Source organism: Lepus europaeus, chromosome 4 (genome assembly GCF_033115175.1).
Source record: "Lepus europaeus isolate LE1 chromosome 4, mLepTim1.pri, whole genome shotgun sequence".
Taxonomy (NCBI): Eukaryota; Metazoa; Chordata; class Mammalia; order Lagomorpha; family Leporidae; genus Lepus; species Lepus europaeus.
The window spans coordinates 128,751,545-128,886,649 of record NC_084830.1 but is presented as its reverse complement, the minus strand read 5'-3'; the positions used below and the strand labels follow the sequence as shown (position 1 = coordinate 128,886,649).

The window sequence follows — 135,105 nt, the reverse complement described above, 5'->3', positions numbered from 1 at the left end:
CTACTTAAAAGAATTTCTGCAGAACTCCATACCTTGTGAAAGAAGCATCATCATCAACATTTAGCTGAATATAGGGTTTTAGCGAGCTTCGCAGTGTACCAAAAGAGGGCAGTGGACAACTAGAGAACCCTCAACAAATGTTTCAGAAACTTAGCAGTGTCACACATGGGCTGTGGGGTGGGTTAAGATTGCTGATCAAGTAATAGCTCCATGGTGCTAAATGATTAGGATTTCTAGTTTTAAGATAGTAGGGTCTCTGGGAGCTTATGTTTGTTATTGTGATACTGAGGTTCTGGGGACCATAAGTATAGGCTTTTGAACTTTTAGCTAGGCTATAGTAAAGAAATGGTGGCTCATGAGATAAATTGTTCTCAGTGGATGTGTAACTAGCTCAAGATGATGTTGAAGTTAGACTGTAACAGTCTCGGAACATGGCCTGGATGAGTAACAAGTTGATAGCATCTAAAACCCTTATCCAGTTTGAGTTTTGAGTATAGTTGTATGATAACTTAGAAACAAGGTTTTTCAGTTTTATAGGACTTGTTTTGAAAACTCTGGACAGTCTCCTCTCTTCCACAAGTATCCACTTGAACCCAGTAGCTTCTCTTTAATTCCCTATAAGAAGGAGGTAATACAGAAAATCTGTTCCATTGGTAATTCCATAAACTATGTGACTTAGTGAATTACACCTAGAAATGTGGTCAGTGTCCCAGATTTGTAAGGGCCAGCATGCAGTATGTCTTTAAAAACAAGTATTAGGGATTTGTATGAGAAAGTTACTGTTGGATTTAACGAGTCTTTATTTTTCAGGAGCCTACTTAAGGGAAGGCTGCTTATATTTTTGGTAGCAGTTAGAGGGAAGATCATAGCCTCTTTAATCTGGATAAGACAGTTTTTACTGTTGTAATTAAAACTGCTTTTGTTACTGATTCCCCTTCTCCCCTTCCCTCCCCTTTGATGTCACATGTTTGACTTTGTATTTGTTTACATTTTAATATTTTGTTACATATACATGTTGTATATACACTGTGATTTGGGCCCTCTAAATGAAGACTTTACACCAAGACGCTGAGATAAGGAAGTGTGTATTGGGGGGGGGGGGGGAGAAGGACTTCCCTTATCAACATTTAATGCACATTTAAGTAATAGAACACATTTTAAAAATGAATTTCGTATAGTAGACACTAGATTTTGAAAGAGTTGGGGTAGAGTTTAAAGGAATAGGGATTGTTTATATGGAGAAACATTTCTTTGTGAGAAAGGGTTTCTTTCCATTGTGATTGTTGCCACTAGGAACAGGAGATCTTCCTAGAGTGTTAGTGCAGGAAAGGACTAAGGTTGTTTGTCCAGTCCCTTCATTTTACAGTACATAAAGATGGCTCAGAGATGTAACGGAGTCCACATCTGCTTGCCTTCTGGGACCAGCAATCTGCGTTTGCGCTAGGAAGGGAGGCCAGAGCTGTTAAAGGTCAAGCTCTAAGGAGAAACGGGAAGGCACCACATTTTATATGCTTGCCCCACTGGTTCCATAGTTGAGTTTTCATACCTAGATTTTCTCTATTAATGCTCAGCTCTACCAGGGCTTTGTCTAAGGACGATAACTTGTGCTGCCCTCAGGGATGGGTTTACTACTAGCTGTCAGAAAGCTATTGGGTATCCTAATGTATTAATAGCTGAAACTCAGCTGTAATTGTCTGGCACATCCTTCAGCATTTTGCATTCTGTACATTGTGGTGCTTTTTCTACCTTGTATTGTTACCACTGTAAGCTCCTAGGGGGCAGCAATTTGGTCTTAGGCGTGTACCCTGTTAGTGTCTGGCAGTGCTGTGTATGTAGCCAGGCATTGCTGATCCCTCGCTTCAAGTGCCTTCTCTCTTCCCTGAAGACAGACTTGAATCTGCACCCTAACTTTCCACTCTCTTGCCATCTGAATTGTTTTTTTCAAGACCCAGTTCATGAACTGTTTTTGTTGTTTCCTAACAAAAGATGTGCAGCAGGTATGGGGAGTCCTCTTTTGGGGCCGATCTGTCTGGAGGTGGAAGAGAGGAACAAGTTCATTCTCCCACACTTCCCTTCTGCATTGTCCCATCATTGTTTTGAACTGTGTTCCTAGAGCACTTTATGACTTTCTCACAGTTATCGTGTGCCCCTACCACCTTAGAGTTAGAATTATGTTACTTGTCTTACTGCTTTATTGGACTTCAAGCTCCTAGAGGACAGCGCTGGGGATTACTTCCTGTATTCTGTCAGAAAGTACAGTGACTAATACTGGAGAATCAAAATGATAAATTGAGTCAAAGAACGATGTATTTTTCTGTTTTTATTTTGACAAGGGAGGCATACCTGGAGATAGGTCTTAATTCAGTAAATATTAAGGGCTGCGAACTTCAGTGGATGATGTTTGGGGGGGGGGGCGGTTTGAGAGCAGGGGCAGAGGTGGGGAGGAACTCACTGGCTGTTTAAGGCACCTCCAACTCTGAGCTGGATACTCAGCCATTTCTTACTGATTGGGCCTGGCATGTCCCAGGCACTTTGCAGAAGAATTTTCTGTGGAATTTTTCTTTTTGCAAACTTGTCTCTTCATTGCTCTTAGAGTTCATAACATCACCCATGCTACAAGTCCAAGTCAGCTGCTTCCTTTTTTGTAACTCCCGCGTCCAGTCTCCCAGCTGAGTCCTGTCCGTTCTACCTCAAGTCTTCCCATCCCTCCTCCTTACTTAGGCAGTTTCTGTAGGCTCTCAGCTTCACTTAACCTCTTCTTAGTCCAGATTACTTTATATATAATACTAGATTCATCTTATGGAAACAAAAGCTCTGAGCATGTATCCCACGTGTGTTCTATCTCCCCTACTAGACTGTAAGCTCCTTATGGGCAGGATCTATGTCCGAGTCATCTTTGTATCTCCCATAGCATCTTAACCAATAAATATTTCTTAAATGAACAAACGAATTCTGATTTCTCAACATAAAGCATTGTCTAAAATGAAGTGTCTTCCAGATCATACATAGGTTTCTCTTCAGGATAATCTGGAGAATATGAACGTTCTCCCCCATATAAAGTTGGTGACATAGTAACAATTATGAGGTAACCACAGAGAAAATTTCAGAAAACTTTTAATTTTTTTCCATTGGAATCAGCATGGATATGGGCATATGGATGGTTCAATAAATACATTTTTATATACATGTATCACAGAAATTTTACATTCCATCTTCAAACTGCAGAAATAGATTTGTTTTACAAGCCAAAAAATAACTGCCAATGACGTTATGATTGCATGCAAAGAAAAGAGTTTAGGGGCTAAAGGGAATTGGCTTGTTCAAGGAAATTGAGTGTCCAGTGAGAAGTAAAAATGTTACATTAAGGAAGCATTTGCTTAACACGCTGCTTAAGGTGGTAGCCAAACAAATCCTTAACTGCAGCATTAAGGCCATACCAAGTTTATACATATGTACAAAGAAGTTTCCATATAAAAGACATACTGTCAACATTTGCTTCTGGGAAAGATGAGGAACTTTGTAATTCTGACCCAGTTTTCTAGGCCAATTCGTTAATATGTTCCCCAGGCTACTTAGAAATCTCTTCTACTGTGGCTAGCTGTCAGTTAACATGGGCTTGTGTGCCTTGTCTCAGCGTGAAAGCATGAATCACCTTGAACCTCTTTGATCATGGGTGATGAGGCACTCAACTGTACAGCCGGCCGTACACTCATTTCTTACATCCCCATAAAGTATTTGGAATTACAGTCAGAACTTTAACTTGTCATCTTACCTGTAAGAGACTGCACAGTGGTGCTGGCATTGTGACCTGAAGAATTATACAATGCCTTCCTGTTCTTTGGGGTTAAAATAACATCTTGAATCGTGTATTAATGAAGCAAAGTGTTTGGTTTCAGAAAATGTCCTCTAGCTGTGGAGAGTTAATATTTAACTTTTACCCTTCCTGATACACGACACATGTAAGTTGGCTGCTACCTTTTTGGGGAAACAGTGTAAAATTAGTTGAAGAATAACCTGGGATTTACTCTTTTGCTTAAACCAGCTTTGAAGATAAAGGGTATGTCTTTAGGACCAATGTCCAAACAGGGAAAACACAAAGGGCAGGGTCTTTGGAGGTGGCGGGTTACCCCGAAATCGTTTGCTTTGGCTGGGATCAGGTGAGCTTGAGATTGCGTGGTCTGATACTGTTGTCAAAAACTGGCCTATCTTAAATAGTGAATGGATCCTGAACCAACTAAAAGAAGCTATGTTTTCAAAAAAAAGATACCTTTCCCTCAAGTGACTGAACCATGTTGTGACTTGTTTTGGAATGTTTGAGATCAATCTTAACTTCTGTTTATGTTGTCTTAGCAACAAATTGGTATCTCTCTAGAAGATCTGCTCATTCCTAGTTCTGCCATCGGCCAATTTCCAAGTGTGGCTCTGGCCTATTCATAACGGTGCCTGCAAGGTAATTTCATCTCCTACCATAATTTTCCCCAGACCAGTCTGGTTTGAGGATGCAATTTCTGGAAATGATGATTTGGAAGATGATGAACATGCGCAGAATGAGCTGTCCCTGCACATTCCAGCCATGCAGCAACCACTCTTCACCCAAAATGACCCTAGTTAATTATGTGACAGTTATGTGCATTAGCTCTGGATGGAGAGATTTTAATCAGTGGGTCTTTTGGGATGCTGATCCACACAACCAGGCTAGAATATCCTTTGACAGTGTCTTAGTCCCTTTGAGGGTCACTTTGTGCATTTCAGGTCCATAGCAGCAAAGAAATGTATTTTGCCATTTTAAAACCTTATGTGCAGGTCACTGAGGTCCTTGCTGTTTATTTTGAAGGTAAGATTCAGACTTCTTAGCTTTAAGTTTTGAGAATGTTACACCATCCTTTTGTTTGTCTAATATGTACAAGAATCACATGAAGTGGGTATTTTATCTGTGTCCCATATGCAAAGTAGCAAGATGGACCTCTTTGGGATTCAGTTAACTGTTTAGTGCTGAAAATATCATGGCTTACGTAGTGCAAGGTTGGACCATTAAATTATGAAGTAGTATGAATTTAAAATGCTCTGAGATAATGCCTTTTGGGAACATCCAATTCTTAAGCCTCTTTGACCCGACTCAAGCTAAATTGGCATGTTGAACATGGTGCACTTTTAAATGAGGTAGAAGTACATCTAATGTGGAAAAATGATCTTAGCAAACTAGCATGTAAGCACCACTTTTTAAATAAATTTGGGGGCATCTTTGACTAGGATTGGTAATGCCTTTCCCCAAAACACTGTTTCTAAAGAATTTACTTGAGGTAACTTATTGTGCAAGAAACTATTACATGTAATAACTTCCTCTAGCAATGACTTGATACAAATCAGTTACACTCCTCTCTTTTTCTGTTCATGTTTGGCTTTTTCCCTGTTTTTCTTTGTCGACGTGGTTTCAGGCTTTGAATAGAAATGTTGTCTAGAGTGGGAGAAGTGATTTCAGGTGCAACCGAGAATAAGAAGACATGCTAGACTCTACTTTCCCTACAGGTATGCGATATTTAATATTTCAGTTGATCAACAAAAGGTAACAGTTGGAGCACAAACTTGCCTTAGAAATACTTCCATTATACTAAGTATTGGTTTGATACTCCACAAATAATTTTTTCAGAGTCATTGTAGAATAGCAAATCCAGTGAGAACCATGACTTTATCATATCTCTTCATCCCTTTTCTAGTGCCTGCCTAGCACAAACTAAATGCTTATTACTTGAGTTACACTGATATCCTTTAAGACATGAATTCCTAGTGGGTACCACAAAGGAAAAGGTTACCTTTCTCAAACGCAGAAAGATCTGTATTGAGCTGGAAGTTTGGGTTGGTGGGAAGGAGAATGAGCTGCTGCACTCCTGAAGGAATGCCCTCTGGATTTGCCTTTGGCAACTGCCAGTGTGAGTCCGGACCCTGGTTTCTGCATTGAAGGTTGCTCAGATGTATTCCGCATCTGTCCTTCCCTTCAGCCAAACACATAATCGCTCGCCTCCTCTGTACCCTTATTTTTTTACCTCCATATTGTTGCTCATGCTGTTCTCTCTGCTGGAACTCCCTGTCCCCATCTGTCAGAATCTCTTCTGCTCTTTTATGATACTGCTCAGATCGCCTTGAAATATTCCATAATTTATTTCCTGCCCCTCAACAGGGGCTGGAACAATCCTTCCTCGGTTACATACTTCCTTCTTTTTGTGTTAATAACTAGGTACTCTTCTGCTCCTGTATTATAGGAAATGCACGTGTTTTTCATTCTGATGTCCTGTTTTGGTGGTATCACTGACTTGTAGATTTAATAAATAGCAAGTAGAAGGAGGATAGATACAGGGAGGTTTAAAGAAACTGATAGAATAACTAGAAGTATTATATAAGCATATACTATTTTTTTATTTATTTGACAGAGTTAGATAGTGAGAGACAGAGAGACAGAGACAAAGGTCTTCCTTCCGTTGGTTCACCCCCCAAATGGCCGCTACGGCTGGAGCTATCCGGATCCAAAGCCAGAAGCCAGGTGCTTCCTCCTGGTCTCCCACGGGGGTGCAGGACCCAAGCACTTGGGCCATCCTCCACTGCCTTCCCAGGCCACAGCAGAGAGCTGGACTGGAAGAGGAGCAACCGGGACTAGAACCCGGTGCCTTTATAGGATGTCGGTGCTGCAGGTGGAGGATTAACCAAGTGAACTACGGTGCTGGCCCCATAAGCATATACTATTATATAATAAAATTTATATTGTAGTCTTGGCTATGACACTAACTTTTGAGCCTATTCTCATATCTTGAAAGGCTAAATGCTTCCTCTGGGCAAATGATACAATCATCCAAAGGCAGCACATAGCAGTTGCCTGGGGACCCACTTTGCCATATTTGGAGTCACTAAGTAGGGTCCATTCCAAGTGCCCCTTTCCTCACCAACATCCAGGGCTGCCCAGCAGGGAACTCTGCTGGCTTTCAGAGTAGTAACGACAGCAAGGATTCCTGACATGACCGCAGTAGCTCATTCCTGTCTGGCCAAAGACCAAGCTTCTGAATACAGCTGAAGATATAGGCGAGGCCTTGTCCCATGAACTGGTTTGGCCACGTGCATATCAAGTTACCTAGGGGATAGTCAAGTCAGGAACAGAAGGTCTTGGACACAGGCCAGAGCATCTGCGTACAGATCCATTGCTTTTTAAAAATTCTCTTTACCCACTCATTTCCCAAGCCTGGATATGAGTAAGGAGCCTCAGAAAGCCCTCCTTCATTGGAATGTTGGTGAGACTGCCACTTGTCATCTCCTGTGTCAATGGCATCATGAAGAAAAGATTGCTTTTCACCTGCACCCCTGCTTAGAAGAAGTGGTTAGGTAACTAGTGTTTTGGAGTTAATATTGTTTAACCCTTTTAAAGATGGTGAGTTAATTTTATCAACCCAGATAGTAACTACCGCCATAGAAAGTGATCTTTTGTTTAGAAGCTGAGCTCCTGTGTACCACCCTCCAGGAAACCTTGGCCTGTCTCTCTGAAACAGGATCTCTTTGCGCTCGACTTCTACCTCTCCCTGAGTTAGTTACTGGTGCCTTGTCTGCCGTCACTAAACTAGAAGTGTGGTTAGGGATTGTGTGGTTTGGTTCCTGTGCTCTGCATTGGTTGTGGTGGGTTCTTAATTTATCTCTGTTGAGTCAGTGTTTAAAGGTATTCTAAAATTAGGAAAGACTTGGAGAAAAGGTTCTTACCCTTGATTGCAGCCATTCCAGACAGATGGCTATCTCATGTGGGACCACAAACAAGGAGTGTTGTCAGTGATCTCCAGATGCCTCCTGTGAGTATTCACCCCACTCTGTTATCTACTTACTTTATTCCACAATTTTGTAGCTTAAAAAAGTCCCCATGTCAATTCTCCATATAGCATCCATCTAAGACTGTTTTAGTTAGTAGGTTCTTAGCCCTTATAGGCAGGCTGATACATATTGTTTATAACCACAATCAGAAAAAAAGGGCTAAGGACTCTCTTTTTGGTTCTTGGTGTGGAAACAATGTTAGATTTCTGGTCTAGCATGAGATGGTATTCACTGGCATTTGACAGTTTGCTAGGAGATCAAAATTTTGGTATTGGAATGTACTTGGGCAGAAAGGTATAGATCTTTTATTGGTGGCTATAAGATTCATTTAAGTTAAATTAATAAACTTTTCACCTATACACTACTTTTTAATGACAAACTACCAGTTCATTAGTTTTATTCTCATAAAAAGGGCTTAAATGGGTGGAGTCTATAGTCACAGGGGGATTAATTCATTAATGTTAAGAGCAGATATATGGAAGGGGTAAACTAATGCCATACCAGTTTTCAAAACTTGCTTCCTATTGTAGGATCAAGCCCGTTTTTTCAAGTCAGCAAACTTTGTGAGCCTGTTTCCTTATCTGTAAAATGGGAAATAAGGTCGCATCCACTGTGGGAATTAGATCTTGTAGTTTACAATGGCAGACATGATAGGCACTAGGGAATATTACTGTGACATTCGGGGTTTATTCAGTCTGTTAGCTCCACGCAATGACAGGCGCTCCAGCTGCAGCATTTCAGAAGATACCTCTACTTAGTGGATACTCAAATGGTATCTGTGGGGAAAAGGGTTGCAGGTGCTTGAACTGTGGAATAGGGATTAGAATGGAGGTCTCTGTGTGTATAAGCTCTGAGGCTATCACAGTAGTCAACAGAAAATCCTTGGGGCAGGTCATGAAATGTCACTGAACTGGCTGCTGGGCAGGGCAGGTGGATTTGGGGGCAGGCCTGATTCTGAAAGCTCCTTGGTGATCTCTTCTGGCAAACAGGAAGAGATGATAAGATTTCCAAACGATTGTGGTAATAATGAGAATGCTTTACAGTTTACATTGAGAGGGTGAGGTTAATGTTCATTTTGTCACTTTACCTGTCATGTGGATACAGTTTTGCCCAAAGAAACGCAAGGTCACCTGCCTTACTGTAGTTGTGTCTCAGCCTTTGGGTAGAAAACGAGTGCCGTGTCCACTGCATTAGGGAAGACATGAAGGGGTTTAGAGAGAGGAAAGTTGAAAGTTTAGGACACAGAGTGGGACCGACTTAAGAGTACGGGGACAGTCCTGTTATTTTTCTCTGCAGCTACAGAACAACTGGAGAAGTGGACCAAGAAAACCTTTCAAGATGAACTAATCCATCGCCATTTCAGATAAGGAAAGAGTGCTCTGTAAAATGCCAATGAAGGCATTTTACCTTGACTGCCTTTGTATCTACCAGCAGGGTATACAGTTAGGTGTCCCTGTTCTCCCACATACCTATTCATCCTAGAGGACTTTAGTGTCAGCTACTTCAATCTTTCAGGGAGCAGAAAAGGCAGTAGCTGTGTGGGAATGAGGGACATGTATGGGAAATGGCTGTTTACAATATAATCTCCGATTTATCACCTTAGGAGAAGCATAAAATTTTTTAAAAATTCATTAATTTTGAACATGAAGATGAGAAAAATTTTGAATCTGCCATGTTTTCCTCAATCCCAGGGCTGGATGAAGGGAGAGAGAGATTATTTGTTGTAATGTCCCCCATAAACATTTGAGAAGATGTATTGATATCAAGCAGTACATACACCCCACTGGGACAGGCAGGAGCAATGGTGTCTAATATTAAGGGGTGTTGGGAAATATGGGATTGCGGTAGGAGTTTTAGAAACGTCATTCCCAGGATGAAATTTTGCTGGGGTAGGAGTGGAGAGAGCTGGTCCAACTCCAACCACATTTGCTGTAATACTTCTTTTTATTAGGGTGGTTTAGCTAATGGTATGGATGTAGACACTCTCCTATCTCCATCTAAGTGGTCTAGGGTGGTCCTATTTTTCTGCTGTTTGTGCAATTAAAGTAACAGGAACCACAGGGGAAAATATTCTTAAATCTTGCTGGCAGTTTCTTAATACGATCAGATTGTGAGTTGGCAGGGAGGGAACTTGTAGTCATTGCTATGATTTTCCTAGGGGCATTTTACAAATTCTTCTCTGATGTGTTTCTCTGATTGTTCCAGAGGCTTTGGCAGAGAGAATTCCAACACCTGCCATGGGGAATGGGCGACAGCCTCCCCAGGACATAGGTCCTAAAATACCTACAGCCTCCACAGGCTGAAACACCAGAGCAGATTGCTGTCCTCCTATGTGGCAGAGTTCTCAGGCGAGCAGCTCGTCTTCCAAGAATAGTGAAACACCTTGACTTTCACAGATGGATTAACACTGTGATCTCTCTCTTCTAATCTCTCCTTGTCTGCTCACCACTGAGGCCTGGGGTGGGTCTCCAAGAGATGACAAAACCTTCCCTCTTTTCTTCAGTCTATCACCGTATCCCAAATTTGGCTTTGGAAAATCCCCTTCAACTTCCTCTTTTTACAGGAGAGTAGGCAAGCCAAGAAAAGCAAGCAGCTTACCTATATTTCCTTGGCGAGCCTGAGGTGGTGCTGAAACAAGGACCTATCTCTCTCTGACCTCTGTCTACTTCAGGTGTGTTTAAGTAGGAGAGTAAGTGTTTAAGTAGGAAGTAAGAAACAGTCGAGGCTGAGAAATAGCAGGGCAAAAACAAGGCAGCACAAGGAACTGTGTGTGGGATGGAGGTGGGAATGGAAGACCCACTGGGCCTGCAATCTATGTGCAGCCCGCAGACGTGTTTCATCTCCAGATTCGTGAGCTGGCACTGTCCTGTAGCCGGTTAATGGCCTCGTGTGGAATATCATTGTCATCACTGAGCTCTCTGAAGGGGCTATTTTTGGCTTGCCATTCTCTGTGCTCTGACTTCCTGACCCAGTGTTCCAATGGAAATTTTCCAGAGCAATGGGATTTCAAAATGCATAGGCAAGGGAAGGAACAGAAATAACCGCCTAGACATGAATGAGAAATGAGACAGGAGCCACTGTGTCCATTCTGGCTGCCCCCCACTCCCAACCTCTCCCTAAAATAAATCACCATCTTCTGGCAGTTTGGTTTCACCAAAAAAGATGTACAAACTTGTTGAACAGGAAATGCCCACAGAGAAGGAGGCAGTGAGAGGGATGGTGGGGGTGAGGGAGAACAAGAGAGGGAGCAGAAACCTTAATGATCCTAAAAATTAATGGGCAATAATTTCTACTTTGGAACTTCCTTTACTGTTCCAAAGAGTGATAAAGCACCGTAATTATTGCTTTAAATAACCACGTGGCTCTGTCAGAACAGCATGAGATAGCACTTGCATAGGAGCAAGCCCGTCTCCTGCTGTTGCTGGCACTGTAGCCTGAGATACCCTTAGGAGACAACAGGACAAGGTCTGGATAGAGGCATCTTTTAGTATGGGCCTTCAAGATACTCAATTGCTGTGGCCTCAGGGGAGATGGCTGCAGGTTGTCCTTGTCCTCTGTGACATTCTGGGATCCTCAGCTGAGGCAGGAAAACATCACCACTCTCATTCTCTTTGGGCTTGGGTGAGGAGGGCATCATTTCAGGATTTTGCAAAGTTCTATTTCTAGAAGATGTCAACCTATCCATGGATGTCCTCGCTACCCACTGGGGTCTCAGGACACTGTGAAACCAAAGCCTTGCCCCGTACATGATCTTCCTCACACTGATCAGTAGTTCTCCAGAGCAAGCCAGCTCAGTTCATTGAGGCCGATTTCATTCACTCCTCTCTCCGGTCATCAGCTCTTGTTCTGGCTTCATAGATGTGCCAGAAAACAAGATTCTTAAGTGAAGTTTCTGGAGTTGGTTTAACAGAGACGTGGCTTAGTAGGGGAAAATAAGCAAAATTATATTTTAAAGAATATGCATCCTGCTTGCCTGTTTGGAGAATTTTTGCCATGTATCAGGGTCTTAGGTGTAGTCACCCCTTCTTGGCAGACCCAAGCGGTCCCTCAGTACAAGCCACCTAGCCAGCCAGCCTGGGAGACAGCCTACAGAGAAGACCGGATCTTGTCTTTGTCTTCAGAGCTGTTAGTATGCAGAAAGTGCTTGTTCCATGAACACGATAGCTTCCAGAGGGGGAGTCATTGTTCGGGGTGTGGGCTTCCAGCCAGACTAGGAAATAGCTGCAAATCTCAGATCTTGACCCCAGTTCTCAAGCTGACACAGATTATACCACCACCAAGCCTTCTGCCCACCAGCTGCTTCTACTAAGGAGGCAGTTACTACAGAGATAATGACAACCCCTTCAATTCCAGGACTGTTATCAGTGGTGGAACCAGCTTAGCTGGGGCTCTAACCTCTGCAACCTAATATAGAGACTTACAAGATAACATCTCTTTTTTATGATGTTCATAAAGATGTGTACCTTGAAGGAAAGGAACTACCTCTCATCATATTTATTTTTTCTCCCCAGTAGCCTATGAAATATATTGGTGAGCATCTGAGAGGGATTAATTTCTTATTTATCAATAGCTTAGAAGAAGAAATGGATTTGGGTTGGAAATCAACCATTTTTATGTCTTTCTAGATTCAAAGTAAAAATATAGTTAAATCCAAGATACTTCACTCACATGAATGCGCATCACACATACATGCGTTTACTCCCTGTAGCCTTAGCCTAGAATGGACTTCTGGATGTGTGCAAGAACCAGAGGGTGGCAGAGCTGAGCCATCGATTCTGACTGTTCTTTAAACAAAGGAGACACATTGTAAACTAATAGGAGGGAAGTTACCGGTATTACCATCTTTCTACTTAATTGACAACTGCTGAACTTGGCGTCTGGGATTAGCTGTGGTTCTGGAAGTGGCTTGCTCTAGAGAACAGCAGCTCCTCGATGCCAGGACTCAGTTCTCCCACCTTGCCCAAATACTGGTCTGTACACGTAAAGGGCCAAAGTACTAACAAACCATCCATTGCAGCTAACTCAGCTTGTCACCCACCATCCCACTTGGCATCTATAATCCCAAGGCACGGTGTCTCTTGTGCTCACACTGAAGAGGAAATTAAGAAAATACTGTCCTGTTCATTGGGTCACTTAAAAATATTTGTCCTAAATTATCTTTATTTTCTATAATAAAATCCATTAATTTACTGGTAGTTCCTTACTGCATTATACACTGGTGATAATGACGTCTTGGACATGCTTCCTTCCTAATTGATGATGGTATCTTTAACTTCCTGATCACTGTCCTTTCCCTACCACTGTTCACCTTTGGTTATGTGCTGAAGGAGAAATTAATTTGCATGTTTTCTAAACAAGAAAGGCAACAAGAATTGGATGGGTCCGTGTATTTGTGCATATGTATCTATACCTCAGGGTTGAGAAATAAAAGGGACATTAGGTTTTTGGTTGTGTGGCCTTCCTATGGAAATTATTCATGGAGCAGTTAGAATTAGGAGGGAGTTTGTAATACTATCTCACTCTCCCATTGTATATTCAGAGAATCCAAGACTTAGTCATTTGCCTAAGGTCCCTAAGCATATTAGGAGAGGAATAAAACTTAGGTTCTTTTCACTGCTATCATGCCTTCATCCCACGTTGATTTTACTACTTGTAAGAGTTTGATTTCATGACAGTTCCCTCTGTGAGTGTCTCAGGTGATTCTGCTGTTTGTTGGATACTGCCAGCTAGCTCTGGCGGTCCCTAGGGAACTCACAGGTAGAATTTCAAGGATGCTATAGAGAGTGGTTGGGCAGTGGCCACATGGTTTCTTGGTCTGAAGGATTCCAAGCACTTCCCATAAGAAGACCAGTTAGGAATCTACAGATTTTTCTGTTTGAGCAGAGGCAAAATGTCTTAGAAGAACTGGTCTTGGCTTTCGTCTCTGATAGAGGCCTAGTGCCTCTGTTGCCCTGTCTAATAATGAGTAAAGTAGGGAGAAGGGCTTAAAAATAATGGTTAGCTAAATAAAGTGAAGAAAGTGCTAAGTGAAAGGGACTGGAAGTCTCTCCAAAGACCACTTGAGAATGAGTTGTGTTTTCCTCCTTTAAATAAAGTGATTATAGTGCTAATGAAAGGTGCTAGTAGCAGTGCCAAGACTAATGTTCTAATATGAACTGGTAGTAGTTGTTCAAGGTTTTTTTTTTTTTTGGGTTTCTTCCTTGGGACACATATTTGCACATATTTGTGGTGGGGGAAAAGAATGGTCTTTGATGAGAGAGTTCTACCAACTTGACTCCCATCCTTCAAGATTTCTTAGAAAAAAAGTTGTAGGTTCTACCTCACATCATGAGATAAAATGAAATATAACTGAATGTTTTGGTCTATGCAGGCCAAGAGAAGGGAAGGCAAGGGCTGACTGACCTTGGACCTGTGAGTAAACACCTTTTATTATTCAAGCCTTAAGGCCAAATCCTATTTTTGGCTGCACAGTGAACTTTGCTTTACCTAATCTCTTGGTCTTTGTCTTGGCCTGTTTTTTGGGTCTTGTGTAGGCATAGGCTGTTTTGCGGAGTGGGAGAAGATTCCTCAGGGGAAAGTGCTTTAGGGAGGATCTAGGCCTCCATGGTCTCATCCCTTTGTATCACTTCCCTACCTTCTTGCCTCACGTTGGGGTTGCTCTGAAGATACAGGTGAAACCCTAAGCCTCAGAACAAACTGATTGTCAGCTGTTTCTGCCCATTCTGCCTGTAACTTTGATCCAAAGCCAAGACACTAAAGTGCAAAGAAAGAAATGGAACCCCAGGGTTCTGGCCATGGGCCAAAACAGGGAGCAAGCTGTGGACAGCGGTGCACCAGTGGTGCTGTCCCCTTGTACAGACCTCCCATCCTTTGGCTGGACTCCTTCTCCTCCCAAGTTCATCTCCTAGTCCCTCTCCTTTCGTCTGGAGTGCCCTCGTACCCTAGGACAGTGGCACTTCAGAGTCAGAAGGTAAGAGAAACGTTTGTCTAAATTTCCTACATGTTAAAGCTAAACAAAGCACCTAAAAGAAAAAGACGACTTATAAAAATATAATGGGGTCACCCCCCAAACTTCTTATATTTTCTATGTATATGAAATGTCAAAATATAATGAGTAACTTTCCAAATAGTACCATCTCTCCCTACCCATATATACTTTATCTGCAGCAGCCCCCATACTGCCCATTCACCACTTAAAGCTTTACTCTGTAGAACCACTAGATAATCAACCTATTTCATCCCACTCACCCCACCTTCCCCAACATGCACCCACTTGAATTTCAAAGAAACTCTCCAAAAAAATAGACATTTGCAAAAAGTATATCTGTTTACACTGTCTATGTGCATATTATTTCTCAAGATTATTACTTTTTTTTTAACCATAAAAAAGATTGCATATTGGCAATATAATGAGAAAACCATAGTGGCCATTTCTGGTTGTTGGTGGGTCAGTGGGCTGGTTGTGGAAGCACAGAAGCAGGAGGACTCTGAGAGGGGCAGGCGTGGTCTTCAGCCTTGGCACATGAGGACTGAGAGGGTTAACTGGGTTCTCAGGCCTTAGGCCTCGGCAGTGCCCCATCTCTGTAGTCATTCCCTCTCTTCTGTCCACCTTCCCCCACTTCCTACCCCTGCCCATGCCTCACAACCCTCTCGAAGCAGAGGCCACGTGGCTCTGTGGCATGTATCTGCCTGGGCCATTCTGAAGACAGGGATGGCATTTGGAGGGGTGTGATGTGGGACACACACCCAAGCAAGCTTATTTGTGACTGTTCCCACTCTGGGAAAAATTGTCCATCACTTCTATGTCGTTAAAAATTTAAGCAGTTACTAGGCTGATAGGTTAAGAAATAGATCTTTTGTTCTCGTGGCTTTGCATTAATATTAAGCATGAATATATATCATATATTACATTGCTTTCCTTCTGCTCTGGGGAAGACTGCACTCTCCTTCGAAACAGGAAAACTGCACAGCCTGTGAATTGAATGTTTTGAAAGCTGTTATTCCCCTATAACCCTCCCCCCACCCTTTCTTCCCAGCTCTCAGTTCCTATATTAGAAAATCCCACCCACCCTCCCTCCCGCCAGCCCACCCGAGGTTAAATAGATAGTGCCACATTCTAAAATTCATGCATTGCTGCATTTTTGCTATTGCACATATTGCAGAGAGAGGGAGGGAGGAGGAGGAGGAGGAGAGAGTTGTGCCTGTGTGCCCCCTGCTGCCCTTCCTCTTCCCTTCCTTAGGCTCTCAGATTCCTGTGCCATCTCCCGCTCGGCCCTCTCCCAGCCTCCCCTTCACTGGCAGCAGACCCTTCACTGGTTGTGGACGTCCTCTCTGCGGACGATCTTGTAGATGATCCAGTAGAACATGTTGAAGATGAGGAAGGCCATGGGGAAGCCGATGCGGGATATTTTGTCGATCTTCTTGGCTCTCTGGATGAAGAGTTTCCGCATCTCCTCGGGCGACTTAGATGGTGCAGGAGGGGGGTTGGTGGTGGTGTTGTTGTTGGCACCCTTGACCGAGATGCCATCCTTGGCCTGCAGACAGGCTGGGCCCATCCCATAGGCGAAGTTGAAACGGACCTCTCCGGCCTCATCCTCCTGGAATAGATTCAACATGGGGCTCTACTTAAAATAAGACAGGGCTGGGCACCCTCCCTGCAAGGCACTCCCCAGGGGGCCAGGCCGTGCTCGTCTGGTTCTCCCTGCCTCTCGGACTGCTCTTTGGCTGGCGTGGGAGTTCTGCCTTATAGAGGGGCGCCCCTTGCATGCTGGAACAGATGCAAACCAGGGGACAGAACCGTGGGTCTAGAGGCTGGCGACCTGTGCCGTCTCTGTTATGTTACTTGCTGGCTGTATGGCCTTAGGTGAGTCACTTTCTTCCATAAGTCTCAGGTTTTTTTTTTTTTTTTTAATGTCTTTTTGTCCTGTGAGTGGGGGTTAGAGTCACCCCATTAACTTAGGAGGTTCTTTGGACCATCAGAGATAATTGAGCAGATACTCTGTTGTATACTGGACTTTGATTAGGAATTCTGAGGGCAATTTGGAGAGATCCCCTGCTTTGCCTCTGTTGCTTCCTTACCCACTTGCCCACCCCGTGATGACCCAGGCAGGGGCAGGAGCTCAGGCCTCCCCTTCATTTCCCAAGCCAGGGAAGGCAGATCTTTGCCGTCTCCAGGTTTCCACATCCCTTTGATTTTAACGACGAGCCATCATTCAGTGACCTTCCCTGCTTGCATCCAACTTACCTTTCCCGGTCCCTCCTCTCTCGCCACCATGGGCTCTGCACCCCTGCCTGCATCTTTCCATATTTCTCTTGTGTGTCCTCACACTCCCTGCCTCACGCTCACTTGTCTTTTTGGCTTACGTGTTTCCCAGGGCATGGTCTAAACCACGGAGGCACAGTTGGATGCTCCCATCGTGCCCAGCTTTGCTGTCTCTCCTTTAGAGCTCTGAGGTGGTACTGTGTCAAGCATTTCATTCAGTGTTGGATTCAGTCTGTGGCTCTGGGGGCATTTTATCAACTCATGTCACCCTGCTAGATCATAAAAGCTTTTAGGAGAGGATCCCTATCTTCTGCTTCTTGCTGTGCAGAACAAGGCACTCAGGATGGGACCCACCCACGCCTCTCCATCCCCGCTGGTCTGCCCCAGGGTGGCCGCCATTTGCACTTGTGGTAACCTCCAGTCTAACCTCCTACTGCCTCAGAGCCCATCTGCCGTGTGCTGACACGGAAGTCACTGCTTATCTTCTGCTGAGAACCCTTCAGTCGGCTGCGGTAGACTCTAGGATCATTACGATCCTTCACATGGTAAACAAGGCCTTTGATGACCCCCCTGTCCACCTCTCCAGCCTTGCCTTATGCCATTCTCTCTGTCCTTCTGTGTTTCGGTCACCTGCGATTTTCCCATATCTTTGCAAGTGTCTTGCCCTTCTTTTTGGGCTTCTGTTCAAGTTGTTCTCCCTGTTGGGTACATACTCCCAACTCCAGCTGCTTCTATTCTACCTAATTCTTTTTTTTTATTTGACAGGTAGAGTTATAGACATTGAGATAGAGACAGTGAGTGAGAGAGAGAGAGAGAGAGAGAGAGAGAGAGAGAAAGGTCTTCCTTCCGTTGGTTCACTCCTCCAATGGCCGCCACGGCTGGCGCTGTGCCGATCCAAAGCCAGGAGCCAGGAGCCAGGAGCCAGGTATTTCCTTCTGGTCTCCCACATGGGTAGAGGGGCCCAAGCACCCAGACCATCTTCCACTGCCCTCCTGGGCCACAACAGAGAGCTGGACTGGAAGAGGAGCAACCGGGACTAGAACCCGGCGCCCAAATGGAATGCTGGCGCCGCAGGTGGAGGATTAACCAAGTGAGCCACGGTGCCGGCCCCTCTCTCTTATTCTTAACTCAGAAGCCTTCAATGTGCTCCCAAGGGTAGGCTGGCTGCCCCTGCTGTGTGTGCTGTAAGATGATTTTTAAAGGCTATTATCACACTGTGTTATGATTCTTTGATTAATGTCTCTCCCGTTAGACTACAAGCTCCAAGAAAGTAGAGGGAAAATCTATCATGTTCGCTGCCCCCTTAACACTGAGCATATGAAAGTAGTTCCTGGTACATATGCTTAAAACTCAGTAAATATTTGTTGAATCGGTAAATATTTACTTGTATATCTTCAGCAGCCTCCTCTCCCTCCCCTTTTTTGGTTTGTTTAAATGGGTTGTATTCCTAACACAAGGAAGTTTTGAGACATATGATAAATGCTCATAAATGCTCGAGAAATCTTTGGCAAGTCAATCAATATGACCAACATCCTCACTGCAGACAAAGCATGGGAGATAGATGCTTAATAACTATTTGCCTATCAATGAGGCGAGAATAGTGTTTAGGGGCCAGCATTGTGGCTTAGACAGTTAAACCACAGTCCATATGGGAGCTGGTTCAAGTCCCAGCTGCTCCACCTCTGACCTAGCTCCCTGCTAATGCACTGGGGAAAGTGGAGAATGGCCCAGGTGCTTGGGCCCCTGTACCCATATGGAAGAACCGGAAGAAGCTCTGGCTCCTGGCTTTGGCCTGGCCTACCCCTAGCTGATGTGGCCATGTGGGTAGTGAACTAGCAGTTGGAAGCTCACTTGCTCTCTTTACCTGTCTCTGTAACTCTGCCTTTCAAATAGATAAAATAAATCTCTCTTTAAAAAAAAAATAGTAGTGTTTATGCCAAGGCCAAGAGGAGGGGTGGGGGAAGCCAGCCAAATTCCTGGACCCAGTACCTGGAAGGCTGTTTACATTTTAATATAAATCTGGCTTTAAGGGGATTGTGGGGCTTGAAAACTTATTTATTTATTTTAGTTGGCCCAAGTTACAGGGAGAAGCAGAAAATTTAGTCTATGCAGATTTGGGTGAATTACTCTCTGTCTTCCTCATCTGTTAAACATGGCAGTGGAAGTTTTAGAGGCATGAACGGCAGGACCCATCAATCTTACATTGTACTTGGGAAAAAAAAATTTCCAAGCAGACTGGAAAAAGACTTGCTATTCCTATGACAACCAGCAGGTGGCAGTAACCACATGCCCAATTGCATCTGGAGCTGCCTGGGAACGGCATGGAAGAAATCTGATGTGTCTTCTTGAACCCCGGGAGGTTTCTGGGACTCACAGGGAACTCAAGGACCGGATGCCTTCTGCCCAACAAATGAGGTAACATGGGGAGATCGTGGGATTTGGGAAGCTGGGCCAAGATCACAGGCATTTTGGCTAGTTCCTTTCCACTCCTCATTTAGGGTTTCAGTTCCCCTCTGCAAGCGGCCTGCTAAAGAGAGGTTTCTGTGGCCAGAGCTGTGGTGTAGCGGGTAAAGCCGCTGCCTGCAGTGCCAACGTCCCATAAGGGTGCCAGTTAAAGTCCCGGCTGCTCCAACCCAGCTCTCTGCTAATGGGCCCTGGAAAAGCTGTGGACTATGGCCCAAATGCTTGGGCCCCTGCACCCACATGGGAGACCCAGAAGAAGCTTCTGGCTCCTGATTTTGTATTGTCTCAGCTCCGGCTGTTGTGGCCATCTGGGGAATGAACCAGCAGATGGAAGACCTCTCTCTCTCCCTCTGCCTCTGCCTTTCAAATAAATAAATAAATAAATCTTAAAAAAAATAAAAGTTTCTGCAGCCTATGCTGTTGTGTGTTGCCACAGCCACAGTGGCTGACTCCAGAGGGCGCTCTTCTTCATGGTGAGCTGACTCCACACACTTGTGGTTTCTGACATTTGGATGAAGCCCAGAGCCTTGATGAGTGCGCTCCTGTTAACTCATTCACACAAGGAGAAATGGGAGTGACAAGGTGAGCTAGGGATAAATAATATCTGGCTGGAAGAGACTGGTACACTGGGGAGTGTGTTCAGCCTACCTAAAGGCAGCACCAGTGCACCAGAGCCATTTGGGAATGTGTATCCCATGTGGCCAGAGGCCACCTTAAAGATGTTGGCATTCCAAATTTGGCTTTCTGGCTACTAGTTTTTGATCTCTGCCTTGGACTACACATTAGTTCCTTTTTTAAAAAATATTAATTTTATTTGAAAAGCATAGAGAAAGCACAAGAGAAAGGTCTTCCATCCAGATTCACTCCCCAAATGGCTGCAATGGCTAGAGCAGAGCCAGGCCGAAGCTAAGAGTCTGAAACTCCATCCAGGTCTCCTATGTGGGTGGTTGCAGGGGCCCAAGCACTTGGGCCATCTTCTGCTTCTCCAGGTGCATTGTCAGGGAGCTGGATCAGAAGTAGAGCAGACATGACTGGAACCAGTATTCCTATATGTGATGCCAGTGTTGCAGGCAGCAGCTTAACCCACTGAGCCACATAGCCAGCCCCTGAACCTAACTTCTTACTATCTAATAGATGTAGGACTGTTTTTATCCGGTTCAGGGTAGACCCACTGCTTAACAGATAAGGGCATGGTGTATCAGTCATGTTTTGGAAGAAGTACTCAAGTCCCTGAGTACCTCCTCTGTGTGTGCTGTCAGTACCTTGGGATCCTGGTGACTTGCTCTGCCTTCCTATCATTAGTTGCATGAGAGGAGGGGATAGGATGATCTCAGATCTCATCCAGGAAGGAACTGAAAGAATTTGATCAAATATGCTTAATGGCCTTATGCACACGTTACCTGGCAAGAGAGAGTTTTTGTTTCTAGGATATAAAGCTGACACCTGGGAGGGCTGGTGGCAGCCTTTGGAAGCAGCATAGGTTTACCACACTACACATCTGCACAGGGCTGCATTCACGTTTTAGTCTATGCAAATAACACCTTCTGGATTTGTATAGCACAGAGTGCAAAACCTGATGCTTAGGTGAATATTTTGGACATAGTCTTCCCAAATAAGTGTTTCCAACAAATGTCTTTAGCAGTGGGAGCTGTAAAAAGCAAATAGTCTATGGGAAATAAAAGAAAAAGAAACATAAATCTCAGAGATTACTATACTTGATCAGTCTCAGATTTTCTTTTTTTAAGAAGCAGAGGCTAGACAGGCCATGGACAGTGCGGAAGGACTCAGAGGGGGGTCTTTTAAGAGATCCCACCTGACTCGCTGATGCAGATGGAGCACAATGGTGATGTGGTAACTCCCATAACATCTTGAAATGTTTACCACCTCCCTACTGCCAGAAGCTAAGTGAATCAGACCCCTGGACGTTTAAGAAACGTAGTGATGGAAATCTGTGTATATGTAATCACTTTAGTCCTTGGCACTTGTGTGGCAGGAAGAAAAGGTAAAGCTACTTTGGTGCCTCTTGATTGAGTCCTCACCACGGTCCCTCCTAATGCTCACTTAGTCCCATTACAGATGGAGAGGCCGAGCCCAGAGGGAAGTTAGCTTCAAGTCACACACAGAAGGAAGCTCAGGAGTCGGAGTCCTTTGTCATAGCTGTGTAGACAGTTATTTGCGTAGGCCACTCTGGAGCTTGGTATGTCACAAGTCTGCGGTGTGGCCTGACAGGTCATAGTACATAGGTCCTTGGTTGCCCTAGCCTGTCACTAGAAACAATTAAGGGAAGGCTCTTGGACTGAAAATCCTCCTCTTAAATCATTAGTTTGTTAATACATTTGTTCACTTGTTGATTAAATGTCTAGTGTATGTTCACTGTATATCAGGCACTGTGTTAGGCACCAGGGATATAGCAATGAGCAAAAATAGACATGCTCTTTGCCCAAAAGGAGCTTATAATATAGTAGAAGAGGTGAGCATTAAACAATCACATTATTGGGTATATAATTAAAAATCAAGGTAAATATTTAGAAGGAGATTAACCCACTTCCATTGGAATGTAGCCTTTGCTAGAACACACAGCCTGTTTGTGTAAATTAGAAAGAAGCCATTTCCTCTGGGATGATATAGTCTCAGGCCAGGAAAGAGCGCCCCCTGCATGTATGTTTCAGGAACTGAGGAAACAGCTGGTGTGGTTGGTGTGGGAGAGCAGGGGAGAAGGGGATGTGAAGATGAGGCTGGAGAGGAAAGCAGGTTCTCTGATCCCTGGGAGAAAGGTTCCCTAGGGAAGTAGCTATGGACTAAGTATGGAGCAGTTTGCTCCAACTGGCTGTGCACCCTCCCCCCCCCCCCCCACAGTTTTTTTTTTGGTTGGCGCACAACTTCCGAGTTAACAGATGTTGACAACTTTTCACTCCTGGCCTGCCAGCTGCTTTTGTGTTCAATCCCCTAAAAGGTGAGAGAACCCAGGCTGCAGTAGATGGGCGATGGTGGTGAACTGGCTTGTTGCCTCTTTCTTGGAGGCAGAATGCAAAGGCCTGGAACATGGCCATTCAACTTTAACTTCCCACATTTTGTGGTATAGTTCCCTGTGGAACCAAGTCCATTGCAATAATGCAACCTGGCAGTAACGATCAATACACATCTCCCAGCTTGTTGTCTTTGGGGTTTGTAGCTAGTTAATACCTTGACCCCATTAGCATTTGCTCCATTAGTTGCTGGGAGATGTAACTGGTAGAGTTATGGTTAGAAGATGACATCCAACTATTTGTTGGATGGAAAGCTAAGACTTCTAAGAATCTAATTCCAATTCCTCACCTTCTTTACCCACTGAGAAGGATGGTCTGTGAAACCAGTGTCACAAGACTACTTGGAACTCATCCATATACCACTACTGTCCCTCCACAGACAGCGACCTAAAAGCCTACCTTGTGATGTCTCCGCTTCCTCCTGAATCGGAGCAGCTCTTTGTGTTGCCGAGACACAAAGTTGACAGCGGCATATTCTAGCAGGGCTGAGAACACGAAGAGCAGGCAGACTGCCATCCAAATGTCAATGGCTTTCACATAGGACACCTGGAGTGGGGATTGGGGGGAAACAAAGGGAAGCAGGAGCAGAGGAGAGTGAATACAGTAGTCCCATTCTTCCAACGATTTCAGTGATCTGCAGTTAATTACAGTGAAGTATTAGCTGGAAAAGTACAGAGACAAACAGTGCGTATGTTTCTGATTACATGCTGTCTGGTAGTGCAAGGAAATTCTGTGCCATCTTGCTCCATCCTGCCTGGGACATGAATCATCTTTGATGAGTCTTTATGTCATATATACTATCCACCCACTAATCACTTAATAGTCCTCTTGCCTGGATTGACAAACTGACTGTGGTGTTCAAGTAACTCTTATTTTACTGAATCTTGGACTGAAAGCATAGAAGCAGTGAGATGGGGCAATTTGGATACGCCAAACAGAAGCCACCTTCCTTTCGTGAAAAATTGGAACTTCTAGACTTAATATGGAAAAGAAAAAAAATCATATACTGAGGTTGCTACGATCAATAATAAGAATGAGAAAGCTGTGAAATGGTATGTACAGGGGAACAAAACCTTAGTACATGCAGTATGCAGTGCTATGCATGGTTTTAGTTTCCACTGCAGGTCTTGGGTGTGTCTCCCACGGATGAGGGATATATTAAGCATGGCCATGTTTTCTGCTCTTAAGTAGTTCCCCCATCACCCATTGCTGTCTGCTCCTCAGCTGGAATATTAGGAAGGAGAGTACAGAGAGCAGCAAAGAAAGGCATCAAATAGACTGGACAGAATATTGAAGAAAAGAGAATACAGGACCTATCAGAATATAAAAGACAGGAGGACAGTGGACCTAGCATTTTCATTTATTGGAACAATATGTTGTGTTTAGGGGTGGCAGGAACATGGGACCTCAAATCCCCTTAAGCTGGGTGATAAAAATACCATCTTAAATGTAAAAGTAATCATTTGAATAGGATTAAGGGCATGGTAATAAAAATAGATAGAATTAAAAAAGTGGGAGTACTCCAATATGGTATGCAGTCCACACAGCAGAATCATAGAATGACCATTGCTTTAAGTAGCACTCTGACTTTAGAATCAGGCCTTAAAGCATTCTGGTCTGGCTGAAAAGCCCATGAGAGCATTTCAGGCATGGAAAGCCAAGACACTGGCAAAAAATGTCCTACACGAAGGACATCAGTGGGTGAGACTCCAGTGGAAAGAAGTGGTCATCAAAGAAGGAAGTACTTTTCTCTGAAGGGAGGAGAGAATTTCTACTTTGCTTATGGCCCTGTCTAAACACTGACCAAGTTTGTGGATTCAAAAGGCTTCCATAGCCTAGGCAGCTCATGTCAAGAGCCTCGGGCTATCACTGACATCATACATGTGAGTGTTAATTGCTAAATTAACAATAGTCACTGTGTACTAACTTCCCATGCAGGACCTCTGTCCTCAAAGAGTTGTATTATATTATGTCTAAGTTTTCACAAAAGACGTATCATTCTTGAGTGCTTCTTTAAAGTTAATTAAGTTTAAAAAAAGGTGAAATTAAAGATGAATTCACTTTGAATAGCCCTTGTTTCGACTATTGAAGAACAGTTTTTGTTTTATTTTTTGTCTTTTTTTTTTCAATGTGAATTGTTGAACTCTTTACTTAGTATAGAGTTGGTCTTATGTGTATAAAGTTAATCAAAAATGGGTATTCGTGGAGAATGGGACTGGGAATGGGAGAGGGAGGAGGAGGGGTGGGAGGGTGGGTCCAGGGCAGGTGTGGTGTGAAGAATCACTATATTCCTAAAGCTCCTACTTACGAAATGCATAAAGTCTGTATTCCTTAAAAAAATGGTTTCTTTAGTTGGGAAGAGTGGCAAGAAAAGCTGAAAGTGAATGGAGGTGGGGTGGGTATTTGGGTGCAACAGTTAGGACACGCCTTGGGACACCCACATGGCACACTGGAGGGTCTGTGTTGAGTCCCATCTCTGCTTCTGCTCCCTGCTAACGAGCACTTTGGGAGGCAGCAGACAGTGGCTCAAGTACTTGGGTCCCTGTACTCACCTGGGAGACCTGGCTTGAGTTCTGGGCTCCTGGCTTTGGCCTGACCCAGTCTGAGCTGTTATGGCCATTTGGGGAATGAACCAGTGGGCAGGAAAATCTCTGTCTTTCTCTTTCTTACTTTTGAATAATTTTTTTAAAAAATTAAAAAGTTGAGGCCGGCGCCACGGCTCACTAGGCTAATCATCTGCCTTGCGGCGCCGGCACACCGGGTTCTAGTCCTGGTCGGGGCACCGATCCTGTCCTGGTTGCCCCTCTTCCAGGCCAGCTCTCTGCTGTGGCTAGGGAGTGCAGTGGAGGATGGCCCAAGTCCTTGGGCCCTGCACCCCATGGGAGACCAGGAGTAGCACCTGGCTCCTGCCATTGGATCAGCGCGGTGCGCCGGCTGCAGCGCGCCTACCGCGGCGGCCATTGGAGGGTGAACCAACGGCAAAAGGAAGCCCTTTCTCTCTGTCTCTCTCTCACTGTCCACTCTGCCTGTCAAAAAAAAAAAAAAAAAGATTAAAAAAAAAAAATTAAAAAGTTGAATGGAGGACGTCAGTGAAAATGACAGTCCAAGAATGTCCAAAAATTCTCTTCTCCACACAATCAGTGAGAACACTGTAAAAAATGGGCAGGGTCCACTTTTTCAGAAATATGCCAATTACTGAAGGCTTATAGGAATCTCAGGAGCATTTATTAAAAAATAACAGCTGACTCAGTGAGAACAGCTTTGTGGTACTGTTTCAACAGTTTTGCTGGAAGGTAATGTATATATTACTCACTTTACACATCTAAAGTATACAATTAAATGAATTTTAGAATATTTACAGATATGTGCAACTATCAACAGAGAAAATTTTCAAACATTTTTATTACTTCACAAAGAAACTTGCTACTTTTTAGCTATCATTTCCCTATTACCTCAATACTAAGGGACAACTAACACACTTTATATTTCTACAGTTTTCCTAATTCTTAACATTTTATGTGAGTAGGATAAGACAATATGTAGCCTTTTATGATTGGCTTCTTTTACTTAACATGTTTTCAAGGTTCACCAATATGGTAGCATATATTAATATTTTATCCCCTTTTTTCTTTTATTGCCATCAAACTTTTATTATTATTTTTAGTAATAGGAATGTGTGTTCATTTTAGGAAAATGGGAGTATGTCATTCCTTTTTATGGCTGAATAATATTTCATTGTATGGGTATGAAACATTTTGCTTAGGCAAATGGAATTTTATGTCATTTCTACCTTTTTGTTATTTTTTAAAAAGATTTATTTAATTGGGGCCAGTGCTGTGGTGTAGCAGGTAAAGCCACTTTCTGTGGTGCCAGCATCCCATATGGGTGCCTGTTTGAATCCTGGCTGCTCCAATTCCAATCCAGCTCCCTGCTAGTGTGCCTGGGAAAGCAGCCTGCACCTGTCTGAGAGACCTGGAAGAAGCTTCTGGCTCCTGGTTTGGCCTGGCCCAACTCTGGCGATTTGGAGAGTGAAACAGCATGTGGACAGCCTCTCTCTATCTCTCCTTCTGTCTCTGCCTTGAAAGGCAGAGTTGCAGGGAGGGAGAGATGGAGACGGCTTAACCTGTTACACCACAATGCCAGCTCCCATTTCTACCTTTTGACTGTTATGATAATGCTGCTATGAACATTTGTGTGAAGTTTCTATGTACACATATTTTCACTTTCCTTGGGGCTTTGTGGCGTTTTAACTTGCCTTAATCCCACCCTAACCTTCCCAGCTCCATGGCAGCCTTAAAGATCAACAGCTCAGGGGCAGATGCCGTGGCGTAGTAGGTTAATCGTTTGCCTGCGGCGCCGGCATCCCATATGGGCACTGGTTCTAGTCTCGGCTGCTCCACTTCCAGTCCAGCTCTCTGCTATGGCCTGGGAAAGCAGTGGAGGATGGCCCAAGTCCTTGGGCCCTTGCACCTGTGTGAGAGACCTTGAAGAGGCTCCTGGCTTCAGATTGGCACAGCTCTGGCCCTTGCAGCAATTTGGGGAGTGAACCAGTGGATGGAAGACCATCCTCTCTGCCTCTGCCTCTCAGTGTCTGTAATTCTACCTCTCAAATAAATAAATGATGATTAAAAAAAAGAAAAGAAAAGAAAAGAAAAGAAAAGAAAACCAGCTGCCTGGCAGCCACTGGAAGGGACAGAACAAAGCTGAGTGTCTTCAAGTGCCCAATCCCAGCAGACAGTCATCATTTGACTTGCCTTGTGATTCACTGGAAGACCACTCATAAGGCTATCTTGACTTGACTTGACTTGGAGATGGCCTATTGTGATCACTAGGAATTTGGAGAAACCATCAGCAGCAATTGCTGCCTAAGGCAGTTGGGGCAAAAAAGGAAAATCTGGGTAGGATAATGAGATGCCCACAGAGGGCTCTGAAGAGCTCTGAGAGTCTTAGGAATTTATACCCATGCTTAGGGTCCCCTTTGGCTAAACCTGATGCTTTGGGCGAGCAGGATGTGAAGACTAAGGTGAGGCTGTAAACTCCTTCGCTGTGTGTTGAAGGTCTATCTAAACACACACACACACAGATTCCCTCAGCGAAGGCTAGGAGATTTATAGCTGTTTCCAGAGACAGGAATTCTGCCTGATTTTTACCTGACAATCAAATTAACTGTGCGGAGACTTTGGTGGTCCTACACAACAAAGAATACAGACTTGATAGAACTAGTTCAGCAAAGTTACTGAAGAATCACAGGAATAACCAATCCTTAGGAGGGAAGAACCTGATTGCCAAGATTGCCCAACTATGTTGTATAAAATGTCCAATTTCAGCAACAAACTATAAAACATGTGAAGAAACAAGAAAAACACCCCTCATACATGGGGAAGAGGAATCAAAAGAAGTTATCCATGGGGGCCCATGCTGTGGCGAAGCAAGTAAAGCCGTCACCTGCAGTGCCGGCATCCCATATGGGCACTAGTTCGAGTCCCAGGTGCTCCAGTTCTGATCCACTCTCTGCTATGGCCTGGGAAAGCAGTAGAAGATCCCAAGTCGTTGGGCCCCTGCACCTGCATGGGAGACCTGGAAGAGGCTCCTGGCTCCTAGCTTCGGATCAGCACAGTTGCAGCCATTGCAGCCAATTGGGAGTGAACCTGTGGATGGAAGATCGATCTCTCTCTCTCTCTCTCTCTGCCTCTCCTTCTCTCTCTGTGTAACTCTGACTTTCAAATAAATAAATAAATCTTTTAAAAAAAAGAAGTTATCCCTGAGGAAGACCAGATGTTGGAACTAACAGACCAACACTTCAAATTCATTTTTAAAAACATGTTCAGAGAACTAGAGGAAACCATGTTTAAACAATGAAAGTAAAATCTGAGAACAATGTTTTATCAAATAGAGCATATTTATAAAGAAACATAAATTATAGAAAAGGACTAAGTAGAAATTTTGAAGTTGAAAGTAAGGTAACTCAAATGAAAATTTTTCTAGAAGAGATCAACAGCAGATTTAAGTGGGCAGAGACAATCAGGGAATTTGAAGAAGAATCAGCAAATTTGATCTTATATGATTTTAGGACCAGAATGAAGAAAAAGAAATACAGCCTCAGAAACCCGTGGGAAATCATCAACTACACCAACATATGTTTAACAGGAGTCCCTAAAGGAGGTGGAAAGAAGAGACTGAAATAACAACTGAAAAACCACTCAAATTTGATGAAAAATATTAACCTACAAATCTAAGAGGCTCATTGAAATCCAAGTAAGATAAACCCAAAGTGGATCCACACCTAGATAGATCACAATCAAATTCTCAGAAAACAAGACCAAGATGGCATCTGAAAAGCTGTTAAGAGTGAAATGACTCATTTTGTTCAAGGGATCATGGGTAAGATTAACAACTGAATTCTCATTATAAACCACGGAGCTCATGAGGCAGTGGGATGGCATTTCAAAGTAGTGAAAGAAAAAGATTAACTTTTGTCAAGAATTTTATATCAAGTAAAATCATCCTGTTAAGACATTCCCAGATAAACAAAAACTGAAACATTCTTCCACTTGTAGATATGCCCTATAAAAAAATACTAAAAGGAGTCTTCTGGTTGCAATGGGAGGATGCTAGGCAATAAATCAAGTCTGCCTGAAGAAACAAAGTATCCGTAAAGGTAATTGCATAGGTCAAAATATAAGACAATATAAATTTATCTTTTTTGTTTACAACTCATTTTTTTCTCTTATTTAAAAGACAACTGCATAAAGCAGTAATTACAGATATGTGTTTATGGATGTATAATGACTAATGGTGTAGTTTGTATAACAGTGACAGTGCAAAGAAGGGAAGAGGGAATGGGACTATGTAGGAACAAAGCTTTTTTGTGTACCATTTACTATGGAATGATTGTGTTCCTCCAAAACTCATATGCTGAAGCCCTAAATCCAGACATGACTGAATTTGGAGACAGGCATATAAGGAGGTGATAAAGCTTACTTGAGGTCACAGGGGTGAATCTTTAATCTGAGAGGAGTTAGGAAAGAAGAGATAACAGAGGCTGCTCTCCACCATGTGAAGACACAGCGTGAAGGAGTCGTTTGCAAGCCAGGAAGAGAGCCCTCACAAACTGAAAAAGCTGGCACCTTGATCTTCCAGCTGCCAGAGTTGTAGGAATAAATGTTTAAATCACAAGTGTGGTGGTGTTATTGAAGCCTAGGTAGAATAGACATTATTGTAATTAAGCTGGTATTATTCCAAATTACATTGTTCTAAAGTAGGGTGTTAAAATGGAATCCCCAGGGCAAGCATTAAGAAAGTAACTAAAAAATTCCTAGTATAAGAAAGACTAGGGACTTAAAATAACACACAGGATAAATATATTTAACACAAAAGAAGGTAGTAATGGAACCGAGGTACAAAAAAGACAAGACATATGGAAAACAAATAACAAAGAGGTAGATGTAAATTATACCAAATCAATTTTTTTCAGACTAATTAAGTTACATGGTAATAGACTAAACAACCCAATGAAAGCCAGAAATCATCAGACTGAATTAAAAAATAAGATCCAACTATATGCTGTCTCTGATATACAAAATTGATTAAAAGGTACAGATAGGGTAAAAATTAAAAAGTGGAAAAAGATATACCATGCAAAGAGTAGCCAGAACAGATCTACAGGTAACTACTGATATCAGAAAACATAGTTTTTAAAAAGTTATTAAGAGGGAAAGGTGAAGAATCTCAACCATATAAGAGAACAATAATAAGAAAATCTCAACAATAATATTAGAAATAGTCACTTAAAACATGAAAATGGTTTGAGTAGACATTTCTTTAAAGAATTTATATAAGTCATTAGGGCCGGTGCCATGGATCACTTGGTTAATCCTCTGCCTGCAGCACTGGCATCCCATATGGGTACCGGGTTCTAGCCCTGGTTGTTCCTCTTCCAGTGCAGCTCTCTGATGTGGCCTGGGAGGGCAGTGGAGGATGGCCCAGGTGCTTGGGCCCTTGTACCTGCATGGGAGACCAGGAGGAAGCACCTGGCTCCTGGCTTCGGATCAGCACAGCGCTGGCCATAATGGCCATTTGGGCAGTGAACCAATGGAAGGAAGACCTTTCTCTCTGTCTCTCTCACTTTCTATAACTCTACCTGTCAAATCAATTAAAAAGAAAAAGAATTTGTATGTTATTCAAAAACAATTGAAAGGGAAAGAATCCTCCCAAATTCTTTCTATGAAGCCAGCATCACCTTAATTCCCAAACTCAGAAAAGATCAACAGGGAAAGAGTACTACAGACCAATTTCCCTGATGAACATAGATGCGAAACTCAACAAAATTCTGGCCAATCAAATCCAAGAACACATCAGAAAGATCATTCACCTGGGCCAAGTGGGATTTATCTCTGGTATGCAAGTATGGTTCAACATTCACAAATCAATCAATGTGATACATCACATTTAGAAACTAAAGAACAAAAAACATGATTATCTCAATAGATGCAGAGAAAGCATTTGATAAATTACAACACCATTTCATGATAAAAACTCTAAGCAAATTGGGCATAGAAGGAACATTCCTCAACACAATCAAGGCAATTTATGACAGCCTATGGCTGTTGTGTTATTGAATGAAAAAAATTGAAGCATCCCCACTGAAATCTGGAACCAGAAAAGGATTTCCACTCTCAACATTGCTATTCAATATAGTCCTAGAAGTTTTAGCCAAAGCCATTAGGCAAGAAAAAGGAATAAAAGGGATTCAAGTTGGGAAAGAGGAAGTCAAACTATCCCTACTTGTAGATGATATGATTCTATATATAGGGGATCCAAAAGACTCCACCAAGAGACTATTGGAACTCATAGAAGAGTTTGGTAAAGTAGCAGGATATAAAGTCAATACACAAAATCAACAGCCTCTGTATACGCAGATAATACCATGGCTGAGAAGGAACTTCTAAGATCAATCTCATTCTCAGTAGCTATAAAAAAAATACCTTGGAATAAATTTAACCAAGGATGTCAAAGATCTCTAAAATGAGAATTACAAAACATTAAAGAAAGAAATAGCAGAAGATACAAAAAATGGAAAAATCTTCCATGTTCATGGATTGGAAGAATCAGTATCAAAATGTCCATTCTTCCAAAAGCAATTTATAGATTCAATGCAATACCAATCAAAATACCAAAAACATTCTTCTCAGATCTAGAAAAAGATGATGCTGAAATTCATATGGAAGCACAGGAGACCTCGAATAGCTAAAGCAATCTTACACAACAAAAACAAAGCTGGAGGCATCACAATACCAGATTTCAAGACATACCACAAGGCAGTTATAATCAAAACAACCTGGTACTGGTACAAAAACAGACAGATAGATCAATGGAACAGAATAGAAACACCAGAAATCATCCAAGCAACTACAACCATGTTATATTCAACCAAGGAGCTAAAACCAATATCTGCAGCAAGGACAGTTTCTTCAACAAATGGTGCCGAGAAAGCTGGATTTCCACATGCAGAAGCATGAAGCAGGACCCCTACCTTACACCTTACATGAAAATCCATTCAAAATTAAATAAAGACCTAAATCTATGACCAGATACCATCAAATTATTAGAGAGCATTGGGGAAACCCTGCAAGACTGTGGCATAGGCAAAGAGTTCCTGGAAAAGACCCTAGAGGCACAAGCAATAAAAGCCAAAATTAACAGATGGGGTTACATCAAATTGAGAAGCTTCTGTACTGAAAAGAAACAGGAAAGTGAAGAGGCAAACGACAGATTGGGAGAAATTATTTGCAAACTATGCAACTGATAAAGGTTTAATAACCAGAATATATAAAGAGATCAAAAAACTCCCAAACAACAAAACAAACAACCCAGTTAAGAAATGGGCAAAGGACTTAAACAGATATTTTTCAAAAGAGGAAGTCCAAATAGCCAACAGACACATGAAAAAATGCTCAGGATCACTAGCCATCAGGGAAATGCAAATCAAAATCAGAATGAGGTTTCACTTCACCCAAGTTAAAATGGTTTTCATACAGAAATCAGCAAACAACAAATGCTGGTGAGGATGTGGGGAAAAAAGTACCCTAATCCACTGTTGATGGGACTGTAAACAGGTAAAGCTACTATGGAAGACAGTTTGGAGATACCTTAGAAAGCTGAATATTGTCCTATCATACGACCCAGCCATCCCATGCCTGGGAATTTACCAAAAGGGAATGAAATCAATAAATAAAAGAGTTATCTGCACTCCCATGTTCATTACAGCTCAATTCACAATAGCTAAAACATGGAATCATCCTAAATGCTCATCAACTGAAGACTGGACAAAGAAATTATGGGATATGTACTCTTTGTAATAGACATGGCAGATGACACGGTGGCAAAAAACAATCTAAATGAAAGATCCTGGTGAACAAGACCCCAGCAGAAGGAACAGGCCATCAAGGAGAGAGGCGCCTTTCTCTGAAGGGAGGAAGGAACCTCCACTGTGATACGGCCTTGACTAAACAAGTTCAGAGTCGGTGAACTCAAGGGGCTTCCATAGCCTAGACAGTTCATAGCAAGAGTCTTGGGTGATTGCTGACGTCATAAATAAGAGTGCCAATTGTTAAATCAACAACGGGAGTCACTGGATACATGCTCCCCACGTAGGATCTCTGTCCTTAATGTGTTTTACTATGAAACTTAAAAACACTACTAGTCGAACAATACCTTGTGCGGTTGTGTGAGTGCAGCCTGTTGAAATCCTTGCTTAGTATATACTAAGTTGATCTTCAGTATATGAAGGTAATTGAAAATGAAACTCGATAAAGGGTGGGATGGGAGAGGGGGAGGGAGAGGGAAGGGCCACGGGAGGGAGGGAGGTTGGGGGAGGGGGAGCCACAATAATACAAAAGTTGCACTTTGTAAATTCACATTTATGAAATAAAAAAAATTTAAAAAAAAATAGACATGGCAGTAAAGAAAACGAAATTTGTCATTTGCAACAAAATGGATGAATCTGGAAAACATCATACTTAGTGAAATAAACCAGTTCCAAAGGGACAAAAACCGTATGTTCTCCATGATCTGTGATAACTAACACAGCATCTAAAAGGAAACCTGTAGAGATGAAATTGACACTTTGAGAAGCAATGACTTGAACAGCCCTTGTCTCGACTGTTGAGGAACAGGTTTTTTTTTTTTTTTTTTCCTTCTTAATACCATTGGTTCATCTCTTAACATAGAATTAATCATATGTGTGTAAAGTCAATTGAAAATAGATCCTAGTCAAAAATGAGGGTGGGGATAAGAGAGGGAGGAGGAAATTTATAACTGTAAAGCTGTATAGTTCTGCATACATTCCTATGGACTTAATTCTTTTTTTTTTTTTTTTTTTGACAGGCAGAGTGGACAGTGAGAGAGAGAGACAGAGAGAAAAGTTCCTTTGCCTTTGGTTCACCCTCCAATGGCCGCTGCAGCCGGCGTGCTGTGGCCAGCGCACCATGCTGATCCGATGGCAGGAGCCAGGTGCTTATCCTGGTCTCCCATGGGGTGCAGGGCCCAAGCACTTGGGCCATCCTCCACTGCACTCCCTGGCCACAGTAGATAGCTGGCCTGGAAGAGGGGCAACCGGGACAGAATCTGGCACCCCGACCAGGACTAGAACCCAGTGTGCCGGTGCCACAGGCGGAGGATTAGCCTATTGAGCTATGGCACCGGCCCCTATGGACTTAATTCTAAGAGTACAGCTAAAAACTTGCCATGAGACTCCAAATCCCATTAAGCTGGGTGGTAAAAATGCTACCTTAAGGGTTAAAGTGATCATATTAAGTGTTAAATTGCTCATATAGATAGGATTAAGTAAAAAAGGAATCATATAAATAAGATCAAGTGTCTGGTAATAACAATAGATAGAATTAAAAAGGAGAGAATGTTCCAACACGGGAAGCAGTCCACACAGCAGACTCATAGAATGACAATTACTCTAAATAGCACTCTGACCTCAGACTCAGCCCTTGAGGCATTCTAGTCTGGCTGAAAAGGCCATGAGAGCACTTGAGGCATGGAAATTTAAGACACTGTGGCAAAAAAACAAATGTTCTACATGAAGGATCTCTGTGAGTCAGACCCCAGTAGAAAGAAGAGGCCATCAAAGGAGGATGTACTTTTCTCTGAAGGGAGGAAAGAATTTCCACTTTGCTTATGGCCTTGTCTACATACTGACAGAGTTTGTGGACTCAAAAGGCTTCTATAGCCTTGGCAGCTCATGTCAAGAGTCTTAGAAGATCACTGACATCAAACATAAGAATGTTGATTGTTGAATTAACAACAAGAGTCACTGTGTACTTACTCCCTGTGCCAAACCTCCATCCTCAATGAGTTGTACTATGAGAATTAACTGTAAAACTTGTTCTCAAATGGTTTTTTATATTTTGTTTGTGTGTGTGTATGTGAAAATTGTTGAAATCTTAGTATAGAGTTGGTCTTCTGTGTGTAAAGTTACTTTAAAATGAATCTTAATGGAGAATGGGACTGGAATAGGGAGAAGGAGAAGGTGGGGTGGGAATGGAGGTGAGGGGGTGGGTATGGTGGAAGGAATCACTATATTCCTAATGTTGTACTTATGAAATCTGTACTCATTAAGTAAAAGGTTTCTTTGGAAAAAAAGAATATGTAGAAATGACCAATAAACACATGAGATGATAAACATTATTATTCATTAGAAAATTGCAAATATAGCCCACAAGATACCACTTTACATCCCTTAAAGTGGCGATAATAAAAAAGACAGATAATAACAAGTATTTGTGAGGATGCAGGGAAATTGAAACTTTGATGGCATCCTAAAATGGTGCAGCTCAGCCCCTTTGGAATAGTTTGGCAATTCCTCAAAAAGTTAAGCATATAGTTAAAATATAACCCCACCCCAAATTTCACTCCAACATAAATACCTATGAAAACTGAAAACATTTCCACACCAAAGCTTGTGCATAGATGTTCACGGTAGCATTCTTTATAATTGAAAAAACAGTTCAGCAGCCCAAATGTCTATCAACTGCTGAATGGATAAACACTATATGATGTTTTCTACAATGGAATAATACTCAACCATAAAAGGCATGAGGTACCAGTGGATGAACCTTGAAAACATTATGCTAAGTGATAAAAGCCAACCATAAAAGGTGACATGTTATATGATTCCATTTACATGAGAAATTCAGAATAAGCAAATCCACAGAGATAGTGAGTGTCTTGTTCATGACTGTCAGAGGCTGGTAGGACAAGGGAATAAAGGGTGACTGTTGATGAGGATAGCGTTTCTTTTGGGGGCAGTGAAAATGTTTCGGAATTAGACACTATCAATAGATAGTCGTACAGATAGGGCTGTACAATTTTGTGAATACACTAAACGCCACTGAATTTTATGTTTTAAAAATGGATGAATAAAAAAAGTGATGACAAGAGAATGTGAAGTGTTAGTAACAAATGCAGCCACATATTGAGTCTAGTGTAAATAGAGTAGTGTTGAATCTAGTATAAGAAGTACAGGAGACAGAGCCATCACTTATTAATAGTGGGTGAGCAGAATGTTGAGTCTAGCATAAGGAAACGAAAGAAGAGTATTATGTTTGCTGTTAAAGCCGAAGGAAGCAGAATGTGCTGTCAAGTGTTAATAGTCTCTGGCGCCGCGGCTCATTAGGCTAATCCTCCGCCTTGCGGCGCTGGCACACTGGGTTCTAGTCCCAGTTGGGGCGCTGGATTCTGTCCCAGTAGCCCCTCTTCCAGGCCAGCTCTCTGCTGTGGCCCGGGAGTACAGTGGAGGATGGCCCAAGTGCTTGGGCCCTGCACCCCATGCGAGACCAGGAGAAGCACCTGGCACCTGCCTTTGGATCAGCATGGTGTGCCAGCCGCAGTGTGCTGGCTGTGGCAGCCATTGGAGGGTGAACCAACGGATAAAGGAAGACCTATCTCTCTCTCTCACTGTCCACTCTGCCTGTCAAAAAAAAAAAAAAAAAGAAAAAAAAAAGAAAAAAAAAAAGAATATGTTGTTTCATTGTAAGGCTGAATGGAGGAATGTGTTGTGTCTACTTCTGATGGCAAGGAAATAATGTCTTGTCTCACATTAAAATGTAGTAGAATGGTTATTGTCATGAAAAATGAAAAATGTCAGGAAGATTATGCTAGATTTAAAGAGGCAAGGAAGTGCAACTATATGCAGTGTGAACTGAGATTTTGAATGGATCCCATATACCATTTACATCTTTTTGACAACTAATTCAATAGTACTTATTAAAATACTAATGTTTTTAGATATGATGTAATTGTGATCCCACTTAATTATCTTGAGATGCCTTGTCAATGATGTCTGTATAACCTTCAAATTATTCAGCATTGTATCCACCTACATACATATTTAAGGAGAAAATAAATATAACAAAATAACAGCTGGTGAATCTAGGTGAGGTATGTGGGGCTATTATATTTTATTTAAACTTTTTCCATATTAAAACAGAATATTAAGTGAAGCATTAATTGGAAATGGTGCAGGATGTTGTGGTTAGGATAAGCTGAAGGAAGTAGGGTCTGGAGTCTGGCATTCAGAGTGGAGCAGAGTGTTATGGCTATTGGTAGGTGAATAGAGAAGAGTGGCTCACCCTATAATTGTGAAAGTACTAGAATGCAGTACCTAGCATTAAAGGAGAGAAAAACAGAATGATGTGAGCATTAGTGGTGAACGGAACAGAATGTTGTACCTCCACTTAGGGTGAATGGAGAAGCCGTTAGTGTTTGGAATTCATAGTAAATGAAGTGGAACATCATGCCTAGTGTTCAAAGTGAGTTAAGCAGAATGTGAGATCTAGTGTTAACAGTGAAAAGAACAGAACATTACATTTATTGTAAGGGCGACTAGAGGAGGAACAGTGTCTGGTGTTGGTAATGAATCAAGTAGAATCCTTGTCTGGTGTCAGAAGTGCATGGACCAGGGTGCTGTGTATCTGACATTAACAGTGAGTGGAGCAGAGTGCTGTGTCTACTGTTAGTAGTGAAGGAGGCAAAATATGGCTCAAGGGTTGACAGTGAATATAGTGTTTGACATTAGAAATGTAAGGACCAGACTGAAGTGTGTCCGCACAAGGAACATGAGGCTGCCATGATAAGAAGGGCCTTCTTGCAAGCTTGGCCCTTGGCTGACATCTGGGAACTTGTATTATGGCAGTGTTCCCCGTTTTCCTCACTGAGAAGGGAGGCTCACTGTGCCTAGACGGCTTGTGCAAACAATTTTCTTATGGTCCACACCTGCTTTCCTCTTGGGAATCTGGGAGTATGGTACATACTAGGCAGAGGTGCCTATGTGATTAGCTCCCAATTAAAACTTTGGATGCTGGGTCTGCCATGAGCCTCTCTGGGCAGGAATATCACACATGTTTCAGTGGTTTTGTTGCTGGGATAGGAGTGGGTTCTGTGACACTGCTCATGGGAGGGAGAGATTCTTCCCGTCTCTGCCTGTTATCACAGTTTCATATCCTTTGTATGTCACTGTAGTAAATCTTAGCTGTGAGAACAACTGTACGCTGAGTTGGTTTCATCCTTCAAGTCTCTGAATGTGGTGGTGCTCTTGGAGATCCCTAACATGAATGGTGGTATGGACACAGCTAAGTGTTTTCAGAGCACTTAGCTCTGAAAGCGAATGGAGGCGAGTGTGAAGTTGAGTGTTACCATGAGACCTAATAGTAAACCTTGTTTTCAAGAATCAATTCCTTTTAGTGTATTCAAAGGAGGATATTATGTCTCATAAGTCACAGTCATGTTTAAGAGCTCACAAAAGATGTATCATCCTTGGGTTCTTCTTTAAAGACAATTAAGTTTCAAAAAGTAAGAAAGGGAAAAGAAGAATGGGGAAAAAAAGCAAAAACACCTTTGAGAAGCAAAAACAAAGAACAGCCCTTGTTTAGAATGTTGAGGAACAGTTCTCTTAGTTTTTTAACTCCATTTTTTTCTTCTTTTTGTTTTCTTTTCTTTCTTGGGCCAAATGAGTGGACGGTGGATGGGGCGGGCATGGTGGGAAGAATTACTATGTTCCTAATGTTGTATTTATGAGATACATACAAATAAATAATTTTTTTTATGAAAAAGGGTAAATTAAGCACACTATGTGACCAATACCGATTGGGAGTGAATGGATACAGTGTGGTGTTGGTAACTTGCATAGAGTGGAATGTTGTGGCTAGTGGAAGGCTGGCTGATCAGAACACTGGATCCTGCCCAGTATAGTAGATAAATACATTGTTACTGATTCTTTAGGCCCTCCCCCCTACCGGGTTTCAGGCAGGGTGGGGGAGAAGAGTGCTCTCATCTGCTCAGGGGTTCTGTGCTTGGGGCAGTAGGACTTACCTTGGGCAGGGATGCTCGGGAGCCAGAGCTCTGGGTGGTCATGGTGAGCACGGTGGTGATGCCCAGGCCAACCCGGGCTGGCGCAGCATCCATGTTGATCCAGAAGGAAATCCACGAGAGGATGACGATGAGCAGGCTGGGGATGTACATCTGGATCAAGTAGTAGCCCATCTGCCGCTCCAAGTGGAACCGGGCTTCAATGCAGGTGAATTTACCTGGAAGAGATAGCAATGTGAAGACCGTGGTGCTTGGGGGATAGGAGGAACGGCTTTAGGGTCAGGGCAGTGTAGGCTGGCTTCCCGGTTCAGCTTCACACTAACTGCGTCCTTAGGCAAGCATCTGGCCGCTCTGTATCTCAGTTTCCTCATCTATGGTAGTAAACTGGTGCTCATACAGTTGACCCTGCAGATCCTGAGTTCTCCATCATGGAATCAACCAACCATTGATTGAAAGTATTAAAAAAAAAAAATTGGAGGCTGGTGTCGGGATTACCTGACTGGGGTGCCTGTATCCACTTTTTTTTTTTTTTTTGACAGGCAGAGTGGATAGTGAGAGAGAGAGAAACAGAGAGAAAGGTCTTCCTTTTTGCTGTTGGTTCACCCTCCAATGGCCGCTGCGGCTGGCGCATTGTGCTGATCCGAAGCTTGGAGCCAGGTGCTTCTCCTGGTCTCCCATGCGGGTGCAGGGCCCAAGGACTTGGGCCATCCTCCACTGCCTTCCCGGGCCATAGCAGCTGTATCCACTTTTGCTGTGCCTGGTTTCAGTCCTCAGCTCTCTAGCTTCCTGCTAATGTGGACCCTGGGAGGCAGTAGGTGATGGCTCAAACAGTGGGGTCTCTGTCACCCATGTGGGAGACCTGGATTGAATTCTTGGCTCCTAGATTTGCCCTTGCAACCCTGGCTATTGTGGGCATTAGGGAAGTGAGCCAACGGGTGGGAGCTGTCTATGTGTCTATTTGTCTCTTTCATTCTCAAATACATAAGTAAATAAATACATTTTTTTCCTTTTTTTTGACAGGCAGAGTGGATAGTGAGAGAGAGAGACAGAGAGAAAGGTCTTCCTTTTGCCGTTGGTTCACCCTCCAATGGCCGCTGTGGCCGGCGCATCTCGCTGATCCGAAGGCAGGAGCCAGGTGCTTCTCCTGGTCTCGCATGCGGGTGCAGGGCCCAAGCACTTGGGCCATCCTCCACTGCCTTCCCGGGCCATAGCAGAGAGCTGGCCTGGAAGAGGGGCAACCGGGATAGAATCCGGCGCCCCAACCGGGACTAGAACCTGGTGTGCCGGCGCCGCAAGGCGGAGGATTAGCCTGTTAAGCCATGGCGCCGGCCAAATAAATACATTTTTAAGAAGGAAAAAAAAAAGCTGTCTGAACTGAATATGTGCAGACTTTTTCCTTGTCATTATTCCCTAAGCAATACAATATGACAGTTATTTGCATAGCACTTATGTTATATTAAATACTATAAGCAATGCACAGATGACTTAAAATATACAGGAAGGTGTGTGTAGGTCATATGCAAATATTTTACTATTTTATGTAAGGGACTTAAGCATCCTCACATTTTGGTATCCATAGCCTGTATGGAACTGATACCCTGAATATACCTAGAAATGACTGTGATAGTAATAATAATACCACATTAATAATAGTAACATTACTCATATGGTTATCGTGAGACTAGAATAAGGTGTTGCTTGTGAAGAATTTAGCACAGTCCTTGCACATAATAAATGCTCAGGATTTTGCTGTTACCATCGCTGTCATCATCATCATCACCATTAAAGTCTTTCATCTGCCCTTCACAGCTGAGGGCTAACTTGTCTTTCTATCCTGCCTCCATTTCTCTTCTACATGAATTTTGCCCCCTGTACTCCATCCCCACCTCTGAGTGTGGTCTGCACTTCCACACTTCTGAGTGTTTGAACTTGACAATGTTTTGCCTGGAATATCCTCATTCCTGCCACAACCAGGCCAGGAAGTCCTCCTCCTCCATGGCATTTTCTGTGCAAGGTCTGTCTCGGGTATAATGCCTTTTTTTTTTTTTTCCTGCATTGTCTCTGTTCTCTTCGCATGATCATCTGAGCCTTTACAGCATGACACAGTGAGTAAATGGGCAGGTGTCTCTTTCTTTCTCACTGTCTTGTGCGTTAGTCTGAGCAGCTTGGTTGTCCCCACCCCATATATGGAGCCTTGGGACTAGAACAGAGCAGAGCCATAGTGGGGTTTCAGTTTCTGTTCACAGAAGTACAGTAGATAGTGAATTTGGATTCACTAGTTCCTTGGACTGTAAACTCTACATAGGCAGGGCCTTATCAGTCTTTTCTTCTTGTATCCACAGGGCCTGGCACAGAGCTCGGCTCTCACTTAAGTATAAATGATTAGAAGCAAGATGGGACAATGATCGGGAAAATCTGTGTCCATTTAGGCTGTCTCCATCATCTTGGCGGTTACAAAAAATGTTGCAATGAATGTGAGAGTGCAGATCTCTCTTTGAGATATCAATTTCACTGTCTTTGTATACACCCAGAATTGCTAGATCATAAGGTAGTTTTAAATGGATGAATGGACAAAGAAAATGGGATTTTCAGCCTTATAAAAGAAGGAAACTCTGCCATTTGTGACAAACATGGACGAACCTGGAGGATATTGTTATACTAAGTGGAATAAGCCAAACCCGGAAAGACAAATACTGCATAATCTCACTTCTTTGTAGAATATAAAAGAGTTAAACTCATAAGAAAAATGAGAAAGAAAAGAGAATGGTGGTTGCCAGGGGCTTGTGTTGGGGGGCATGGAGAAAATGGGGAGATGTTAATCAAGGGGACAAAGCTGGATTATACAAGATGTATAAGTTCTAGAGATCTATGGCAAAGCACGGTGACTGTGGTTAAAAGTGCTATGCCACTGCACTGTATACCTGTGATTTCCTTAGAGGGTAGATCCTAAGTGTTCTCACACACACACACACAATGGCAAGTGTGTGAAGTGATGGATATGGTAATTGTTTGATTGTGGTGATTATTTTTAGCGTATACATACATCGAAACATCAAGTTGTACACCTTCAGTATTTTTGTTAGTTCTACTTTAACAAAGTTGAAAAATCAGGCTGGCGCCGCGGCTCAGTAGGCTAAGCCTCTGCCTTGCAGTGCCGGCACACTGGGTTCTAGTCCCGGTTGCCCCTCTTCCAGGCCAGCTCTCTGCTGGCTCCTGGCTTCAGATCAGCGCGATGCACTGGCCACAGCATGCCAGCCATGACGGCCATTGGAGGGTGAACCAATGGCAAAGGAAGACCTTTCTCTCTGTCTCTCTCTTTCTCACTGTCCACTCTGCCAGTCAAAAAAAAAAAATAAAATAAAATAAAATAGATTAAAAAAAAATCAGCCAGTCTTTGTGTATCCAGTCTTCTACCAAAGGCTGTGTGAGGCATGGAAGATAGAGCTGAGCTTAGCATTGGTTCCTCTGCTCTTTTGTAGCTCACAAGGCAGTTGGCCCTATTTTCTAATCTTCAGTGCCACCTCCCTGCACTCTGCCTCTTGCTGTAGTCTAATGTAAGCCTTCTCCGTTTGCTCTGCCAGTTCCTTTGTGACAGTGACTGGTGGGTATCATCCCACTATCAGCTTTCCCCCATCTGCCTTGGGAATAGGATCCATTCTGGCACCTCGAGTAAAGACTCTACTATTCACCAGCTCGTCTTCTCATTAGGTATAGCTTAAGCTTATATCACTCATCCCAGGACTCAGAGGAAGAAAATGTCAGAGTCACTTTTTGGTTTCAAATCTATTCTCTTAACCACTAGGTAATAAATACAGAGCTGTACTCATCATGGAAACTTCCTAAGAGCTGTTGAACCAGTGACTGAACGAGTGAATACAATGACCTCTGCCCCTGGATTGGGTGGGGGTGGGGGTGGGGGCTGAAAGGGTGGCTCCTTCTACCTACCTGTGTTGTAATGCTTGGTGCAGTATCTCAAGTCCTTCTCCTCCTTCAGGATAAACTGCGGTAGAGTTAGCCCATCTGCCACCTGCACTGCTCCCTGCTCCTGCCACTCAAAGATGAGGTCATTCATGGTATATCCAACTGGGATGGGATCAGAAGAAGGAGCAGTCACCACTCAGAAGCATTTGTGTGAAGCACAGCAGGATTGTTAAGGTTAAGGACTGAGACAGGCATCAGACACTTGATGGGACTCACCTGACCATGTCACTTCCCTCCCCCTCCCCGCCCCACCCCGCCTTAGCCTCTCCTGTTGCTCCAGTCCTCAATGCCAAGGTGAAATGCAGTAGACATCTGCTGTTTTTGCCTGCACATCCTGCCTTCCAGTATCATCTTTTGCTTACAGCAGGTTTCCCTCTGGTAAACACACTATTGCATGCGATCACGTGTGAATAGCCACTGGTGGGTGGGCGAGGTGTGAAAGGATGACCTCATCTAGGCCAATCAGACTCTCTGCGCTGGGACTTTGACCCCAGAGCCAAGTAGCAAAGGGTTCAAGAAAGCGGTCCATTAGCTGCTGCCACCTAAATGTCCTGGCTCCTGTACTTTGAAGTTAATCAGATTGGCACCTGTGTTTGCAACCAAAGCAGGCAGCTATTCCATCTGTTCCAGCCTTGGCCCTCTGTAGAGCCTAATCCAGTACCCTCCTCCTTCCCCATCGGAAGGACGCCTCCTACCTGAGACTACAGCATTTTTACTTCTGACAACAGACTTACGACTTACCGCCCTTTGTTAGAATTATTGCTGCAGTCAGTTGTCTATCCACTGTTGAGTGAGCATCCCTGTGAGTGCAAGCTATTTCTTCTCCATTCCTGGTGATCACATTCATAAGGACCATGGAACAATGCCTCTTTGGAGAATGCTGCTGGCTCCAAAGCTTGAGCCTCAGTCAGGCGATGTAAGGGGAACTATATTGCTAATGCATTTTCTAAAAGCAAAGCCCTGCATTTAGTATTTGGGTTGATTACAGTAATCTCCTGGATCGCTCTCAGCAATTCGGGAATTTCTGCCAGTCCTGTGGGTAAATGGGAGCTTGGTTCTCTCTAGAGGGTTCAAGCAAGGGACTCACAGCTTTCCAGTTGCATGATACAGGTCTGGACATCCATGGGGAAATTCTTCAGGTCCATTGGGCAGGCCAATGTCAGGGTGATTCTGGGAAGAGAAGGGAGTTACATGATTCTGGATCTACAAGTGAGAAAGGCTGTGCCTCCATTGTGGTTACTCTCAGAAAAGCAGTTGTTCAGGATAAAGGAAGGTGAAGTTTTATTGAATGCACAGATGAAGGTTTCCAAGTCACTGACAGGGAAGTGGAAGCTCAGAGAGGTAAAGCAGGGTGTCTCAAGTCACACAGATTCAGTGGCACTTCTGGGTTCCTTCACAGACTCCCTTGTCTCCAAATACCTGTCTTTAGCAAGTCACCTGGAGGCTGGGGCCTGCTCCCCTTCCCTACTCTTCTGCAGAGCCCTCCGGTGGGGACAGAACCCAAATGTTTAAGTGAGCAGGATCAGGCCTTAGGCTGCCCCATGGGCACCTGCCGCTTGGCTGCCTCCCTTCACACCTGGGACTCATCAAAAGTTAACTTCAAAGAGGCCCCTTGCCTTCTGGGTATGCAAACACAGCTGAGTCACATTAGTGGGCTCCTGCTGGAGTCAGAAGGTGCTGGGCTCCCTGGGATCCTGGATGGTCATTTATGTTGGGTTGTTCAACCCTTGCAGAGGCCACAGCCCCAGAACCAAAGGGAAGTCCCTTCAACAGAATCAAGGCCTGCAGCTCAGGCTGGGTTACTGAGGCTTCAACTTGAAAGACTCTGCCAACATTAGAGCACCTGCTGCAGGTTATGGAGGAAAAAGGCTCTTGGAGGCCGGAGAGCCTTACATCCTCAGGATGACTCCATCTAACAGGTAAGAAAACTGGCTGTAGAGAGGGAGAGGGAGAGACTTGCCTAAGATCACACCGCGAGTTGATGGCTCAGCTGGCATTCAAAACCATGTGTCCTGGCCTTTAGGTTCTGGGGCCTGGTGGGGTGGGCTCCCATTTGCTAGTGGTCTTTCCAGCACTGCTGTCCTGGAAAGTCAGCCCCAGTATGCCACGTTACCTAATTCGTGGTGCTGTAGTGGAACCCAGTAGCAGGCACATAGTGAGACACAGACCTCTGAGACCTTCCTCCCCAGACTTCTGAACATGGGCTTCTTTAAACACAGGGTTGAAGCAAGGGGTGGGGGGTAGTGGGGGAGAAGGGAGGGAAAGAGAAGGGAGAGGGGAGGGGCCAAAGAAGGGGAAAGTGAGTGGAGAGTGAATGCAGCTGAATTTCTGGAGATAAAAGCTCCAAAGTGGGGCAGCTGTCACACTGGGTTAATTTCCTGAAGTTGAATGACCTTGGGAACATCACTTTCTGCTGATCTGTTCCTCTGTCATGCTGCACTGGGACTCGGCTTCCTGAGATTTGGAAACAGCCTGGCAGCAGCAAAATCCAGGCAGGGTAGCCTCCCCCCATCCCCAAGGCCCAGGTGGCCCTTTTCTAAAACTCTTCCAATCTGTGTATGTATTGAGTGGAGCAGGCTCCTGGGTGAGGAAAGCCACAGGAGCCTGTGGTTCCTGCTTGCCCGCCCCTCAGTGGGGAGGCTCCCAAGCTCCCTCCCTGACTCAGCTACACCTGAGGGTTCAGGTGTGTGAGGTCTGTCACACCTGAGGCCTAGAACCTGTACCGCCTCTCCCAGGGGCCTGGACATTTCAGGCTCATCCTCTATTGTAAGTAAGATTTCTTGCCTCAAGGAATTGGAGGGGGAGTCATCAAGGATCATTGCCCTTTTAAGATACTTGAAATGAAACTATACTTACTCATTTATCAAATATTGAGTATCTATTGAGTTGGTGCACTGTTTAGGCTTTGAGAAGGCATCAATCCACACTAATAGAGTCTGGAATCTAGGCTTTGCCATTACCTCTGGACACTTTGACATATTAGTAAAATTTAGGTCCTTATTTGTCTAATTTCTAAAATGGGCTGAATTAAACCCACTTAATAGGGATGTGAAGGAGCATTAGATAAGATAGATAAAGAGTTCCCAGCATCAGAGCAAATTCTCAATGAAGGACAGCTGTTACCATTGCATGTGTAAGGTCATTTCCTCACCTCTTGGACACCAGCCTTTTTCCCCACATGGGGAGATGAGGGACGCAGTGGGAAGAGTGGTGGGAGACTCTGAAAACTTTGTTGCTGGCTGGTATCTGCAGGATAGCCTGCAGCTGGGGAAGGGGGTCTGCCCTCTTAGGCTGAATGCAAGGTGAGTGAGCTACAAAGGATTTACCAAAGGGAGGGTGCTGTCCCATACCTGTGAGTAGCATTGTCCACAGTGGCGGTGGCTTCCCAGGCATTGTGCCTCTGCTTGTGTTACTGATGATCATATCTGAGTATTCTTTCATAGCTATTCTGTAGAACTGCTGGCTAACTCAAACCCCACCTTCTCTAGAATGCCTTCCTCCCTGTGAGGACTTCCTTCTTACTTGCTGAGTGAACGTTCTAGAACCGTTTCTGACCTATCAGCAAAGATGTTGGCCTGTCGGAGCCTGTTTGCTTCTGTTTGGCTCCCTCTCATAGTGTCTGCTCCCAGAAGGTCATGGGGCAAGTCATGTTCGGGGTTGGGGGAGGGGGAGCAGAGGGGCCTGCACGGAACTCACCGAATGCTGTAGAGGACATTGCCATTGCGTGAGATCCTTAGCAGTTTGTTGTCTGTGGTGATCTCATGGAAGTGGGCCCCCTTCTCGTTGGCAAAGAACAGGTCAGGCTTCCAGATGGAATCCAACATGGATGGGTCCAGGTCCAGAGAGTCATCAGGGTATTCGTTGTAGGCCAGACGGGGGTCGTTCCACTGCTGCCGTAGGAAGATGTTGACTCTGTAGTCCTACAGGAGGGAGACACAAGGTCGAGGTTGGGTCAGTTCTTGGATGCCAGGGTCCCCCAAGACCCTTTCTGAGGGATGGCATTGGACTGTGGTTGTATCTAGTGTGGGAATGAGGCATAAAGGCTGTCATCAGGCAAAAGCCACGGGACTCATAAATATCCCTGAAAATCCTCTAAATGCCCTGTTAAGCATACTCTGAACTGATACTATTTCAATGTTAGTCTTTTGAAAAAAGTTTAAAAGTTTAAAGACTACTGCAGTAAACCCCTGTTCTTTTATCATCCTGCTAGTGTTTTATCATATATGCTTCATTTTTTTTTTAAAGAGAAATGATACATTACAGATAAAGCTGAAGTTGTCCTTCGACCATCAGACCCAAGAGTAGTGTAGTTCTCACATACACTCAGGCTTGAGAGATGGGAGGAATTAAAGGAAAGACGAGAAGCTGATGTCTGAGAGCATTCGAACTACTATGCCTAAAGAAATAAATAATTCCCAGACAATACGGGAAGGATGGTGGCCCTAGGGTTCACCTCACTCTATTTTAACATCAGCTTCCCATGCTGATTTGTTTGGAAAGGTTTAATCAGTGTCACAGAGTCACATCTTACTGGTTTCTAAACTCATCCCCAAGTTACTGTTTCTCTGATGGGATTTGTGTTGTAGTTATATCAATGGAAAAATTCACAAATGAAGTCAGTGAGATGTTGGACTAAAGTACAGCAGGATTGCAGGACTTCTTGGAGTTGGTCAGATTGTGATGAATCCTGTGCGTTTCCAAGGAGACACAATGTGGCACGTTTCTCTAGGTTATTTTGCCCAAGGAGCTCTTAGGCATGTTGTGTCTTCTGTGGAGCATGGGCTAGGAATTACCATCCTAGGCAGAACTCGGCTCTCAACTTCTTCTTTTTTTTTTCTTCCTTCCTTCCACTGAGGAGACTGACACAGTCTCAAAGTACAGGGGCAGAGCTGATTCTGGAATCTAAGGATCCTGATTGGTAACTGCGGGTTTCTTCACTGCCCCCTGCTGATCCCAGAGGATCTGAAAGGTCCATTACAATGTGAGAAGCACTTAGTGTGTGCACAGGACTCCATGCCTGAAAACTGGCTAGTGCACTTAAGAAATATTCCCACCGGGGCTGACATTGTGGCGCAGTGTGTTGAGCTCCTGCTTGCAATGCTGGCATCCCATATTGGAGCACCAGTTCAGGTCCTCGCTTTTCTACTTCTGATCCAGCTCTCTGTTAATGTGTGTGGGAATGCAATAGAAGATGGACCGTTCTTGTGCTCCAACTGCCCAGGTCGGAGACCCAGGTGGAGTTCCTAGCTTTTGGCTTCAGCCTGGCCTTGGTCTGGCTATTGTGGTTATTTGAGGAGTGAACCAGTGCATGGAAGTCTTTGTCTGTCTGTCTCTTTCTAGGTTGCTCAAATAAATAACTTTTTAAAAATAAATATTGAAAACTTCTTAATGGAAATTTTTTTTAAAAATTGCATTAGTCATTGTAAACCATTAATATCATGATACTATAAAGTAGAATTTGGGGAATACTTGTCTTTCCCAAGGAAGAACATAGCTGTCTGTATTGAATTTCTATTTTTTTTTTTTTGATAGGCAGAGTGGATAGTGAGAGAGAGAGAGACAGAGAGAAAGGTCTTCCCTTTTTTTTGCCGCTGGTTCACCCTCCAATGGCTGCTGCGGCCGGCACATCTCGCTGATCCGAAGCCAGGAGCCAGGTGCTTCTCCTGGTCTCCCATGCGGGTGCAGGGCCCAAGCACTTGGGCCATCCTCCACTGCCTTCCCGGGCCATAGCAGAGAGCTGGCCTGGAAGAGGGGTAACCGGGACTAGAACCCGGTGTGCCGGCGCCGCAAGGCGGAGGATTAGCCTGTTAAGCCACGGCGCCGGCCCTGTATTGAATTTCTAAAAGTGTCTATAGTCCCCCCTCCCCCAAAATTAATATCTTCAGATCTAGTCCCATATCAAATGCCCTCCTTCAAGGCGCAGTATTACGCATGAGGACTGGTGACTGCCTTTCCCCATAGTGTGCTGTCTCCATGAGGTTGACTATATTTTCTTTTGGAGGTGCTGCTCATGAGTCTTGATCTACCATCAGCACAGGTGAACTCAAACCACTTTCCTGCCCCTCCCACTTTCACCCCTGTCTGGCTTATAGCTACATTACTTTGTTTGCATGCAGAAATATCAATAACTTCAAAAAATCTTCCAAGGTATTTTATAGGATTGTTCTGTAATTTAATTGAAGTCTTTCCCTCTAGCCCCATAGAAAATGACATTTAGACTCATAATCTCCTGTCTTGTACGAACTGTTGTGGAGGGAGAGCTTCAGGCCAAGCCTGGATGTTGGTTCTTTGTTTTTCCTGCTGCTGGTAGTGGACAGCTCCCAATATGGCTCCATGCCAGGAGGGTGTTGCAAACAGCCTCGTTCTGTCTGTTGGATTCCACACGGGAAGTGAGTATATGTGTTATGGTGAGGCACTGGGTAAGTCACATTAGAGACAACAGGCTATGAATGACTGGGCAAAAAAAAAAACAAAAACAAAAACAAACCCTTCCGTCCCCAAACCCCAGCTGTCCTTTTGATGTTCTTGCAATGACATGTCAAGCCCATTTATGTGGCTGGAAGGAAGAAAAGAAAGTGGCATTTCTTAAAATGGTCTGTTAGGCACCAGGCTCTCCTAGATACTGTCACGTATGTTTACTGCTCACAAACCCCCTGCATCTAGACAGTGAGGTGCCCACAGTGAGGATAAGGAAATTGGTTTTCGAAGCTTGGGAAACTGAGGCTCAGAACTGGTGGGTGGCAGAGTTGGGATGGAGATTTGCAGGAGCCTGACCATTCCATGAGCACTGATGCATGATGTCACATGAGTGTGGATGGCCACTTGTTGGCAGGGACACTCTTGCATCCTCATCGTCCAGATTTTCCTGCTCAGCTCAGTCCTTACATCTTGCAGGAGCTTGACGGCCCCCACCCCTGCTTTCCTGGCCTCGTCCTTTCTGATGTCCTAGCAAGATCAAGTCAACAGAAAAGTTTCATTGAGCTCTTCCTCATGGTGTGTCTCATCTTCTTACCCCCATGAGCAGCAATTTGAGGGGATGAACTTGCCTTGTATTTCTCCTGCACCAGGTTACCTACCTACCAGTCAGTGCAACTATGAGCTACCTAGCACTCTCAGGAGAATGAAGGAGTAATGCTAGAAAAAGTTGGAACAGAGTGAGATCTCCTCATTTTATTGATGGAGAGACTGAGACCCAGCGGGCAAAGCATTTTCTCGGGTCACACAGTGGTTCGGTAAAGGACCTGGAATTGGAACCTAGCTCTGCTTCTGTGGATCTCGCTGTTAAGCAAAGTTAAGCTAAAGGGTCTCTAAGAACCCTTGAAAATCTAATAGCTAATTGTAATTAGCTTATTGTCTTTTCCAACAATATTTAACTGAGTACCTATTAACAGGCCAGGCAGTATTGCTTGTGCTGAGGAGTCTACTGAGAATGAGAGACATGTTTACTGAATCGCAGAACTCCCAGAGTAGTTTTACATCACTGTGAGGTCAAGGCTCTGATAGGGGTTAGGTACCCGTGCTGGGGAAGTATGGAGTGCAGGTTCCTCGTGTTGACATGGGCAGTGGTGACCATGGAAGTATCCAGGAAGAAGCAGATGGTCAAATGAATTAAGTGATTGAATCAAATTATGGTTGAACCAGTGAAGAAGCACTTTGGGCAGGAGGGAGTGCCCACGTGAAGGCCTAGAGGCAAAGTAGAAGTGTGGGCCTTGAACAGAAGGGCAGGTGAACGAGAAAGGACAGGAGTGGGAGAAGGCTCCCAGAGTCCGACAGGCCATGCTGGGGAACTTGGACTTCATCCTGAGAGCAATGCAGAGCCTTTGAAGAATTTTAAATAGGAATAGACATTAAGTATCAGTAATAAAATGCAAATGTAATAAAAAGTACTTTATTTTTCCTTACTGCAGAAGCAATGCCTATTGACTATAAAAATATAAATGTACAGCACTTAAAAGAAGAAGAAATAAAACCCGTGGGGTCTCATTATTAAATGATGAATGAAACATTGGAGTAAGGGAGACCTCAGTGTCCTCAGGCTGCTCGACTCCTTGCAGTGCCAGCCCCTCCCCTCAGCAGCTGCTACCCAAATGAGTTACAGTCATTGATTTTCCTCTCTCAAGTTAGTAAACAGCAGAGGGAAATGCAGTTGGGAAGAAATCAATGTAATTGGTGTAATAGGCTGAAAGCTAAGTGTTGTTTTGCTTACTTAGCCCTACGCTTATACTGGTTGGTGCTGGACACAATGGGGGCCCATTTTCCAGTTCAGGGGCTGGAGGAGAAACATTGGAATTCTCCATCCGAGAACTCAGGTTCGACCTCCAGTAGTTGGTTTGCAGGTCCCATACTTGCAAGGGTAGCCTATGAACCTGAAGCAGGAGGGATTTCTGAGGCTCTAGTAGTCTGATCTTCAAGCATCAATGCATCCATATTGCCTCAGATTCCCTGATGGTCTGATGTCTGGTAACTGGCTAGCTAGTTGCCTTGTTTCTAAGACCAAGATAGAACACAAACTTGTTCATTCCGCAAACATTTTCTCGAGACTTTCCTTCCCCCACAGACTTGGTCTAATTTCAGATTCCAGTTTCTCCTAATAAACTCTGAAATAAGAAACATGAGATGTTGAGGGTGTTGCTGGGTAGGGGATGTGGAGGGCAAGAGATATGCCGATTGCAGTCAGAACCAAAAGGCATCAAAAGGTGGCCAAAAGCAGATTCTTGAACATTAAAAAAAAAACAAACAAACAAAACCACTTCATTATTTTGAAAGGCAGAGAGAAACAAAATGGAGATAGGGATATCTTGCATTCTCTGGCTAAATCTGTAAATGCCTGTAATATGTCGGGTTGGGCCGTGCCAAAGATGGGAGCCTAGAACTCAATCTGTCTTCCCCATGGGTTGCAGGGACGCATGTACTTGAGCCATCACTTGCTGCCTCTTAAGGTGCACATTAGCAGGAAGCTAGAATCAAGAGAAGAGGCAGGATATGAAGCCCGGCACTCTGATATGGGATGCAGGTGTCCCAAGAGATGTCTTAAGTGCTAGCCAAACACCTGTGCAATCTTACACCTTTTTTAAGTCCCAGCATTCTGGCCTTGAAGGGATGTCTCTTCTAGATTCAGTCCAGCTCTATAAACATTACTCCAAGCGGAGTCATGGCGAATGGAGACCCAAGGTCTTTGTTTCTATCCTCACAGAGCTGAAATGATTGAAGTTAGGGTCTTAAGTTCGGTGTTTTCAGATGTGAACTGTAACAGTTTTTACAGGGAAGGAGGCCAGTGATGGGTGAGGAGGAAGTATAGGGGCAAGGAGTAGAGACTTAGGTCAGGATGGGACCTGAGGACTAGGGTCACAGCCTGGCATATTTAGGATTAGAGAGTTGGGGGTAAGAGGAATCTTACCTAGAAGAGAAACAATAGCATGAGCAAAGAGTGTAGGCGTGAGAATAGGCATTTAGTGTGAAGATGCTCACATCCTACATTGCAGTGTCTGGTTCAATTCCCAGCTCTAGTCAATGACTCCAGCATCCTGCTAATGCAGACCCTGGGAGGCAGTGGTGATGGCTTAGGTGATTGGATTCCTTCACCTCCCCTCCCATGGAAGTCAGGGATTTAGGTTTTAGCTCCTGACTTCAACCCTAGTCTAGCCCTGGCCATTGTAGGCATTTGAGGAATGAACTAGTGGATGGGAGCACCCTCTCCCTCTCTCTGCCTCTGAAATAAGACAACGTGAAAAACAACGCAGGCATGGGCATTCAAACAGTTGAGTTCACCCCAAACGTTGGCATCAGTAGTGACAGTTCCTTCTTCCTCTACCAGGCATTGTGTCTAAGCATGCCCCATACTTCAGTTTTATCTTCAATAAGTCTGTGACATAGATTGTTTGAAAAAGATTAATTGATTTTATTTGAAATGTAGACAGAGGGAGAGAGAGATCTTGTATCAGCTGGTTCATTTCCCTAGATGGACACAATGGCCAGGGTTGTGGTCACCTTGAAGCTGTAAGCCAATAGCTTCTTATGGGTCTCCCATGTGGGGCAGGGATCTAAATGCCTGGGCCATCCTCTGCTGCCTCCTCAGGAACACTACAAGGGAGCTGGATTGGAAGCAGAGCAGCCAGGATTCAAAAAGGGGTGTTTCAGATGGTGGCTTAGCCCACCATGCCACAAGGCTGGCCCCAGGAGAATCATAATTCTTTATCTTTATCACAAGATATTACAGCTGGAAGAAACCTTCGAGATTGCTGTCTCAACTTCATTTTGCAGAAGGCCCAGAGAGGGGAAAAAAAACTTTTCCAGGCAGGGCACACAGAAATTCAGTGACCAAGGTGAGACTTGGAGGAGTCTTGGTCCCTGTCCCACCCACTTGTTCTCCTATTTGTATTGTATACCTTGAAGGATAGCTCCAGGGCCAGGAGAGGTATTGAGTTGGATTCACCACTGGGCAGTCTCAACTTCTCTGGATCTAATGTGGGGCTATGTTCAGTCAGAGTTGGGGATTAAGATGAACAAGAGTTGGTTAGTGTGCCCAAGACTCGGAGCCCATTCAGTGTGGATCTGATGGTGAAGGGGTTAGTGCTGCCTTTGCTACTTGCTCTGCTTCTTCCTGAGCACTTTCCAGACCTCTGAGAAGCAGGTGGAATGAAGGAGTCACGGATGTTACCAGTGACTGGGAGAAGAGTCAGCCTCAGCCAGCTCATAGTCCTTGGAGAGTGTGGGCCTGGCTCAGCTGGCACACGTGGGGCTCACTGAACCCTGGCTAAGTGTTTTGCCTGAAGAATCTCATTGAATTCGCACAGTGACACCGTTTTACAGAGAAACTGAAGCCTGGGGACAATTAGGCGCTTTCTCTAAACTTCATGACAGAGCTGAGACTCAGCTCCAGGACTATTCGATTCCAAAGTCCTACACTCTTAAGAAGTCTACTGTATTAGCTCCTTTTATTAATAATGTCTTCTACTTATTTGCTGCTTTTTGCTTTCTGGAGGACTCTTTTTTTAAATGATCTATTTATTTATTTGAAAGAGCTACAGAGAGGCAGAGGCAGAGAGAGCTAGAGAGGTTCTTCATCTGCTGGTTCACTCCCCAGATGGCCCAACAACCATTTGCTGGGCCAATCGGAAGCCAGAAGCTAGGAGATTCTTCTTGGTATCCCATGTGGGCACAGGTGCCCAAGGACTTGGGCCATCTTCTGCTTTTCCAGGCCATAGCAGAGAACTGGATTGGAAGTGGAGCAGTTGGAACCTGAACCAGTGCCCACATGGGATGCTGGCACCAGCAGCAGTGCATTTACCCAGTATGCCACAGTGCTGACCCCTGGATTACTTTCACATTAGATTCTGTTTTATGAGGTTTGGGTTGGAAAAAATGGTTCCTATTCCCATTGGACGTATGTGAAAATTAAAGCCTTTTGGCCTAGAAGCTCAAGTTCCCAGCACTAGTTACTGGGAGATCCAGAACTGATAATAAGCATGCAAATAATACTAATACCTTGAGACTTAACCATTCTTATCATGTAAGATACTGTGCTAAGAGCTTTATGTGTATTGTTTTATCTTCACAGTAACCCTGTGATGTAGGTTCTGCATTCCCAATTTTATAGTTAGGGAATTCAGGGCATACAAAGGACACAGTCAGTGGCAAGGTCAGGATTTGAACCTAGATGTTAATGCCAGAACCCACGCATTTAGCCAGGATGTCTCAGAACTGCATTGACTGACAGTTTTGTGATACCTCAAGGCTAACAGGCACTGCCTCTGGGTGCTGTAACGTACCTGTCATTTGTAGGTGTTCATAGCTAACAGGAAGTATTAAAGCAAATAACAGACAGCTTCTGCCCCAGGTCTAACAGCCCACTGTGCCTTGTATCTGATTTTACTTGTGGATTTCAGCTGTGGCCTGCCTACAACTCCTGTGCTGATAGGCCCCTCACATGCCTAACTATTGCCTCTTTGGGCTCCAGGCTCTTGGTTTGTGCCTTTTTTTTTTTTAAAAGAAAAATATTTATTTAGTCAATTATTCATAAGACAGAATGACTCATACACACACAGATATCTTCCATCTGCTGGTTCACTGGATTGGAAGCAGAGCTGCTGGGACTTAGACCAGAACTCCAACATGGGATACTGGTTTTGCAAGCAGTGAGTTAACCCACTGCACCCCAATGCCAGCCCCTGCTTCGTCTCTTGACCCTTTTCTAAGTCGCCATGCTACTTGTGCAGTCTTATTTGGATATCACCAGACCTGCACTTAATGTAGAGAACCATAGAGCTTTTGGTCAATGGAGCTGAGCATCTTTGTCTTTAGGAGATCGCTAAAGACTAACATGAATTTAATAATTAGATGAAAGTGCTAATAACAGCTACTTTTATAGGGTGTCTGACATTTGTTAGAACTTTATAGTATCTCTAAACCTTTCATTAACTTAGTGTATTGGGTATTTTTTTTAAAAGATTGATTTATTTATTTGAAAGGCAGAGTTAGAGAGGCAGAGAGGTCTTTGATCCTCTGGTTCACTACCCCAGTTTGCTGCAACAGCTGGAGCTGTCCTGATCTGAAGCCAGGAGCTTCCTCCAGGTCTCCCACATGGGTGCAGGGGGACCCAAGGACTTGGGCCATCTTCTCCTGCTTTCCCAGGCCATAGCAGAGAGCTGGATCAGAAGTAGAGTAGCTAGGACTTGAACTGGTGCCTATATGGGATGCTGGCACTGCAGCCCCTCCCTGCCCCCCGGCCGAGTCTGTGTGATGGGCTGACTGGTAAATAGCCTTATAGTCAGTATTGGGTATAGAACTTTGGATTGAACATTGAACAGTGATGTACATTCATAACTGGTTACCAAAGGATGCAGATTGAGGGGTGGGTGTTCATCTGGAAAGAGGTCAGGGTTGGCATCAGGGGGTACAATAGCGAGAAAAGCTACTAATAAACTTGGAAATAGGAAAAATTAGGTCACCCTCTGAAACTAACAACAGAGATGAACATGGCAATGCAGGAATTTGGCAAGTCCCAAATATTTAGGCGAGGTACATGTCTGTAATAAGCAGAGTGCTAGTCTATTGAGTTTTACCTTGTTGGAGAACTGTTTTATAAACATACATGGACATCATTCTATAGTACAAGAAAGAGCAGTTAGGGAAGAGGGAATTTGACAGTTGGTGATGGTGTCGCTGTCTTGGGAGAAATGACTTCCTCATCGCTGGGGAGTTTCCATGTGATGAGACAGGCATGGTTTCTTAGACATCTCCAAGGCCTGCATGCAAGTCCCTCGAGGCCGTCCACTCCCTTTCTTCCGACCTAGGGTGGCCAAAAGCAGCTTTCTCCTGGCTTCCCTGCTACCTGGATGGTGGCAAGGAAGCACACTCACAGAGCACGTGAGCATTCCTGCTATGAGAAGGCGAAGGCCACTGCAGACCGAGGCAGCTTGGCAGCCGGCCTTCTGCACCTCCATCTGGGTTTGCGTGGCCTCAGTCAACCTTACTGAGTTTGAGCTGCTGGAGAACCATTCTCTGGGCTGTCATAAATTCACAACCAGGATGGCTTCCTTCAGGTATACTAGGAGAAAATCATCCAGCGGATGATGCCAAGGCTCCTTAGTTTCTGCCTGCAAGACTCTGGTTGCATTTCTGAAAGCTTGCTCTGGCCCTCTCTTAGTTTTCAGTTTGGCAAGGTTTTTGTGGAATGTTGAGTTCTATGTAATGGTATGACATTTTACAGACTTTGCCCTTTACCCTTGAAGTATACTATATGTAGAAAGATAGTAAAATGTAAAAAACAGCAACAGCAGAAGATCTCATCCGTGGTGACAACTCCACAAAGTATCAAGGAAAAAAAAATCTAATAAAAAATGATTGAATTGTATGAATAAAAAAGTAACCAAATAAAACAACTCGAACTTCCTGAAATTTATAAAGGAATTATCTGTATAAATGGCTAAACACACTTTATTTATAAAATATTATAAGAATGTCGTTTCTTCCCAGGTTAATCTATAGAACCAGTGCAACCTCATCAAAATCTGAGGGTGTGGGGAGCAGTGTGGTGCAGTGGGTTAATTTTACTGGTTGGGATGCTGGTATCCCTTTTTGGAGGGCCTGTGATTGAGCCCTGCCTTGAGTTCTGATCCAGCTTATTGCAAATGCCTCTGGGAGGTAGTGAATGATAATCCGAGTACATGAGTTCCTACCACCTGATGGGAGCCAAGATGACTCCTGTCTTCAGCCTGGCCTGCTCCTGGCTATTGCATCCAAATAGGGGGGATGAATCAGCAGATGGAAGAGCCCTCTTGTTTATCTGTCTCTGCCTTTCAAATTAATCAGTCAATAAACATCTATTAAAATATGTCACTTAAAAATCAGGATTTTTGTAAGTCTCAATGAGCTGATTCCAAAGTTCATATGGAAGCAAGAATGGGCTGGAAAGATCAAGAAAACCTTGAAAAATAAGAGCAGCAGAGAGCTTTTTCAACTGGCTGTGGAATACAATGTGAGGTTATTGTAATTAAAGCAGTGTAGTGTTCATGCAGAAACAGCAGTTCAACGGAGCTGTAACTAGGGAGGTATGTATGGGAAGTAAGTCTCTGAGAAAAGTAGCATTTCACATCAGTGGAGAAATAGGGCCTGGTAAAAAAAATCGTGTTGGAATAATTGCTATGTAATCAGAAAAACGGTTAAACCAGCACCAAATAGTTCACAGAAAATTAGACTCCAGGGGCCAGCGTTGTGGAGTAGTGGGTTAAGCCACTGCCTGCACCACCAGCATCTCTTTATGGGCAATGATTGGTGTCCTTGCTGCTCCATTTCCAATCCAGATCCCTGCTAATGCACCTGGGGAGGCAGTGTAGGATGACACAAGTACCTGTGCCCCTGCCACCCACATGGGAGACCCAGCTGAGGCTCCTGACTTGGACGCAGCCCTGGCTGTAGTTGCCATCTAGGGAGTGAACCAGTGATGGAAGATTCATTCATTCATTCTCTCTCTCTCTCTCTTTCCTTACCTTCCTCTCTTCCCCTCCCCCCACCTCTCTGCAGCTCTGACTTTCAAATAAATCAATCTTTATAAAAGAAAAAAAAAAAGACTCCACATGGATTAAGGAAGTATGTATGAAAACAAACCTATGATATTATTCAAAATGCCCAATTAACATGTGTAAAGATGCTCAAATTCACTAAGAATCTGGGATGCAAACTGAAAGTGACAATGAGGTATAATATTGAAAATTCTATTTAGTAAAAAAAGAATGGATAATATCTTGGGTTGGCAGGATAAAGAGAAAATTATTGGAGGGAATGTAAATTATTGAAGCTTCTTTACAAGGGAATTGGACAAAATTATCTATTTTAAAAGTTCATGTTCTTCTCCCATGACTTGCATACTGTTAAAGGTTTCCCCTGGTCTGCTTTAACAAAAACCAGGAAGAACAGGAAGCTAGGCAGCAGAAGAAATGTAAAGATAAGGTGGCAGACCAATTAATGGGTTGCTTTACACAGTTATCTGCTATCAAGGAGACCCAACAGGCCATTCCACTGCAACGGTTTTTGATATGGATAGCCAGGGCTTCAGCAGAAGTCAGCTTATGAAGAACTCTGGCAGCTCTGCCAGCCAAGAATTCTGCAACTGGAAACAGAACCACTCTGGAGTCAAAGGACTCCAGGTCAGAGCCACAGCTCTGGTTGGCTCAAAGCTAAAAAGCCCTTCGCTAGGCCCAGCTTCCAAAGTAACCACTGCTGTCAGGGGATGCCAAGTAGGGACAGCAACACTGCAGGCAGAAACTGTAAGTTTCCTATTAGAGATGCCACCTGCCTTCTCTTCAAGCCAGCTCTCCTCCCAGCTCAGCTAGGTGATGGAAGTCAACAAGGTGGCTTCCCTAACAAGATTCACACCTCCCTTATGATGTACCCCATGGGTTGCACCTCCTGAGAAAGCCTTAAAGCCCACCTGATTATTATCAAGCCCCTTCTGTTAGTTTCTACCTGCCTCTGAATGAGAAAACTTGCTTGTGTTTTAGACGGCATCTTTTGTTTTAAAAACTTATTTATTAAATATAAATTTCAAAAGTAAAAAAAAAATTCATGTTCTTTGGCATAGCAGTTCTACTTCTAGAATAGACCCTAAGAAAATGCACCAAGAGTTAAGCACAGGAAAGTTCATTGTGGTGTTTGTAGTAGTGAAAAAGCTAAATAAAACTGAAGGTGCACCAGGAGAAGAGGATTCAACACCAGAAAATAACAATGTATTTACGCCTGAGGTTTTATAGGGAAGCTATGAAGTCTAGAGACAGTATCATTTTGCCGTCTATTTAATGTATTAATAAACTTCTTATTATTTTCCTATGTTTCCAAATTTGGGGATATGTAGTAAGTAAAAAAAAAAAAGATGGTAGACTTATGTGTAGCTATATGGAGGTTGTTTTTGTCAAGCAGGAGAAAGATGATCCCAATTTCAGCTAGGATTGACAGCAGCCAGGTTGGAAAAAAGCTAGATAGATTTAAGTTTTATTTCTATAATTTAAAATACTTAATCGATTTTAAATGGCATTAAAATGGAGTAAAATGGCATTGTGAAGTGGCTCCTTCCTAGCCAACATTTAATATATTTATGATTGAGGCTGGCACTATGGAGTAGGTGGTGAAGCCACTGCCTGCAGTGCTGGCATCCCATATGGGTGCGAGTTTGAGACCTGGCTGCTCCATTTCCCATCCAGCTCCCTGCTAATGCTCCTGAGAAAGCAGTAGAAGGTGGCCCAAGTCCTTGGGCCCCTACACTCACCTGGGAGACCTGAAAGAAGCTCCAGGCTTTAGCCTGGCCCCACTCCAGCCATTGAGGTCATTGGGGGGAGTGAACTACTAGATGGAGGCTTTCTCTCTCTGCCTTTCAAATAAATAAATAAATTTTTAAAAATATGTTGATGGTTGGAAATAAGGAGATTTTAATCTCCTTGTACAGGAGCTGTTTTATTCTATCTTGAAGTCTTGTTTGCAATACCCAAAGGAACGGATGGCCCAGGTGTTCTTGTGATACAAGATGTGATGGAATTGCACAAATCCGACAGAGCCTCTTGTTAGAGGCTGGTGCAGGAGGCCAGGAAGAGGTCATGTCCTCGCCTGGCCCATGATCCCTGTGGCTCTGCCATCTCTCCTTTTCCCTCCTGTTTAACAGAACCAGAAATAGGGCTCCAGGAGTCAGGCAACCAGGGGATACTAACTTGCTATGCCATTGATTGCCTGGAAAAGCTCGCATGAATCGCATCTCTCGGAGCCTCAGTTTCTTCATGTTGCATCACATGAGATAATTCTCATAACTCGCCACAATTACTTGGCCGTCAGAAAAGAGTCCAATTAGTGACAGAAACCAATAGCAGCAGCTTGCATTCTCTCCAGAGCAGAGCTTTATGAAGCTTTACCTTCACGTTGTATTAATTTCGGTCTGTTCTCTGCTTTCTTCATGAGCCTCTAATTGCATTCACTGATTCCAAACATACTTTCTTCTTTTCCACGTCCCCTGTTGTCAAACCTGCTAGATACCATTCTTCTGTTTTACTGACATTTTCTCCACCTTTGGCACTACCTGTTCTTTGAAAGTCCTTCGTCCTTTGGGTCACTCTGTTCTCTCTTGGAGGGTACCATGATCAGATTTCTACTTTAGAGAGAAATTACTTGAAATTACCCAATATCCCTTTCACAGTACCTGGCACACAGTACTTACCTAGTAGGCATTAGCCAACATTACTACTAATCATTGTTTTTCTCATTGCATAGCAGCCTATACATGCTTCTGTAATCTCACTCATTCTACTGTCACTTTATCTTTGGTTTTCCTTGACTAGTAGGCTCCTTGGAAACAGAGTCTTATTATTCCCTGATGTCTTGTTCCTATTTATTTCCAAAAACATGGAAGGACTATGCTTCTCTTTGGATAGGGCCATATAACTTAAGACTTCCTGTGGCTGATGCATTGCCATTGGAAGTGGTTTGTCATTTCTGGGTGGAATGCGTTTACTTGCCAGATGTTGTGGATTGAATGTGTCCCCCCAAAATTTCTAACAGTGAAGCCTTCACTGCTGGTGTGACTGTATTTGGAGGTAGTCTTTGAGGCGGTGATGAAGGTTAAGTGAGGACATACGGGCAGGACCCTAATCCAACAGGATTGCTGTCCTTAAAAAGGACAGGAAGAGGTATCAGAGATCTCTCGCTCTCTTCCTCTCTGGGTGCATATGGAGAAGAAATCCTGCAAAGACATAGTGAGAGAGCAGCTGTCTGCAAGCCAGGACCAGGACTCACCAGAAACAAACCTTGATAGCTCCTTGGTCTTGGACTTGGAGCATCTGGAAAAGGGAGACAACGAATTTCTGCTGTTGCAGCCACGCAGTCTGTGGCGTTTAGCTATGGCAGTCTGAGCTGACTGCTCAGCCAGCGTTCAACCCTTCTGCACAGTTTCCTTAAACGTGGCAAATGTGAAATCAGTGTGGATATGGACATGCAGTTCTGAGCTATCCCTGGGGGACCGGCGCCCTGGAGAGTGTACCAGATCTGCAGCAGACCTTTGGTGAGGGACACATGCACCTTTGTTATTTTAAGACTGATTTTTTGGGTTATTTGTTACTGTGGGAAAGTTTTGCCTAGAATGAATTCTTGCCTAAAACACTACTCTGCCTTTAGAGCCTAATACCATATCCAGCACAGTTAGGACTATAAGAAATGGGGTGGAAGGAATAAATGAATGGAGAGAGAACAGCAAAAGCAAAAGCAAACAAAAAACCAGACAGGGATTTTCTTGAGGTTGTGTTAAAGTCTTTGATTTGTTGAGTAGTTAATATTCTTTTATGTCTGTAGCATACACAAAAGGCTTGCACACCATGGTTCTGTGTGATTTCATGCAATTAGGGGGAAACGAGTCTCAGAGATGGTACATGTTGGCAGAGCTGGAACTCAGGCCCTGGTCTCTTGACTCCTGCTCAAGGGCTCTGCCCATTGCTTCTTACTGTCTACAAGTAAGATGAAGCTTGTGGATAGCAGTTGCCTGGGTTGTCATCAGTCACTAGGGGTCCTGTGGTTGCCTTTGTGCCTGGGCAAGAGTGGTTTGGAACATGTGTCTTAATAATGGAAATATCTGGGTTCATGCTCAAAGGATGTAAATACGCTCCCCACCTTTCTCACTTCCCCTCTCTGTATATAGATTCTCAAGCTTATATACTGATACACACATCTCACTTATTCATGTGTATCACATGTATACCTATTCGTATGCACTTGTTTCTACTCTCATGCCCATACACTGATTCAGTCTGACACTCAAACATACTTAAAAATGTCCTTGAATATTCACAAATGTACACGTATAACGCATAAATGAAACAATATATATCATGTACATGCCTTCTTAAATGCTTGTCCATATTCCACAACTCTACATACCCACTGATACATGTGCATTGACACATGGATCTTCATAAGCACACACGTGCTTGCATCTGTATCTGTCCACGGTCACACACATTTCTGAGATTGCATGTCTGCATACATTCAAACCAGCCCAGTCACGCCTACGTGTGCACCTGCACAGCCCCACCACATACGTGTGCACATACACGCCCTGCAGACACAGGATGCCGCAGCGCTCATGCCTGTGCACCCTATAAACATGCTTGTCCAGAAAAGCTGGTCCGGTTTAAGACTGATTAAACCTAGAATGAAGGTAGTAGTAGTCTGCCAGAGCAGCTCTTCTAGATCAGGACCCTTTCCTGCTCTCCCTTGCGCATTCCTCTCCTCACTTCTACCTTTTTCTTCTGCCTAGGCTCAGGGAGAGTCCCTGAAAAGGTCAGGTGAAGGCCTGGCCGTCTGAGCTCTCCTCTATTGCTTCCCTGGCTGCCTCTCTCTGTTCTAAGGTCTGTTAGCTCCGGTGAATAAAGCCAGGCCCCGGGAGGGAGTCAGGCAGGCCCGGGGACTCCCGCTGCTGATGGAGCTGCTATGCTCTCCTGCTGTTCCTGGAGAACAAACACAGCCTGGAAGGTTCTGACAGTGGGACTGTGTCTGTTTTGCTCTGGGCCCACAGGGTACAACCAGCTCTGTGTGTGACTGAAGAGGCAGAACCCTGGGCTGGAAGTCAGGGACCCTGCGCTGACTGTGCCACTAATTAACTGTGCAAAGATGGACAAATGCAGTCCCCTCCCTGGCCTCTGGTTTCCGGCTCTGCTCAGTGAAGTTCCCTTTTAGCTCTAATTCCCTGTGATGAAGAGAATCAGACGAGGGCTGGGAAAGCCCAAACATCTAGTAATTAAACATTTTTATTTGGCTCAAAAGAACATGCACTTTGGGCTGAGATAAATCTGAGGTCAGATTCTACCTCTGCCATTTATTAGTTGTGTGTCCTTAGGTAGGCAACATAACTTTTTTTTTTTTTAATAGGATTTATTTATTTGAAAGAGTCATGGAGAGAGAGAAGAGAGGCAGAGATCTTTGATCCGCTGGTTCACTGCCCAAATGACTGCAATGGCTGGGGTTGGGCCAGGAGCTTCCTCCAGGTCTCCCACATGGATACAGGGCCCCAAGGACCTAAGCCAGCCTTCCCAGGCACATTAGCAGGGAGCTGGATTGGAAGTGGAGCAGCTGCGACTCAAATTTGCATCCATATGGGATGCTGGCACCACAGATGCCAGCTTAACACCCCCACACCCTACCCCTCCATGCCACAACACCAGCCCTGACGACATAACTTTCTGACCCTTAGTTTCTGATCCATAAACTAGGGATAGCCTTTTCTACTTGACAGGTGGTGTTATGAGGCCTCAGTGAGCTGATACACAAGCAGTGCTCTGTGCATTGCCTGGTAAATGGTAGCATCTAACTTGTCCCACAAGGGCAAGCTGCTCTTGTTAGTATGTATATATATATATATATATATATATATATATATATATATATATATTTAACTCTTTATGTTTTATATATATATATATATATATATAAATATAAATTTTTTCTTGACAGGCAGAGTGGACAGTGAGAGAGAGAGACAGAGAGAAAGGTCTTCCTTTGCCGTTGGTTCACTCTCCAATGGCCTCTGTGGCCGGCGCACCGTGCTGATCCGAAGGCAGGAGCCAGGAGCTTCTCCTGGTCTCCCATGGGGTGAAGGGCCCAAGCACTTGGGCCATCCTCCACTGCCTTCCCGGGCCACAGTAGAGAGCTGGCCTGGAAGAGGGGCAACCGGGACAGAATCCGGCACCCCAACTGGGACTAGAACCCAGTGTGGCAGCGCCGCTAGGCAGAGGATTAGTCTATTGAGCCACGGCGCTGGCCACTCTTTATGTTTTTTTAAATTAAAAAAAAATTTTTTTTTTATTTGACCGAGTTACAGTGAGAGAGAGAAGGTCTTCCTTCTGATGGTTCACTTCCCAAATGGCTGCTACGGCCGGAGCTACACCGATCCGAAGTCAGGAGCCAGGTGCTTCTTACTGGTCTCCCATGTGGTGCAAGCACTTGGGCCATCCTCCACTGCCCTTCCGGGCCACAGCAGAAAGCTGAACTGGAAGAGGAGCAACCGAGACTAGAACCTGGTGCCCATATGGGATGCCAGCGCTGCAGGCGGAGGATTAACCAAGTGAGCCACAGCGCCAGACCCACTCTTGTTAGTATATTGACAAGAGTGTGCTGTGCTACCAAAGCACATCTGTGTGACGGGAAGGAGGCTTGGATGGAAAAGTGGTCCAGAAGTTGGGTACATGGGCTCCAGGGGAGGAAAGCAGTGGGAGGGAGGGGAACACTTGTCCCCTGCAGAAAGAACTGTACCTGGGTTGATGTCCCACCCACTTCATACCATATGACTTTAAATCATCAGGTTCCCTCTCTGTGAAATAAAGGCCTCTATTAGGCAATTTCTTCAGGTTTCTTTTACCTATGGGATTTTAGTTTTTTCCCCCTTCTAAATAATCTGCAAAATAAATCAAATGCATGTAGATAATTAAGAAGCCAGTGGTAAAAAAAAATCACAGTTCTGTAGAATGTGTAGGCAGAAAAATAGCAACCCCTGGCCTAGTTTGGATTAATTTTAATAAATAGAGGAAAACTGTGTCACCTGAGGACCACCCCTGGGGAGAGGCATCACTGCTGAGCCTTCATTTCCTGTCCGAAGATTGTTTATCTCCACCCGAGCGGCCAGCTCCTCTGGGCTCCTTTTTTTTTTGGCAGTCTCCATTATCGTTATTTGCTGTTTTCCTCAGAGGTGTGCTGATCCTGGCACGATATGGGTTGTGTTTCCACTTCTGATAGTGCTTAGGTGGTTGTTTAATGTGCTTTGTAAGTCTGTGTTCTTCAGTGCTATGGCAGTGTGGTTTAGAACAAAAGCTTATCTATGGGTTATCTTATTGGCTGCTAGGTAACTGTGACCTCTCCAAACCTCGGTTTCTCTCAGCTGTAAAATGGGAGTGTAGTGTGACCCAAGCCTACTCTACAGAGTGATTAGCAGGTTCCTGTTTGATTGCGATCCTGTGCTGAGAACTTTAAGTGCTGGGCTGGTGGTGTGGTGCAGCACATTAAGTCGCCTTCTGCAGTGCTGGCATCCTGCATAGGCGTTAGTTTGAGTCCCAGCTGCACTACTTTCTTTCTTTTTAAGATTTTATTATTTACTTATGTGAGAGGTAGAGTTACAGACAGTGAGAGGGAGAGACAGAGAGACAGGTTTTCCTTCCATTGGTTTACTCCCCAAATGGCAGCAATGGCTGGAGCCAGGAGCCATGTACTTCTTCCTGGTCTCCCACACAGTGCAGGGGCCCTAGCACCTGGGCCATCTTCTACTGCTTTCTCAGGCCACAACAGAGAGCTGGACTGGAAGTGGAGCAGTTGGGACTCGAACCGGCGCCCATATGGGATGCCGGCGCCACAGGTGGAGGATTAACCTACTGCACCATGGTGCTGGCCCCCTGCACTACTTTCAATCCAGCTCTCTGCTAACGTGCATGAGAAAGCATCAGAAGATGGCCCAAGTTTTGGGGCCACTCATGTGGGAGGGCCAGATGGAATTCCTGGCCCCTGACTTTGGCCTGGCCCAGCCCTGGCTGTGGTGGCCATTTGGGAAGTGAACCAGTGAACGGAAGATCTCTCTATCTCCCTCCCTCCCTCTGTCTTTCCCTCTCTGACTCTGACTTTCACATAAATAAATCTTTAAAAGAGAAGAAAAATCTAAGTGAAAGTTACTAGTGAGAGCCAGTGTTCACTGTGTGTGTCCCTTTGTGTCAGGCACTGGGCCTAGCACTTTCCATGCTTGTTAGTCCTCACAGCAAGGGGACGCTGTTGGTGTCCCATGTTACAGATGAGGAAACATATGCATGTTACTTGGCCCAAGGTCACAGAGTTGAGCCTCAGATTTGGTCTGGGCATTGAAGCCTGAATCCTGATTACCTGGCTACACTGTCTCCATAAAAAGCAACACGCAGCAGCAATATGGGAAGGTAGAAGACCTGGGTGGAGGAAGGAGAAAACACAGCTCAGAGAAGCCTCGGGATTGGTCAAGATCACACAGCTAATCAATCAGTGATTGATTGGTCAAGATCACACAGCTAATCAGTCAGTGATTGATAGTGCTGGGAGTCTCCGCCTCCTCCTTCATCACCACCGCCATCACCATCACCAAGAACGGTGAACCCATACAAAGCCTTGGCCGCGGCGAGCACTCTTCTGCTTGCACTGCGCACAGTAACCTGAGGAGTTAATCACCACTGCGATTTTACAGAAGAGGAAAACTGAGGCTTGAGGAGGTGAAACCAGTCAGCTCCTCACAGACAGGGAGAGAACCTGGGCCTGTGTGACTCCAAAGCTGGGCTCTTAGCCACCAGACAGAATTAAGGGTCTGCTGTTCTTGGACAAATGTGTATCAAGGAAATAGATCTTTGGCCCTAACAGGGAAACAAGTATGTGTGTGTAGGGGGAGGGACCTGTGGAAGTGAAGAGATGTGCACCTGTCCCCAGATAAGGTGGTCCAGTCTCTGGCTGTGTTTGATCACGCCACGTGATCTTCCCACGTGGTAAGTGGTTGAGTTTTCAACACTCTGTGTATAGAAATTATGAGTAAATCTGATTTGGGAGGAGAAGCAGTAACACAGAGGGGCTCATTAAGACACTGTGTAAGATTCCAGTTCTCAAAGTGTGAGAAGCTTGGCTTTTGACCTGGGTGCCCACTGAAAAGCAGCCATATGTGTTCCTAGCCAACTGAAGGGGTCATCTCTGTTTGGAGATCAGAGGCCTGTTAGCTTTAGGAAGTTTTGTCAGCTGTCTTGTGGTTGTAGGCAAGGTCTCCCTAACCATTTCAAGACAGGCCTCTTTGCAAATGGACAGACTTTGAGCCATTTGCCTCCTGACCTACAGAGCTCAGCAGTATTTGTTACTCTGAGACTGAATGGTCGGAAAGAATCTCCAATAAATTTGTAGAACAAAATAATGGTTTGAACTGACAAGCGTTGTATCCTAATTTGCTTATTTATTTCAAAGAATTATTGAGTACCTGCTTTTGAAAAACTATGCTAGTGGCTGGTGCTGTGGTGCAGTAGGTTTATCCTCTGCCTGCCGTGCTGGCATCCCATTCCGGCTGCTCCTCTTCCAATCCAGCTCTGCTGTGGCCTGGGAAAGCAGTAGAAGATGGCCCAAGTCCTTGGGCCCCTGCACTCATGTGGGAGACCCGGAAGAAGCTCCTGGCTCCGGCTGTTGCAGCCATCTTGGGGAGTGAAGCAGTGGATGGAAGACCTCTCTCTTTGTCTCTCTTTCTCACTGTCTCTAACTCCACCTCTCAAGTAAATAAATAAAATCTTAAAAAAAACCCACAAAACTGTGCAGCTGCTGGGGTTACCATGGAGAAGAGACAAGATTATAGCCCCCAGAGAACTTAGATCCTCATCAGAAGTGGCTAGAGAAGCAGACTGCTACAATGGTAAGTGGCATTGTGTGGATTGTAGACCTGTGTCATGAGAACACAGGGAGGGAGTTGTTCCAGTCTTGAGTTAAGCATACACATAGACTCAGACTTGTGTTATTCAGCAGGAAGGCTTCCTATGGATGTAACTCTATGCAGAACGTTAAAAGAGAATAAGAGTAGGCGAGGGAAAAGGGGCTCGAGTTTGTGCATTAGACAAAGGCCCTGCAGGACCAATGGAAGTCCGTGAAAGAGAGGTATAGGGAGAAGAGAGGGAGCACCTGTGTGCAGAACCCTAAGCAGTTTTGTAACCAGAGTATGTAGTGGGTAAGAGAGAAGATGGAACAGGGCAGAACTGCAAAGGACCTTCCAGGCTCTGCACAGGAATTTGAGTTTAGTGTTGAAAGTGACAGGGAGCCGTGGGGAGGGTTGAAGCAGGAAAATGGTGTGATCAGATTTGTATTTTAGAAAGATACTGGCTGGCGCCACGGCTCACTTGGCTAATCCTCTGCCTGTGGCGCTGGCACCCCAGGTTCTAGTCCTGGTTGGGGCACCGGATTGTGTCCCGGTTGCTCCTCTTCCAGGCCAGCTCTCTGCTATGGCCCGGGAAGGCAGTGGAGGATGGCCCAAGTGCTTGGGCCCTGCACCCTCATGGGAGACCAGGAGGAAGCACCATTTGGGGGTGAGCCTACGGAAGGAAGACCTTTCTCTCGGTCTCTCTCTCTCTCTAACTCTGCCTGTCCAAAAAAAATACATTGTGTGATGGGGCTAGCCTAGCAATACCTTGTGTTAAGCTACCGCTTGAGATGCCGACATCCTATATACTATATCTAGTTTGAGTCCCAACTAGTCTGATTCCAATCCAGCTCTTTGCTAATGTGCCTGAGAAAGCAGCAAAAATTAGCACAAGTGTTGGGCCCCTGCCACCCATGGAGGAGGCCTGAATGGAGTTCCTGGCACCTGACTTCCGTCTGACCCAGCTCTAACTATTTCAGTTATTTGGGAAGTGAACTTGCGGGTGGTAGATCTGTCTGTCACTCTGATGATCTGCTTTATAAATAAATAAATACTTAAAAAGGATTTATTTATTTTCAAGGCAGAGCTACAGAGAGAGGGAAAGATAAACACAGAGATTTTCCACCCGCTGGTTCACTCCCCAAATGGCTGCAATGGCTGTGATGGGTCAAGCTGAAGCCAGCAACCTGGAACTCCATCAAGGTCTCTCACATGGGTGCAGGGACCCAAGGACTTGGGCCATCCTCCACTGCCTTCCCAGGTGCATTAGTAGGGAGCTGGATTAGAAGTGTAGCAGCTGGGATTCAAGTTGGAGCTCATATGGTATACTGGCATTAGCGGCAGCAGCTTAATCCAATGCACCCACAATGACAGCCCCAACTCTTTTTTTTTTTTTTTTTTTTTTTAAAGAAAGAGATTGTATGAGACAGTGAATTGAAGGAGGCTAAGATGACTAAGATAGAAGTCACCAGGAACCTTTGTGGTAATGTGAGCAAGCCGCAATAGAAGGCTACACTGAGCTAGGAGGCAGGGTGTGTCCTGAAAAAATTGTTCAGAGGCCCCAGAGGCAGTAATGGATACAGAGCTGATGATTAACTGGCTGCTTCTCACTGCTCATACAGGGTTGACTTTAGGCTGCCCTGGTTGTTTTTTCATAAGCTAGATTCCTTCCTTTTTTTTGTTTAAAATTTTTTTTTGACAGGTAGAGTTATAGACAGAGAGAGAGAGAAAGGTCTTCCTTCCGTTAGTTCACTTCCCAAACGGCGCTATGGCTGGCGCGCTGTGCCGATCCGAAGCCAGGAGCCAGGTGCTTCTTCCTGGTCTCCTACGCAGGTGCAGGGTCCAAGCACTTGGGCCATCCTCTACTGCCTTCCTGGGCCACAGCAGAGAACTGGACTGGAAGAGGAGCCACCGGGACAGAATCTGGCGCCGATGTGGGATGCTGGCACCGCAGGCAGAGGATTAACCAAGTGAGTCATGGTGCCAGCCCCTAGATCCCTCCGTTTACACAACTATAATTGATTCTTTGTCTTCAAGGGTTGGGAGAAAATGTTAAGTATCACTGTGTTTGTGTGTAATTACTGATGTAATATTTACTTGTTGCAGACATCTGAAAATAAGAATTACTGAAAGAAAATAAAAATTATTCTATGATTCAGAGAAAATCTCTATTAACAATTTGATATTTTTCCTTGTAGTTTTCTTCTAGTATAAATTATTTTGAACTCTTCACTATAAGAATTTTAAATACTCAAATACTAAATAGAATAAATAGTACAATTATCTCTATATCCATTTCAGCTTTTATAACAAGAAGTCTGCTCTTTATTTCTTTTCTCCTTTTTTTTTTAAAGATTATTTATTTGAAAGATAGAGTAACAGAGAGGAGAGGCAGAGAGACAGAAAGTTCTTTCGTCTGCTGGTCCACTTCCCAAATGGCAGCACTGGCTGGAGCTGGGCTGGTCTAAAACCAGGAGCCAGGAGCTACGAGCCGGAAACTTTCTCAGAGGCCTAAGGACTTGGACTGTTGTCCACTGCTTTCCCAGGCACATTAGCAGGCAGCTGGATCGAAAGTGGAGCAGCTGAGACTTGAACCGCTGCCCCTACGGGATGCCAGTGTTGCAGGCAGTGGCTTTACCTACTATGTCACAATGCCGGCCCTGTTTATTCTTTTAAGATTTATTTATTTATTTGAAAGGCAGAGTTAGAGAAGGAAAGAGGGATCTTCCATCCAAATGGCCACAATGGCCATGATTGGGCCAGGTTGAAACCAGGAGCTTCATCTGGGTCTCCACATAGTTTTCAGGGGCCCAATCACTTGGGCCATCTTTCACTGCATCTCCAGGTGCACTAGCAGGGAACTACTTTGGAAGAGTAGCAGCCAGGACTTAAAGCAACACTGATATGGGATGCTGGGGTCATGGGTAGAGACTTAACCTGCTACACCACAATTCTGCCCTTTTTGTAGTTAAATTTTAGACTTACAAGTAGGTCTTTATATTTTTCTTTTAATATAAAACTTTAGCCTGTTAACATTATTTTGTCTTGTAATCCTGAGCGTTTGTCACGTGTCAGCGCTCTCATCTCTTTGACCATTTTCAGATGTTGCATCTTTACACAAAACATCAAATAGCACAGTACAAACGTCAGAGTCTCATGGGATATTACTGAGACCTGGTGAAAATACTTGATGCCCCACCTCCCTGGGGAAGACCAAAGCAGAAGAGAAGTACTTCAGGGAGAGAGATGTCCCCAGCAGGAAGCAGTAGCTTGTGCTTTGACTCACCATGGTTGTCTCAGCAATGGAACCAAAGCTGTTGATGAAAATGTTGCAGCTCACGTTCACTGGGGGACCTGTCAATCAAGAGAGATTGCTGCTTAGCCCCATGGCCATGGAAAAACACACAGGAGGGGATCTATTCCTGGAATATTGACTAGGGATGGGTCCTCCTTGGTGGAGGAACCCCTCACTTGCCTTGAACCCCAGCATTGAGCACTTGGGGTTCCCAGCCACCACTCAACATCTCTGTGCCAGACTCTCTGGTCCCCAAGTGAGCCTCAGGTACAGAACACCAGAGGCTGAGTCGAGATGTTCTTCCATTAACTCAGGGTGATTCATCATCCTGCCATATGGTTGAAATCCTTTCCCCAAGCCCCATCAGCGGCTGTCTATGTTGCGTCTGAAATGTATTTATGGCTGTAACATTTGGAGGACGTCTTGGGATTCACCAGGAACAGCAAGTTCCTTGCCTTGAACTTATGAACCAAGAATGATTGCCTGAAAGGGCATTGAGGGGAACTCCCAGCAGAGGAATGCAGAGGGGACCTCAAGGGAAGTCCACCAGTCTGTTACAGCTGCTTCCCGGACAGGTGTTTGAATCCTATTGTAAAGGATAGGAAAGACACAGAGCAGTAGTCCCTGCTTTGGTATCTCAGTAGTGCAGGGAACTCTGTCGGGCTGCATCCCTCCCAGTCTCTTCATTTGATGCAGCAGCCGCCACTCACTAAGCATTACGGGGTTTGCTGCTGGGCCCAGAGAACCACGACCATCACCTTATTCTCTGCTCTCAACAACTCCCTCAGAGAAATTATTCGTCCATGGCCAGACAACTGAGAAGTGGTTGAACCAGAGTTCGGGTTCAGGTTTGGCCATCTTCATGGCTAAGCTGCAGGAGAGGTCCCAAGGATGAGAGGTATGCTCAAGCTCACGCAGGTGAGGCAGAACTCAGAATTTCCGGCACTGGGCTCTACATGAGCTGAGGACAGGACCAGCATCATACAGATAGAAAGGGATGTGAGAGCCAGAGAGTGATCAAAGCAGGAGGGGTTCAGGAGAGAAAGGTTCTAGGAGGAGACATGGAAGACCTCGTAAGGGTGGTGACCTCAAAATGACCTTGAAGGTGGGTAAGACAAGGATAATAGGTTGTAATCCATCACCTAAACATTGTGACTTGCAGAGTCTAACTTTTTTCGGTTTCTTGTTGAGCCCCATGCGGTATGAGGTGGGTAGGGCAGAATCACTGCTCTGCTCCACAGAGGAGCGCAGAGGAATTCACTAACTCCCTTGGGACTGTTGAGCCAAGAAACGAGGGGTGGGGAAGGACGGTGGGCCAGGGGTTGAGCTAATGTTTTCTGAGTTTGCAAAGAAGCAGGTGGGTATTTTTGTGTCCTCTGGGATCTACTCCACTCTGTCCCTTTAAGAAAAGCTCCCCATGCATTTCACCCCAGCTCAGCCAAGACTTCCTTCTTTACAGAAATCTCGGTGTATAGGGAGGGGCTCAGCCTGGGGGTCACCATCTAGATTTTTCTTCCAAGGAAGTGCCAGGGCCTTGGGTTTTAGATGGAACTCCAGCGCTCGCTGGCTGTCTGGCCTCAGGCCGGGCCCTTCTCTTTTCAGGGAGAGGAGCTCGTGACCTAGGCAGTCACTCTCTGCTCCAGCGGCTTGAGATTTCCTTCTGGAAGCCACTCTTTCGGACTTCAGGGTCAGAGGATTTCGGGGCTGGAAGGTCACTTGATTAAGTACACCCCCAACCGATGTGCCAACGGGGCTGTGTGCCGTAAGTCACCTGGCGTCCTTGTTAAGTTGCAGTTTGCTTGGCCCAGCCCTGCACTCAGTGAGCCTAGATCTCTGGAGATGAGCCCAGCACCTGCTGTTGAAGGAGCTGCATTGGTGATTCTCACGCATATCTAGGGCTGGGGACCGCTGCTGCAGACCAGTTCGCCGTTCAAGGCGGAGGGGCCTGAGCGCTCAACTATTTCATCCTGAGCAGCCCTTTCCATAGTTGCATAGCTCTGTCTGTTAAGAGCGTTTTTCCTTATGCTGAGCAGAAATCTGTTTCCTTGTCAGTCCACCTAAGCAAAGTCCCGTGCAGTTTATCCACTCTCTACCCCGTTTAGCTAGGTTTTTTTTTCTTTTAGCCTCATGCCATTAAGATGCCCCGAAGTCACTGGCTGTGCCTTGAAAGGACATACCTGGAGTGCCCACCCAGGCCCTGCACGTGTCTGGAACCGTGTCTCATAGGAATCAGATCCTGCCTTATTTGTGTGTGAGGGCCCCAGCCCAGAGGACCCCATGGGGAGATGTGGTTCATTGAAATAAATCTAAATATTATTCTCAAGAAAATTACAGTCTGGCTGCCTTTGGCAGCAGTATAATGTATGTATTTCATTAACTATTAAAGTTTAATTTTGCCTTTGTGTATGTGTTTGCATTGGGTTGTGCTCCTGACCCTTGGAGCCACGGAAATAGGCAAAGCCTTAAAGGAGACACAGAATATGAGAACTGGAAAGGCCTTGCCTTTGTGGATCGTTTTCAGGTATGGAAACAGAGGACCCGACATAGTGAGCAATGTATTCTTGGTAACAGCAATCAGGTGAAGAGGGGGAGGACTGGAATCCAATTTTAACTTTATGTTTACTATAGTTCGCATTGCTGGTGGCCCTGCAGACTGTGCCTGCTGTTTCTGGCCAGCCCTCGGGAGGGTCAGACACAGGAAGTTCCTGGGCTTCCCGAGGCTCCTAAGAGGCCAGTCGCTGGGTGGAGGTTTCACGCCGCTGAGATCCTTGTGTTGGGGTCACAGGGGCCCTGGTCTGCGTGGCCTTTTCAGGAGCTCTCTGGTTTCTGCAGGGCTTTGGGGGGAGTCTTATTTGTGTCTGGAGGGACACGTGAAAGGGATCAAAAGGCTAAGGAGCAGACAGCCTGCCCTGCCAGGATTTCAGGTCTCACTGGAGGAGGGGGTAGAGGAACCTTCTTCCGAGCTCCTGGGGTGGGGCTCTAGGAAGCTGCACCTCACTCCAAGTCAAGAGACATCCACGAGCAGGGTTGAGAGGGGCCTGAGAGATGTTCTGGATTTGGGTTCAAGTGGTCTGAGTAATGTTCCCAGAGAAGGAACGCAGAGGGTCCCCACTCAGTGGTCAGGGAAAAATGTTTTAAAAAACGTGTCTCCCGCTACTTAAGTAAGTAAATAAATGGTGAATAAGTGAGCAAATAAATCACTAACCTTACATAAAAAAATGCAGTCAGATTAGCTGGGTTAAAGTTGTTGGTCTTGACCATATATGACTGGGGAGTCACTTAACTGAGAACACTTGCTGGTTGATGCATTTATTTGTTTCCCACGTACCAAGGATGGTGGTATGCACAAAGGATAGCTGCTCAAACAGGAGCTCTGGATGCACCTGCTAAGCAGCAGATGGGAATCTTTCCTGTATCTGGACAACAAAACCTTATCCCCTTTCTCCAGGATGGAGTTCTGAGTGCAGCCACCAGGGGGCGAAGAGTACTGAGAGGCCTAAAATCTGGGAAGCAGGTGGGGAAAGGTGGGCGATAGAGGATGCAACCCTGATGGCCAGGGGCCATGGCCAGTTCTTGTGTGTCTTTCATCTGTCTGGTAGTGCTTTTAAAAGTCGTGGTTTAGTTGCCATACAAACTTCCAGATTGAAGTCTTGTCTTGAAAGGGCAGGTCTGCCTTCTTCCCCCACAGCCAAGGTAGGGCCTGAGTTTTCTGGTCCCTATCCTGCTTTCTTTATGCGCCGCCCCTGTCTGAACCCTCTGGGTATTTGATCTTGCAACTCTGGAAAAGGGCTTGGGCTCAGTTTTCTGTGACAACAGTCTTGGTCCTGACTTAGCTGTCCTTGGGGAAACCAAGGTTATGCTAACAGTGCTTCTTGAGCAAGGTGCAGGGCAAGTGAAGGAGCCTCGGGGTAAACACAGGTGGGAGGGGAGCTCAGCCACCACCCTTAGTGTGTCTCCCAGGTCATTTTCTATTTGCAGAGCTCTGTGGAAAGAATACCCTGGAGAGAGGATTTGGAGAATCGGGAGCAAAGTGAGCAAATATTAGGAAGCTGTTACCAGCTGTCACATCCTTTGCTCGGTCTTGGACTGGAGCCAAAGGAACAGTTAAGAAGGGCATCTGGGATCAAGAGTTGATCAGGAAGCTGGCTGCACGTCCTAGGAATAAGATGTTTCTGCAGGGATTCTAGGGGGAAGGTCAGAGCGCACAGATCCTTAAGATTGGCACCTGCAGAATTGTGCTCAGCAGCCTGAGCTGGTTGCTCCCTTCCAAGGCACTGGTAAACAAAGGGAATTGTTTTTTCTTGCCATAGACATCAAGGTCCCCTAGGACTACGAAAGCAAAGGGAACCTTTTCAGATCACCTGGCCTAGGGTTTGTAAATTGGCGATCTGCAGGGCAGGTCTGGGTCAAAAGGCTGCTTGGTGTGGACGTGGCATGTGTTAGGAATTGGGAGTTTCGTGGAGATCTTGGCTTGTGGCTGTTGGGGAGCACTGGATGGTCTGGCATCATGGGACACATTCCTGTTGGTGACTCCAGGTTAGGACTTAAGAGAATCTGCCGCCTTCAGGGCAGCCCGCACCTCGGTTTCTCCCCAGTTGTTGCTCCTCCCTATTGTCTTATTCGTGGCTCACCTCACTCTTCTAAGTTACCTAACCAGCCCTGGGCGGCATTTGAATGGCTGACTCTGATTCACAGGAGAAACTTCCAGATCTGTTTGGTAATCGATGGTAAGTTTGCAGCAGAGGGATTTTAGCTGGAAGCCCCTTATCTGAGACAAACAAAAGTGGAACTTCTTGGGGAGAAGCAGTGGTGAGCTTAGTCATTTTGCCTTCTGTTGCTCTCTCTCGGGGCACCTAGTGGAAGGCCTAAAGCTCCATGAAGTGTGTGTTTACAACTTTAGGTGGAGCCAGCTCCATGCCCACAGAAATGAGGAAACCGAAGGCCAGGGAAAGGGGAGAGGCTTATCCAAGCTCAGAGGTTAAGTTTGTGTTTGAACCTGAACTTGGATCCATTTCTCTGTGTTCTGTATTTATCCCCTATCACATAGGGGTGGCGGACAGATTTGAATTCACTCACTGACTCCTGGCAGCCAGATGTACTGTTCAGTGGCTTCTCTGAGGCTTTGTCAGGGGTTAGTGGGAGAGAAGACTGAGCTGGTGAGAGTTAGGGGATTCGTACCACATATTTGCCACCTGCTTACAATGTTAAGCTTCTTGCCTCTATAAGCTGGCAAAGCGTTTCCCTGTGGATCTGGAGGGAACGTTTTCCCTACCTTTAAAATTGGGCCTGATTCTGGCATCATATCCAGACGTTCTTCCCATTAGCTTATCCAGGAAATCCGAGGGTGACATAGGCTTGGGTGCGGAGCGGGCAGCTTCAGCCTCCTTAGAAGCAGCGAGACTAAGGGAGAGGGGAAAGCAAAGGGTTAATTAACGATGATGCACTCTCATGCTGTGATCAGTGCCTGTGGAACCTGAGGTCCCAGGGCCTCATCTGAGTTGTTCCCAAGCCCAGATTTCAGCCAGCTGAGGTCCTGGCAGCAGCAGCCACATGTCTGATTGATGCTGACAAACCACGAGCTCTTGAGGGCAACCTCGCTGGGATTTGGAGCAGTCCCACTGACTGCTGGGTTTCCCTGGGAGGGGCAGTGATGGGTTAACCTAGTAGGCCTAGACCTGAGTTTCAGGTCCCTGCACTCCCCTAGGTCCAGGGAATGACATGGCTAGAAAGGACTTAGAGATCAAGTACTCCAGCTCTTCCCCCAGGTTTGTCTTCAGAATAGGAGTCACTAATTTTTAAAATCTCCAAAGTCAAGTACATTTTTTAAAAAAAATTTAACTGATACATAACATTATGCATATTTATAATGTACGTGTGATGAATTAATATGTGTATACATTGTGTAATGTTCAAATCAGGGTAAATATATCTCTTCAAACACTCTTTGTGGTGAAAACATTCAAAATCCTATCTTCCAGCTTCATTTTTTTTTTTTTTGACAGAGTGGATAGTGAGAGAGACAGAGAGAAAGGTCTTCCTTTTTGCCGTTGGTTCACCCTCCAATGGCTGCCGCAGCCGGCGCACTGCGCTGATCCGATGGCAGGAGCCAGGTGCTTATCCTGGTCTCCCATGCGGGTGCAGGGCCCAAGCACTTGGGCCATCCTCCACTGCCTTCCCGGGCCATAGCAGAGAGCTGGCCTGGAAGAGGGGCAACCGGGATAGAATCCGGTGCCCCGACCGGGACTAGAACCCAGTGTGCCCGCGCCGCAAGGCGGAGGATTAGCCTGTTAAGCCACGGCGCCGGCCCGGCTTCATTTTAAAGTGTTTATTTTCAAAAGGCAGAGTGAAGCAAGTGAGATTGAGAAGGGGAGGGGGAGAGAGTGATTGATTGATTGATTGATTTTTCTATCCTGCTTGTTCAATCCCCTGGTGCCTGCAGCAGCCGGGCTGAATCAGGCCAACACCAGGAGCCTGGAACTCCATCCAGGGTTTCCCACGTGGATGGCACTCTAACACAGGATGGGGCTATCCCAAAGGGCAGCTTCACTCTTTGTGCCACGATGCCTGTTCTGGCTTTATTTTAGCAAAAACCTTGCGTATATTATCGATCATCAACAGATACTGTACAATAGAACACCATGATTTCTTTCTCTTACCTATACTTTAGTATCCATTTGTCAACCTTTTCTCAGTTCTCCTTTGCCCCTATTTTTCCAAGCCTCTGCTAACCACTCTACTCTTAACTTCTATGAAATCATCTTTTTCTTTTCAGATTCCACAGATGCATGAGACCATTCTGTATTTGTCTTTCCTTGTCTGACTTATTTTGCTGAAAGTAATGACTTCCAGTTCCATCCATGTTGTTGCCAATGACAGAATTTCATCCCATTCATGACTGAATGGTGTGTGTGTGTGTGTGTGTATCACATTTTCTTTGTCCATCAGTTGTTGGATGCTTAGGTCATTTTTGTTGCTTGGATATTATGAATGGTTTTGCAATAAACCTGGGAATGCAGATGCGTGTTTGATAGACTGACTTATTTCCTATGGATATTTACCTGGGAGTGGGATTAGTGGATCATATAGTAGCTCTATTTTTAACTTTTTGAGGGCACACAAATTTAACTAGGCATCCTTACCTCAGGTCGTCTTAGAACCTTTTACAAGCTTATATGCTTATGTTTATGGGGCCTCTATCTTATGATGAAACACACACTTTAGAAAACATTCATTTGGAAAAATTGGGACCTAGCTACGGTTAGGGGCCAGTATTGATCACAGAATAAATTAATGGTAGCCTGCCTTTTTGTATCAAGTGTTTGGTGGTTTGAAATCAAACTTCTGGGGGTGTTTCACCCCATTTCCATCCCTGCCTCCTGCCCTCCCTCTGCCTACCCCATTCACTAGAGTGGTTTCTTTCTTTCTTTCTTTTTTTTTTTTTTTTGACAGGCAGAGTGGACAGTGAGAGAGACAGAGAGAAAGGTCTTCCTTTTTGCTGTTGGTTCACCCTCCAGTGGCCGCCGCGGCTGGCGTGCTGCGGCCGGCGCACCGTGCTGATTTGATGGCAGGAGCCAGGTGCTTATCCTGGTCTCCCATGGGGTGCAGGGCCCAAGCACTTGGGCCATCCTCCACTGCCTTCCCAGGCCACAGCAGAGAGCTGGCCTGGAAGAGGGGCAACCGGGACAGGATCGGTGCCCCAGCCGTGACTAGAACCCAGTGTGCCAGCGCCGCAAGGCGGAGGACTAGCCTATTGAGCCACGGCACCGGACTAGAATGGTTTCATGTCCTCATTCGCACCGTAGTACAAATCGGTAATGTCCAAGAACAATGACCTTCTACCTGCCAACCCTCAAGAGTCAAGATCAGAGGCTTAAGGGTTTTTGTTTTTATTTTATTTATTTTTTTGACAGGCAGAGTGGACAGTGAGAGAGACAGAGAGAAAGGTCTTCCTTTTTCCTTTGGTTCACCCCCCAATGGCCCCTGGGGCTGGCGCACTGCGCTGATCCGATGGCAGAAGCCAGGTGCTTCTCCTGGTCTCCCATGCGGGTGCAGGGCCCAAGGACTTGGGCCATCCTCCACTGCACTCCCGGGCCACAGCAGAGAGCTGGACTGGAAGAGGAGCAACCGGGACAGAATCCGGTGCCTCGACCGGGACTAGAACCTGGGGTGCCGGCGCTGCAGGCGGAGGATTAGTCTATTGAGCTGTGGCGCTGGCCAGCTTAAGGGTTGATGAACAATCTTCAATTGAGTTGCTTTGGGCAACTGAGCTTTCCTAGACCTGAGGTTATACCCAGAAAAAAGCTGGGAGCTATGTTTGGCCTTGTCTGGCTTGTGGGGCTAGAATGGTGGAGGAAGTGCATGGATAGATGTGTGCACGTGTGTGTGAGATGCAGACTCCTGTACATTAGTCAAGGAGAACATGGTGTTCCCCAAGGGTTTGCACTTGCCCTCTCCTGTTCCTTACTGCCTCTGATTTCCTCAGTTGTAACTGTTTCTCCTTTAATGGTTGACTCTCTAATCTGTGTTTCCACCCTGACCTCTCTTTAAAACTCCTTTGGAAACACCTGCAGGCCATGTTTTTCTTAATGCCTGTACCAATTCATGTCCCAAACCACACTCCACAGCTCCTTTCGCACACTTGTTTTCCATGTCACAGTTTTCCTGGATGACACCGATTTATTCCCACTCTCTGGGCTTAGTACTCTGGTGACTTTCTAGTCCCTGTGTCTACCTCTCCACTCACCTTCCCTTGGCAGATCCCATCAAGTCACAGGTCATGCCACCTGGTAATATAGTTATTTGTGTTTGTGATCTTTTTTTTTTTTTGACAGGCAGAGTGGACAGAGAGAGAGAGAGAAAGGTCTTCCTTTGCTGTTGGTTCACCCTCCAATGGCCGCCGTGGCCAGCGTGCTGCGGCCAGCGCACCGTGCTGATCCGATGGCAGGAGCCAGGTGCTTATCCTGGTCTCCCATGCAGGTGCAGGGCCCAAGGACTTGAGCCATCCTCCACTGCCTTCCCGGGCCACAGCAGAGAGCTGGCCTGGAAGAGGGGCAGCCGGGACAGAACCGGTGCCCCGACCGGGACTAGAACCCGGTGTGCCGGTGCCGCAAGGCGAGTTATTTGTGTTTGAAGAGTAGGAGTCATGGTGGTTTTATTTATTGTTGGTTGTTGGTTCTTTTTAATCTCCTACTGTGTCTCCCATGGTGTCTCCAACTTAATTGGTGCTCAGGAATCACACAGTGAATGAATGAATGAATAATATACTGTTTTAATTAATCAAGTATCCTGGCTAGTAGGAAGTTTTTATAAATATTTATATATGGATTAGCAACTTTAAAATAATTAGACTATTAGACACAGTAATGAAAAATAGTGAAAGCAATCCGGAAGCCTCTGGGGATTTAGAAGATGTTCTGGGATTACATAGTCTTGGTCAGTAATCGTAGGATCCCTCATTCATATCCTGAAGAGCTACTTTTGATGGACAGGATTAGGAACCCATATACTTTTTTTCTATGTGTGTGTGTGTGACTATGGATGCTGTCAATCTGTGTGATGGGGGAGGTGTCTGGATAGGAGGTGTCTGTGTCTACAAATGGATGTGTGCCAGGATTAGGCTGTCCATGGGAGTGTTTGTGCATGTACAGTAGGTTGTGCTTTATAGATTTTTATGTGCAGTATGTGAATACTCCTCTTCATATGGAAGTGTGTTGATAAGCATGCCATGTAATGTGGGCATTTTTGTACAAGTATGTGTAGGTGCACAAGGGGTATAGGATGTGAATGTATAAAATGCCATCGCAGATGTATGTCTAGGATGTGATTTGCACTGAGATATGATACTACAAAACATGGAAAAGAGCAGATGACTTGGAATTGATTATGTCTTGGTCATTATTTAACTGTGTCAGCTTGGGAAAGTTCCTTAATCTGTCTACACTTTAGTTTCCTCATCCATCAAATGAGTATTATATGAGGAGTAAGCAAGGAGGTTATAGAGGTGAAAAAGAAAATTACCTTTGAGAAACAGCTGGCACTTGATCCATTATCTTCCCTTTGTGTTCTGTCTGTCTGTCTCTCTCTGTGCGTGTGTGTGTGTGTGTGTGTGAAGCAGTTCAGAGCCAGTCTGGTGGCTTCTTGTCTCACACTGCTTTCAGGTGCACTGTGGGCCAGTGTGGCTGGGAAGTCGCCCCAGATGCCTTCCAAGGTCCACAATGGGTACCACAGTGCCAGCCTTGTCTCCCTCAGCACCGGACTTTCAGCTGCTGTGCTGCTTTGCTGAGAGCCAAGGGGACCACAGGCATGCAACTGGTGATTCACAATTTTTCTGCTGCTCTAATGCACTCTTGTATGCTTTCTAGGAGTGGTGGTTATGAACCTTCATAAGCTCCTGTTCTGTCTTCAACCCCTCCTCTCTGATGATAAGCTTTGGGAACGTAGTACTCCTTGCCAGCAGTTAGTAGAGCACAGGAACTCTCTTGGCCCTTAGGCCTCTTTCTGAAGCCTGAATCTGTTAGGCAATAGGGTGGGAGCATGAATTCACCCCAAATTATCCCAAACCATTGCCATTAGCATAGCATGCGAGGTAATCCTGGAATCCTCCCCAAAGCTGTGCAGTTCTCTGGCTATTCTGGTTGGTGCCTCTGCTACAAGGTGTCTACAGTCTGGTAACCTGGACGCTGGGTCACTTAAAGCCCTGGCGCTGGACTAAATGGGAGTAGTAATGACTCAGGCCTTAGGTCGCACAGCACCTGAAGGAGAGAAGGGATTAGAACTCTACCTTTCCAGTACTGACACATCCAAAGGATACAAAACATAGGAACTGTGAAGAGTATAAGTTAAGAAAATTTCAACTTGTGTCTGACTTCCAATGATACTGATCAATACATCTCTGGGTTTATCACAAGTTAAAATGGAGAAGAAATAGTCGTGAATGATTGCATAATGTTGTTTTGTCAATTCACAGTAGAATTCTTGATATTCTGAGATTCTGTAGCCTCTCCCGTGTATTATTTTTCAGTGCTTTTCTGGGCATCATTTTTATAATTTGACCCTGTTTGTATACCACTTCTGTTGTTATTAAATTTTTTCATCAAATTGCCTTACTTCTTCTAAACTCTTTAAAAAGGTAACTGTGTATTTCACCATTTATGAATGGAGAACTACAGTGAGAACAAAAAGAGAGGAGTTTAAAATTTTAGTTCTCTGCTGCCGCCTGCCAAGCCTGAGACTTGCCCTGAGTTGCAAAGAAAGATCAGCAAGTGCTAGCGACGTACTTAGATCTAACAAAGACTTTCATCCCTTCCAGTCCAAGCCTGAAAGTCCCCTAATTCTTTTCCAAATACAAAGGCTCCACTTTAATGCCAAAATAGCCATGCCCCTCCACTTGATAATCCTTGGGCATTTCTGTCTATATTTAGACAGTACAATTTGCACAGGATTATTCCAAGTCCTCCCCGGCCCCTCCCCACATAGTGAATCTGCACTGTGCATCTGTGTAGAGTAAATATGCATCCGGGATCTCTTGACGCCTATTTGAAACCGTGACCTCTGCCTTTGGTGCACTTAAGCTTTTGCATGTGAACTGTGAGCTACTGGGCAGAGAAGCTGGGGATGAACCTGAGAAATGAAACATGAAATTGTTAGGATTTTCTGGCCTTATAGAAGTATTTGGAAATGATGCAAATTGGTTCAGGGATTACTGAAATATCAGATTCAGTTTGGACAGGTTTGATTACTAGCCATTTTCAGAAAGAGGGCAAGGTCTGCTGGGACCTGGGTTTTTCTGTCTCTCATTGAGATTTATTGTGTTAGATGCGCCAACTAGACAGAGTATTAGACTGTCCATTACCTTGCAGTCAGGGCATTTGCCACTCTAAGAGCCATTGGTACTTAAAAGACCTTAGTTGTATCTCTGATGGTGGAGCAAGGGAAGATTTAAGGTTGAGTTTAGCAGAGGGGATGGAGAGAGGGATATAATGGAGTAGGGGCTGTGACCTTTGCTAAGTCACTTCCCTTCTTGATTTTTAGTTTCCCCAGATATAAAACGAGGGGATTAAGATAATATCTAAGAGTCCTTCCAGCCCTCAGCCATTATTTTATGGTCTGTAATGTATTTTTTCTCTGACTCTTGTTTTTTCTTTTTTTTACATTTCGTCCATGTGGTCTTGGGATCCAAATTTGTCTGGGCTCCTTTGGGGAAATGTGACCGTGTTTACATCTTGGTTCTTCCTCATCCAGTCTGAAGATTTCTCTCCAATGGCCTAAACTGTCTCTAAAGAACTTATTGGAAGAGAGGCCAAATCAATGCACAGACTGTCATTCTCCAGTTGCAACAACACTTGGATATAGGGAATCAATATGGAGTTGCCAATCTGAATTTCAAATGAATTCAAGTTGTCAACAGAACTGGGGAGAAACAATTTCTGCTACACTTTGCATGGCACCATATTCCCCAGAGTCACTTTGAGTTCACAGAGTAGGGATCTATCCAAATGTTTCCTCTCCCTAGACAGTTTGCCATGGATGGGAAGTCCAGAGGGTCAGACTGGGAAAAGGAGGTAAGGGAGAGAGAGAAGAGCAGATGGGTGTCTCAGAGGCTGAGGATAAGCAAGGGGAAGACTTGCAGGGCTGGAGAAGGACATTACAGGTGCAGATGGTGAAAGGGAGTAGGAGGAGGGAGAGAAAGAGGAAAGAGCATAGTAGACATGCTTGGGCATGGCCAGCACTGTAAGGAGAAGTTCAGTGAGTGCAGAGGGAAAGCCACCCAATTGCATTTGGTGAGAGGGTAGTGGGAGTTTCAAAAGGCTTTGTAGTGAAAATGACTTTTACAGTAAAATTTCAAGGTTGGGTATGGAGTTGGCTTGAGGAAGTGATGGAGGAAGAGTTTTTATGTAGAGGAGACGGTGTAGGTAAAGTCTAGAGGGGAGGGAGTACTTGGAGAAGTGGTGTAAGTTTAGTGCCTATAGAAGGGAGGGAAGAACAGAGGAAGGGAGGCAGGAATCAGAGAGAAAAAAGATAGATTAGATCTACAGAGAGGAGAGAGTACAGAAAATAAGAAATGAGGATATAACATTTGAGTCTACAGGATTGAGAGTTGGAGAAACTAGACTCCATCTGTGTCCTTATGGTGAGTCTGAAAGTTAGGGGTAGATTATCCTTCCCCAATTCATACACAGGATAAATAATCCATCTGACTGGAAATCTTCAAATAGTGGGTGTCTTTGGTTTCCAGGCAACTCATTCCCTAACTTGAGTGTCAATGCAATTCAACTGGTGATTGCTGTTCAGGGAAGGGGCTGAACCAGCAGGTGAGAGTGCCAAGGTGCTGTACTGTGGGTAGTGGGTTTTTTATTTTAATGGGGGTATAATAATTGCACATATTTTTAGTAAACAGTGTGAAAATTTGGTGTATGTAAACACTGTAATGATCAAATCAGAGTAGTTGGCATTACCATCTCCTTAAATATTGATCTTTTTTTAAAAAAAGATTTATTTATTTGAAAGGCAGAGCTATAGAGAGGCAGAGGCAGAGAGAGAGAGAGAGAGAGAGAGAGAGAGGTCTTCCATCCACTGGTTCACTCCCCAAATGGCCGCAACAGCTGGAGCTGTGCTGATCCAAAGCCAAGAGACAGGAGCTTCTTCCCAGTCTCCCATGGGTCCAGGGGCCCAAGGACTTGGGCCATCTTGTACTGCTTTCCCAGGCCATAGCAGAGAGCTGGATTGGAATTGGGCCAGATTTTTTCTTTATGTTGGGAGCCTTTGAATCCTTTCGTGATGCGACCTTTCTGATTTCTATAAACCTTGATCTAAAATCCTATAATCCCCATGATTCATTAGGCAACCACTGCATGCATAAAGCATGTAGGAGAGGTGCAGGTACATCACTTCCTGCCAGAAAAAGCACTCGGTGTGTAGGCTTTGTGTTCCTGGTGGTCAGTGCCTGATGTGTAGCAGTAATACATAATCCTTTGCTGATAAAAGGCATTTGTTCTCCAGTGTTTTATTGTTCAGTGTATAGGACAGATTAGGTATTTTAGGAACTATAGTAAGAAGTTGCCACCTGGCTTTTGTGGCAGAATTGTACTGCTGTGGTGGTTTAGAGGAGGAAGGCAGTATTTGGAGATGGAGCTGGGGAGGGATTAATCAGAGAAATGTTCTGGGTTTTATTGATTTTCGCTTCTATGTACTTTGAGAAAGAGCCAATGTTTGACAGTGTCCATGTTGTACATTGCGGGGAAAAGCTTTCTTCTGTCCGTGTGCCTGTGGGCTCTCACTGGGGAAGTAATGGAGAAAGGTGAGGCAGGAGGAGGTGAGGTCGAGCCAGCCTTGACCTTCTGGGCTGAACTGGTTTCTTATCTCTGCTGTGCCACCAGGGACTTTGGGTTCTTGTGCAGTATGGACCCTGCTGGTTGTCTTGAGCTTTGCCTGGGTCGCATCATCAATGCAACATCTGGCTTCCCCTGGCCAGCTGTGCAGTTCTGGTTTTTATTTGATTGCAATAAGGGGCTTAAGCTGCCTGGGGAGTGCCTTACATTTTTATTACTCTGACTTCATGATCTGCTAAGCACCCCTGGGAGCAGAATGTCACAGTTGGCATGCCCTGAGACCAAGTGTCCCGTGGTTTTCTGGAACAAGGCACCCTTTCCCCTGCCTGACAACATCCGCAGCATAGCTGCTTCCTGTCAGGAGGCCTTTTGTGGGTAAAAGGCACACATAACTGAACCTGATTCTTTCCTGTTAGCAAGATAAAATCCTGGGTTCTTGGAGTTGGAAAGAACCTAGATATTTCTTCTGTCTCTGCTCCCACATCTGCCCCTGTGGAAGTCAGATTCCCAAGGGATCTTGGCTCTCATGTGTGCGCTTTCCCTCTCTCTCTCCCCCACTTCCTTCCCTCCCTCCTTCCCTCCCTCCCTCTCTCTCCTCAATTTGAATCTGTTCCTCAGGATCACCTTGCGTCCACTAACTCCCCTGCTCCATTTTGTGAACCCCAGCAGAGCTGGTCCAGCCGTAGAATGAGATGAATGAGCTGCCTAATACAGTTTAAGGATGTGCTCACTCTCAGAGCTGTGTAAGTCCCAAGTCTGTTCCTACAGGGACCTGAGAGTGAGTGCCTCCTTAAATTTCCTGCCTCATTTGCCTTGCCCTATCCTGGACCTTGTCTATAGCATCCTGGTCCCCAGTCCATCTAAGGTAGGATTTCTTGTAGATAATCAAGTATTCACCTGAACAGGAAGTCTCTGTCTCTTTTTATTTCCAAAAGCTTTGCTGTTTTTTTTTTTTTTTTGTTGTTGTTGTTGTTTCATGGCAAGAAACAACATTCAGTACCCACTAATACACGTGGGTCTCTAATATGCATATCGAAATATACAGTGTATATTTAATCTCATACTTCTTCCTCTGTGTGCATGTGTGTGTCAGGGTTGAAGCGCGGTGGTTCTTGACCTTCTGTAGTTGAAGCTTCACCTTCAGTGCTGTAACCTTTGTTTCTCTCAAAAATCAAAGTGTTACGTAGCCAGGACCCTGAGAACATGATTTTCATAAGCTCCTTTCCAGGGTCTTAACAGACATGGTTTTCATGATGCCGAGAGCCTGGTACATGGTCAGGGCTCAACAAATATTTGTTGAACAGATAATACACACCTGGAAATCCAGAGGCAGCTTAATGTAGCTGTGTAGCCACTTGGCATCAGTGATGTGATTTGACTGGAGTCGAAAATGAAACAAAACAGAACTCTTAACTTTGGCCCTTTTTCATGCTCTCTGGGAAAAATCCAAGGCAGGAAAATAGGGGAGAGATTATCTGCTTATGCTTTTAGGAGCATTCACGGCGCTTCCACAGAACGATGTGACCAGTCATTTTTGCCCCCTCTGTCACTAATTAGGATTCAGCAACCAAACCATCTCATTTTGACCCGGTTGGACCTGCATGTTTGGCTTGTGAAAATGTCCCTGTGCTTTGGACCTTCAGTGCCATTCTGCGGTCTGGTCCCGCGGTGAAGGGACTCTTGGCTGAGGCCTGTGGGCATCAAGTAGCCGCCTGGATGAGTTGTAATGTGAGGAGCCCGGGCAGTCTTCAGAGGCTTGGGTGCTGGAGAACGGGCCTATGGGGTCTACGCTGCCGGAGTAAAAGCTGTCTGCAGGCCCTGCAGCCTGTGCCATCAGCATGCAGCCCACGAGTTGGACAGGAGAGCAAATGGCTCTCATTACTTTCCATGCAGCTTTCCTTTTAATCAGATAAATCTCACTAGAGAAAGGCGTTTTTGCAGAGAAGGGAGCTCAGGGCTTCTGGGCAAGAAGTTCTGAGAAAAAAAAAGATTGCATTGATCAGTAGGGATTGGTCACTAGAGGTTGCAAAGGCCTTGGTATTTACTCTGCACACTTTCCATGTGGTGCTGTGTTTAATCTTCTGAACGATTTTCGAAGACAACATCATTACTCCCATTTTACAGACAGGGAAACTGGCTTTTTCACTTTCAGAAATGTAGCCAAGGTCTTGCAGTTTGTTAGTAAGAAGCCCCCGGGTCATCTGGTATGTATGGCCCACACCATTAACCACTGGACTCTATTGAGTCTTCCAAGGGATAATGATTTGCAAAATCCCTGTGAGGTGTTGCTCTGGCTCATCAAGTAAGTGTTTCTGCGACTCTTTGGCATTACAGGTGAAAAAACCTAGACTTCTGAGAATTAGAAAGAGTAGGGTGAGAGTAATTTGATCCCTTGCATGCATCTAACACCTGGAGTGTATAAGGCACTTCCAAGTCCATTGCTGCGATTGATCTTCCCACCGTCCTGGGGAGAGCTTCTCCAGGCAATGACCCTGGGCTCCACTGAAAAGACCTTGGCTGGCGGAGCTGTCACATGACGAGTCAGGGAGTCTTCAGATCTGGCCTAGGGTCTCTTCTGCTTGAATCTTTGGCCGTTCCCAACAGCCAGTGAAGGGATGACTGAAGTAACATGGAGCACTGATCAAATCATCTCGGTCAGAATTTCCCTGTGGTCCATTTGCCTTCACTTTACCCTTTGCTGTCTCAGTTCACTTGTCTTTAAAATACTACCTGCGTTTACCAGCTCCAGGTGTTGTTTGAATGATGAAAGATCATTGTGTTTTTATAGATGCTGTGGAAATAAACTTTCATTTGTTAAGTCAGTCAGTTTTTTATGCATTAGTTGCTCTGAAGTAAGGATCATTTCATTTGACACAGCATTAGTTTATTATTTTGTGTATTTACTTAGAATTATGGAGTGCTAGCTATGTGTTGGAGTACTAGGTGCTAGACCAGGTTATGAATAAGAGATAATAACAGCCACCCATTGTTGGGTGTTTGTAAAGTACAAAGCATTATACTAAGAGTTTTATTTGCAATATTTAATCTTCAAAATAACTGTATCAGTTGGGTATCATTACCTCTACTTTACTGCTGGGTAAGCTGAGGCTCCTACCAAGGTTTACCTGATCTCACAGACATCTTTTGTACCTATACCAGTGATGAAAATACAGAAGCCATTGCTTTCTGGGAGCTCTCAAACTACAGAGAAACCCATGTGAAAACAAATGTATGCTTGAATATCTGAGTTTACTGGAAAAAAAATCACTTTTCCCTCCCAAATCTATTATTTCAAACCTATAGTTGCAAAAAAAAAAAAAAAAATCCAAGTTGGAATAAACCCATAGGAAATCCATTAGCAAAATGTTACTAGCTATCCAAGAAAAAACAAATGTTCAATGGAGCAAAACTTGGATATATATGGTCTTCAAACATTGAAATAAGACTGTGACTCTGTGGTAGATGTTTCACTTAGTGGTTAAAGCACCTACATCCTGTATCAGAGTGCCTGGGTTCAAGTCCTGGTTTGGCTGTCAGTTACAACTTTCTGGTAATGCTGAGACACAGTAGGTGATGGTTGAAGAAATTGGGTCCCTGCCACCCATAAGTCAGTTCCTGATTTATCCTCCATCACTGCAGGCATTTGGGGAGTGAACTAGAGGATGAGAACTTTCTCTCTCTCTCTCTCTGTTTCTCAAATAATAATAGTAAAATAATAACATAATAAAAAATAGAAAAGACTATGACTCAAACGATGTTCAGATAATAAGTAGTCCTTACTAGGAAATGAAGAAATGATATTAAATTGTGTAAGGAGCAACATGGATTAAAATCTGTAGGTGCCTTTAATGAGCCAAGAGATGGATCTTCAGATAGTGTACTCTCTCAGTTCACCTACTGTGGGAGGGTTTAGCTGAAGTGGGTATTTGTATGTAAACACACTTGTAGGGAGCTTCATAGCTCTGACAATGCTCTCTAAATAAGCCCTTGGAGATCGCCAGGAATCTCCAGGTCAGAGTCAGAGCAGCAGCTTTCCTCAAGGGGGTGGAATTTCTTTGTGTTGTTCTGCAGGTTCCAAAGTCTTAGGGAAGAAGTGAGCAGAAGAATCATAGAATTATGGGACCTGGTCATCTTGTGCATGAAAATAGCAAACATTTCTAAGACCATCTGCTTTGAATTAAAAACTGCATATTGCAACCTTGCAAGAACAGTAGGGACTGTTATCTGCATTTTATAGATGAGGAAATCAACATGGAGATGAATGAATAATAGCAGTGGTTTACCAAAGATCAAACACTTTCTGAGTGCAATGCACAGAGCTAAGAAGTTTTCTGTCTATGCTTTCTAGTTCTTTGGACCACTCAAATTAGCAACAGCCATTTTCTTTTTCAGGTGAGAAAACGGAAGCTTGGAGAGGTTGACTGACTTAAGATGGCCAAGCTATACACAAATCTACTTGAGGTGTAATTTCAGCATTAAGTCGTAGAGCACCTGTTCAAATCTGCTAAAACTGTTCTCTCAACCCAATTACTTGCCTGCATTGTTTTAAGTTCCTACAGCATCATTTCTATCCACAATATTTTCTTAGGAGAATTTGAAGTGTTAGTGACAGCCTGATGAGACTTACTGAGATAGAAGAAAGACTGACGGATAAGAGAGGGATAGAGTGCTGTGCACATTGCCAATCTGCTTTCAAGGTAGAGGATCTTAAGTCTTTCTTTTCCTCTTTTTATGTTTTTAAGAATTTCTTTTATTTATTTGAAAGGCAGAATTCCAGAAGGGCGAAGGGAGAGAGAGAGAGAGAAAGAACTTCTATCTGCTAGTTCATTTTCCAAATGACTGCAATAGCCAGAACTGTGCCATGCTGAAGCCAGTAACCCTAAGCTTCTCCTGAGTCTCCCATATGGGTACAGGGGCCAAAACACTTGGGCCATCCTCCACTGCTTTACCAGGCACATAGGCAGAGAGCTGGATTGGAAGTGGGACAACTGGGACTCAAATTGGCCCCTCAAATGGGATGCTGGCGCCATAGCCAGCGGCTTAACTCACTATGCTACAATGCCTGCCCCTTTTCCCTCTTGCAGTTTCTTTCCGTTCTGTCTCATACCTTCATGATGCTTCCTCAGGGTCACATCTTGTAGCTCACTGAAGGATCAAGTGGGGGCTTGCAGCGGACACTGCCTCCTGCTTCTTGTTGCATGTCTCAGAGACAAAGGGAGGCAACACAAGGAATGGGACAAATTATGGCTGTGGAATCAGAAATCCTGGGTTTGATTTCTACCTGTTGTGATTTCTCTCTCAAATCTTCTTGAACAAGTCCTTCACTACATGAGTGCACTTAAAAAAAACCTCATGGAGGAGCCAATGCTGTGGCCTAGTGGGTTAAGCCTCTGCCTGCAGTGCTGGCATCCCGTTTGGGCGCTGGTTCAAGACCTGGCTGCTCCACTTCTTCTTCTTCTTCTTCTTTTTTTTTTTTTGACAGGCAGAGTGGACAGTGAGAGAGAGAGAGATAGGTCTTCCTTTTTCCGTTGGTTCACCCTCCAATGGCTGCCGTGGCCAGTGCACCGCGCTGATCCGAAGGCAGGAGCCAGGTGCTTCTCCTGGTCTCCCATGGGGTGCAGGGCCCAAGCACTTGGGCCATCCTCCACTGCACTCCCAGGCCACAGCAGAGAGCTGGCCTGGAAGAGGGGCAACCAGGACAGAATCCGGTGCCCAGACTAGGGCTAGAACCCGGTGTGCCGGCGCCGCAAGGCAGAGGATTAGCCTATTGAGCTGCGGCGCCGGCCTGCTCCACTTCTGATCCAGCTCTCTGCTATGGCCTGGGAAAGGAGTAGAAGATGGCCCAAGTCCTTGGGTCCCTGCACCCGTGTGGGAGACCTGGAAGAAGCTCCTGGCTTCAGATTGGCACAGTTCTGGCCATTGTGACCAGTTGGGGAGTGAATCAGCAGATGGGAGATCTCTCTCTCTCTCTCTCTCTCTCTCTCTCTCTCTCTGCCTTTCTTTCTGTGTAACTCTGACTTTTGAATAAATAAGTCTTTAAAAATAAAACTCATGGAAAATAGAATCAAAAGATAGGTTTATGGGTGGGTATAGTGCCTGGGTTTGAGTCCCCTCTCCACTCCTGATTGCAGTTTCTACCAACACAGACTCTGGGAAGTACCAGGTGATGGCTTAAGGAGTGTGGTCCCTGTCACTCGTGTGTGTTATCTGCACTGAGTTCTTGGCTTCTGCTCTGACCTGGCTCAACCCTATTGTGGGCGTTTAATGAATGAACAGACAGACAGGTGATCTCTATCTAGTCTTTCTAATATAACAAAGAGATAAGTTTGTTTCAGAAAATTTTGAAATCCATGCATTGTGTTTTTATAATAGGCATTTTCCATGAACTTGTTGGAGAGCCATTGTATATGTGGATTTTGAAATTTTTTCCCCAAAATAAACTTAGCTTTCAGTTCCATTATCTATGAGGTTTTGAAGTACCCTTATATATGTGTATACATCATCTTCATCATCCATAAAGTATAGAAACCTACTGTTATGACTTATAAATTACTATTTGAAATCATGTTGAGGAAAGAAACTACAATAATAAGAAATACAAATAAGATACTACACAAATAAGAACTCATGTTTTGGTTGAAGTCTGGCATGCTCCAGGGTTAACCACAAGGGCTCTGGCATCAAATCCAGGCTCTGACATTTGCTAGTTATGTGACGATGGAAAAGTTACTCACTCTGTCTTTGGTTCTGCATCTGTGAAATGGGGATGATAGTAATTGCTGTTGTGATGACTGGATAAAGAAATTGTGTATACATGAATGATGAAATGCTACTCAGTCATAAAGAGAATGAAATCCTGCCTTTCACAACAAAATGGATGCAGTTGGAGACGATTTTGCTTGGTGAATTGAGCCAGTCCCCCAAAGAAAAATACTGTGTTTTCCCTGATTTGTGGTTTCCCCAATTTGTGGTAACTAGTATACAGTGTACAAAAAATGTAATGTGTATGAGTGTAATTCACATTTTGAGTTTTGATTATTATGTATAGTCCTTGTCTATACTCTGGAGGAACGGTGGTTTTTCTGTTTACTACTTGTTGAATTCTTTATTTAATTAAGGTTCAGCTTGTGATTATAAAGTAAATTGGAAGGACGTCATTGTAAAAATTAGACGGAAAATAAGAAAGGAAGGAGGAGGGAGGGGGGAACAAGGGAGGGGAGGTGGGGTAGGAAGTATTATTGCACTGTCAAAACTGTGTATATGAAATACGTGAAATTTTTTCCCTTTGTATAAATAACAAAGCTAAAAAAATAGTAGTTGCTATTCATCGGATCATTGTGAAGAGCAGAGACCTTGGTAAGTACTGACTTTGGTCCTTGCATCTTGTACACGTTGAATACATTTTGTACTGATTCAGTCGGTTGATCTAGGCTGTGTGATGGGGCAAGAACTTCTAGAGGCTTCTTTGTGCTTGATATTGGAATGTGAAGGTGTAAGGGCTACCCACTCTCATACCTGGGAGGACGCCATAGCACTCCCAGGTAATTCTTCTGCTGTGCTCTTAGCAATTTGTCTGTTAGGTAGTAAATTAATAGCATTACTTTGGCATCAATCAAAAAGATTAAGATGATCTGATGGTAGCAAAGTATTAACTGAGGTTACACAGATGGAACCTATCCAGGGACAGAAACCTGAGCTTCATAAGCTGGCTCGCTGCCTTCAGAACTGATCATTTCAACCCTTTAAAAAATTGTAAAATAATAAATGTATAGCAGTAAAACACATTTTAGTGCATAAGCAAAATTAAAAAATAAAGCCCACCTGAAGGCCTCATGGTCTGTAATACCTATATGGACATATTAGTAAATTTCCCCCTCTGTAGGTTATAATTAATTTTGTTTCTTTTTTTTTTTTGAAAATTCCAAATGCACATTTTCTCTTGTCATTAAAGCTTTATAAGCATAATTTTAAATGACTACCAGTATAAAATTGTATTGGTATTCTTTTAGCTATTACCCTATTGATGGACATTTATATTACTTTCAACTTTTAACTATTATAAATTATGCTGTGAAAAATCCCCTCAACATCCACTCTGGACAGGGTCTAGAAACAAAATTGCTGAGTCAAAGGAGCGGAAATATCTCTGAGGCAGAAAGGTTGTGCCAGTGTGAGGGAGCCCCTCCTCTTCCCCCAGGACCTGCAACTTAGCTGAAAATTGAAAATTAATTCTTCATAAGGCAGAGTCTGTGAGGTAGGGCTGAAGGCAATGGTGAGTAAAGAGAAAGTTTAGAAGAGAGGGAACTGCTTCTGGTTACTTTTCTCCATTGACCCATCTTGTCTATAACATCATATACGTGGGCATGTGCTGCAGAGGAGGGGATGGTGGGGTCTTTGGGACGGGTTGTTCAAGAGGTTGTTCAGCCTGGCTTGGTGCTTGGTATTTCATCCTCTGTTAAATTACCCTGCCTGCATCACATTCAGTTTTTTTTTTTTAATCCCTGAAAATACCTATACATAGTAAGCATGCCACAAACATTTGAAATGGTCATGGTGAACTCAAATTTGATTATGTTGTTTTATTAGATGTGAGATCTTGGGCAAGTCACTAACTCCTTCAAATATACTTCCTTATTGGGAAAATAAAGGCAGTAATAGAGCTACTTCCCAGGATTGGTGGGGTTAGAGGAGATAATTTATGTCAAGTGCTGACTGCAGTGCCACATAATCATTTACCATGAGAGCCATTATTACAGATGAAACCAAAATTCAAGTTTCTGTTCCAAAGATTCAAATTGTCTTCATTACAATTTTATGCCAGCCTAGGTTGAACAATAATTCTGAAGAACCTCAGAAAAATCCAGAGACTAAGAGAGACAGGAATAGCAAGAAATACTGGCTGTACTTCACATCTTGGCTAATTTATTGTATTCAGTTGTAGGTCCTGCATTTTAAGAGGGACATTAATAGGCTGGAACGGGTCCAGAGAAGAACAACTGGGCTGGTAAACAAACTTGAAATTGACCTATAAGGAATAATTAAAGACTCTGTGGATATTTGGCTCAGAGAAAACTCAGACAAAAGGTATCAGTCAGTTGGGCTGTTGTGAGAAAGAGGGACTCAACTTGATAGAGCAATATTGTCAAGTATTTTTTATTTTCCAGGCACTGAGCTAAGCTCTTTGCAAATATCATTTCTTTTTCCTTCTCCAAAGCTACATATATGTATTCCTTTTTACAGATGAAGTTACTGAGTGAGGCACAATGGTAGAAGTGATTTCATTGAAAGTTGCACGGCTAGTAGGGGACAGGGTTAGAATGGAACCATATCTTTGTAATTCCACAGGTTGAATACCTTCCACAGCCTGTGGATGTGTCCAGATGAAGGTGGGTGGGAGTTTCAGAGACGGAAGTGCCTGCCTGGCACATGTAAGGAAAGAATATTCAGACCATATGAGCTACCATCCAGCGGAAAGGCTGCCTGAGTAGACAGTGGTTTTATTGTCATCCTCATCGTTCAAGTAGAGGCTGAATGTCTAAGCGTAGGTTGCTGTATGGATGAGAGCTGAAGGGTGAGCTGACACTGACTTACCTAATTTGTGTGTTCTTCAAAGTTGCCTAACCTTTGTGAACTTTAGTTTCTTAACTGATCATTTGAAGTTTTTAATTTTAGAATTGTTGGGAAGGGTTAAAACATACAGATAAGTTGCTTGACCAAGAACTTGATGTACAGAAGTCGCTCATTGTGTATGAAGTCAATAATTATCTATGATCTTTCTGTTTTCATCTGTGGCTCTCATTGATATGGTGACACTATCTACTCATTTCTTTGTAGAGGTCAGATTTGGAGAGGTCATCTCCAGAGTGGGTATGTTGCCTCACTTTTTATTTATTTATTTTTAAAAATTTTATTTAAGCTATATAAGTTTCATGTATCTCATACATACAAATTTAGGAGCATAGTGATACTTCCTACCATATCCGTCCTGCTGTCCACACTCCAGCCCTTCTTCCTCCTCCCTCTCCTATTCCCACTCTTAATTTTTACAAAGATGTATTTTCAGTTTATTTCAGACTCATAAGTTTAATCCTACACTAAGTAAAGAATTCAACAGATAGCACGAAGGAAAAAAACCCACTGTTCCTCAACAGTAGAGACAAAGGCTGTAAACAGTCTTTGAATCTCAAGATGTCCCTTTCACTCCAATATGTTACATTTTAGCTACTCTATTAGTTACTCCAGATCAGGGAAAACATATGGCATCTTTTTGGGACTGGCTTATTTCAGGAAGTAAATGGTTTGTTGCTTCACTTCTGCAGAGGCAAGTACCTGCTAGTTTCTATCTCTTGGGGCAAACAACAGGTTAGGACTTTAAACCAAGGGCAGTGGAATGAATAGAAGGAAGGGCATTTAGATTAAAATGTTAAGCAACAGAGCAGATGCTGTTGGGATCACTGTGTTGACCAGATATCAGATGGATTTGAAGAGCCTGCTATGTGCCTAACACTGTGCTGTGAGGGTTAAGAGATACCCACCAGGTGGAGGCATTGTCTTTGTCTTCCAGGGTATCAAGGCCTGGAACTGCCCAGAAAACTGAAAAGATTGGCTGCTAGGGCTGAAAGTCATTCAGTGCTGGATCTTTTGTCTCGAATGATAGCTCTTGGGGTTGGGGAAGGGTTTATCAGTGTTGGTGGGGGGTGGGATGGAGAAAAAAGATGAACATGGAAGATGTTTTCCTGGCTGGGATTTTCTCCTGTAGATGGTTCTCGGGATTTGTTATAGCAGGCACAGTGCAGTTAAGTCATTTCCCTCAGCACGTTCCCAAGGGCCACCCCCTCCCCAGCCTGGGAATATGACCATCATTGTTGTCTGTTGTCAGGCCTTAAGGAGGAGGGGCTGGGCCTCTGAAGGCCCTCCAAGGAGCCTTCCTTTCCAGGCTTCCAAAACACAGCCACATCCTTCCTCTTCCCAGGGCCCCCTTCTGTGGGCATCAGCCACAGATTCCACCAGAGGGAGACATGGAGTTGGCTTTTATTGTAGGAATTTCTGATGTGAGGATCCTTTCTTTCAACAAGATGAGCAGATCCCCACTGCCTTGGAAAATGCCTTTGCTTCTTTCTCCTCATTTCTTCCTCTTTCCATCATCTGTCTTTAGTCTTTGTTTGTTCCCTCCTATATTTCTTTCTCTTTCTGGTTCCTCGACCTTCTCCCTTTTTCTCTGTTTCTGAATCCTAGGATGATGCGATTGGGAGAGCTCTTAAGAGCCACCTAAACCAGTCCACTCATCCGTTGCACAGACGACAATGCTGTGGTCCACAGTGGGCCTGTGGCTGAATCTGGAGTAGATCTGAGTAAAATGCCCCTCCCTCTTTACTACTCTGCTTCTCTGCTCGTGTGCCTTTCCCATGTGAAACGTTCTCTACTGCTGATGAAGGATATCTTTGAATGTGGATTGGCAAGGTGACCTGAAAGGGTCCCAGGTTGGTAAGATTTCTACCTTAGTCTCTTGATACCAAAACAGGTATAACAATAGTGCTTACTTCATGGAGTTGCTATAAATATGAAATAGTGAATACAATAGGGCTTTTAAAATTGTTGCTGGGATATAGTATTCTCTAAACACATGGTATTTGCTAATATGATTCATTATAAATTTCATTATTTAGAAGAACTGCTGACCAAAAGGCAGAAGGTTAGCAATCACAGATGCCATTTTAATGTAAGAAGGGACTAGAAAACTAGATAGAGCTCAGACAGGTACTGCCTGGAAAATTAGACAAAGGATGACCTGGTCCCAACTGTGCTCTGCCTGCTGAATATGCCCACTTTTTGCCCACATGTGCCATATTTTCTACAACTTACTTGAATTTATATTGCAGCCCATGTCCATGACTCACCCCAAGAAGCTGTTAGGGACTTAGAGGTAAAGGTAGACCTTGTTCAGAGCTAACCCAACTTTATGATTCCTTGTTATACTTTGCATTTTCTTCGATGACAACGTCTAAGATAGGATGGTAGACAGTAGTCGTCTCAACTTGCATTTCATGTCTTGAGTTTTTCCCAATTCATATAGTGTTATGTAGTTTAATCTGATTTTAAAAACATTAAACATTATCAATATTGTAATAGAACTGGTAATTCTGTACCATTGAAATTTATCTTGTCTATTGTCAGTGGAATTCTTATTAGATTATAGAGAAAACTGTCATCGTGGTGAGACATGGGATCCTCCATTCTTGTCTGGGCTGGGCCTTAATCCACTGTGACTTTGGACGATTTCCTTTTCCTCTGGCCTCAGTTCCATCTTGGGAATGGAAGGAATTTAACCAGATGATTGTTTCCATCTCTAATTACTTTTTTTTTTAGTAAACATTAAGAGGATTTTATGACATTGCACAGAGAATTGGATAGCGCTGCAGTCATTCTGATGAGAATGTGTTCTATCCATCACTATGTTCTACAAACCCAAATTTACACTATAGCTTTTTCTTCCATTTTCCAAGGACATTTTCCTTCTAGCACAGTGACTACAGTGGGAAAAGCAACTTTGCACAGGAAGTTCCAACAACTACAGCAAATGGTCTCGGCTTCCAGGCCTGATTTTACTTGGAGAAAATCTAATTAGCCCGTCACTGCTCTGGATGACTCAGATGTCTGGCCCCCATGGGGTGCAGGTTGTCTTTTATTTGGGGTACTCCATGGTTGGTTGTTTGCTCACACTGCAACCCTCTTTTATAAACAAACTGATTTATTACCTTTTAAAAGTATTTTATATTGTTGTAAGACATTCACACATTACAAAAATGTTTACTATTTGAAGTGAAAGTCCCCCATAGTCTCATTCTCAGAGATAATAACAACTATAAACAATTTTAGGTCTGTTGCTCTAGGCTTTCCCCGTATGAGAACACTAATACATATATAAAAAGAATCCCACTCTGCATGCAGCCTTTCTGTTTGCGTCTCTTCCCCCTTTTAATTGTTCATCCTGAACTTTTCTGTGCAGGATGAAGTCACCTTCCCAGAGCCCTTACTGATGGTGACTTTGGGTGAGCCGTTGCTCTCTCAAGGTTTCTGCTTCCTCACCTGTAAAAGGGCACAGTTCTCTCCAAGCTGCCCATCTTCCTGTGATAACTGGGAGCTGCCCATCTCCCTGTGATAATGGATGTGGTTTGAAGACCGGGGACCGAGAGAAAGGGGGTGAATACTATGGATCATTCTCTTTCCCATTATCTTGGGCTTTTTCCCACTTAAAACTTTGATGTATTTGCTTGAGACAGACAGACACAGAGTGAGAACGAGAGAGAGAGAGAGAGAGAGAGGAAAGGAGAGAGGGAGGGAGGGAGAGAAATAGCACACATATGAGAAAACTGGCACATAATACTTGCTGATTGACTTCCCAGATGCCTGCAGTGGCCACAACTAAACTGGACTAAAGGTGGGAACTCAGTTCCGGTCTCCCACTTGGTGGCAGAAACCCAATACTTGAGCCATCATCTCTGCCTCCCAGGGTCTGCATTAGCAGGAAACTGGAGTCAGCAGCTGGAGGTGAGTATCTTAGATGCAGCACGGATGTCTTACCCACTAGACAAAATGTCTGCCCCTATTCTACTGCTTTATTGCATTTTTAGCACAATTAGTTTGCTAATTTTCATTAGGTGGAACCCCGTGTCTGCAGTTAAGCTACACGAGAGCAGGGATATATCTCTTCTCTTCCTTAGTGTGTCTAGCTACAGAACTTCAAAAAATTGTTGGTTTATAGCGTGAAATAATAAATATTCTTTGGATGATGCCCGTATTATCCTCTCTGAATTTGGCTTCCAGTGGCAAGAAGGCCCGCTGGGAGAGGCGAGGGTGGGGCAGGACTGGGCTGACCTGGGGTACAGGGGGGATAGCTGGCCCGCCCAGTGTCCTTGGGCCCAGGGTCATCCAGCTGGCCCGCTCTGCAAGCCTTTTTCCTTTGCCTGCGTCACTCTCTTGGCAGTCTTTGCCACCTGGTGAATTAGTCATTTTTATGGCCCAGTTTAATTGTCCTGAGTCCTGTGAGATAGCCGCTCCTCCTCCAGACAGAGGTAGTCAGATGCTCTGAGTGCTGCTGCAACACTTTGCACCTATTCCGCTTGACTTGCAGTCATCAAGTTCTCCCGCTTTCTGTAGCTGCTGTGTGCTGTATGCGGTACTGATCCTCTGCATGTCTCCTGCCATTGCACCTTAGTGGTCATCTGTCAGAGGGATGGTTTTCATTCCCGTTTCAAAGATGAGGAAAACTGAGGTTTAGGCCTCCTGAAAGCAGTCTTGTTCTGAGATACGTACGTTGCACGTGGTATAATCAGGATTCCAGATTAATTCTAATTCCTAAACCAGACTTACTGACTACTAGCCCTCTAGGCTCCTACCTAATTTAAGCTTATACAATGACAGCTCGTGTGTGTGAGTGGGGGGTTGGGAATCCACAGTCTTTACACAGTCTAGTCTGATGTTAGGCACAGAAAAGCTGAGACTCGGTTACAAAGAGAGAGCAGAACTTACACAGGGAGGGGAATCTTCCGCTAATCTCTAGGATGCAGCATGCAGTGTTACGTCTTTGACCGAGTCTTATCACTCTCTCTCTCTTTTTGTGGTGCTATAGCTTTTTTATGTTCTGAGGCATATGCAATGAATTCCCTAGTCCCTTGTCTCTGGGCACGATGCAATCTTTTTTTCTTGGTTCCTGTGAAGAATTTTTCTTTTCTATGCGATATTTTAGGTCACTTTGAGAAAACTACCTACAATGCAGTCCATGCGTTCTGCACAAATAAAACCATTTTGGAAAGTTTGCCTTGTCGGGAGGCCTGGGTCATGGTAAGAAGCTACCTTATCTACCGTGGCTCAGATGTTCTGGGAGGCCCAGAGTTTGGAATGCTCTGCCAGACCACAGGGATCAGGCTGAGCCGCTCACTGCTGCAGCCACACAGTCAGGGCTGAACTGCCATACCCAGCCCACACTCTCCCCAACACGCATCTCTTGCTGCAAAAAAAGGTCATGGGGATGAACAGAAGTGCCTTGGGGTTGGGTGGTTGGAATCCTTCAGGTCCTGGAATTCTGTGGAGGAAATAAGAAGAGGAAGGGCCCAGGCATGTGGGGACAAAGTCAACTGATTGAACAAACACTGAGTATCTAATATACGTGAGCCATAAGGATGTTATTGTGTATGAGAGGAAAGTGGAGCAAGCTGAAGACTTGGGGAAGTCCTGGGGATGAGTTGCTTGTATTCTTGTTCACCTTTCACCTTAACCAGGAAGTTATTATTGCGCAGCAGGAAATTTTAAGCAAATTGAATACCAAGAGAATTGCACACATTTCCAAGGGGATTTAGGGAGAGGAGTTCTTTCCCCACTGGGAATAGAGACAGTAGAAATCCAGGGGGTGCTTCATGGAGGAAGTGATGCTAGAGATGGGTCTTGAAGCATGGACAGGGGCTCAGAGAAGTGGGAAGGGAATTACCATTTGTTAAAGGCTTGTTCTGTACTAGGGAAACGTGTTGCTATTGCACTTGTTGTGTTCATCAGTGACATCATCTTCCCTAGTTTTTAATATAAGGAACTTGAGACTCAGGTTGAACAAACTGTCAAGACCAGACAGCAGGGAAGTGACAGAGGCAGGGTTGAAAGCAAAGTTAGTTTGAACCCAGAGCCAGTTGGTGTGTCTTTCTTGGCAGAGAGCAGAGGAGGGTTTATGGAAAGGATAGGGAATAGTACACGATAAAGTCCACAGGTTAGACTTGTGGACGTATTACTGTGAACAGTGAGAAAGCAACATTTGGTTTGTGTGAAGGCAGGGAGCTGGAAGTAGAGGTGAGGCGTGGCTGTGGTAGGCTGAGTTTCAGGTTGCATGGAAACTTTGTATTCTCAAGAGAAGGGCAGAGCAACTGGAAAAGGGAAGGAGATGGAGCTGCGTGTGCATTGACGAGGTATTTCTGGGTGGTAAAATGAAAGTTGCAGAACGTGGTGTTTAGGGTTATTCCATTTTTGTAAAACTTGACGAGGTATTTCTGGGTGGTAAAATGAAAGTTGCAGAACGTGGTGTTTAGGGTTATTCCATTTTTGTAAAACAAGTGGCTTCTTATTGAAGCACAACATGGAAGGCCTTCTGAAGTGAGACTAACTGAATCTCAAGCTGACACTGCTACTTAGGCGGCAGTGATTTTGGGAAGTCTTCAACCTCACCAGTACAATGGAACAAATAATAGTATATGCTTTATGGGATTGTTTTGAGGATTATCTGGGTTAATACTTATTCAGCTTCAGGAAAGTGTCAGGCATATAGTAATCACTCATGTTTTTCTTATGATTATCTTATGAAAGATTTGTAAGGACAAATAATCAAATAATTAAGTAAGGGAGTAAGATTTCTGTGTATTTTAGTTTTAAACATATCTTCTTATGTTTAAAATACTTGATAACAAACAGGTATAATATTTATAATGTGAAAAACAAAGGAAAACAACAAAACAGCAGATCTATTTAAAAAATGATATTAGGAGACTGTATTTCCATTGAGTTGTTTGTTCCACTCGAAACAGGCCTGCTGTAGGGACACGTTGGAAGCCATCTAGGTGATGATCAATGAGCTCTTGAAAGCAGGTCTCTGAGATGAGACCATTGTCTGGGCTTCCCATAGGCCACACCTGGAGTGATGCTCAAAGCTAAAAAAAGGACTGACCTAGTCCTTGCTGCCTCTTCCCATCCTAAGCCCTGGGTATCATCTGGATTGGACGTAGTTTCCTGGCCTAGAGATGTTCTGGGAAGCCTCTTGGATCTGCTTTGGGAGCAGCGAATCTGGGGCACATGCTAAGACCTCAGGTGCTGCCTCAACAAACTGCTCTACAGAAAAGGAGGCTGGTGATACTTCTGTGTATTTGGGGCTAGAGTGTGAGGCCGAAAACCCTTTGGTCTGAGCACAGGAACCAACAATTTAAAGGCTTTTATTCCAACACCAAACGCTATGCTGCCCTTCTTCCTGATCTCCCAATGCACTTAAAAATCCTCTTCCATAATCCTGGATAGCTCTTTCAGTCCCACAAGGCATGTGGGACAAGGAAGGAAGGATGATCTATGGTAAACCATCTCTACACACAGGGCTCTAACCATGCATCTTTATGTTGGGGACAGAAATGAGTGCGACTTCCTTCCTATGTTGAATGAGAGTGCACACTCACATGGATTTACGAGGCATGTTGACTTTGTTATTTTCTAGAATCACCTGTGGGAGATTTGCTCCTGGTTACCTGAAGAAGCACATTTATTTCTCCCATCCTCCTAATCCAATCCAATTTCCCCTCTCTTACTCCAGGTTCATTCTTGAAGTATAATGATAGTGAAATAGTTAAAAGAGTATTTTCTGGAGTTTGGCCCATTTTCATTTCCTAGGTCCACATCTTACCATTCGTCTTACCTTGAGTAAGTTACACAAGCTATTTGTGCCTCAGTTTTGTCAACCATAAAGTCGGGATATAACAGTACTGACATTTTAGGATTTTTAAGAGAATTATGAAATGAGGCATATGATGCTACTATAGAACTTAGCTTTTGATAAACATTCAATAAATACTAACAATTTCTATTATTAGGTTGCTGCACTCTAGGCTAAGATGGGGTACCCTGAGGAAGAGCTGAAGAGAAGCCTTGGAAAGAAAGGAATATCTGCCTGCAGTGTCTGTTAACATAAAAGATGCAGAAGTTGTGTGCTCCAACAATTCCATTTCTTATTCTTGTTATCTGCCTAGAGAAATGTCACATATGGTCACAAAGATGTAGGCACACAGTGGAAAAATTAGAAAAAAGGGGAGATGGTTAGAAAATAATGAGAAACCCACCACATAAAATGCTCGGCAGGGTTTAAGACAATGGAATGGAGAAGTATGCTGCGACAGGTATGGCATCCCAAGACATGTTGCTATGTGAACAAAACAAACTGCAGAATTACGTGGGCAACATGATTCAGTGCAATGACAGTACAGTATGTATATCGGTGATTACGCACACACCATGGATGTGTATGCACGTAGACTGCATATTGGACTGAGAATGAGCAGAAGGGATAACAGCCAGAAGGGAACTAGAGGCCTTTCATCAAAAGGTATCGCAGGTTTTTACTAGCATTTCTCAGAAAGAGAAAGTATCCATGTATCGCACAATTAAAGGTGTTCAAGAATAGAGCAAGAAATGCCAATCTGGCTAAGAAAAGGCAGACGATGGCTTTGTCAAACTAAAGGCCTGATAGGAAATTCCAATCTGCTCTCTCCTATGCTGCTTTTTTCTCCTGTGGCCCACTGGCAGATGGAGAGGCTGTTAATCCGATATCAATACCAGCTCATAGGAGCTGTACCTTTAAGAAGTCAGAGTCTCTCTCCCTTCCCTTTCCCTCCCTCCCTCCCTCCCTCCCTCTCCCTCTCTCTCTCTCTCTCTCTCTCTCTCTCTCTCTCTCAGTGGTGAGATAAGAGTAAGATCTGTATTTGATTCCAAGCTTTTTCCCAAGATTAACAGAATGGTTACTTCCAGTTCCCAAAAAAGCAAATCACTTTTCCTTTCAGAGCCTCAGTTTTCTCAGCTCTAGAATGGGAATAGTAACTGTTGTCCTGTGTCTGTTTTGTGAGGTAGTGGACAGCTCATATGGGATCGTGGATGTGGAACACTCTATAAACTGTGAAGTGCTTCTGTAAGGGAGCGTTGTGAATCTGCTATAGCAGCCAGGGTTGCAGCAGCCCTGCCGCATTCCTCTGGAGCTGGGGAGTATTGCAGGACTGAGCACAAGGCAATAAACATGCAGCTCTCCTAAGGCTTGAAGACCATAGCAGTTATCTGTTTGGTAAATGAGATACTATTATGCTTTGTAGGAAGGTTGTCCAGTTAAAGCGATGGAGAAGAAGGAAGGGCATGGTGCTAAAGCCAGACAGACGGCAGACTGAACAGCAGTCTCGGGACACCGAGGAGTCCTAAGCAAACCTCTGGCAGCGTGGTGTTAACAGGACCATGATTACTGAGATCTTCTTTGGGGAAAGAAACGACAGATTGCCTCCTTCTGACCATCTTAGTTCACTCCCTTCTTATTCCCGACAGAGCCTGATTGCTGTGTCCCAGAGGCCCCAGGTAACAGGCTGAAAGCCCGTTCCTTGCATGCCTCCTGTCTTCATCCAGCATCACAGTCACAGTGTGTAGCTATGTGAATGAGAGGTTTGGGTGCACTGAGACTTCAGGGACCTGGTAAGCAGTTTGGGAATAGGGCTGTCTCCTGTTGGACCCCTGTGAGTTGTGAGCGTCTTGATGTCTATGCAGCAGGATGCTGTGTGAGAGGATTGAAGGAAGCAAAGTGAAGTGCCAGGGTCAGGCATATGGGCTGTATAGCTGACTCTGGAGGAATGAGTTTGGGGAATGTACATGGCTGTATGAGAGAGTCATTTATTCTCTCTTCATCTGCAAAACAAAAGGTCAACCTATGTCAGGGTCCTCAATCCAAATGATTTAGAGCCTTTTTGCTCAGACCCTTGATTCACAGAAGTATTGACAGCAGCATTACTTGGGGGCTGTTAGGAATGCAGATTCTCAGGCCCCACTGAGACCCCTTGAGTATGAATGTGCATCTTGACACATAGCACTGACTTAGACTCTTATTAACATTACAGATATCTGAGTCCCTACTCTGGAAAGTTCTGTTTCAGTTGACTGCAATGATGCTAGGAATCTCTTTTTAAAAAATTTTAGTACAACTTTATTGAGGAGTGATGGATATACAAAAAGAAGGTACATGTTTAATATACAGAACTTGATATGAGTTGGGTGATAACTATGCACCTGTAAAGCGATTGCTACAATCTATGCTATAAATATACCTATCATCTCTACACATTTCCTGTGACCCCTTGTATTTATTACTATTATTGGTGTCGTTTTGTAATAAAGTATTTAATATAAGACCAGCCTTTTAGCAAGTTTGTGGGAATCTTTTTGATGAGCCCTTCACAGCCAGGTTTGAGGGTCATTGAATTCTAGCCCTGCTAAGAGCCCTTTCTGCCCCAAGACTCTGTGATTCTGTTGATCCACGAGACACTCGAGAGGGAAGTGTGCTTCTCTGGAGGTGAACAGGAAAGTTCAGGATGCACTTTGCAAGAAAGGGAGCACAGGCTGGACTTCTAGGTGCCTATGGACTTCCCAGTGTGCAAGAGAAGAGAGGACGCTGCGCAGGAGCTGCTGCCTATTTCACGGCTGGCATTAATGGTTGTCGGCAGCTCCCTGTTAAGACGGTAAACTCATTTAGCAATGGACACTGAAAAACAGCGGAATTCAAAGGCAGAGAGTGGTAATCTAATTGCACTGAATTAGCCTCGGGAGACTCGGACAATATCAACTTCAGCAAACCACAAAGGGATCCTTTATTAAGAATTTCAAAAGCTTTGGAGCCTCAGCACCCCTCATAAGGGCTTGAATTACAAAGCGCAGGCACTGTGTGGCTAAGCCCCTCTCCCCTGCATCTCCGGACATTGTTTCCTTCTAATGTGCATTCTGAGTGCATTTGCTGGCTAGTCTATGGTGTTTTCACTGGTGTTTGAGGCTCCACAGGGAATTGGTTTAGGGAGACAGCTAGAGTTCAGGGCTGAAACCGTGGTCTTGTCCACGGACTGGCACATTTTCTGATGGGTTCCTATGGTGTTCTGAGGTCCTTCTAATTTCTTAAAACTAGGCTCTTAAATAACCAAGTGATTTCCTTCTAATAATTCTTTGTTGTGTTGTGTTCATGGCCCAATTTACTTATTACCTGGTCCACTTTAAAGAAAGAAAAGGTTCCAGCAACTGTGTATTCACAGCATGATTTAGAGAGCTTATAATGACCAGGTGGTGATTTGGGAATCAAGGAAGAAAGCGCCGTAAGAATTGTGAAGATTTGGCTCTGACCTGCAGTGCATTTACTTTTCTGCAGCAAATCACATGCCTGGATTCATGAAAGAGGCTTGAATTTCTTCTATGTCTTTCCTGAGAGGTAGATTTCCAGTCTCTGCTTGCATATCTTCATGTGCAGTGACCATTGCTACCACTGAGGCAGCCCAATGCACAATTTCACAGAGCTGCCAGTTCTGAATTATACTGAGCCTGAATTTGTGTGTGCGTGTGCGTGTGTGTGTGCATTAAAACAAAAAAACCTGCCAATTTACTCCAATTCTTCTCTTGGAGCTATATAGAATACATGAAATCTAATGTTTCTCAATATGGCGTCATATATAGGAAGTTCATGAAATAGTAATGAGGACTCAGTTAATTTTTAAAATTTCAAAGACTCTAACAAATTGCATATTTACTTCTGACAAGGCTCTATAGGGTGACTAAAAAGAACCATGTGTCCATACTTTAGTTTTTTTCTTAGGGTGGTAACATTGCCTGCTCCATTATGTTCAGCGTTTCTGGCAGTTACGTGTGCTTGTGATTAATAAAGATGGGGAAAACAAGAAATACGGCAATGATGAATGGGTTTGGTAAACAGATTTTTAATTCATAGGCATTGTGGTAATCAACCAACAGCATGATTGATAAAACATGCAGAAACCTGGGCCCACCTTTCTCACTCCCTTCTTTGGGTCTATGAAGACAATGGTCAAACACCATGTTTTCTCATGGCACTGATGAAATGGGCATATTTATAGGAACTGTCAATACTGGTGTCCAGAGGGTAAGGTTATTTAGGGAGGTCCTCATTCTCTCTGGCTTGTGAGACTGAATATACCTCAGTGTGGCCATTTCTTAAAATAATTGACATATGCTGCAATAGCTGTAACCAAAAACTGTGCTGTCATGGGGAGATTGGGAGAAGATAACCTTCAACTCGCACAGCTAAAAATGGTTTTAGATAGAGTGATTGGTTGAATCCTTTCTTTGTGTAGTTGAGGAAGGTGAGGGCCCCAAAGGTCATGGAACCTCTCAAGGTCATGTAGCTTGCTAAATTCTAGATCCCAGGTCTCCAGCCACTTGGGCCAAGGCTGCTTTGCTTAAAGCATACCTTAAAACTTGTTGAACAGTGTCAAGATTGCCAGGCAGGGAGACAGTGCCATCCATCGTGAAAATCATTCTGCTTTCTGCCAACTGATGAAGGAAGTCAAGTTAATGACACCCACAAAAATGTGATGCTGTCATAAGACGTGCACACAGGCAACCTGGACAGGAGCTCCATAGGCCCTCAGAGAAGGGAAGAAAGGTGTGAAATATGTGTTTAAAAACAGCACTGTCTCCTTGTTGTGCAAGGATGGCTGCTGGGTCCTCTGTCCCTGCAGAGTGCCTCATTTAGGCCAGGACACACATATCCATGATAAATAAGTGTCTGACGAAGAAAGGAAGGCAGTATCACTACCTAAGCCAACTCACCCTGAGCCTTGTGGTCGTGGGCCCTGCATTGATAAAGCCCTTACTAGAGACTGCAGGGAACCTAGAAGTGTCAAGTTCCAGACATTTTTTTTTTTGGACAGGCAGAGTGGATAGTGAGAGAGAGAGACAGAGAGAAAGGTCTTCCTTTTTGCCATTGGTTCACCCTCCAATGGCCGCTGCGGCCGGCGCATCGTGCTGATCCAAAGCCAGGAGCCAGGTGTTTATCCTGGTCTCCCATGGGGTGCAGGGCCCAAGGACCTGTGCCATCCTCCACTGCCTTCCCGGGTCACAGCAGAGAGCTGGCCTGGAAGAGGGGCAACAGGGACAGGATCCGGCGCCCTGACCGGGACCAGAACCCGGTGTGCCAGCGCCGCAAGGTGGAGGATTAGCCTGTTAAGCCATGGTGCTGGCCGAAGTTCTAGACATTTGTGTTGATTGGTAAGAAAACTGAATCCCCACAAGTGTAAGAGACTTGTTTTATTATGGCTATGCTGTAGGCTGGGAGCAGAGCTGGCTGTAGAATCGTGGCCCAACAGCTCTTGGACTGTACCACATGGTGCACCACCTCTTTCATAAGGCAGCCTCAAAAATTAATTCCCTGAATACCCCCTGATAGTCATTAGCAATTTTGCAAGTATGTAGAAGTGTGCTGATTCATAACTCCACTTACCAGCCTAGGGGCCCTTTCCAGACTGTCCCTTGGGAACAAAATCATGAACTTTTCTTTATCTTAATGTTCTTCAGCCCCCAAAGAGGGTGAACTGATTGGACCCAATGCAAACTTACTCAAGAGACTTCCTTCCTTAGGGAAAAAGTCTTGGGTCCATTTCATACACTCCTAGATGCTTTCTGTGATGCCCCAAATGCGGCAGATTTCAGGCAGAAGACAGCTTTACTACCGAGTGGAAAAGATAAGGTCATCATTTGCCCCTTTTGCCAAACTTGGAGTCCAGGGAAGAGGGGAACCACAAGAGCAAAAAGGTCATTTGCCTTCTACCTGGGTAGGTTTTTAGGGCCAAGATATGAAATGATGTATTTACCATGTTCATTTTTATGTGAGTGTGGATAGAAACTTCTTTCTTACTGAGTGTCATACTCAGGACAAGATCCTGTGCAAAGAAGCATCTAATGGGATGGTAGATGGAGGTGTTGCATAAGGAAAAGCTGATCTTCTGGGAAAGCCACCCATGGATAAGACCTGGTTTCTTTCCTTGCCTTTATCCCCTTCTCAAGCATTAGCGAGGCTCCTTGTTGTTTCACTGTAGTGCTGTGTATGTTTCACGAGTGCATTTTCTCAAGGAAGTGAGACTTTCCTCCTCCTCATTATAATTGGTACATCAAAGCGACTGATTAAAAATTTGGTGATTCTATGCTGTAGTTTGAAATCGGGAAGTTTTATCTCCCCCCTCTCGCATCCCTCTACAGATGTTTGGCAATGTCTGAAGATTTTTCTTTTTTTTCTTTTTTCTTTTTTTTTGGCTTGTTGTGACTAGGGAAAGGGTGTTACTGGCAATAGGAATGCTGCTAAACATCTTACAGCATACAGGGCAGCGTTCATAACAAAGAATTACCAGTTCAAAATGCCGGTGATGCAGAGCTTGAGAAGCACGGTTATACACCATGAGTCTACCTGAGTTACGCAGAAGACAGGAGAATTTTGGGATCCTATTGGGCCTGCTCCAGCCCATGGCCTCTGTATGGGCTCTGGAGATCAAAGTCAAGTTCCCTTTGGTTTGACAGGAAGTTTGAGAGAATGTGCTCCTACCATTAAATAAAAGACCTTTGCCTATTATTTTTCTAGTCTAGATGTAAGACTCCATCCTTAACTGAAGACACGGAGACAAAATTCAGCTTGTTGAAACCCAGGATGTGACTTAAAGGATTTTAGGGCCTCAGGTTTTTAAACACCACAGCAGGAACTTCAGCCATATCACCTCGTTTTACTTTTGGTGACACAGCTGATGAGAAACTGCAATGCTGCTTGTCAACCAGGACCCCTTTCTAAGGCCTCAATTTGTTCCCTGTGTTGGCACCATATGAGATTTCTGCCCTATTCATTTCAATTGTTGTTTGTTCTGCAGTGGTTATTGTCACTCGCTGGTTATGTGGTAATGCAGCAGCACTTCTGCTGTTGAGAGCATTTCCTAGCCCCCAGTTTTTTCCCCAGCAAGGTGAGCAGCTGGCATCATCTAATCTAAGGGGGACCTGGGTGCCTGAGATGATTGGATTTGCTTATTCCAACTCAGTGCTGTCCCTTGGGGGAGTAGGGGTTATTCACATGGAACCCAGCAGGGAGCTGCCAGCCTTCATTTACCCCCACATACAGTGTACTGAGCCCCCAGATTTTAATGCTTCTGTGTTTTCACATAGAACGGAAAAAAAATCAGAGTTAGAAATGAAAATATCAATTGAACAAAGATAACGTACTCACTTTAACCCATTTGTGACCTTTTAAAAAAAAATCTGTCGAAAAATTGCTGAGGGTATTTCCCTAGTTCAATAGATCTTTTTCTTACTTTGTGTTTCAAAAGTGAGCATTCACTTCTCAAATGAAGTAGCTATTCCTATATTTTTGAAAGCGCAAATGATACAACTGCCTTTCCAAATCTCCATAGTCATCACTCTTCTTTTAAACACAGAGGATTCTATCGCACATCCATTGTTGCTCATGTGTGCCTTCACACACATAAGAGAGATGTAGAGTGGCGTTTTCTGACAGGCTACCACCAGTTTACTTGCAGAATTAACAGAGGAGATTCCTAGCCTTATCCAAATGATTACAATGCAGACGTTTTAGACCAAGTCTCCCTTTTCTGAATGACAGTGTCTGACAGGAAATCCAGCATCACATACTGTTCATCAAGAAAAAAAGGACTTGAGTGTGTAGGGTAGTGGCGGGGGATGATGTACTTGGTCCCATTAATTTGCTCTTTAATCTCTCTGGTTCAGTTCTGTCTCTGGTAAGACAAATAGAGAATCAATTTGCATACAAATGTTACCACATACCCTACCTCCACAGCATTTTACAGTTTTACCAGGTACACAGAGAAGAAATAATCTGATATTAATAGGATAATTCCCCCATAAAGTAGTTAAATTTCACTAGACCCTGGATTGTTGTACTTTTTTCATTCTGTCTGACTCCTTGACTATTTACATTCTGAGCTGTGCTCAGGACTGTGGCCTATCACAGAATTATTTAAACTGGAGATTAGAAGCTTTAGCCCGAGGTATCTCAGAGAAGGGGGATCTTCTTCATCTCAAGAGAAGTACACAAAAAGAGGCTTACAGACATTTACAATTTGGAGGAGGTGTCATTCATTTAATACAGGGACTGATGGACTCATCAAACCCATAGTTTATATGTAGTCAAATGAAAGCAGAATTATGTTCTGTTTTATGATGGAAGGTGATAATATTTGGTGGTCACTTATTTTCGAGAACAACTGGAGTATATTTTTTGAATGATTATTAATCCAATGCCAAGCTAATACAATACACAAGAGGCAGGCATCTAAAATAAGGAAGATTAATGATCCCTGCAGGTCATGGAAAAAGAGTAATTTTTTCAGCTCATGTTAATGGAATTTATCATAACCATATCTGAAGACAGCATGATTCACCCACTTAAAAAAGGACCATCTATTTCAGGGCTACCTGCAGATACAATTTTTCACTTTTCACTTGTACTAACATAAGAATGCCAAGCCTATAGGCTGAAATTTTTAATCTGAGAGACAGTGGGTAGGGGAAACTCAGCTATTGAACCAGAGATAGACATAGATTAAGAAACAAAACAAAAAAGAATTATCCATCAGTTCAGCATCTGCTGCACACAAAGTGGAGTTCTGAAAGGTGGGTGAAGGAAAAGAGAGAGCCAAAGTTTCAAAAGGGAAATGTTTTCCTAGTATCTTCTTAAATAGATCCCTCCTGCATCCAAGTTCAGGCCTTTGCAAACCGGGGTCGTAACACTATTGTCTCCAAGCACCAGGCCTCAGAAACCCCTCTCCCTCCCCCGCAGAAAAAAAAGAAAACAACAAAAAAGGAGAGAAAATGAAATGTTCTGTGTCCAGCAAGTTCGAGTGCAACCTTCCCCGTCACCGCTAGTTGTCACTTGGCTCTCAGACGGGAGAGCTGAGGTTTTCGGCACTGCGGTTAGAGAGAATGCAGTCCTAATTAAACTGAGTAACTCCTAAAGCTTCCCCTTAAAGTCCTCAGCCAAGCGAGAGCTGATATGCAGGGCACCCCCGGGGGGTTGTATTGGGGGGTAGTAGCCTGCGGAAGGACAAACAAACCACAAGGAACAGGCAAACAGCTGCCGGAGCAGCGCCTGTCTCAGACCTCCACGCACAAGCCAGACACCCTGCGGGCGGGGGTGGGGGGGGGCGGATGGGCGAAGAGGGGGCGGGGGAGGGAAAGACCCGATTGCAGCGGTACACAGCACCCCTTCGCCCCCAGTGATGGGACCACGGGCACGGTCAGCATCCGCACTCCTTCCCCCCCATTTCCATGAGAGCGATGTGGTCAGTAGAAAATTGCATACCTGAAGAATACAATGGTCTCCCAAAGGTAGAGTCGAAGAGTATTGAAGCTGTACATTTTTCAGGTCCTTGTGCTTTGTAGTCCACGACTTATGGGGAGGGGGCAAAAATGTTTCAAATTGGCACTTACAAAACCAGCGCTATTGAAAAAAATAATCCAGATGTTCAGGAGCGATGGGGAATAAGGGTGCGGAGGGAGAGCCCCGGGGGCCACCGGCTTGAGGCGGCTATGGGTACCACGGATAGAGGCGGCCGCGACGCGATTCAGCACCACGGAGAGCGTCCAGCCCTGCTTTTCAGGAGCGCGAAGAGTACAGCTGTTTGCTAAACTCCGGCGTGTCTGTCGGCTCCCTGCGGCGCTGGGGAGGCACGTTTGGGGGTGGGTATGTTTTCTTTTTTTTTTTTACCCCTGTTTTTTCTGTTTAAACGGCCAGCTTCATGCAAGGGCAAAAAAAAAAAAAAAATCTTCGGAGGCGATCAGAGCGCTGGCCTCGGACCGCTGGAGTGGGCGAGCATCTTGGGTGGAGAGAGCAGGGCTTGCTGGCTCTGGTGCTGCCTGCGGGGCTTCGGGGCGAGGGGAACGCGGTGGACGGCGCTGCCTTCAGTTAAATCTCGCAGAGGGTGCCAGGCTGTCGCATCGCGACCGAGTCCCAGAAGCTCGTGCCCCTGCCTCCGTTCCGGTCTGTTGTTGCTTTGCGTCGATCCCTGTTCTCTGGTCCCCGCCGAATAAGTTATGATCGATGCAGGAAAGGTGTCCCATTGCTCGGGGCTGCAGTCGTGCAAGAGCCCAGGGCAAGTTTCAGGGGCTGCTGGGGTCCATGGCTACCCCGCGAGGCTTAGGAGCCTCCCCAAGGTTTCAGAGACCTCTCGGTTTTCTGAGTGCGCCCATCTTCGTTTGGCCAGGACTCCTCCAGATCTCGAGACTTTCTTACTGCATTAATTTAACAAACTGGTGGCGTAGGGATTGGGGGGGGGGGCGATGGCCGATGGGAGGGGGTGGAGAGGGAAAAAAAAGGGGGGAAAACTCCTTAGTATCTTCAAACCCTCCCACTCGAGGTGTTCATTGGCCCGCGGCTGCGAAAACTAGATCTTCTCCCCGCATTGGGCCAATGGCGTGTTAGGCTCTGGGGTTGGTTTTAACGCTTAGAGTGCTGGGCACCACCGGCCTTCCTCCCCCTTAGTCCCAGCTTCTTGCCTAGCAGGCTGTGGGGCGGGGCGAGGGTAAGGAGTTAATCCCTTGAGGCTTTTCAAAGTATTGCCTTGGATTTTAAAGAGTGTAGTTGCATTTGAGGAAGACACCCTGTGCAGAGTGCTTCTGGGCTCATTTTATCATTTAAAAAGTGCAGAGTTGAAACAGACCTCTGAATTTCTTGAGGGCTCTGAAGTTACAATATTTAGCCCTGGAAAGAAAGAAGAGGTTTTCTAAAAGAAATCGGGTGGAGAGAGGCAGTCTCTCTCCAGGTCCCTGCTGCAGGAAAATACAGGGAGAGGTTTCTTGATCAGTTTCCAGGGTCAAGAGGAGCTGCCCTGGCTGGCACCCTTTTGGGAAAGAAGGAAGATGTGTCATTTTCCAAATGGACAGAGACAGTTTTATTCAGAATTGATAAGCTGGGGAAACTGAGCTTCAGAGTCTGTAGCTGGCTCTACCAACAGAGTTAAATCCTACACACAGGTATTTGGTGCTTCCTACATGCATCCCCTGCTTTCCCTTTATCCTGCCTCCCTCTCTTTTCCCCCACTTTGAGTCTCAGAATCCAGCTATACATTTCATGTTAGAGCCCATCTGTGGAGGTAGAGTTAATCAGATTTTCTCCAGGCTACGGGACTTTAGTGGATTAATAACCTCTGCAGGATTTTCTGGCTGATTTGAACTCTCTGGAACTCTGCTGGCTCTCCCTTCCAAGGCTACTGAGAGAGGACAAAGCTTTCCCCTTAACCAGTAACTTTAGGAATTCCTCCTCCTCCTTTTTTTTTTTTTAAAGATTTATTTATTTGAAAGTCAGAGTTACACAGAGAGAGGAGAGGCGGAGTGGGAGAGAGAGAGGTCTTCCATCCGATGGTTCACTCGCCAGATGGTCGCAATGGCTGGAGCTGTGACGATCCGAAGCCAGGAGCTTCTTTCAAGTCTCCCACATGGGTGCAGGGGCCCAAGGACTTGGGCCGTCTTCTACTGCTTTCCCAGGACATAGCAGAGAGCTGGGTGGGAAGAGGAGCAGTGGGGACTATAACCGGTGCCCATATGGGATGCTGGTGCTGCAGGCCAGAGCGTTAACCTGCTGAGCCACAGCGGTGGCCCCAGGAATTCCTTCTTTGAGGGTTAGGAGGACAGGTTTTCATAGATTAGTTCTCAACACCCAGTTCTCTCCAGGTCTTCTACCCAGTAAGGAAGTCTACAAAATGTTGTTTCCTGGCATTCTACCAGCAGGGTTTCACCTCCTCTGCCCCTGCACTGTAACAGGACACCCCCGTAGTACTTCTTTTGTTGGCTTCACACATCAGGATTTCCATGATGTTCTGAGCAATGACTGAAAATAAATTTTGCTTTGATGATGGATATTTATATGATTCTGGTGTGTGTATATATGTATATGTATGTATATATACACACAAGTTTATTCATGCATATATGTACTACAGACAAGCACAGATACATATATGCTGTATATATAATCAAGAGTTAACCTTTATTCGCATGCCTTCTGTGTACCAGTCACTATTGTGTGCTTCACATAATCTCATTTACACATCATAGTCACACATTGAAGCAAATATCTTTTTGCATGTGTGTATACAATATGTGTGTATATTTGAGAGTAGGCTTGGGTGAACCCAATGTGTATATTTTTAAGTATAAAAATTTATTTATGATTTGCATCCTGCCTGTTTCTGAAGTGAATTTAAAGTGCATGTATTGTTTACTTGCTTCTGTAAATGGAGCTCTGTCCACACAGGTGTGTGTGTGTCTGTGATTATGATGCCTCTGGAAGTACTAAAGCAAACCATGAGCTGGCAACTTTTCCCTTGCTCTTCACCTGGCTAGGAAGCACCTGTCTACTCAGCTATGGATGCAATGTGTAGAAGTTTCTTTTTATTCTCCTTCAAGGAATGTTGTGTGTGTGTGTGTGTGTGTTGCTATTTGTGGAGATAAATGACCCCAAGGCTCTGACCCATGCAGGAGATGAGGGCAACTATTACTGGGGGAAGGGGCACTTGTTTTTCTAGTAGGTTTCTTCGCTGTGTAGCTGATACTTTCATTTGCTCATCACACATGAGTGGAGCGTGTGCCAAGCATTGGGGATACGGCAGTTAGAGCTGAACAGTTAATCTGAACCTCTGGAACATGCAGTTACTTGAGAAATTCCGTGGGAAATGTCCCTTATGGTTGATAATCAACAGTTTTCACCACTTACGTTGATAGTGTGCCCAGGTCTTCCTGTTCTTGTGTAGATAATTATTGAAAATTAAAAAAAAAGGCAACATGAAGACTTGGTCAGGGATTTATGTCCTTATCTTAACTCTTTCTCAGAAAGACTGGATTCATGGGGTAAATCCCTAAACCTCTCTGGGCCCAAGTCAAATGAAGGTATTAAGGCCCGTTTTTTATCACCTTAATAAACTGAATGGTATAAATGGCATTTAGATATAATCTCACTGTAACTCAACATGGTATGAAACAAAAATCTTAATGGAATGGCAAGGATTGGCTTCTGCTAACAGTCCATAGCTATTGGTAAGTATAGTGTACAACCCAATTCCAATGTTACTCCAGTGCTTGATTTGTCCCTTGTAGGTCTCAGACTTGAATTTTAGTAACCGTGACTGAATTTTGATGTACAGAGTTACTTTATTACTAGAAAAGAGTCTGTCTTATTCCACATTTACCATGTGTTAAGCGCTACTATAGATTCTGGGGATATAGCAGGGAACAAAGCAGGCAGAGATTCCTATTCTAATGGAGGGTAGCAGAAAGAGTCAGAAGATAAAACAAGGCAATATATGATATATTAGGAAATCGTGAGGGTTAAAAAAGAAAACTGTGGTGTAGCAGGTAAAGCTGCCTCTTGCAGTGCTGCATCCCATATAGGCACTGGTTTGAGTCCTGGCTGCTCTACTTCCAATCCAGCTCTCAGCTATGGCCTGGGAAAGCAGTGAAAGATGGTCCAAGTCCTTGGGCCCCTGCACACCCGTGTGGTAGACTCGGAAGAGGCTCCTGGCTCCTGATCAGCACAGCTCCGGCCATTGCGGCCAATTGGGGAGTGAATCAGTGGGTGGAAGAACCAACCCTCCCTCCCCCCCCCCCTCTCCTCTTTCTGCCTCTCCTTCTCTCTCTGTGTGATTCTGACTTTCAAATAAATAAGTAAATTTTAAAGAAAAGAAAACCAGGGCAAGGTGACATGGAGGTGCTAGTTTATATTGGGTGGTCAGACCAGAGAGGGCTTTCTGAAAAGAAGACATTTGGGTCATTCATGGAAGGAAAGAGGGACTGAGCCATGGGAAGCTTGGGAAGGGGAGGAGAGTTTTCCCACTAGTGGGAAGAGCAAATACGAAGGCTCTGAGAGGGAAGTAGTGCTAGGAGTGTGTAAGAACCAGCATGGAGGTCAGTGTTCTTGCACTGATGGAAAGGGATAGTGATAGGAAGAGAGGTTAGAGAGTCTATGAGGGTTAGACCATTTCTGCTAGGGACCACTGCGGAGTGTTAAGCAGAGGAGTAATAAATAAAAAGGTAGGACTGAACATTTTAATATGATTAGCCTGGCTGTTGTGTCCAGAATAAAATGTGTGTGTGTGTGGTGATATAATAAAACACAAGGCCAGGTAGGATCTACTGAAAAAGTCCATATGAGAAATTCTTAGAGACTGGTCTTAGCACTTTTTAAAAAAAGATTTATTTACTTATTAGAGTTACACAGAGAGAGGAGGAGAGGTAGAGGTAGAGGTAGAGTTAGAGGCAGAGAGAGAGAGAGAGAGAGAGAGAGCGCTTCCATCTGCTGGTTCACTCCCCAATTGGCCACAATGGCTGGAGCTGAGCTTATGTAAAGCCAGACCCAGGAGTTCTTCCGGGTCTCCCACGTGGGTGCAGGGGCTTAAGGACTTGGACCGTCTTCCACTGCCTTCCCAGGCCATGGCAGAGAGCTGGATTGGAACTGGAGCAGCTGGGACTCGAACTGGTGCCCATATGGAATGCCAGCACAACAGGCAGTAGCTTTACCCACTACGCCACAGTGCCAGACCCACCACTTTTATTTAAAAAGAGCAGGGAAATTTTATCTAGAGAGGATAATTGACTTACAGCTGGGACAAGAACACAAGTACCTTCATTATAGCTGAAACATTTCCCCCCCCCCCTATTTTGTTTGTCATTTAAGGCGAGGGGCATACAGAAAGAAAGCCAAGGAAATTTACGAGGGGAACTGTGCCTGGTTCATTACTGATATGTATTTAAAAGATAAATTTGTTTTGGTGCAAAAGTTTTTTGAAATCCACACTTTTTTTTGTAATATGCTTTTTATGCACTTCCTGAGGACTCCTCTTTTGCATGCATTTCAAACTTCTGGGGCCAAAATAAACATTTTAATTCAATTTTCCATGAACTTTTTGAAGTACCCTCATATATATGTATGTAGGTATCTATATTCCTGAACTTATAATGGAGTTAAGTCCTGATAACCCATAGTAAATTGAAAATATTTTAGGTTGAAAATACATTCAATATTACTGAGCATCATAGCTTAACTTGCCTACATAAATGTGCTCAGAACATTTACATTACTTTACATTTTATCAAAATCCTCTAAAAAAGCCTATTTTGTAATAAAATGCTGACTGCTTCATGTAATTGAATATGGTGCACTGTAGAATATTGCTTGTTTACCTTCGTGATTGTGTAGCTGACTATGAATTGTGACTTGCTGCCACCACCAACATCATGAGAGAATATCATACTGCATATTGCTAGCCTGGGAAAAGATCAAAATTTAAAATTCGATATGATTCCTACTGAAGGCTTATGGCTTTCACACCATCACAAAGTAGACAAGACCTAAATAGCACCGTGGTGAGTCAGGGTCTGTCTGTTTATACACACAGTGTCTGGCACATAGAATGTGCTCAATAAATGTTTGTTAGGAGGACGAATCAATGAAAAGAGCAAAAAGATTGAGGCAGAGGGCCTAAAGAGAAGACAGGAGAGGAAGAGTGTTAATTGGGTGAGATTATGTGGTCCTGTGCCAGCTGATGTAATTAACGTAATGCCAGCCTGTGTTCATAATGACATTCACAGAGGAGAGTGCTGGATATTTCAACATTGCTTTGACAGGCTTCAGTGATATTGTGTAAAGAGAGATGGATATTTGGAGCAACTAAGCAGTTTCCCTAATGGTGCTGAAGTATTATGATGAAATTGGGTCTAAAAACGGGATTGAGGCAGAGCCTTTCCTCCAAGCCGCTCATGGTTTACTCTTAGTGAGTGTCTCCTTTAAGTCTGAGTTAGAAAACACTGCCTTTTTTTTGGCAAAGCAATAGTCTGTTCTTTGGGTTTTAAACAAAGGACCTCAGAAACACTTGGGAATTCTCAGTGTCACCAGTAGAACTTTTAGTCCCAAGCAGTAGATGCGTAAATTATTGAGACCATTTATCCTGTGACTCCAGGCCCAGGACTGTTGAATGATTGGCTAGCGTCACCAACAAATTGAATCTAGACCTTATGACTATTTCAGGTTCCGACTTCTTCCCTCTGAGACCTAGAATAAAAGAAGACAGGTAGGACCATTGAGGAAGAAGTGCCTCATATCAATGCGAAGCAGACCCTGACTTTCTCAAGAAACCCCCAATTTTCTTTTGTAGCCAGGTCTACACTTGTGTTCTGACATTCATATGAGAGTTTCCATTATCTTTTCATATTTTATTTCCATCTTCTCCAAACCATCTCTGTCACTGTTTTCTACTTTTTTCCCAGGATGTCCCTAGCTCTTTTTTTTTTAATTTTAATTTTTTTTGAAAGATTTATTTTTATTTATTTGAAAGATGGAGTTACATAGAGAGGTCTGTCAACCGCTGGTTCACTCCCCAGATGACTGCAATGGCCAGAGCTGAGCCAATCCGAAGCCAGGAGCTTCTTTTGGGTCTCCCATGTGGGTGTAGGGGCCCAAAGACTTGTGCCATCGTCTGCTGCTTTCCCAGGCCATGGCAGAGAGCTGGATTGGAAGTGGAACAGCCGGGACTCGAACTTAAGCCCATATGGGATGCTGGCGCTTCAGTCTGTGGCTTTAACCTGCTGTGCCACAGTGCTGGCCCCTAAAATTTTTTTAAAAAACATTTTATTCATTTGAGAGGCAGAGTTACAGACACAGAGAGGAAGAGACACAGAGACAGGTCTTCTATCAGCTTGGTTTACTCCCCAAAGGGCTGCAATGGCCAGAGCTGGGCCAATCCGAAGCCAGGAACCAGGAGCTTCTTCTGGGTGCAGGAGTCCAAGCACTTGGGCCATCTTCTGCTTTCCCAGGTCACAGAGAGCTTAATTGGAAGAGGAGCAGCCAGGATATGAACCAGTGCCTGTATGGCTTAGCCTTCTACACTACAGCACTCGCCCCTGTCCTTAACTCTTATTTCACATCTGTTTGTTCAGTTCACTTTATTGGGTCTCTAATCTCCTATTAAATGTCCACAAGAATATTTACGAAGGCTTGGTAGCAGATACGGTTTTTCTGGGGTTTTCATTCACTCAGGGGTTTATTCATTTATTTAAAAAATACATAGATGGTTCAAAACCCACTGTATGACCTTGTGTTGATGTTTCACAGAGTTAGCCATTCAATTTTTAACAAAACTAGGATACTTCAAAAGTTTATGGAAAAAGTTAAATGATAAATTCATTTTAGGACAAATTAAAAAAAACTGAATGCATCATTTTTTCATAATAACAATTTGTCATGAACTTGTTGAAGACCACTTATGTCTATGAAGTACTTTGTATACACTTTGAACTACAGAAAATGGTAGCAGAAGAGCATAATACCAGTATTGCTCAAAGGCAGGACATGACAGAAATAAATCCATGTTCTACGTATTTAAAAAGTATCTAAAACTGGTACACATGCATGTAAGTACATGAACATCTCATATATGAAATGTTACCCTAGAGACTTGTCCCAAATACCCCTTCAAGTCATTATCTGCCAAAAACCATCTGCTATTCTGATTTTTATTACTTTCATTTTACTTGATTTCAACTAAAAAAAAGCATCTTTGTAAGAGGTACTGACCTATAACTTTTCTTTTTAAAAAATGCCCTTTTCAGGTTTTGGTATGCAGGATGTGGTGGTATCATCAAGAAGTGGATGTTTTCTCTTTTTCATTCTTTAGAAATGTATAGGCAAACTGGCATTATTTCTTCTGTAAATGTTTGGAAGTGTTCCTTAGTGAAGCCAACTAAGCTTAGAGGTTGCTTAAAGGAAAGCTTTTATTTACAGGTTCAATTTATTTAATAGATATATGACTATTTGTTCTTCTGTTGATTTTTCGTAAGTTATATTTTTCTTGACACTTGCCTATATTATTTACATTTTCACATGTATTTGCATAATGCTTTGAATTCACTTATCTTGTTTTTAGAATCTGTAATGATACATTCTCTTCTATTTGTCGTATTGGTAATGTGTGCTTTCTCACTTGTTTCTTGGCTATTCTTGCTAAAGAATTAGCCATTTTATTTTTCACTTCAAATAACTAACTTTAAACATTTTCACCTATAATATAAATTTGTTTTCCATTGTTTTCTTTTTGCTCTTGATGTATGTAATTTTTGAGTCTAATGTGCTTGTCTTTCTTTCTGATTTCTTGAGATAGATACTTGATAATTGATTTCCAACCATTCTTATTTACTAATTAGATCTCAAATGTTTAAGACCCATTTTCCCCCAAGCTGCATCCAATGGATTGTGATAATTTTTATTTCAGTATTGAGTTGAAAACATTTTCCATTATTCACTTTGCTTTGTTCTTTGATCATTAAAAGTGTACTGTTTAATTAAATATATTAAAATCCATTATTTTCTGGCTTACATAGTATCTTTGAAAAGTCAGCAGTAAGTCTTATTTTTTATTCCTGTAAATGTAATTATTCTTTTTACATTTTTTCTGGTGTTCTGGGAGATTTTTTAATCCTTGATATTTTAAAATCAGTTTTATGTGATGTTCCTGGGTTTGGTTTCCTTTATATCTTGCTTGAGCCTCATTGAATGTTTTTGGATTTGTGTCCTGATGTATTTCATCAGTACTAATATTCTGTATTGCTTTTTCCTCCACTCTCACCTCTCCATGTAATGGCCAACTTAAACATATGTTAGACCTTTTCATTATGTCTTAAATGTCACTGATGGCCTTTTCAACATTATCTATTTTCTCTTTTTCCCTCTGTACCAGCCTGAATAATTTCTGTTCTTTTCATTAACCTTTTTTTTAAACTTTTATTTAATGAATATAAATTTCCAAAGTACAGCTTATGGATTATAATGGCTTCCCCTCCCCCCATAACTTCCCTCCCACCCACAACCCTCCCCTTTCCCTCTCCCTCTCCCCTTCCATTCACATCAAGATTCATTTTCAATTCTCTTTATATACAGAAGATCAGTTTAGTATATATTAAGTAAAGATTTCAACAGTTTGCCCCACACAGAAACACAGAGTGAAAAATACTGTTTGAGTACTAGTTATAGCATTAAATAACAGTGTACAGCACGTTAAGGACAGAGATCCTACATGAGGAGTAAGTGCACAGTGACTACTGTTGTTGACTTAACAAATTGACACTCTTGTTTATGGCATCAGTAATTACCCTAGGCTCTTGTCATGAGTAGCCATAGCTATGGAAGCCTTTTGAGTTCACCGACTCTTATCCTATTTAGACAAGGTCATAGTCAAAGTGGAAGTTCTCTCCTCCCTTCAGAGAAAGGTACCTCCTTCTTTGATGACCTGTTCTTTCCATTGGGATCTCACTTGCAGAGATCTTTCATTTAGGTCATTTTTTTTTTTTTGACAGAGTGTCTTGGCTTTCCATGCCTAAAATACTCTCATGGGCTTTTCAGCTGGATCTGAATGCCTTACTGAGGCCAGACTGCTGTTTAGGACATCCACCATTCTATGAGTCTGCTGTGTATCCTGCTTCCCATGTTGGATCGTTCTTTCCCTTTTTTGTTCTATCGGTTATTTTCAGACACTAGTCTTGTTTATGTGATCCCTTTGATTCTTAGTCCTATCATTATGACCAATTGTGAACAGAAATTGATCACTTGGACTAGTGAGATGGCATTGGTACATGCAACCTTGATGGGATTGAATTGGAATCCCCTGATATGTTTCTAACTCTACCGTTTGGGGCAAGTCAGCTTGAGCATGTCCCAAATTGTACATCTCTTCCCTCTCTTATTCCCACTCTTATATTTAACAGGGATCATTTTTCAGTTAAGTTTCAACACTTAAGAATAACTATGTATTAATTATATAATTAAACCAATAGTATTAAGCAGAACAGACAAAAAAAATACTAAGAGGGATAACGTATTAAGTTGTTCATCAACAGTCAGGGCAAGGGCTGATCAAGTCATCGTTTCTCATAGTGTCCATTTCACTTTAACGGGTTTCTTTTTTGGTGCTTGGTTAGTTCTCACTGATCAGGGAGAACATATGATATTTGTCCCTTTGGGACTGGCTTATTTCACTCAGCATAATGTTTTCCAGATTCCTCCATTTTGTTGCGAATGACTGGACTTCACTGTTTTTGACTGCTGTATAGTATTCTATAGAGTACATATCCCATAATTTCTTTACCCAGTCTACTGTTGATGGGCATTTGGGTTGGTTCCAGGTCTTAGCTATTGTGAAGTGAGCTGCAATAAACATTAAGTTGCAGACTGCTTTTTTGTTTGCCATTTTAATTTCCTTTGGGTAAATTCCAAGGAGTGAGATGGCTGGGTTGAATGGTAGGGTTATATTCAGGTTTCTGAGGAATCTCCAGACTGACTTCCATAGTGGCTTTACCAGTTTGCATTCCCACCAACAGTGGGTTAGTGTCCCTTTTTCCCCACATCCTCTCCAGCATCTGCTGTTGGTAGATTTCTGAATGTGAGCCATTCTAACCGGGGTGAAGTGAAACCTCATTGTGGTTTTGATTTGCATTTCCCTGATTGCTAGTGATCTTGAACATTTTTTCATGTGTCTGTTGGTCATTTGGATTTCCTCTTTGGAAAAATGTCTATTGAGGTCCTTGGCCCATCTCTTCAGTGGGTTGTTTGTTTTGATGTTGTGGAGTTTCTTGATCTCTTTGTAGATTCTGGTTATCAGCCCTTTATCTGTTGCATAGTTTGCAAATATTTTTTCCCATTCTGTTGGTTGCCTCTTCACTCTCCTGACTGTTTCTTTTGCAGTACAGAAACTTCTCAATTTAATGCAATCCCAATAGTTAATTTTGGTTTTGACTGCCTGTGCCTCCAGGGTCTTTTCCAGGAAGTCTTTGCCGGTGCCAATATCTTGCAGGGTTTCTCCAATGTTCTCTAATAATTTGATGTTGTCAGGTCATAGATTTAGGTCTTTAATCCATGTTGAGTGAATTTTTGTGTAAGGTGTAAGGTAGGCGTCTTGCTTCATGCTTCTCCATGTGGAAATCCAGTTTTCCCAGCACCATTTATTGAATAGACTATCCTTACTCCAGCAATTGGTTTTAGATCCTTGATCAAATATAAGTTGGCTGTAGATATTTGGGTTGATTTCTGGTGTTTCTATTCTGTTCCATTGGTCTATCCATCTGTTTCTGTACCAGTACCATGCTGTTTTGATTACAACTGCCCTGTAGTGTGTCCTGAAATCTGGTATTGTGATGCCTCCGGCTTTGTTTTTGTTGTACAAAATTGCTTTAGCTATTCGAGGTCTCTTGCTTCTCCATATGAATTTCAGCATAATTTTTCTCTAGATCTGAGAAGAATGTGTTTGGTATTTTGATTGGTATTGCATTGAATCTATAAATTGCTTTTGGGAGAATGGACATTTTGATGATGTTGATTCTTCCAATCCATGAGCATGGAAGATTTTTCCAGTTTTTGGTATCCTCTTCTATTTCATTCTTTAAGATTTTATAATTCTCATCGTAGAGATCTTTAACATCCTTGGTTAAGTTTATTCCAAGGTATTTGTTTTTGTAGCTATTGTGAATGGGATTGATCTTAGAAGTTCTTTCTCGAATGGGGCCATCAAAGAAGGAGGTACTTTTCTCTGAAGGGAGGAGAGAACTTCCCCTTTGACTATGACCCTATCGGAATAAGATCAAAGTCGGCGAACACTAAAGGCTTCCATAGCCTTGACAACTCATGACTAGAGCCTAGGGAGATTACTGACACCATAAACAAGAGTGTCAAATTGTTAAATCAACAGGAGTCACGGTGTACTTACATCTCATGTGGGATCTATCCTTAATGTGTTGTTCAATGTGAAGTGATGCTATAACTAGTACTAAAACAGTATTTTTACACTTTGTGTGTCTATGTGGGTGCAAACTGATGAAATCTTTACTTAGCATATACTGAATCGGTCTCCTGTATATAAAGATAATTGGAAATGAAAAAAAAAGGAAAAAAAAAAACAAACTTGGTGTTAAATTGGAAATTGCATACAAAATTAATCAATTTTTTATAAAAAAATATGTAGGATCTCTGTCATTAATGTGCTGTACACTGTTATTTAATGCTATAACTAGTACTCCAACAGTATTTTTTCACTTTGTGTTGCTATGTGGGGGCAAACTGTTGAAATCTTTATTTACTATATACTAAACTGATCTTCTGTATATAAAGAGAATTGAAAATGAATCTTGATGTGAATGGAAGGGGAGAGGGAACGGGAAAGGGGAGGGTTGCAGGTGGGAGGGAAGTTGTAGGGGGGGAAAGCCATTGTAATCCATAGCTGTACTTTGGAAATTTATATTCATTAAATGTTTAAAAAAAAAGTTCTTTCTCAACCGTGGCATTGCCTGTGTATACAAAGGCTGTTGATTTGTGTGCATTGATTTTATATCCTGCTACTTTGCCAAACTCTTCTATGAGTTCCAATAGTCTCTTAGTAGAGTTCTTTGGATCCCCTAAATAAAGAATCATGTCATCTGCAAAGAGGGATAGTTCGAGTTCTTCCTTCCCAATTTGTATCCCTTTAATTTCTTTTTCTTGCCTGATGGCTCTGGCTAAAACTTCCAGAACTATATTGAATAGCAGTGGTGAGAGTGGGCATCCCTGTCTGGTACCAGATCTCAGTGGAAATGCTTCCAACTTTTCCCCATTCAATAGGATGCTGGCCGTGGGTTTTTCATAAATTGCATTGACTATATTGAGGAGTGTTCCTTCTATACCCAATTTGCTTAGGGTTTTCATCATGAAAGGGTATTGAATTTTATCAAATGCTTTCTCTGCATCTATTGAGATAATCATATGGTTTTTCTTCTGTAGTCTGTTAATGTGGTGTATCACATTGATTTGTGAACATTGAACCATCCTTGCATACTGGGGATAAATGCCACTTGGTCTGGTTGGATGATCTTTCTGATGCGTTGTTGTATTCTATTGACGATAATTTTATTGAGGATTTTTGCATCTGTGTTCATCAGGGATATTGGTCTGTAATTTTCTTTCAATGCTGCATCTTTCTCTGGCTTAGGAATTAAGGTGATGCTGGCTTCATAGAAAGAATTTGGGAGGATTCCATCTTTTTCGATTATTCTGAATAGTTTGAGAAGAAATGGAGTTAGTTCTTCTTTAAATGTCTGGTAGAACTCAGCAGTGAATCCATCTGGTCCTGGGCTTTTCTTTGTTGGAGGGCTTTTATTACTGTTGCAATTTCTTTCTCTGTTATGGGTCTGTTTAGGTTTTCTATGTCTTCCTGGTTCAATTTAGGTAGATTGCATGTGTCCAAGAATCTGTCCATTTCTGATAGATTTCCCTGTTTGCTGGCATACACCTCTTTGTAATAATTTCTCACGATTATTTTTATTTCTGTGGTGTCTGTTGTTATGTTTCCTTTTTCATCTCTGATTTTATTGATTTGAGTCTTTTCTTCTTTTTTTAGTTAGTTGAGCAAATGGTGTGTCAATTTTATTCATTTTTCCAAAAAACCAGCTCCTCGTTTGGCTGATTTTTTGTAATTTTTTTGGATTCAATCCTGTTGATTTCTTCTCTGATTTTAATTATTTCTCTTCTCCTACTAGCTTTGGGTCTGGTTTGCTGCAGTTTTTCTAGATGCTTGAGATGCATTGAAACCTCATTTATTTGGTACCTTTCCAATTCCTTGATGTAGGCACCTATTGATATAAACTTTCCTCTCATCACTGCTTTTGCCGTATCCCATGAGTTATGATATGTTGTGTTATCCTCATTTACTTCCAGAAAGTTTTTTATTTCTCTTTTGATTTCTTCTATGACCCATTGTTCATTCAGGAGCATGTTCTTCAGTCTCCATGTGTTTGCATACTCTCTAGGGATTCCTGAATTGCTAATTTCCACCTTCATTCTGCTGTGGTCTGAGAAGCTGCATGGTATGATTCTAATTCTTTTAAATTTGCTGAGACTTGCTTTGTGGCCTAGTATGTGGTCAATCCTAGAGAAGGTTCCATGCACTGCTGAGAAGAATGTAAAATCTTTAGATGTAGGATTGAAAGTTCTGTAGATATGTTAGATCCATTTGGGCAATAGTGTCAATTAAATCTGCTGTTTCCTTGTTGATCTTCTGTCCGGATGATCTGTCTATTTCTGAGAGTGGAGTATTGAAGTCCCCCAGTACTATTGTATTGGAATCTAAGTCTCCCTTTAAGTCCCTTAACATACCTTTTAAATAAACCAGTGCCCTGTAATTAGGTGCATATACATTTATAATAGTTACATCTTCCTGTTGAATTGAACCCTTAATCATTATATAGTGTCCCTCTTTGTCTCTCTTCACAGTTTTTGTGTTAAAGTTTATTTTGTCTGATATTAATATGGTACACCTGCTTTTTTTTTTGGGTTTCTGTTGGCATGGAATATCTTTTTCCAACCTTTCACTTTCAGTCTGCATGCATCTTTGTTGGAAAGATGTGTTTCTTGTAGACAGCAAATAGATGGGTTTTGTTCCTTAATCCATTTAGCCAGTCTGTGCCTTTTAACTGGAGAGTTAAGTCCATTAACGTTCAATATGACTATTGATAAGTAGTAACTTTGCCCTGCCATTCTTCCAAAGATATTTTCTAGTATATGCTTTGAGCTTCCTATGATCTTTTACTGGTAGGTTTTCTTCCTTTACCTTCTTTCATATTGATGGCCATGTTTCTGTGTTTCTGTGTGTAGCACATCTTTGAGCATTTTTTGCAGTCCTGGACGAGTGGCGACAAATTGTTTCAATTTCTGTTTGCTATGAAAGGTCTTAATTTCACCTTCATTCACAAATGAGAGCTTTGCAGGATATAATATTCTGAGCTGGCAGTTTTTCTCTTAGTGCCTGGGCTATGTCTCGCCATTCCCTACTAGCTTTTAGGGTTTCTGATGAGAAGTCAGCTGTGAGTCTAATTGGAGATCCTCTGAGAGTAATCTGACGTTTCTCTCTTGCACATTTTAGAATCCTTTCTTTATGTTTCACTGTGGTGAGTTTGATTACAACGTGTCGTGGTGAGGATCTCTTTTGGTCATGTTTACTAGGGGTTCTATGAGCTTCCTGTATTAGGATGTCTCTGTCCTTCTCCAAACCTGGGAAATTTTCTGCTAGTATCTCACTAAAAAGGCCTTCTAATCCTTTCTCCCTCTCCATGCCTTCAAGAACTCCTAGAACCCGAATGTTGGGTTTTTTAATAGTATCCTGTAGATTCCTGACAATATTTTTTAGATTTCTAATTTCCTCTTTTTCTTTGGTTTGCCTGTTTCCTTTCCTGTTCTCTGTCTTCTAAGTCTGATATTCTCTCTTCTGCTTCACTCATTCTGTTTTTAAGGCTCTCTAATGTGTTTGTCATTTGATCTATTGAATTCTTCATTTCATTATAATTTCTCATCACTATCAAAGTTTCATGTACTACTAGTTGCTTTATTTCATTTTGATTCCTCCTAAATATTTTGTGTTCACGTGAGAGATTTTCTATCTTCTTCAGTAAGGATTTCTGTAGTTCAAGAATTTGTTTTTGAGAACTTCTTAATGTTCTTATCAATTTTTTGAGATCTACTTCTTGCATTTCTTCTATCTCATCATCCTCATAATCTTGAATTGGGGTGTCTTTTTCATTTGGGGGCATCATAGTGTCTTCCTTGTTCTTGTTACCTTGGTTTCTGCATTTCTTGTTTGGCATATTGGAGATATTCTTTGGTTTCTTCACTGTGGTGTTTTTTCTCGTTATACTATGACTCTAGATTAAGTGGACTGTCTGCTTTTGATGGATCCTTAGAGGCTTTTCTGGGTGTGGCCAAAGAGCTCTGTTTGGTTCTTCAGGGTTAACGGCGTGCCAAAGGTGACTCAGGTTGTTCTCTCTCTCTCTCTCTCTCTCTCTCTCTCTCTCTCTCTCTCGACTCAGAAGGGAAGTAATTCCACACAGCTGAGTGCAATTGAGGGTAGTTGATGTATGAAATCTGGCCCCTGTGGGTATTCGTCTGCTCTACCCCAGGGACTACACAAAGGGTTTATGCAGCCGTCAGTGTGGTCTCAAATTTCTCCGCAGTCTCTCACCTGGTTGCCAAGGTTACCGAGTTTGTGCACTCGGTGAATTCTCTCGCCCACCCTCAGACTTTCACAGTCTCAGTTTGTTAGCTCCACACTTTCACTAGGTCCTAACCTCCTGTTTTTTTTTAAAGCTCTTATTTAATGAATATAAATTTCCAAAGTACAGCTATGGATTACAATGGCTTTCCCCCCCTACAACTTCACTCCCACCTGCAACCCTCCCCTTTCCCGCTCCCTCTCCCCTTCCATTCACATCAAGATTCATTTTCAATTCTCTTTATATACAGAAGATCAGTTTAGTATATAGTAAATAAAGATTTCAACAGTTTGCCCCCACATAGCAACACAAAGTGAAAAAATACTGTTGGAGTACTAGTTATAGCATTAAATAACAGTGTACAGCACATTAATGACAGAGATCCTACATGATATTTTTTTTTAAAAATTGATTAATTTTGTATGTAATTTCCAATTTAACACCAAGTTTGTTTTTTTTTCCTTTTTTTTTTTTCATTTCCAATTATCTTTATATACAGGAGACCGATTCAGTATATGCTAAGTAAAGATTTCATCAGTTTGCACCCACATAGACACACAAAGTGTAAAAATACTGTTTCAGTACTAGTTATAGCATTACTTCACATTGGACAGCCCATTAAGGACAGATCCCACATGGGACGTAAGTACATAGTGACTCTTTATGTTGATTTAACAATTTGACACTCTTGTTTATGGTGTCAGTAATCTCCCTAGGCTCTAGTCATGAGTTGCCGAGGCTATGGAAGCCTTTAGGGCTTGCTGACTTTGATCTTATTCCGATAGGGTCATCGTCAAAGTGGAAGTTCTCTCCTCCCTTCAGAGAAAAGTACCTCCTACTTTGATGACCCCGTTCTTTCCACTGGGATCTCACTCGCAGAGATCTTTCATTTAGGTCTTCTTTTCTTTTTTTTCCTTCTTTTTTTTTTTTCAGAGTGTCTTGGCTTTCCATGCCTAAAATACTCTCATGGGCTCTTCAGCCAGATCCAAATGCCTTAAGGGCTATTTCTGAGGCCAGAGTGCTATTTAGGACATCTGTCATTCTATGAGTGCTGTGTCTCCCACTTCCCATGTTGGATCCTTCTCTCCCTTTTTGATTTTATCAGTTAGTATTAGCAGACTCTAGTCTTGTTTGTGTGATCCCTTTGACTCTTAGACCTATCAGAGTCATCAATTGTGAACTGAAGTTGATCACATGGACTAGTGAGATGGCATTGGTACATGCCACCTTGATGGGATTGTATTGAAATCCCCTGGCACGTTTCTAACTCCATCATTTGGGGCAAGTCCAATTGAGCATGTCCCCAATTGTACATCTCCTCCCTCTCTTTTTCTCATTCTTATGTTTAACAGGGATCACTTTTCAGTTAAAATTTAAACACCTAAGAATAATTGTGTCTAACCTCCTGTTATTTCTCCCCACCAGAGTTAGGTTTTTCTGCTTGGCTGATGGTGGGCACCGCTTTACATATGTCCAAAATGGTGCCTGCTTTTTGTCTTTTTGGCTTTGTAAGGTGAGTGGAGAGAGAGGCTAGTGTCCCTGCCAGTTCCCCTTATTTATTCATTTTTTTTTCTCTCCTCCAGTCAGCCTGGTGAACTTTCCCCAGTGGGGCTTCAAGCCTCATTCCCTCTAGGCTCTTTTTGCCTTTCCCCATCAATATCTCGGGTTACCGAGGTTTTTGTCTCACCTCCCCTTCCAGCGCTGGCGCGCAGACTCTGCAGCTGGTTTTCCATGCTCTGGGCATCCTTGTTCTCCCTGAAGGTCCTCCGTGTCACATCCACTAGATCTGGAAGAGTTTCCTCTGCATTTTTTTTCCCAAGCCTTTTCCTGAGACTACAGTAACTCTACTTTTATTGAACTATCTTTTCCCAGACTATCAGTGCACACCCTCACTATTCCGCCATCTTGGCTCCCTCATTAACCTTCTATGGTGCTATATTTGGTTTTGTACATACCTATTGAGTTGATTTTTTGATCTAGCACTGCCACTTCTTAATTCTTTCTAAAATAGATTCCAGCTCCTTTGTAAAATTCTTCATCTTTTAGTCAATCTTCTGGAATATGTTTATCCTGATTGTTTGGCAGTTTCTCTCTGAATATCCTAAAATCCAGGCTATCTGTTAGCATGTTTCTCTTACCTGATTTTCTTCCATAGGTTTTGGCTCTTTATATCTGTTTGTTGGTAAGTTTGACATTTTTTGAGTGAATATCTTAAACTATATGTGAAAATTATAGTGGCCCTGAACCATATTATCTTCAGGAAAGCATTACATTTACTTTTTGTTGGTAGATTGTATACAGGTCACCTTGATCCAGTGATCGATTTAGGTAACTTGGAGCTGTGTTTTAGGCTAAGTAGAGTCTATCTATGATTTATCTTTTTTTTTTTAATTTTTTTTTTTGACAGGCAGAGTGGACAGTGAGAGAGAGACAGAGAGAAAGGTCTTCCTTTTGCCATTGGTTCACCCTCCAATGGCCGCCGCGGTAGCGCGCTGTGGCCAGCGCACCGCGCTGATCCGATGGCAGGAGCCAGGTGCTTCTCCTGGTCCCCCATGGGGTGCAGGGCCCAAGGACTTGGGCCATCCTCCACTGCACTCCCTGGCCACAGCAGAGAGCTGGCTTGGAAGAGGGGCAACCGGGACAGAATCCGGAGCCCCGACCGGGACTAGAACCCGGTGTGCCGGCGCCGCAAGGCGGAGGATTAGCCTGTTGAGCCACGGCGCCGGCCTATCTTTTTTTTTTTTTTTTGACAGGCAGAGTGGATAGTGAAAGAGAGAGACAGAGAGAAAGATCTTCCCTTTTGCCGTTGGTTCACCCTCCAATGGCCGCTGCAGCCGGCGCATCTCGCTGATCCGAAGCCAGGAGCCAGGTGTTTATCCTGGTCTCCCATGCGGGTGCAGGGCCCAAGGACTTGGGCTATCCTCCACTGCCTTCCCGGGACATAGCAGAGAGCTGGCCAGGAAGAGGGACAACCGGGATAGAATCCGGCACCCCAACCGGGACTAGAACCCGGTGTGCTGGTGCTGCAAGGTGGAGGATTAGCCTGTTAAGCCACGGTGCCAGCCTCTTTGATTTATCTTACTCATTGGGCAATATCCATCAGGGTTCAATTGAAAGTAACTACTTTTTCTTTGGTGGTATCTTAACCTCAATTTTTGCTTCTGTAAGCCTATGAGACTGACAAATCATCGTGAAGCCTTTCAATAATCAACAGCTGTTTTGCGAAAATATTTTGCTTTATTTTTTAATGAAGCCTTCCCTGCCCATTCTTCATGAAGAACCCCCACAGTAATTATCATTCATTATTTCATTTTATTTTTAGACTTACAGAAAAGTTCCTGTATACCTTTCACCCAGTTTCTTCTAATAACATCTTATATAATGACATGTTTGTCAAAACTAAGAAATCTGGGTGAGTCTTAAATCATTGCTTGGGATGGCCACATCCTATGTAAGCAAGCTTGCTTCAAATCCTGGCTGCTTTGCTTCCAGTACTGCTTTTTGCTAATGTGATCCTGGGAGGCAACCAATGATGAGTCAAGTAGTTAAATCCCTGCCACCAATGTAAGAGACCTGGATAGAGTTCGAGGTCTGTGTTTTGTCCTGGCCTATCCTTTGCTGTTGCGGGCATTGAGGGAGTGAACCAGTGGATGGATGCTTTCTCTAATTCTTTCTCTTTCATGCTGCCTTTCTAAAATAAATAAATAAACTAAAAAACTAAGAAATAAATGTTGGTACTTAGTATTAATTCAACAGCACATTGAATTTGTATTTTTCCATTTTTTTTCTTTATTGTCTTTTGGCAGTTCCAGATTATACTCTAGAGTACCACATTAAATTTAGTCATCATATCTTCTTAGTTTCTTATGAACTGTGACAGATTTTCAATCTCTCTTTGGTTTTCTTGACCTTAACAGTTTCAAAGAGCACTGGTCAGGTATTTTGTATAACATCTCTCACTTTGGGTTTTTCTGATGGTTTTCTCATAATTAGACTGAAGTTACAAGTTTTTGGAAGAATATCACTGAAGTGAAGTGATTTTGTACATGATATCAGCATAACTTACCACAGTTGATATCAACTTTGATCATTTGGTTTATGTAATGTCTGTCAGATTTCTTCAGTGTAAAGTTACTGTTCATACTATGTTACCTGGAGGTGAGTCATTAAGTCCAGTGCCCATTTAAGGAGAGGGACATGAGCTTGACCCTCTCAAGGATGCTATCAGCTACGTTTGCTTGGCTTCCCTCTCAGTCTCTGACAACATGTATGTGCAGTGGGCGTTTAGCAAATGCATTTATGAGGAAGAGCATGCAGAATACTGGGCTCTCTGCTCTGGAGGTTCTTTGTCCTTGGGATATTGGCACTTGAATTTCTGTCTGTTTCATCCAGTGTAATGGCTGTAAGCTCCAGGTCACTTCTTTCTGTTTTGCTCTTTTGTTCTGCCTTGATAGCAGAAAATGCTCTGACTGAAGGAAGCAGCGATTCTGGGGTCATCTCAGTGCATTTTCTTTATGCTCTGACCCTTCAAGTCCTGGCCAGCTTGTTTGTTCCCTGTTGCCTTTAAATGCCTGATGTGATTTTTATTTCATTTAAAAAAATCGGAAGCCAGGAGCCAATCTGAGTTTCCCACGTGGGTGGCAGGGACTTAGTACTCAAGCTGTGATTTGCTGCCTCCCATGCACATTAGCAGGAAGATGAATTGGAAGCAGAGGCAAAATAGGACTTGATTCCAGGTGCTTTGATTTGGGATGAGGGCATCGTAAGGGATGTCTTAACTGCTATGCCAAAATGGTTATCCTCTGATTTTATTTTGCTTCATTTTTAATTTTTTTTTTTTTGACAGGCAGAGCTAGTGAGAGAGAGACAGAAAGAAAGGTCTTCCCTTCCGTTGGTTCACCCCCTAAATGGCCGCTATGGCTGGTGCACTGTGGCCGGAGCGCTGCGCTGATCTGAAGCCAGGAGCCAGGTGCCTCCTCCTGGTCTCCCATGTGGGTGCAGGGCCCAAGCACCCTGGGGTGCTGGTGCCATAGGTGGAGGATTCGCCAAGTGAGCTGCGGCGCTGTCCATTTTGCTTCATTTTTTAAAAAAGATTTATTTATTTATTTGAAAGTCAGAGTTACACACAGAGAGAAGGAGAGGCAGAGAGAGAGAGAGAAGAAGAAGGAGGAGGAGGGGGAGGGAGGAGCATCTTCCTTTTTTTTTTTTTTTTATTAAACTTTTATTTAATGAATATAAATTTCCAAAGTATAGCTTGTGGGTTACAATGGCTTCCCCCCTCCCATAACTTCCCTCCCGCCCGCAACCCTCCCCCCTCCCGCTCCCTTTCCCCTTCCATTCATGTAAAGATTCATTTTCAATTCTCTTTGTATACAGAAGATCAATTTAGTATATATTAGGTAAAGGTTTCAACATTTTGCCCATATAGCAACATCGAGTGAAAAAACTACCATTAGATTACTAATTATAGCATTAAATAGCAATGTACAGCACATTAAAGACAGAGATCCTACATAATTTTTTTTTCAAAATAATTAATTTTCTATGCCATTTCCATTTTAACACCAGGTTGTTTTTTTTTTTTTTCATTTCCAATTCTCTTTATATACAGAAGATCACTTCAGTATATAATTAGCAAAGACCTCATCAGTCTGCGCCCACACAGAAACGCAAAGTATAAAAATACTGTTTCAGTACCAGTCATAGCATCACTTGGCTTTAGACGACACATTAGGGACAGATCCCGCATGGGGTGTAAGTACACAGTGACTCCTGTTGCTGATTTAACAATTTGACACTCCTGTTCATGGCGTCAGTAATCTCCCTAGGCTCTAGTCATGAGTTGCCAGGGCTATGGAAGCCTTTAGAGTTCGCTGACTTTGGTCTTATTCAGATAGGGTCATAGTCAAAGTGGAGGTTCTCTCCTCCCTTCGGAGAAGGGTATCTCCTTCTTTGATGGCCCCGTT

At 43.8% G+C, this 135,105-nt stretch overlaps 1 protein-coding gene across 2 annotated transcripts; it reads right to left on the bottom strand.

Moving 5' to 3' along the window:
- Positions 1-16,148: 16,148 nt before the first annotated feature.
- GLRA1 (glycine receptor alpha 1) lies at positions 16,149-112,453 on the bottom strand. 2 transcript variants are annotated; one of them, XM_062189708.1, is made up of 9 exons: positions 112,398-112,453; positions 76,414-76,541; positions 71,133-71,200; positions 46,642-46,865; positions 44,033-44,115; positions 42,910-43,047; positions 38,968-39,182; positions 22,990-23,136; positions 16,149-16,460 (listed from the first exon to the last, which is right to left on the bottom strand). In XM_062189708.1, the coding sequence occupies exons 1-9, from the start codon at positions 112,451-112,453 to the stop codon at positions 16,149-16,151; spliced, it is 1,371 nt and encodes a 456-aa protein (XP_062045692.1). The 2 variants fall into 2 exon arrangements, with proteins under 2 accessions (XP_062045692.1, XP_062045693.1); XM_062189709.1 differs by having other exon boundaries at positions 16,149-16,436.
- Positions 112,454-135,105: the final 22,652 nt, after the last annotated feature.

Bases quoted from the DNA above. Each gene is read 5' to 3' on its own strand.
- GLRA1 (XM_062189708.1), bottom strand. From the start codon at position 112,453: ATGTACAGCTTCAATACTCTTCGACTCTACCTTTGGGAGACCATTGTA. The intron at 76,542-112,397 runs GTATGCAATTTT...CCTCTCCCTTAG, and splicing joins GAGACCATTGTATTCTTCAG to TCTCGCTGCTTCTAAGGAGG. The intron at 43,048-44,032 runs GTGAGTCCCTTG...ATCCCATCCCAG, and splicing joins TATCATGCAACTGGAAAGCT to TTGGATATACCATGAATGAC.